This window comes from Ceratotherium simum, chromosome 18, assembly GCF_057802395.1.
Source record: "Ceratotherium simum simum isolate JZ-2026a chromosome 18, ASM5780239v1, whole genome shotgun sequence".
In the NCBI taxonomy this organism is placed as follows: domain Eukaryota; kingdom Metazoa; phylum Chordata; class Mammalia; order Perissodactyla; family Rhinocerotidae; genus Ceratotherium; species Ceratotherium simum.
Window position 1 is genome coordinate 46,889,044 of NC_141917.1, and position 126,974 is coordinate 47,016,017.

General features: G+C 39.6%; 1 protein-coding gene across 1 annotated transcript; it reads right to left on the reverse strand.

Annotated features, from left to right (window-relative positions):
• Positions 1-23,480: 23,480 nt before the first annotated feature.
• On the reverse strand, positions 23,481-99,215 carry DEPDC1B (DEP domain containing 1B). The gene is made up of 11 exons (XM_004422853.3): positions 99,098-99,215; positions 87,109-87,374; positions 64,241-64,376; positions 60,201-60,328; positions 59,162-59,292; positions 57,004-57,051; positions 49,544-49,684; positions 32,148-32,314; positions 30,240-30,416; positions 25,728-25,913; positions 23,481-24,480 (listed from the first exon to the last, which is right to left on the reverse strand). Exons 1-11 carry the CDS (start codon positions 99,143-99,145, stop codon positions 24,319-24,321), a joined length of 1,590 nt encoding a protein of 529 aa, XP_004422910.2. The 5' UTR covers positions 99,146-99,215; the 3' UTR covers positions 23,481-24,318.
• Between the last annotated feature and the right edge of the window lie 27,759 nt (positions 99,216-126,974).

A 126,974-nucleotide genomic window follows, 5' to 3' on the forward strand; every position in this document is an offset into this window, starting at 1 on the left:
ATTTTACTGCATTGTTGGTGATAGGATGAGCCATTTCATCTGGAACCACAGGATTTTAGCAGGACAAGGTGCATCTGAAATGCTAAAATTATCCAATATTTTGGGAAGCATAAAACACATGACTTCCACACACACACTCTTTGTAGTATGGCAACAAGTTTGGATCTTACATGGAAATTCTGATGAATTCTATTTTGCACATTTCTCACCAAAAAAGAAAATAAATATGTGGTGCATTTGTAATTGATATGTGGCATTATTGAATATATTACTGATAGAATTTCCATTTTAACTAGAAATCAATGAAAACAATTCTACAAGTCTGGAAACTGAAATAGCTTTCCCACACTAACCTGTGGTTCTCTACATTTCAAACCTTGCTACTGGACATACATGCTTCCGGTACCAGACTCCACGAAACACAGTCATATCATGATGAAACCCTGGCTCTATCCTTTCCTGTTACTCTGCTGGGTGGATTGACACAGGCAGCAGGAGGATCCTGGAAGCCATTCCAGGACCAGCACAGCTAGCAATAACTGAGCTCTCTATCTGTACCCGTTTTCTCTGGCTGCTCTGACAAATTACCACACACTTGGTGACTTAAAACAACACACATTTGTTCTCTTACAGTTCTGGAGATCAGAAATGTGAAACCAGTTTCACCGGGCCAGGATCAAGGTGGCAGCAGGGCTGCACTGCCTCTGGAGACTCTAGGAGAGAGTCTGTTTCCTTGCCTTTCCCAGCATGCCTTGGCTTGCAGGACCTTTCCTGCATCTTCAAGCCAGCAGTGTAGCATCTTGCTTCAGTGGTCACTTTGCCTTCTTTTTTGTGTCAGATCTCCCTCTGCCTCCTTGTTATAAGGACACTTATGATTGCATTTATCCATCTATACAGACAGGATAATCTGCCCAGCTCAAGATTCTTAACTTAATCATATCTGCAGTCTCCTTTGACATATAAGGTAACATTCATAGGTTCCAGGGATTAGGACCTGGATACCACTGGGGCCATTATACAGCCTATCACACTACCTTAAATTTATGTGTATATATATATATATATATATATATATATATATATATATATATATATATAATGTAGATGTCTCACACATAACCCAAGCTAAATGAATGTCCAATTCAACCTCCCATCAGCTTGATTCCAAAAATGCCTGTAGCCACATTACCACTATAACCCAAAGGGAAATATGACCTAGAAGTCAGAGTAGAAAGAGCAGTCTCAACTAATTGAAGTTAAAATATATTACTTTTGCAAGATTTACAAAATCTAGGACTTTGTTATATCAACCCGATTGATCCTCACGACTCTGTTATGTTTTATAGATGAAGTAGCTTAGTTTCAAAGCCTTTGCAAGGGCCGTGAACAGAAACTTAAAATGGGACCGTGGAAATGAGGGACCCTCTGACTAAAGCTTCAGTAGTTTCCCGTCACTCCTCCTCTAACCCATTATTTACCTCTCCCAGGGTTTTTCGTTTCTGTTTTCTTAGTAGTAAATGAGAAAGACTGCATTTGTGGTCAAAGGCACCTCCGTGCAGATTTTCCAGTATTACCTTGTTTATTTTGGTTTGTCTCATTTTTTTTAATTCAGATAAAATTCACATCACCTAAAATTAGTACAACTCCGTCACTTTTCAAACATATGCGGTGTTATGCAAACCTCTATCTAGTTCCACAACATTTTCATCATCCCAAGAGAAAACTCCATCCTCATTAAGCAGTCACTCCCCATTCTCCCCCTTTCCCAGCCCCTGGCAACCACTAGTCTGTTGCTGTTTATGGATTTACCTATTCCGGATATTTCATATAAATGGAATCATACAATATGTGACCTTTTGTGTTTGGCTTCTTTCACTTAGCATGTTTCCAAGATTTATCCATGTTGTAGTATGTATCAGTACTTCGTTCCTTTTTTTTTTTTTTGGTGAGGAAGATCAGCCCTGAGCTAACATCCATGCCAATCTTCCTCTTTTTGCTGAGGAAGACTGGCCCTGAGCTAACATCCATGCCGATCTTCCTCCACTTTATGCGGGACGCTGCCACAGCATGGCCTGACAAGCGGTGCATTGGTTCATGCCCGAGATCCGAACCCGGGCCGACAGCAGCGGAGCGTGCGCACTTAACCGCTACGCCATGGGGCCAGCCCCTTCATTCCTTTTCATGGCTGAATAATATTCCATTGTGTGGATATACTACATTTTGTTTATCCATTCATCAGATATTGAAGTTGTTTCCACCTTTTAGCTATTGTGAATAATGTCGCTATGAACATTTGTAAGGGTTCTGCACCCAGTTCCAATGTATGGTGTCCCCCTCCCCCCCCACACACACACAAACACACCCCTCACACCACCAAGCAATTCTCCAACACCAGCTGGGTGTGCTACAATTCAGCTCAATTCTGACACTATCTACCTGGGGATAGCATCAGATTCCACAGATTAAGGGCTCGGTGCTACAAGACGCCCCCTCTCCCCCACTTCAGATGCCAATCACAAATTCAGATTTTCGCCTGTGCTTCTGACCAACCGACTGCAGATTGGAGGTTCCAACAAACTCCTCCTTGGGTTCAATTAATTTTCTAGAGCAGCTCACGGAACTCAGAGAAACATTTTACTTATTAGATCACCAGTTTATCATAAAAGACTATAACTCTGGAAGAGCCAGATGGAAGAGACGCATGGAGCAATGTACAGGGAAAGGGCAGGAGCTTCCATGCCCTCTCGGAGCACGCCACTCTCCCCATATCTCCACATAGTCACCGACCAGGAAGCTCTCCAAGCCCTCTCCTTTTGGGTTTTTATGGAGGCTTCATTACACAGGTGTGATTGATTAAATCATTAGCCATTAGCAATTAATTCAACCTCCAGCCCCTCTCTCCTCCCGGGCGGTCTGAGGTTCCAACCTCTAAACACATGGTTCTCCTGGCAACCCACCCTCATCCTTGGGTGCTTTCCAAAAGTCACCTCATTAACATAACAAAAGACACCTTTATCCCTCTCAACACTTAGGAAATTTCAAAGTTTTTAGGAGCTCTGTGCCACAAACAGGATGAAGATCAAATTACATTTTTTATTGTCAGTCACAATATCACATTCGTGTACAAGTTTTTGTTTGAATACCTGTTTTCAATTCATTTGAGTATATAACTGAGAGTAGAATTGCTGGTTCATATGATAATTTTAACTTTTTGAGGAACTCCCAGGGGTGTTTGCAATTTAAGCCTTGTCTCTAAGTGTGGAATAAAAAGCAGTTTCTCTTAACACGGTCATGTGGAGTTATTTTGGGAAGAGGCTGGCCAAGAAAGTCAGAGAAGGGAAAATGAAATTCCCTGGATCAACTTCCCAGTGGCTCTCAACCCTGGCTGCACATTAGAATCACTTGGGTAATTTTTTTTCCAAATGGCAATTAAACACTTTGGGAAAACTTGATTAAAAAGAAAAAAACCCTTGGGAAACAGGTTACTCTACCAAACATCTCCCCCAAACTGTTTGAGTGAAACTGCACCAATAAGACAAAACCCTTGTATCATGGTGGTACTGGGACAGATTCCAGTGTGTAATATCTATCCTGTGTGTCATATCTCCTCTGGCTTTGGGAAGACTGTACAGGAGACCGTCCTGAAGAAAAGTGTTTGAAACTACTCAGAACCATTTGAACTGCCCAGGTGAGCATGCCATAAACATTTGAATTAAAACTATAATTACCAAATGACATCCATATTGCGGATTTTATAATAGCAGGTGGAAGGGGATGGAAGCAGGTAGTAGGAGAACGTTACCAAAAGGAAGGCAGAGAGGAGCCAAAGACAAGCCACTTCACCACATTGTGAGTAGGAGGATATTGTTGAAAACAGGCCTAATAACCATTTGTCCACCTTCTTGGCTCACAGAACCCTATAAAGCAACTTGCCAGCCCCAGGAAATAAACTACAATATATGTTAAGTCAGAATTTTCCAAGCTGGAAATATGACCCACTTGTGAGCCATAAAACCAATTTGGTGGGTCAAAATCAAGAACAACAAAAAACTATATTTCCTCAATTACTAGACACCAACAAATGTTAAGATACATTAATTTATCAAAGTTTTGTGAGTTAAAATAATACTACACCAAGTATACACATAAAATTTAGATGTATGTTAATTTTTGAAAAGTAAAAATGTATATCTTAGACTCTAGGCTATAAAATCACTTAAAGACTAGGATCAGACTTTCCCATGGTCTTTGCTATACAATGAGATCAGCAGGAAAGTGAGTCCTGAAAAAGAATAGCTAAATCCATCAGTCAGAAAATTTTCATAAGATGAATCTGTAAAGTACAAATATCGTGGGTGCTTTATATATGTTGTGGATAGAAATTAGGTTTTTTTCCAACTCAAACTATAGTATAGGCAAGTAAGCTAAGTTTTCTACCTTGGACCTCTGGAGCCTAAAAAAAACAGCAATAGCTACCATTTATTGAAAATCGGCTTTGCCATATATTGTGCTGAGCATTTTGGTTACATTAGCTCATTTGGTCCTCCCAACAGTTCTATTATATTTTAAAGATAAAGAGCCTTAGGCTCAAAGACATTAAATAACCTCCATATGTTTATAAAGTAAGAAACATACTTCTATATAACTCACAGGCCCAGGAAATCACAATAGAAATTAAAATACATTTCAAACTGACATAATAAAAATAATACACATCAAAACTCATTGGAGGCTACTAAAGCTGTGCTTAGAGGAAAATTTATAACTTTATATGCATATTAGAAAAGATGAAATTCTGAAAATCAATGATCTAAGCATTTATGTCACAAAGTTCAAAGAAAAATAGCAAATTAAAGTCAAAGAAACACAGTGAAGGAAATAAAGATAAGAACACAAGGTAAAGAAATAGAAAACAAATATACAATAGAGAGGTCAACAAGCAGAGATGGGTTCTTCACAGAGGATAAATAATTTGCCTAAATGACAGAGCTGAGATACCAGCCCAAATCTCTTTGGCTCCCAAGCCAAGCTCCTAGGCCATCATCTAAAAAGCTACACATAACCTAGCCTGGAGTCCCTTGAAGTGCATATTTCCTTTATTTTTTTTCTTCTTTTGAGGAAGATTGGCCCTGCACTAACATCTGTTGCCAATCTTCCTCTTTTTCTTTTTTCTCCCCAAAGCCCCAGTACATAGTTGTGTATTATAGTTGTAGAGTTGTTCAGCATGAGTTGATGAGCGGTTCGTAGGCCCACTCTGAGAATCTCAATCGGCCAACCCAGGGCCGCCGAGGCAGAACTCGAGAACTCAACTGCTACGCCACCTGGCTGGCCCTGAAGTGCATAATCTTAATAAAAGAAACTGACGATTTATAGAAGATAGGACCAAGAATGTAAGCGAAGTCTGCTTTTACAAATAGATTTCAACAGTGAAATCATTCTTGTTATTGCCATATATTTGCAAAGGGTTTTTTGAAGCCCACCTTTTCTATTTTAAAATAACTATCTCTCAAATTATTTTATAGGGGAAAAAACCTGAAAAAATAGTCAATAGCTGCTTATGTGAAGTAATATTTCATGTTTATACTGAATAAGAAACTATTAGATTACTATTTTATACAAGAGGGAGCATTTTGTTAAATAACATGATCTATGAGATTATTCAAATTACTTGGAAAACAAAAACACAGTCCTATAATTACTATTAAGATCCTAGGTGGCAGGAATTGTATATACTGTCCTGAAATAGTCCCCAAACTCCTCACATAATACACCGAACCCTGCGATATATGACAAGTATTAATGCAATAATTCGCTGCACTGGTTTCTCCATTTCACTTAGGGTGTTTACATACCCATTTCAGCTAAAAATCCTAGTCGATCTTGGAGTGTGGTCTCAGGACCAGCAGCATCAGCATCACCTGGGAACTTGTTAGACATGCAAATTCTCAGGCTGCCTCCCAGACCTAACGAATCAACCTCTCCAGGTGGAGCCCAGCGAGCTGGCTTAACAAGCCCTCCAGGTGATTCTAATGCAGGCTGAAGTTTGAGAACCACTGTTTTAAGGTAAGTCGAGAAAGCCTTCCAGAAGCACCTCAAAATGTCATCTGCAGCAGCAGCTATAGGAAGCTCTCAGGGCTCCACACATCCACAATCGTTGGCAGTTTATACAGAGTTCTTAACAGTTCTGGCTGAGGTAGGAGATTAATCATCAAAGACGGAGCGTCCGTGGCTCTCACAGAAGACAGGTTCCACTTTGCAAAAATGGGACGTCAACAGCACTGCCCCGCATACTGCAAAAAATGACAGGAAATTTAATGAGCTTATAACACCCAGATATACTAGCCTGAACATTTGATCATTCAGCAGGGTAGAGTTGCCCACCCCTAAAAAAGGACATTAACAGGAAAATAGAAGTAAATGAGCAAATGGAAAAAAACAGTATTTCAAGGACAGCCAATGAGAAAATGACTTGATAGAATAACACGAACCAGCACTTTATCACCAATTATCCGAAGGAGACAATGACTGCATTTACTCATTTATATTTTCCCCTGCCTTGTTCCTGCTTCTATTTTGAGAAGAAAATGAAGAAAAACGTTTCCCCTGAGTTTCTGTAAACTCACGCTTTTTCAGCTAACAATGGTCTAACAGGCTCCTCGGGAGTGGAGAACATCAGTCTCTTAACAGTAGAGCAGAACGCCTGCCTTTCCAGCTTTGTTTGTTGTTGTTGTTGTTCCATTTCGTTTTTATTTTTTTTAAATGTACTTTCTCCATTCCAAATCAGAGAAAAGATTAACCTGAAGTTCTGAGTGAAGCTCCATTGATGATTGGAGGGGAATAAAACGGAATGTGTGTACATTTTACTCTCTCTCCTTCTTACCTGGTTTCTCCCACCACCTCACACTGCGTACAAGTTATTGCACCACTAGGTGGAATTTCCTAAAGGTCGAGGGAGCCCGTGGAGCAGTGAGCGGGGGCTGCAGCAGCTCCCATGTCGCCCCCATGTCAGCCCAGGTGCTAACTCTGTGCCTCGAACTTACAAGAAAAACCTCTCTCTCTTTCATAATTATTCTGTAGTCTACTTTTTTAATTTCAAAGGTAATAATGCTCATTTTAAATAATAAAAGAATCCAAAGATGTATCTATAATATCAATCATGTTTAACGTCAACAAATTTCTAATGGATTTTGTGGGGAAATCTTCTGCTGTGTGAATGTGGGTGGGAAACAGTGATCTGCTTCCTAGAGGATCCGCAGGTCCTCACCCACAGGCGTCTCGTGCGGGCACAGAAACGCAGCTGGCACCACACTCCTGCCTGAGACTACGGCATCTAAAGGAAGTGACACGAGACTCCGCGGCCGGTTGGTACCAGTGGGGGTAAAAGTCTGATGGTGGTCATGCTGGTAGGGACATCCTAAACCACAGGGCTTTGTGGTGTGACCTCCATTGCCAAGGTCCCTGCGCCTAGTCCTTTAGTCTTAATCTTCCCAGCAGTTCTGTGAGCCCCGTTCAGCCCATTCTCTGGAACCTTCTCAATAGTGGCAAATTTTTTCCTTTAAGGGTAGATTTGAGTTTTCGAACAGCCAAAAGGCATTTGGAAACAAGTGATGATACTAATTAATATTATATATGAACACACACACTCACACACACACACAAATGAGATGTGATTACAAAGTTTCGACATTTTCCTGCCTGAGAAAGACAAAGAAAATGGTTCCAAAAATCTCTTAAACAATGGAAACATGGTTAAAATGAGTGCAAAAAGAAAAAATTAGGCTTGCAGATCCATAATTTAATTACTTTAAACCTAGAAAATACATCTCTGTTCTGTTCCGCCTACTATTGTATTCTCTACACGTTGACAATAATAACAAAATAGCTTTGTCCCGACAGTACACCTACATAAAATAACACTATTTGGAAGAGCATTTTTATGACCTTCAACGAAAGCAGATGTTTGAATTGTCTTAGGTTGCTGTGCACTTTGGATACTCACACCTACGCATTCGTGAGTTTCCAGCACGTAGAAGGAGCTGAACACACATTTTTCTTTTGAGTTCTATTCCATGAACCGGGCATTACGTTTCTTATTTTCTCCTGTGATTTTTTTTTTTGTACCAGCTTTATGGAGATATATTTCACATACCATACAATTCACCCATTTAAGCGTACAATTCAATGGTTTTTAGTACATTCAGAGAGTTGTTCACCATCACAGCTGTGGTTTGCGTTAAGAGGCTTTAACCAAAGGAAGAAAGGACAGAAGAGGAACTCCCTTCCCGTGTTACATACAAGCCCATATTGTGGTTATTTCATCTGATGCATTATATACAGCTTTGGGGTGGCAAATTCTTTCACTCTACATGGAGATGGCAGGCGGGGGGAGGCAAGGGAAGGCAAAGCAAAGCGATTTATTTATGAAAGCTAATCCAGTCTTCCTAACAAGCCTCCACCCTACTGGGCAATAAGTCAAGATTTGTCAATCAACAAAATTTAAATATATCAGATGCCGTCTTATGTGATGCAATCATGATGATATTTGATTTACAAGTCAGTTAAAGTGAGGAATCATAAAATATATAACAAACACCTACTATAATCATTTTCATTTAAACGATATACATAAATACATACATTTCCTAAAATGAGTTCTTTTAACTTGTCAAGATGATATATGGTTTTTCACAACACAGTTCTTCCACTTTTTCATTACAGCATTTGTCAACACTTGATTCAGTCTAGTACTTAATATATGGTAAAATTTAGGGCTTTATTGGCCACTCTTAGCTCTGGATGTGATTCTATCTCTTTGCTTCTCCTCTTTTCCAAACTGAGATCAATCAGTTTAATTCAGAGTGTATATGATTTCTGCAGTACTCATGTTATGGACTGAATGTTTGTGTCCCCCAACAAAACTCATATGTTGAAATCCTAATCCCAGGGTGATTGTATTAAGAGGTAATTAATTTGGGAGGGCTCCATCCTCACGGATGAGATTAGTGCCCTTATAAGAAGAGGTCAGAAAGCTAGCTAGCTCTCTTTCTGCCATGTGAGGATACAATGAGAAGTTGGCAGTCCTCAAGCCTGGAAGTGGACACCAGACACCAGATCTGCTGGCACCTTGATCTTGGACTTTCCAGCCTCCAGAACTACGAGAAATAAATGTCTGTTGTTTACGCCACCCAGGCTATGGTCATTTGTTATAGCAGCCAAACTAAGACAATTCATAATTTTATTTTCCAATAAATCATCAAATTAAATAATCCATTATTTTACGTTTTCCTATAAGTCATTTGTATTTTTAATTGTCTGAGATCAATTAATAAACCATGTTCATGGTTATAGTCTTAAAATTCAAGATTTCTTATAGCAGGAGTTGGCAAAGTTTTTCTGTAAAAGACCAGGTAGTAAATATTTTAGGCCTTGTGGGCCATATGATCATTGTTGCAACTACTCAATTCAGGCAGTTTCTATGCCAGGATCTGTAATCCTGGACTCTGCACATAAAGGCTGCTCACACTACAGTCTCTTCACTCCGATCAGGCCTATTCTGGTCCACTGGCCCTTACAGCATCTCTGAGGCTATGGAAAACTCCAGGCATGGAAAAACTACACAAACCCCTGCACACCCAGCACCGCCTTGGGGAGCCAGGAGCACACATCAGCCTCAACCTTCCAGCTCTCTCCAGGGTTACTCCATGTCATTGCTCTCACACTACACTGGCTGTGGCCCAGAGTAAAGTCTTAAGTTGACTTAGAACTAGAGTCCCTGGCCTCCATCATGCTTCACCAGGAGCAGACCACTAGCTCAAATGTTCTCAGACTCCTGCATGCCTTTCCTGATGTTTCTAAACTCTCCCCATTTGAGGCACAGTCCTATGAAAGGGGAAAGCAAGGACCTTAAGGAAAAAATAGGGACCACTATTCCATGGGACCAGAAAGGTAGGGCCTCTACTTGTTTGAATCCAAATCGTTCTTCCTAGAGGAGCCAAACCCTCTAGACTCTGAAAGAAATTCTACATCTAGATTTTTCTCCTGTTTTGGAGCCTTAAAGAAATTTAGAATTCTTCCTTCTTTTGACAAAGTCAAGCTTTCCAGGCTGCCAGCACTATTAAAAACATCCTATGGTAATTAAAAGCTGAATGGTGACTTTTTCTTTGTATTCTTGTTATAAACATCCTAATCCCACTCCTAGTCCCATAATTTCCCATTGCCCCACCCTCTGCTACAGAAAGATGCCTTGGCCTGACCAGGAATAAAATCATATACATAGAATTCAGGAGAGTAGAGTACATAGCATATTTCAAAAAATTTAACTTCTGTTAAATACTTAACTTCCACTAATTGAAGAGAATGAATAAATAAATGAACAAGTTGGAAGGTAAACTTGCACGAGGAAGATTAGGACAGAAAAGAAAGAGACTCAGAGAACACTCAGGAACCCTTCCTCAATACATAAACAAACTCACTGAGATCATGAACCATCTCTCATTATCTGTCCAATATATCCAAACGAATTGAAATCAGGATCTCAAAGAGATATCTGCACCCCCATGTTCACTGCGGCATTATTCACAATAGTCAAGCTATGGAAACAACCTAAAGGTCCATCGATAGATAAGTGGATGAAGAAAATGTGGCATATACATACAAAGAAATTGTATTCAGCCTTAAGAAAAGAAAGAAATCCTGCCATTTGTGACAACATGAATAAACCTGGAGGACATGATGCAAAGTCAAATAAGCCAGACACAGAAGGACAAATACCACATGATACCACTTATACGAGAAATCTAAATAGTCAAACTCATAGAAGCAGAGAGTAGAATGGTGGTTACCAGGGGCTGGAGGGAGGAGGCAATGGGAGGTATTAAAGGGTACAAAGTTCGGTTATGCAAGATGAATGAGCCTAGAGATCTACTGTGCAGCATAGCGCCATAGGTAACAAGAATGCGTTGTCTACTTAAATATTTGCTAAGAGGGTAGGTCTTACGTTAAGTGTTCTTATCACATACACAAAATAACAATAAATAAAAAGGGCAGAAGGACACTTTTGGAGGTGACAGATGTTTGTGGCATAGATGCAGTGCTGGTTTCACGGATGTACACTTATCTCCAAACTCATAAAGTTGTATACATTATAAATGTCCAGCTTTTTGTATGTCAATCATACCTCAATAAAGTGGTTAAAAAATAAACTGCCACATTTTATAAAATCTAGGACACCATTAATTTTTGTACCACTAAAAATGTTTAAATGCTGCCAACCATGACACATAATCAATTGAAAGGTGTAATCTAGTTTCAGAGATGCTGAGATATGGAGAAAAAAATGAAAATGTGTGTCTTAGAAGCAATGAAATATGGTAATAGAGATGACTGAATCCTAAAAACAAAAATTAACTGATTATTTAAAATTATATTGGAGATACCAAAAAAAAGCGACAAAAGTAAAAAATTGAAACAAGAACTTCTGGAATAATTAAAAAGAAATATTTTCAACACTTCTAACATACAGAATTTACTATAGAAAAATGTAACAAAGATTAGGGTTTTGAAACAAATATTCAAGTGTTCCCAAAATGTCATAATATTTAAGTGGTGCAGTTAAGAAATGAAAAAGCATATACAACTGGAATAATGGAAATGCCACTAATATCTGAAGAGGTTGCTGAAAAACCAAAATGGCCACTACAGTAGTCCCCACTTATCCATGGGGGGTATTTTCCAAGACCCCCAGTGGATCCCTGAAACCATGGACTGTACCGAACCCTATATGTGCTATGTTTTTTCCTATACATACGTACCTACGACAAAATTTAATTTATAAATTAGGCACAGTAAGAGATTAACAATAATAACTAATAATGAAATAGAACAATTATAACAATATACTGTAATAAAAGTTACGTGAATGTGGTCTCTCTCTCAAAATATTTTATTGTACTCTACTCACCCTTCTTCTCGTGATGATGCAAGATGATACAATGCCTATGTGATGAGATGAAGTGAGGTGAATGACATAGGCATTGTGATGTAGTGTTAGGCTTTGTGTCAGAAGGAGGACCATGGAGCCATGTCAATGGTTGGGGATCCAACAAAGGGATGATTCATGCCCTGTGCGGGATGGAATGGGATCTCATGAGATTTCATCATGCTACTCAGAACGGCTCCAATTTAAAACTTATAAATTGTTTATTTCTGGAATTTTCCATTTAATATTTTCAGACCATGATTGACTCAGGTAACAAACCATGGAAAGCAAAACCGTAGATAAGGAGGGACCACTGTAATAGGAAAGCATAAGACTCTGTCTTACCGCAGAATGACTGGTTCAGGGGGTTCTCAGAAACACAGAGAGCTACTGTGAAAGATGTTTTCTGAGATGCCTACACAAGCTATTAAAAGTTTGATGATCTCTAGACCCAGTTTGTTTTTGCCTAAAGAACAGCAATACGAGTCCTGCCAATTATATCCTTTCCTACCATCTGCAAACCGATGACATGCCTAGTGATAGAAAAAATTACCTTATATTGAAAGAATATAAATGAAGCATAAAAAGAACATAAGAATTTTTAAACTACATCACTTTAGACTGAGCTAGCAGAAAACAATAGCATCTAAGTATGACCAATGTTAACTGCTTATAACTCAATTTCCTACTTATATCTACTAGTGGCTATAAAAGTTGATAAAATTGGGCTTTTGATTAAGAAAATATTCAATATTGGTAGTGGGAATATTTTGCATCTTTCGGTGCATACGAGGGCTATCAAGTCAAGAACATTTTAATGAAATGAATAATTTAGAGATGCTTATTAAATACTCTCATTTTATATTGTGTCAGTTAAGAAAGAAAAAACACACATAACCTCGGTTTGACTTAACGATAAAACTTGAAACCAGGCATCATGACATGAGTCATTTGATCTAATAGGACAATTTGAAGCTCTGTGCCAGCTCTACTAACCAGCTTCCCAAGCTACTGAAAATTACGATGAACATTAATAATGATATAAAAAGGGAGTCTGGTTTATATAAATGTAAGTCAATACAAATAGGGGAAAGGAGCATTTATTGTGATGGATGTGTTCACTGAATGTAAAAAGCAAATTATTAAAGATAGAGTGAACAGGAGAAATCTATAAATATCCAGGCTCCCCACAGGAGAAGAGGATTAACCACATGGAAATTAAAGAAAAGCTAAAGGAAAACTCTGAGTTCACATGCGGAGAAAATATTAAAAGGGTCTCACTGCAGGCAACAAGATTAAGGCAATGCATTTGCAGAGCCACTTCTAACATTCATTGAATGTTATGAAATGGAACAGAATAGACCCAGAGGCATGGGATATCAGGCTGTTGATGGAAAAATAGAAACAGGCAAATAAAAAGATCACTCTTTTAAATAAAGCACAATTGAAGGTTCATCAACACCAACAATTTTTTGCAACCTTGTAAATGCATGCCCTGTGAAAACTTAGAAAGCACCATGATGTAGCAGCAACCTAAAAAGGATCCAAAAATTAATGCTCAAGAGCACTAAGACCTGGATCCACTGGGCTGGAATAAGTAGAAAAGGAAGCCGCTTTGGAGATGTTATTTGAGAGATGCCATAAAACTCCTCGCTTAAAATAATTCCCCAGCCTGCTCTGCCACAGTTCATGAAATCCCCTTATTACTCACTCCTTTAGATAAAGCCATTTAAGACTCTACATTAAAATATTAGTATTATCTGGACAACATGGAATGGCAAATCATTTCTAGCTGCCACTAGAACCTTATTTCATGCTGGTCCTGCTGAGGAAATGCCTTCTGCCCTGACTTCCTCACTGGTGGACATGTTCTTCAGGGGTCAGCTTAAATGTTAGCTCCTCAGTGACACCTTCCAGATCCTTCCAGCCATCCCGGAAACATTGCCTTTCTGTCTTCTGTGCCCCCTGCACTCTACAGGGCTCTGCAGCACTGGTGTCACTGTCTATAGTTACATGTGGACATGTGCGTCTTCCTCACCGCACTGAGGCTCCTTCAGTTAGATCCACCTTTCCTCCTCCATGATTGCCCAGCCTAGGGCCTGGCATATTGAGGCTCTAAAAAAAATAAATGAGTGAAAGAGCTAATTATTAGCTGGATAGCTAGTTGGATAGCTAACTAGTGTTCATGAAGAAACACAGGGCAGCCTGGAAAAGTTATGCTGAGGGCAAAGGTCGGCACTGTAGTGGTGGCCCGGAAGCGAGAGGGCAATACTATACAGCCCTGGGCTGTCTCGCAGGCTCCTACAAGGTCTTTCCTACAAAACCGACGCTCAGTAAACACATGAGCACAGCTGAGGAGGTGGAGGGGTGAAGAGAAAAGGACCCTAATAAGAAAGAAGGGACACAGAGGACACAGAAACCAAAAATAAGCCCCCTCTTGCAGAGATTTGCTTGGATCAAGCCCATATACCTTGCCTGATGTGACAAGATTAGTGTGGTGACATGGAAGGATAGCAGATAATCAGAGAGAAGAGGAGACTCGAAGTTTTGCATTGTCACTGGGTACCTCTCTGAACCTCAGTTTGCTCATCTGCATCTGTCTGCCCACTGAGATTTGAAAGGATTAAGTCAGAAAATATATGTGAATTCACTGTGCTCTACGAATGAAAAGTATCGTTTGTTTTTGTCTAACCAACAAGACAATGTAGGTAAAAAGCCACTTGTTAGCAAAAATAAACATATCATATGCAGGGAGACTGAAGGCTGGCTCTAGCAATTTAGGTTGGCACAACGACTACCAAAAATTCTTGAGTATTTTATCAACAACCTTGATGACAGCTACTAACGTATAACACACAGGCACTGACACTAATGAAGGAAAGCTTTTGTTAGCTATTGTGGATTAAACCAATTGACATAATATAAACAGAGGCAAATGGCAGTTCAAGTTAAGTTAGGCACATTATGACAAGCCTAAGGATGAGGACAAAATTTCTTTCAGAAACAAAACCATTTCATCGTGCATTAGCATTGACTTTAAACTTATCCTTATTGGCTTTCTTCTATTTGATACAGAACTGAGCTGCTGATACAAGTGTTCCACTCAGAAGAAAAGAAGAGAAGAGATATATATAGGACAAGAGGCACAAGGCAATAAGAGGCCAAGTGTGGAAAATGGTTAAGGAAATGTAAAAGGAAATTTAAATTTAAAAGGAAATCACAAGGGCCAGCCCCGGTGGCCTAGTGGTTAAGTTCGGCATGCTCCACTTCAGCTACCTGGGTTGAGTTCCCGGGCATGGACCTACACCACTTGTCTGTCCATGGCCATGCTGTGGTGGCAGCTCACATACAAAATAGAGGAAGATTGGCCACAGATGTCAGCTCAGGGAGAATCTTCCTCAGGAAAAAAAGAAAAAAATCACAAAACACTAGAATTGGAAGCAACCTTACAAATCACCTAATGCAAAGATTGTTATCTCTACACATAGGATTGGTCTGGCCAACATGGGGCATTTGACATTTTTTTTTTAATTCAAATACTTTGTTGTAGGATCTGCACACTCCACTGGCCCCTCTGCTCTCAGCACTTCTCATATCTCCCTGTCTCTAGAAAACATTGGAGTTTGTGACCTCTGAAATCCAATCCCTTCATTCAACTGAGACGGAAACCAAAGCCCAGAGAGGTTGTGACCTGCGCAAGGTCACTTGCCCAACTGTTTACTGGTAGTGCTACAACTTAAAATCCAAATATTCTGATTTCTAACCAACATTGGTGCTACAAATTCTAGCAGGAAGGACCTTTGGGTAATAATTTAGTTAGACAGTAGAAACTAAGAGGTTGCATTTGCCTAGCAAATACCTGGTGTTTACTTAATTGTGATGATTTACGATGTGGAAGAGGAAAGCCTCCGCAGGCCATCCCATGACATCACTGCTGCTGCTAACGCACTGCTCTCTCCACCTCGCTGTTTGCCTCCAGTCGAATCCCTGCTCGTCTCAGCAGCCTCGAGGATGTTTCCTGGGCTGTGCTTGTTTCGCTGCCTATACAGCATGCTGTCAATAACAACTCCAGAGGCATCATTTGTAAACACACGTCTTACCCCTGATTTCCATTTCTGCATTTATTATAAAGGGCTTGGTTTGGAGATCAAAAAGATTAGCTTAGTCTGAGGAATGAAAGTAAAATCAGATTTATTTTAAGGACAGACAGCAGACACGGTTATCCCCATATTGCAGAAGACACCTAAGGTGAGGGGCTAACTTACTCAAAATTATCCTACCTCTGTGGGGTTTTTTTCTCAAAGTTAATTTTGCAATTTCTTTCACTTTAAAATCTAATCTGACATTTATCCCAAATTATCTGCTGCTGCATTTAGATAATTGTTCATTTTTTTACCATTTATAGCCCATTTTTGGAGTAGTTAGTAAGCAATAGAGCCTTCTGGGGCTTTGGGGAAAAATATGGTAATAGAGGAGCCAACATATTACTCACAGTGACTTTTGTTACAATAAAGATGATCGATTTTTAAGTTTCTTCTTCCCACAATTAATGGCTTACTAATTATATCAAATATACTGGACTTTTAAATAAAATCCCTAGTTTTTCCTTTATGGTACAATAATTACCAACACAATACTGACCCCTACTGGGAACATCTGTCCTTGTTAGGTAGATCATGATGTGAAAAGTCAAACAGCCTAAACCAGACACCTCCTAGGGCCTTAATAGATCATCTAATTCAATTCTTTGTGAAAAGCTGAGTGAGGAACTTTATGAAATCAAAACCTGCATCAGCTTTAAGCAGCTATTATGTCTAATTATATTTGGCATTTTGATAAGCAGAAAGTTTTAAGAAATTCACTAATGATGTCAGTATATGTTTTAATGTTAATTATTGCTTCAGATGATTATGAAGAGTTGGAACACTGAAGCAGTATTATCCAATCAGATTTGACCACCCTGTACATTCTATTTACAAAAGTCTTAAAACTTTTTTCTAAGTATCAAAAAGCTTTTAAAAGATTGGAATCTTTAGGACAAATCTGCATATGGACAAAAACCCAAGTTTAATAAAAAATTATGCAGAATCAGTAGACGAAAAGGCTGATTTCATTTGTTGTTTTCCTCTGTGCCTCAAATTATGGTCTGTTTTAAGATCTCATGTGAAGTAGCTTTCAGCCACTTGATTCTAATCTTCAAAATAGCTTTCCCATAGTTTGACTTTGTTTTTTGTGTTTTTTTTTTTAATAACTGAGGCTAAAACACACCTGATTTTAAAATATAGATACACAGATATAGATATGAGTAACTGGAGATCAACTGAAATCATGGGCTCTCAGAGAATCACAGACTGCATTTCATCCTGGCCTAACTATTTTTAGCAGTAGACTGTTCTGCTCTCTTGGTAAATTATCACTGAAATATCTGTCACCAGGACCCTTCAAAAGGTCACAAGTTTTTACTGGAAACTGAGCAAAAGGCCCCTTAATTCCCATGTTGGATTAGCCTATGACTGATTGTAAAATAAATGGACTTCAATTTTAAATATCAATTATGGTTTACTTATTTCTTACGAAAATAAAATAAACTTTAGTCCTCTGTTTTTTTTAAAATAAAGATTTATTTGTTTTACTGGAATACTCAAGAAGACTACCTTGTTATTACTATTAGAGAGATGCTGGAAGCAACATGTAAAATTTGTGGGGGGCTGGAAGAAGAATAATTTTTGTTATATTCTCTACAAAAGGCTCTGGTGAGAGAATAACCCCAAAAGAGGTATTATAAAGTGAGTAGACCTAGCCAAATACATATATTATTTTTTGTTTTGAAACAAGAACAGTTTATGGAAAATATAATTTCTTCTAGATCCTCAAATGAAACAAACAATTCACTTAACAATTCTCCAAGACAGAATCTGCAAAAACTGTAAACAGATTTTTAACAATCTTAGATTCACTAAGGAATTATGAAACTTACATAGCAACACAAATATGTGCTAAACAACTGAAAGCGACATTTTTAATTTTTTGTTGGGCTAGCGCCCTATTATCCCATTATTCTTCCCATTTTATTTCCTCAAATTGAAAGTTTGAACATTAAGGTTAAGTAGACACTAAAACACAAAATAATCCCTCAGAAGTTACTCATTATACTGTTAAATTAGTGAATATATCCTCCACTTATCCCAGGCAGTATATTTGTTCTACAAAATTAAATAATAAATGCATTTCCAAGTAGATACAAACAAGCAAATTCTCTGTTTATTAATGTGGTACCAGATCCCAACTTTCAAATCACTTGGGTACCCAGGAGCAAATAATTTCTTTAAGGCTCGATAATCATAGTTTATGTTTTACAGTAATTTGTTTGCCTAGAAGACCCAACACACAATGATGCCAAGGTATTATGGTTTTTCGCAGGTTATGTTGTCTTAAGCAAGGAAATGCAAGAATGATTCCAAATGCCATAAAATTATAATTTCCAATGTCTCATTCTGAAGTGAATACTTCAAATTTAGGCAAAGACTATGATGATGGATATACATACAGTTAAATTGCCTCTTAATACTGATTTTAGTTGGTAATAACACTCTTACTTTACTCCAGGCCTTTAACGTTTGTAGGTTTTTGTTCTTGAGGGTAAAAGTAGAGATGTAATTTAATATAGCCACACTCATATAGTAAAAAGCCATTTTAACTGATTCCTCTTTTAATCATGATAAAAGATTTTTGTGACATTCCAAACATAGAAATATTTAGTTTCCTCATCTTGTATATAAACAGTTCACAAACACTGGCTCTTTTTATGTTACATTTTCTATAAAAATGTACAGAAACTCTCTTCTAGATGTGGGAATCAGAATCAAGCTCCTGGATACACAAAAGCTAAGTCATGACCCATATGTCTATTACATTTGCTAGACCTCAGATATGACTTCCCTGAAGGCAGATGCAGGAATGCGAAGATGTGTGAGAAATCAGAATGAGGAATGGCTGAATTCCATACTCTGCTCACACACAAGGGATATTCAACCTTAAAAATTTGCTGTAGTGGGGCCGGCCTGGTGGCATAGTGGTTAAGTGCACATGCTCCGCTTCAGTAGCCTGGGGTTCTCGGGTTTGGATCCTGGGCGTGCACCAACACACTGCTTGTCAAGCCATGCTGTGGCAGTGTCCCATATAAAGTAGAGGAAGATGGGCATGGATGTTAACCCAGGGCCAATCTTCCTCACACACACACACAAAAAAATTTGCTGTAGTACTCTCAAATTTTCTGTATGGAACACTCGTGATAAATTTCTTATCATAGTCTCTCAGAGCAATGACAATCCTTATGATATTTTCTACTCATCATTTCTAAAAAATATAAGCAATTATACATAAAAACAAAAACTACCTTAAAAATCATACCTACAAATAAAGCAAATACATGATTGCATCCACAGAGCTTCAAAGAAATACTTTGTTTTCATCACTGTTGCAGTTTGTGGGAATTTGTGGGAAACTCAACGAAAAATCTTCAGCAGATATTTGTAGAAAGTGACCAGGAGAAACTGGAAATGAATTTGGCAAAGCTAGGTTAGAATAATGAAACAGTGCAGATCAAAAAGAAGTTTGAGATCTTAAATTTTAGAAAGTACAGGCTGAAAAATAACATCTGAGCTTATACATAAGTACCTAAAAAGTGCTCACAAAAACCACAAAACAGTGCTCACTGGGAGACAATAAGACATCTTAGTCAGGAGCTCTGGAGTCACAGAGCTGGTTGTGACGGCCTACTAAGTCACTCACAAGCTGGGTAAACCAGTCTTTCTGAGTCCCAGTTTCCTGAGCTGTAAAATGGACGTAAATTCCATAATAGAGGCTATAGGAATTTAACAGACTAGACATACCTGAAGAAAGAAGTGCTGAAATGGAAGAAAGCCTGAAGAAATTATCCAGAATGCAACACAGGAAGACAAAAATAAGGAAGCTACGTGAGAGACTGAGAAACAGAGAGGACAGAGTGAGAAGAGCTAAAATATGTTTAATTAGAGATTCAAAGGCAGAGGAGAGCTTGTAACAAAGGCAACATTTAAAGTGATAAAAGACCTCAGTCCTCTTATCTAAGAAGACCCACAAATCCCAAGCAGAAAAATCGTTTAAAAAGTATATCACGTAAACTAGATACATCATCATAAACTGCAGACTACCAAAGAGAAAAATCTTAAAAAGCAGCCTGCCAAAAAAAGACACATTATCTATAAAGGAGAGACAGAGTGGCAGCTGACTTCTCAACAGTAACAGTAAGAGCCAAGTAACAAAGGAAAGATACTACAATGTACTGAAATAAAATAACTACCCACCTAGAATTCAACATGCAGCCAAAATATCTTTAAAGAATGAGGACATTCTTTATACTGAATTGTACACTTAAAAATGATTAAAATGGCAAATTTTATGTTACATATATTTTACCACAACTTTAAAAAACCAAAAATGTAACACATTGAAAACCACTGACTTATGTACTTTAAATGGGTTAATTGTATGGTATGTCGATTATATCTCAATAAAGCTGTTAAAAAAAGAATAAGGGCAAAATAAAAAAAGTTTTCAAATAAACAAAAACCAGCAAACCCTTAGTAAGATAAATTCTAAAGAATGTACTTTAATAAGAAGGAAAAAAGTGGTAAAATACGTGTGTAAGTCAAATAAACAAGAACTATATATATTAACCATATAGGTTTAAAAATAATAAAATTAAAACACATAACAATAATACCTAATTTGGGAGGATGTTCTTAGTGCTTTAAGATCCCTGAATAGTCTAAGACAAGAGTAAAAGGTTTTGACTCACTTTAAACTTTGATAAATTAGTATGCAAGATGTAATTTCCAGGGACCCAACAAGATTAGAAACAAGTGCTTAAATTTCAAATTAGTAGAAGAAAACATGAAATTATTTTTTAAATCCAAACAAAGGCAAGAAACTGGAGACAAAGAGTTAGTTAGAAAGCATCAATTAAGATTTATACCTAAATATAGAGTAATTATATTAATTTGTATAAATGTTACAGTTAAAAATAAAGATTGTTGGGCCGGCCCTGAGGTGTAGTGGTTAAGTTCAGCGCACTCCGCTTCAGGGACCCAGGTTCAGGGGTTCTGTTCCCTGGGCGTGGACCTACACCACTTGTCAGGCATGCTGAGGTGGCAACCCACACGCATAATAGAGGAAGGTTGGCACAAATATCAGCTCAGGGCAAATCTTCCTGACCAAAAAAATAAGAAAATAAATAAAGATCGTCAAGTTGGGGTCTTAAAAAAATAATCCAAATATACGCGTTTATAAGGGACACAACTAAAATATAAGAATACTGAAAGATTGCAAACATGCATTATTAGAGATAAGACATTTCATAATGATAAAAAAATGAAGGAGGTAAGAAGGGAGGGAGGAAACAAGAATTGGAAAGTGTATTGTAGTTTTCATTTCATAATAAACTACCCCAGAATTAAGTGGCTTATTTATTATCACATAGCTTCTGCGGGTCAGGAATCCAGGCACAGCTTAGCTGAGTCCTCTGGCTCAGGGTCTCTCATAGGCTGCAATCAAGGTGTCAGCTAAGGCTGCCTTCATCTCAAGGCCCGACTAAGGGAGGATCTGCTTCCAAGATCCTTCACATGGCTGTTGGCAGGCCTCAGAAGATCTACTTCCAAGCTCACTCACATGGCTGTTGGCAGGCCTCCTGTCCTAACTGGCTATTGGGCAGAGACATGAGTTCCTCACCTGATGGGCCTCTCCACAAGGCAGCTCACAACAGGGTAGCCAGCTTTCCTCAGAGCAAGCCAGAGAGAGTGAGACAGAGGGCAAGCGAGACGGAAGCCAGAATCTTTTTGTCATCTAATCTCAAAGTGATATCTTGTCGCTTTTGCTGTATTCTATTTGTTAGAAGTGTGTCACTAGGTCCAACCCACACTCAAGGGGAGGAAATTACACAAGGGTATAAATACCAAGAGGCAGGGATCACTGGGGACATTTTATATGCTGTCAACCAAAGAAATAAAAAACAAAAACTCTCATTGTTTGCTTATTATGTGATGAATGTAGAAAATCCAGAAGAACCACACTTGATGTTTAGAATTAATAGGAAAGTCTAGCAAAATTGTTGCATATAAAAATCAGTTTTATACTATATGTAGACAACAAACGGAAAATTTAAATTCTAAAATAACCTCATTTACAATAGGATCAAACACCAAAGTATTTACCAGTTGAATAATAACTGTTGAAAACTAGGGGTGGGCACTATTATCTCTACTTTTACATGTATTTGAAAATTTTGATACTCACATTTTTTTACAGTATCAAATACCTAGGAACAAATCTAACAAAGGTTTGCAAAGAATCTTTGCAGAGAAATTTAAATTTTTTCTCATTTATTCTAAATAAATGGAGGGGTAAACTATGTTTATGGACCGGAAGACTTAATATTGTAAAGCTAGCAATTCTCAATTCCTACAATCCAAATCAAAATCTCAACAGCACGTGTGTGCTAATGTGTGTGTGTGTGTGTGTGTGTGTGTAGTTTGCCGAGCTGATATCAAAATTAGAACATAAGGGAAAAAGTCAAAAAAAACATGGAAAAAATCTTCAGCCATATAAATAATGCAAAGTAAAACCATAATGAGATACCATTACACACCCACCACATTGACAATTCATGCTCTGACAATAGGAAGTTTTGGTAAGGATGTTAAGCAAAGGAACTCTTATACCCTGTTGACGAGAGAGTTAATTGGTACAACCAATTTGAAAGTTGGTATTATCCACTCATCAATTTCACACTTAGGTGGTGGTTATATTTTATGATCTCTCCATAAATATGTTATACATTAAAAAAAAAAAAAGTAATCTTAAGAGAAAGAAAACAGTAACAAATATTTCCAAAGATAAGCAATAGGAAAGGAGACTCTGTTTGGAGGGCAAATACTGCAGAAAGTAGACTTATCTCTAAACTTTGCTCTAAATAGAATTCCAAGGTCTGAGAATAAATCCTGAAACGAAAAATCTCCCATTACTTTACATATTTGAAGGTAAGGTGGTACCTAAACCAACAGGAATACTTTTATCCATTTTTAAGTAAGCAAAATCTGAGTCATTGTGGGAGGCATTCTGCTACCAAGGAACCGGGGCAGATCTCAAGTGCAAGGAAAAACTGAGTCCAGAGAGCAGAGTAAGCTGATTAGTGAGCCTTACTCTTAGCTTTTTGGGTAATTGCTCTCAGAAGCAGCCTTCCAGATGCTCCATAATCTAAGTGTACTACAATCTGCAAAAGGGCAGATGCAAAGCAAAAGAAACAGACAAAGCACCCTCCTAAAGGCTAGGACAAAAGCCCAAATCTTGCTTCTTATTTTATCATGGAAATAAATGACTGATGTGAGAACACTGGCCAAGACAATGATGTTTAGCGTTTGAGGATGCTCTCTAACCTACCTAAATAAATGCCAAAAAAGAAACACCATTTACAGTATAAAAAACAGTATTTATTTACATTCCACTTACTTTCAAAAGGATGAGGAAGCTGTGGAAAATATATTTATAAAGGAAGTAGTCTCATTTTACTTAACCCACTTGTGTTCTCCACGAAACAACAAAGATTTGACCTAGAAATGGTATAAGAGATGCAAAGAATTTATCCAGTTCAATTTTCCACCTCTAGCCAAGACTGAAATCATACCATAGCAGGCAGACGAAAACCTACTCCACTTACAGGTAACACCAATGAATATACATGTTATAAAAGAACCAGCTTTAGTAAAATCTGTCATAGCATCCAACAAATCTGTAATAAAGACACAGCCATCATAATATAGGACATTAAGAATCTTTGTGCAACAATGAAAAACACAGAATTTACACAGGAGAAATCACAATTGGCTATTAAGTCAATAGCATCACAGTAACAGTACCCAGTGTCTTTCTTATTCAAGTATATACACTATTTTTAAGACTTGGTTATAACAAAGACATCAGTAACTAGGATGTATACCCAATTATTTTATAAACATCATGAAAAACAACAAATAAAAAATGAAAATATCCTTAAATTTTGTAACAATTACAAACATGTTAACATTACCACTATATATTTGTCTCATAATTTTTAACTGATTTGTACACTTTAAAAATAGCATTGAGTTTTATAAAAATACTGATAATGGCTCAACATTTTGTGAAGTCAGATAATCCTCATATTTCAGTAGTCTACATTTTCTGTTCTTTCTCCCACCACCACAGTCCTTCTCTTACCACCCATTTACTCAAAACAACAGCAGAGACCTCTAACAACTACAGAAGTACTACATCCGAAAACTTCTCGTTCTTTGAAATGGTTGGAAAGGGTTTTTCAGTGCCCACATTAGCAGCTGTGGTTTCGGTTTAGGTTTTTCAGGAAACAGAAGTGCTTCACTTTCTGGTGTAGGAAATCGTTCTTGGTAGACTTCAGGGTAGGATTTTTGAAACTAAAAAAAAAAGATCCAAGATGAATCAAAAAAACAGATAAGAGCCAATAAAATTGGGCAATCATTTTAAAATAGGAATTTCTGATCCCATTCTTTCCTGTTTTTGTTTTGTTTTAATGTTTATTGCTTTCCATCAGAAAAGGGAACAAATAAGAAAACAGATCGCAATCAGAGTCACTTCAACACAAATCTATTTCTTCTGGTTGAATCATTTGATTCCAATTTCTGTAGATCTAATTCATCTTTAATTTCATCCAATCTTCAAATAAACTTCTCATTTCAGTCACATTTCTTAAAATTTTCCCCACTGCCACTATAAACAGACCTCACTTTAAAAACATTCATGGATAACTCTGACTTGAAAGCAACGTCTGCTCTACGCAGCTGGAGACAGTCCTGGCCCGCCCGCATCCCCGTCTCCTGGCTCATCCACCTCAGCCCGCCCGCTTCTGCCCAGACGGAGAGGACACACCCCCTACGGCTTCAGGAAAAGCTAACCGAGAAGCAATATGTTTTCCCTTTGATCTTCACCACAGACCTTCTCCAAAATTACTGAGCAAAACATGATTGAGCGTCTAGAACCCTGCTGCCCTGTGTAAAATTCTATAAGTGTGGTATGACCAACAAGGAAGCTATGCAGGATTAAGTCTTTAAAAATAAAAACCACTCACTTAATCTTGGGTCCATACTTTAAGAATGGTCAAAGTAAACCCATTTTGAGTTGAAAACTATTCTCTGAAATTAAGCCATCTTGTCTGACAGGAACTAAAAACTTTTAGTGACGCCTGAGGTAAGAACCCAATTTGATATCGGCTATCTAAAACCAACGGTTTTTAAATTCTAGACATTTTATATTTGTGAATTCAGTCTGACTTCGCCTTTCAAAAAACTCAAAAGAAATCTGTCCTCATTTGATAGCTTCTCTAAATTTAAAATAACTGTTCCACTAAACCACATCATGCCACATATCGAAATAAAAGACAAATACTAGAGAACAAGCTCCATAAATGAAGAGTTCAGTAACTGTAAAAGGTTACACTGGAGAATAAAGATGTGGGAAACTGATCACAACTGTGTAAATCAATGAGAATTCTGGAATATCTGAACTGAATAATATACTTTCAAAACTGCTATGTCTCAGAAGATGAGATTCATACGAAACCTATTAAAACAGAGAATAAAAAGAAAAAACAATGTAAGAACAGTAGGGAAAAGAAGAAATGACTTATAAAGATTATCCTTTTTACCTGCTTCAGTTTTTTCTTCTTCTCTTTGTTGGAGAGTTTCGTATCCGTTATGACTTCCTCTAACAAGGCTGCTAGGGGTTCCTGGGAGCCATATGCTCTTTGGTATTCAAATTCCTCTGGACTGATTTGACGGCAAAACGATGGGGCAGATAAAGTGATATCCATATCGGCTCCCGGATATTTTATCTGAGGCAAAAGGATTAGTAGTAAAAGGGAAAAGTGTATTTTCAAATAAATTACTAAAATTAGTTCAGATCAAGTACAACATATCTCTTACTAGGAATGCCGTGTCATTCCTCAATTTAATTGGGGAAAATTCTATATTAAAAAGTAAAAGTGTTTCCATAACTTCAAAAAAAAATCACTTAAAGCCACAGTTTTAAATATAACATTTTTACCTTTTTAAACCCAAGAGCCATTTTAATAAACAAAAAGCCTTGTACCCTCTTTTAATAAGATCTGAAATTGAAATATAAACTAAACACATCGACTAAAATGATTCAAAACAGTTAAAATGTTGAACATTTTAGTCTGATGCTCCCTCCCTTGGGGATGGACAGAGGTGCACATTTAGCTCAGCTGTTATGTAGAGAGACCACTGCAACCATCTCCTAACACGGTAATAGTGAGAATCAAGGGAAAACAACAAGTGTGCAGACACTGCACAGGGCTAAAGGGAGAAGCGAGAAATAAGAAGAAAAAAGATACAAAGACCTTGGAATAAATGAGCATTCATTAAAAATCCTTAATTTCAGATTCCAAGAGGTTCATCTTCTCAAAAATATAGCACCTACTGTTCTGTAGTGGATAAAATTGCTACTATTACATTTACTTCTCTAAGGTTTTTTTTTTTTTCCAGAAGCTACAGTTAAAAATAGATATGTTGCTGAGAGGGGTTATTGCGTTAAGTACATTCCATGCCTCAACATCAGTTTATCAAGTCAATTAGTGACAACCTAAGAGAGGCAGACCAGAACCATAAGGGAAAGGGGCATACACAGGACACTTCCTTTTTTATTTGAAGCAAGGTCAGAAAAAGCAGGAAAGGGCCAGAATAAAGGGTGAGTGAGGCCCAGGTACAGTGTGACAGCCAGAGGCCTAGGACATGGGAAAACACTAGATACTATGATAAAAGAGTGCAAGAGGAAGAAGAGGGTTGCTGCCAAGACCCATAGAAGGTTGGTGTCAAAACAATGCCTACTCACAATTTATCCATGCCAGGGTCAGCCCTGAAACTGCCCAAACCAATTCACCAGAACAGTCCAAGGGACACTGTTCATTTTCAGAGGAGCACTGCCCTAAACGTGATATGACATAGGAGCTGAGCAGCCTGTGAGAGAACAGAAATCTATAGGCTCCGAGGGCTAAAGCAAACAATTATTTGGCAATTTGACTGTAAGAGAGGAAATGTAATTGGACAATTGAGTAGTTACTGATTCTATTCAGTGCCATCCCAGTGCCTCTTTACAAGATCATGTTAATCTGCAGTTAAATTAATCATCATAGCTCAGCCTTCTGATCTGCAACTCACAGCAAAGGGCTCAGAGGTATAAGTTGCTGCAATGTATGCCTGTGCTCTGTGAATACACAACCTAGCAAGTATACAGAGCAACACAGTTATTGCTATCATTTTTCCTTGCAGAAATTCAGAGAAGTATTTCTTTTCTTTTTTACATTTTTTTTTTTTTAAAGTTTGGCTCATAAAAATGTCAGGGGGAGAGGGGGAGATTAAACTAAAACACTAGTGAATATTACACTTTTCACCCATTAAAATGGCAAAGGTATGTATGTATGTGTTAATGATAATACCCAAAGTAGGCTAAAGTGCAAAGAAATGAACACTTTCTTATACCACTGATAGGAAAGTAAATTGGAACAATCATTCTAAAGGGAAATTGAGCAACATGCAATCAATATTTAAAATATGTTCATGGCCTTTGACCATGTGATGCTGCTCCTAGGAATTTATCCTTAAAAATAATCACTGATGATGGGGCCCGCCCCATGGCCTAGTGGTTAAGTTCAGCGTGCTCTGCTTCAGCAGCCAGGGCTCGGTTCCCAGGCACAGACCTACACCACTGGTCAGTGGCCATGCTGTGGCAGCAGCTCACATACAAAATAAAGGAAGACTGGCATAGATGTTAGCTCAGAGCAAATCTTCCTCAAGCAAAATAATAATAATAATAACAACAACAACAACAATAATAATAATCACTGATCAACAAAAAAAAAATCTAGCTATAAAAATATTTATTATTAGGGGCCAGCCCTGTGGCATAGTGGTTAAAGTTCAGCACATTCCACTTCAGTGGCCCGGGTTCATGGGTTCAGACCCCGGGCGTGGACCTACACCACTTGTCAGCGGCCATGCTGTGGTGGCAACCCACATACAAGATAGAGGAAGACTGGCAACAAACATTAGCTCAGGGCAAATCTTCCTTAACAACAACAACAACAACAATATATATATACTTACTGTTATATTGCTAGCAAAATAGGAAAGAAAAAATGGAAACAATCTAAATATCAACCAAAGAAAACCACTTAAATAAATTATGGTATATCCATATTATAGAATACTATGTTACCAACAATAATGATATTGTGGAATAATATAACAATAATGATGATAATAACAACAACAGCAGCTACCAATTGAGGACTTACTATGTGATAAACATTATTCTAAGCACTTTACATGTCTTAAGCCATTCGAGCCCCAAAACAACCCTAGGAGGTAGGTATTAACTATTATTATCCCATTTTACAGATGAGGAAAAAGAGACATCAGCGCAGACGCTGAAGCAGAGACACGTTATACAACATGTCTAAGGTCACACAGCTAAAAAAGGGCACGTCAGGAATTCAAACACCATTTAGGTCCAGAGTCTGTGCTCTTGGGCACACTAGCAACGATCAAGAATATTTTATGACATGGGAAATTTTTTTTGTATTAAGTAAGAGAAAGTAACTTAAAAGAGAGAGGAGAAGGAAGGGAGGGAGGGAGGAAGGGAAGAGAAGAAAGAGAAGGAAAGAAAAGATACAGAAAAACACCTGAAAGACTGTAATTCTGACTGAACATTTGGTGTTACTCGGATAGCTTTTGGTGTGTACTTTCTGTATTTTCCAAATTCCTTCAACATATCAGTTTGATAATTACCAAAAAATAGAAATAATTTTTTTTTTTTTTTTGTAGGGAAGATCAGCCCTGAGCTAACATCCGTGCTAATCCTCCTCTTTTTTTGCTGAGGAGGACCGGCTCTGAGCTAACATCTATTGCCAATCCTCCTCCCTTTTTTTTCCCCCCAAAGCCCCAGTAGATAGTTGTATGTCATAGGTGCACATCTTTCTAGTTGCTGTATGTGGGACGCGGCCTCAGCATGGCCGGAGAAGCGGTGTGTCGGTGCACGCCCAGGATCTGAACCCCGGCTGCCAGTAGCGGAGTGCACGCGCTTAATCACTAAGCCACGGGGCCGGCCCTAGAAACAATTTTTATGTTGATTTTTCAATTGCACACTGGAAACACTGAACAGTTATTGACTTTATAAGACTTTGGGAGGCAGCCGTTCACTGCCCCTATTGTGGAGCCTCAAAAAGTGCTTAAGTGAAAAGCGATCCAATCATTCAGGAGGAGCGAGCGGACCGTCGGCCTGCCTTTACCAAGAGTTTCTGCTCCCACAGGCTGACACACAAACCCCACTTTGGGGCCACATAATAGTCATATATTACATTTCTCTTGTGTTGTTTTAATATAATAACAACAACAACAACAACAATAATAGCTACCTTTCAAAGAGTACCTGCCATATGTCAGACGTTTGTGCTAGGGGTTTTACAGTACAGTATCCTACTCTTGACAACAGCTTTGTTGAGCAGGTATGGCCTATTTAACACCTGTGGAAACTGAAGTCCAGAGAGCTTAAGGGATTTGTCCAGAGCCACACAACCAGGAAAGAGGGTAGCCAGGAGTTTGGCCTAGGTCTTCATGGCTCCAAAGCGGCCTCCTTCTCCCACACCACGTTTTGTAGAGGCAGTATGGTGTGGTACTTACGAGCACTGATTCTGGAGACTGATTATCTCAGTTTGAATCCTGGCTCTGCGACCTTGGACAAGTTACTTAAGTTCTCTGTGCCTCAGCTTTCTCATCCAAAAAATACAAATACTAATAGTACCTCTAGGTCCCAGGGCTACTATGAATTGAGACATGTATTGTCTCATGACATAAATCATTTCCATCAGGAAGTATACGTAGATTCTGAATAAACTCATTAAAGAAATTTGCCATCAAAAGTATACGATAATGATTGACATAACAAAACCAAGTAGGCATTCCATAAATTTTCAATAATAACAGACACATGTTGTGCTTACTGTGTGCCAAGCCCTGTTGTAAGCCTTGTTTGTACACATTAATTCATTTAATCCTCATAACATAAAGTCCCAAGAAGCCTAGCAAACTTACACAGCTTTGCGCCGGCAATTTTATAGGATTGGTAATATCCCTTCCTTTACCTGGACTCTTCGTAGATGAGCCACACGCTCCTCTATGGAGGTCTGCAAGGCCATGGGGACTTTCAGAATCTCTTGGTAATTGTCCATCAGAAACGTCACCAGCCTAGCAGCTAATAACTCATCCAAGTCCACTTCATCCTTGGAACACAAGATGCAACGGGAAAATGTCTGAACCATCTAAAAGAAAAAGTGGGGGGCGGGGGGGGTAAACAAACACAGATGAGTTTTTTTTTTTTCCTACTCGGAACTGAGTGCAGTCTAATTTGCAAAAAGCAAATGTGACTAGTCAGTGAGAAATGGCCCACAGCACAGGGAGCACATCCTACCTGGCACCTGGCCACACCTGGTCATCTCAGATGGGCTGATCTTCTCGTCAAGCAGAATGAAGAGAAGGTGCATCTCCTCTCACAGAGACTTAGCAGAGATACTTGTCTGAGCAGTTTTTAAAGGCACCCCCTTTACAGACAATTTTAAATATATGTTTAAACAAATTTTGAAAATTATTAACACCACCATGACTTGGATCATGTAGCACTTTTAAGTTCAAAGTACTTTATAGCCATTTAGTCTAATAATATCCTAATTCCATTATTGATTTGTTTTTTGAATCTGCTGGCACAATCTATGTGCCTCAACTGTTATATTTTTTCCTAGTTAACTGTCATTTTCTCTAGGATTTTGTATGTACGTTTGATAATCACCTTTGAACAAAACCATGAGACTTTACAAGAAGTACATTAAGTGACAAAGACTCTCTTTATGGTGAGCAGAAATATAAAAAATAGTATAGCAGTTGCTTCCATAGAATACATATTAACTACTCCATTCTTAATACTAGCCTTTGGATGGATTTTCTTTTTCTTTTCCTACTAATTTTATTGCTGACGATATTATTTCAAAACCTATAAGCACGAAATCATGTAATTCCGTTTAATAAGACTTCATTTTACCCACACAGTGCAGACGATACTTTATCTTCACTCACATCCTTGTGGACAGAGACACACACAGAGATTCTTTACCTGGAGACTATGGACCCCAGGGAATCCCTGAATGCCTTGAAATTGTATGCAAAATTTTACACATGCATTCTTTTGGGGAAAACGTGCAAAGTTTTCTTCAGCTTTTCAAAAAGGTCCATTAGCCCCCCTACCCATCCACCAGAGGAGCACTCAGTGCTCCTCTGATCTTCCTCCACACTTCTAAACCCGGGCCAGTGGCCCCCCAGGGGTACACAGAGGTTCACCAGGATATAGAAAGGACGTACATCCCAATGAAGCAACAATTTGGCTCCAAGACTTTTTTTGAGGAAATCTAAGAAATTTTGGTAGTAAGTAATTCTAAACATAAACCCTATTTTAAAACATAGGCTGTTATTACAAAGTAGAATTCAAAATTAGCATATGTTTTTAAGCAGAATTGAGAGTATTTTAAGAAATGCCCTCAACTCATGGACCCTAGATCATACAAGTTCTCTTTCTCCTTCCAAGTAGTCTGGTCCAACTTTATACGTTACTTCTCCCCTCTTTACTCCGTTATATATGCTGCATCCCTCCCACTGGTTATGGTAACAGAGGGTCTGCAACTCTTTTTGTCCTGGAGGAGAGAATGTTGATTTCTTGAGACAACTTATCCTTTCTGTCCATCCTTCCTTCTCCTTGTGTTAACAATAGGCAGGAGGCAGCAGAGATCTCGACACTCAGAGTTCAGCCCGACTCGCTCTACTTTTCAGTAGGTTCTTTAAGACACTAAAACCAAAAGCACAATACCAGTCTGGGTGGACTCCAAGCCACGGCTCTTTAAGGAAGCCTGCCTTGTACCTTCCTCTGGTTCCCAGCTACTAAACTTTACTCGGGTGAAATTTACTCAAAAAACTCAAGTCATGCTAGACATTAGAAATCAACTTACCAGTGTTCGGGTGCCAAAGCCATCACACAGTGGCGGCATCTCCTTATTTAAGCAGATCCTTGCCATCATCCTCATCAACAGCTGTAACTTTCTCCTATTTTCAGGTGGCAGGAGGAGGCAGCAAATCTGAAATGCTTCAATGGCCATTTTCTCTTTCTGTAACAAACCTGATTTAGGAAAAAAGTTTTTAATTTTTTAAAATCTATAGCCTACTTGAATCTACTATGTTCACATATTTACAAAATATATATTACTAAACTTATATAAAACAGGTTCACGTATTCAACTATACTGAGCCAATTGATCATAGATCCACTGTCACTCACAAATCAGCATAGAAAACGCAAACCATCAACTAGGGATGACAAATATATAGAACAAATACATTTCCTCCTTCCACACCCTTCACAGATATAACTAAATTTTCATAGCATCTTTTCCCACTGAATCAAGAGCAGTCAAGTGAAGCCTAACCTAACCCTTAACACTTACACCGACAACAGGTCCAAGATAGCATGAGAAAGAACATGACGGTGCCATCACTGCCCTGAATTCTCTCCCATTGTATTATTTCCTCATGAGGAGCTGGGTCACCATCTTGCATGACTCTCGAAGACTAAATAATAGGACTAATGCTCCTATAGTCAGTCCACTGCCAAATGGCTCCATTTCTTTCTAAATAACACCTGTCAACCAACCCTTCCTCCCACTTAAGCTATTTTTTCTAGCTAAGCGTGCTGATTCAAGGGTGTTACATGCCATCCCTCCTCACCCAGGAAGATTTTGCTAAATACCAGGGTATTCTAATATTGTGGTCTCTTCAATCGTATTTGTCCCTGGACATACCCATATCCAAGCCTGCTAAAGAGATGAAACTGCTTTCACCAATTTATTGGTCTATATCCAACCTTTCCAAGCTCCCACTGGTCTCTGACTTGGAGGCAAAACCATCTTTTACATTCAATAAATATTTTCTGACGATGTATGATATGCCAGGAACTCTGTTAGGTCCTGGAAATACAGATATATACCAGGTCCCTTCCTTTGAAGAGCGTATGTACTGTGAGAAGGAGAGACCTTCTGGAAGGGCCATATTAGAGGAACTCTAAGTCATTCGATATGACTGCAGTATAGGCCATGAGGATGAGGGCTTGGTATAGAAGTGAAGCTAAAAAGGCTGGCAGAGAACAACAAAAGACCCCGAATAGTTAAAGGAATCCTGAGAAAAAAGAACAAAGCTGGAGGTATCACACTCCCTGATTTCAAAATATACTACAAAGCTATAGTAACCAAAACAGCATGGTACTGGCACAAAAACAGACACACAGATCAATGGAATAGAATCGAAAGCCCAGCAATAAACCCACACATCTATGGACAGCTAATCTTTGACAAAGGAGCCAAGAACATACAATGGGGAAAAGAAAGTCTCTTCAACAAATGGTGTTGGGAAAACTGGATAGCCACATGCAAAAAAATGAAAGTAGACCCTTACCTTACACCATACACAAAAATTAACTCCAAATGGATTAAAGACTTGAATGTAAGACCTGAAACTGTGAAACTTCTAGAAGAAAACATAGGCAGTACACTCTTCGACGTCAGTCTTAGCAACATCTTTTCAAACACCATGTCTGACCGGGCAAGAGAAACAATAGAAAAAATAAACAAATGGGACTACATCAAACTAAAAAGCTTCTGCACAGCAAAGGAAACCATTAACAAAACGAAAAGACAACCTAACAATTGGGAGAAGATATTTGCAAACCATACATCTGATAAGGGCTTAATCTCCAAAATATATAAAGAACTCATGCATCTCAACAACAAAAAAACTAACAACCCAATTAAAAAATGGGCAAAAGACCTGAACAGACATTTCTCCAAAGAAGAGATACAGATGGCCAACAGACACATGAAAAGATGTTCAAAATCACTAACTATCAGGGAAATGCAAATCAAAACTACAATGAGATATCACCTCACGCCCGTCAGAATGGCTATAATTAACAGGACAGGAAACAACATGTGTTGGAGAGGATGTGGAGAGAAGGGAACTCTCATACACTGCTGGTGGGAGTGCAAACTGGTGCAGCCACTATGGAAAACTGTATGGAGCTTCCTCAAAAAATCAAGGTTAGAACTACCATATGATCCAGCTATTCCACTGTTGGGTATTTATCCAAAGAACTTGAAAACACCAATATGTAAAGGTACATGCACCCCTGTGTTCATTGCAGCGTTATTCACAATAGCCAAGACTTGGAAGCAACCTAAGTGCCCATCAAGGGACGAATGGATAAAGAAGATGTGGTATATATATACACAATGGAATACTACTCAGCCATAAGAAACGATGAAATCCAGCCATTTGTGACAACATGGATGGACATTGAGGGTATTATGCTGAGTGAAATAAGTCAGAGGGAGAAGGTCAAATACCGTATGATTTCCTTCATTAAGTAGTAGATAATAACAACAACAAACAAACACATAGGGACAGAGATTGGATCGATGGTTGCGGGGGAGGGGGAGGGAGGAGGGTGAAAGGGATAATTCGGTACATGTGTGTGGTGATGAGTTGTAGTTGGTGTTTTGGTGGTGAACATGATGTAGTCTGTGCAGAAGTGGAGGTGTAGTGATGTACACCTGAAATTTTTACAATGTTGTAAACCAATGTTACTGCAATAAACAAAAAATTTAAATAAATAAATAAATAAATAAATAAATAAAATCATTATTCCATTGGGAAAAAAAATAAAATAAAATAAAATACACAAATAAAAAAAAAATTTCTTTGTTAAGATACTGTTAAACTAATACATAAAAATTACATCCATCTTATCTTTACAAAAAAAAAACTCTATTACTAAATTCTAAACTTCCAGTTGCTTGCATGGAAAAAGCTAAACTTGGAGTTGGCCATGATTTCAGGCTTTATAAAAATTATGTGAGATGGCCCAGGTAAATCTGTCTCAGGAATTTGTCTAAACAAACCTACACACTGGGAGATGAAAGGCCACCCTGGACTTACAAATATCACAACTCACTGTCCTCCCTCCCCGAGACTCCCCTTTCCTCCCTTCGGCCACTGATCCCAGCTAAGACTCCTTGCAATTCCTTCCAATTGTCAACCTTCCCACGTCCTGTGAGAACAGAAACCATGTTACTAATCCCCTCCTCCCTTAACTAATCTCCCAAAACAGTGCCCCTGCCTCTGGCAATAGAGGAGCCACCATCAGTAGCTTGAATGGAAAGACGTCCCTGCTGCAAAATATTGAATAATATGGAAGGAGGGGGAGTTGATTACCCCCAAAGCTCAAACAGCAGCATAAAAGGATGAGGTTCCTGAGACTCCCAGCTGGAGCCTGGAAAGCATTTTACCAGAGGGAGAAAAAAGCCCCGTTGTAAGGCCTGGTTAGGTCTGTAATACCATTAGATTTGAACTACAGCTAAGCTACATAATGAATAAGTAGGATTCTCTAAGTTGATCTTGCAATTTAGCCATCCTTTACAGCACTGATTCTTGGGGTGGTGGGGAATTTTCATTGTTGAATTCTGGATTTTGTTGTTTTCTTGAATTTCTGCTGGATCCATTTGTGTCTTATTTTTAAAGCTATTTTTAGGGCAGGACTAGATAAGCTTGTATAGGTATTTTGGGCTCCAGATAGTCTTAACTGCTGGAGGAGAGGAGCAGAACATTGTGTGTTCCAAGCCACCTACTTTTAAAGGTTTAGAACATGACCCATAATTTTGATACAGTTTTCATATAAAATTGAAATATCAATTTGTTTCTGCCCCCCAAAAGTATAAAAATTGGACTCCCAATTCCCCTTACCTACTCTATTTCTTTCCAATTATACATCATCACCTCCTAAATACTACGGAATATACTTATTATGTTACCTACCATTGTCTCCCCTCTGCCCCACTGGAATGTAAGCTCCACAGGGGCAGGGATTCTCATCAGTTTTGTTTATTGATATACCGCCAACAGCTAGAAGGGTAGCTGTTACATCATAGGTGCTCAGTAAATACTTTCTTTGGTAAACGTATAAATGAAAGAATACATGAATGAAGGAATGAGAACAACTCATCCCTTGTTGGGATTGGAGCCAGGATATCTGGGTTAAGTCCCAGCTCCCACTAATTTTTTCTCCTTGAACAAGTCACTTAACCTCTACGAATCCCAATTAACTCAGCAGTAAAATGCTGTGAACAGTCATAAAATCAAGTCAATGTACTGCATTGGGGCTCCTTGGGCTATAATGGGGAGCCCAAGTGAATTGAAAGTTTCAATAGCACTGATCACAGCTACTACAACTACTACATTAAAGTACTAAAACCAACGTCAGGGAGAAAATATGATTTGAATCAGATGCAACTTTGGCTAAGATTTAAGATTTTCTTAAAAACCTGCTTAAGGAAAGTACTGTGCACTGGTACACAGATGCGAGTTTGGCTCTGCGCCTCTGTGATGATAAAGCAGGTAAAATTCCACAATATCCCAACATAGCGATATTATTGAGTAATAAATCATTTAGGAATGCCTTCCTAAACCTTAACTGCCTAAACAATTGCATAACCATATTACATAATGTAAACCATATCACACTACATGTGCATAATTCCGAAAGCCTCTCACAATTATTATTCTGTGGGTCAATGGAAGATTTTCATGCCTGCATTACTATTACATGCAAAGATATTATTATATCTGGCTCCCTGATATTAGAAGGTCCTATAACAACTCTTAAACTTTTCTTGACTTCTGAGCTGAAAGAATGTCGATGTCTATGTCAGCATCAACAAGAGAACTATCACACCATGGCAGCCATATGATAGTTTACCCCTTGCTAACCTAAAGTTTATAAGTCTTTGTTGGAATTGCCTATTAATATATCATGTTGAATGCCAGTCTTAAAACCTAAGTGAAAGTTGGTATTGGTGTTTTGTTTTGTTTTGTTTTCAATCATGTTTCCCATTAAGAAACCGCTGTTGTTAAAATTTTGCCAAGTTCAGTCACTATTTAGATTTTGGAACATCTGCTCTGGTTTAGAATACACAGAGGGCCTACTGGGCAGGTTAGCATAGCAGTTAAGACTATCTGGAGCCCAAAATACCTATACAAGCTTATCTAGGCCTGCCCTAAAAAATAGCTTTAACAATAAGACACAAATGGATCCAGCAGAAATTCAAGAAAATTAACAGCCTAACAGAACAAAGCCCATTCTGTTCAAAGGAAAACAACAAAATCCAGAATTCAACAATGAAAAATTCAGTGTTCAATCAAAATTACTAGACATGCCAAGAAGCAAAAAAGCGTGACCAATATCCAGAAGAAAAAAATCAATAGAAACAGCCCCAAAAATGATGGATAAAGGAATTAGCAGAAAAGTACATTATGAAAGGTATTCTAAATTCTATGTTCACATATTTCAAAGAGTTATGAACACAGTGAGAAGAGAAATGGAAGATATAAAAAAGAACCAAATGGAACTTCTAGAGATGAAAAATCCTGTCTCAGATGAAACATTCACTAAATAAGAACCATAACAGATTAAATACTGCCCCCCCAAAAAATCAAGAAACTTAAATACACAGTAATAAAAACTAGCCTAAATAGAACCAAAGAGAGAAAAAAGTGGGAGAAAAGGAAGAGAGAGGCAGTAACCTATGGGAAAATATCAAGTGACCTAACATATGTGTAATTAGAAAAGGGGAAGGAGGCACAGAAAAATATTTGAAGAAATTATGGCCAAAAAGTTTTCAAATTTGATGAAATCTATAAATCAACAGATCAAAGAAATTCAATGAATCAAAGCACAATAAACACAAAGAACACTCCTTTATATGGCTGAATAATATTCCATTGGATGGATATACTACATTTTATTCATTTATCATTTAATGGGCATTTCAGTTGTTTCCTCTTTGGGGCTATTCTGAGTAATGCTACTATGAACAGTCACGTACAAGTTGTTGTGTGGACATATGTTTTCAATTATCTTGGGTATATACCTAAGAATAGAATTGCTGAAGCACATGGTAACTCCATGTTTAACTTTTTAAGGAACCGCCAAACTGTTTTACAAAATGGCTGTGCCATTTTGAATTCCCACCATCAATGTATGAGGGTTCCAATTTCTCTACATCCTCACTAACACTTGTTATCTACCCTTTTTATTATAGTCATCCTAACAGTGGTATATCATTGCGGTTTTGATTTGCCCAGCTTTGAGGAATAGCACCCTAGAGATGTACAGCTTAGTATTTCTTGATCAACAGATTCAAGAGGATCCCCATGCAGATTTTTGGAGCTCTTTCTCTGTATAACTGCTTTGTATTAGTTTGCCAGGGCTGACAACAAAATATCACAGCCTGGGGCTGGCCTGGTGGCATAGTGGTTATGTTTGTGCACCCCACTTTGGCAGCCCAGGGTTCACGGGTTTGGATCCCAGATGCGGACCTACATGTCGCTCATCAAGCCACACTGTGGCAGCGTCCCACATACAAAATAGAGGAAGACTGGCACAGATGTTAGCTCAGGGACCATCTTCCTCAAGCAAAAAGAGGACTGGCAACAGATGTTAGCTCAGGGCCAATCTTCCTCACTGAAAAAAAATCACAGACTGGGTGGCTTAAACAACATAAATTTATTCTGTCACAGTTCTGGAGGCTAGAAGTCTAAGATCAAGGTATCAGCAGGGTTTGTTTCTCCTGAGACCTTTCTTCCTGGCTTGCAGATGGCCGCCTTCTTGCTCTGACACATGGTTGTCCCTCAGTCTGTGTGTTATCTGTGTCCTAATCTCCTCTTCTTAAAAGGTCTAGTCATATTGGATTAGGGCTACTCATATGATCTCATGTTACCTCAATTACCTCTTTAAAGATCCTAATACAAATACAGTCTCATTCTAGTGTACTGGGGATTAGGACTTCAACATATGAATTTTAGAAGGGACACAACTCAGCCCATAACATTCTCTGGTATTCTGAACCCAGGTCACAGCCTCTTCATCCAATTTCTGTCTCTTCAACTCAGCAAGATTGATATGCTGTGCTTGGGCTCTACTTCCCTGCATCACAGTCTGAAAAGTCCCTCCAGGCAGAAAGCCAGGGCTATCGTAGGGCTCACCTCATTTGTTTCACTTCTGTCACAGATAACAGTCCTACACTGTGGTCCCACGTCTGCAAGCAGCTGCCTCATATTCTGTCCAGTTTTCTATTTGTTTTTTGATAAAAGGGTAAACCCAGTCCCAGTTTCTCCATCATGCTCAAAAGCAGAAGTTCCTCAGTTACTTTTTTAAAAATAAAAACTTGTTCAGGGCTGGCCCAGTGGCATAGCAGTTAAGTTCACGCGCTCCGCTTTGGCAGCCCAGGGTTCGCAGGTTCGGATCCCTGGCACAGACTGACACACCACTTGTCAAGCCATGCTGTGGCGGCGTCCCATATCAAGTAGAGAAAGATGGGCACAGATGTTAGCCCAGGGCCAGTCTTCCTCAGCAAAAAGAGGAGGATTGGCATTGGATGTTAGCTCAGGGCTAATCTTCCTCACCAAAAAAAAAAAAAAAACTTATTCAGCCTTGGGTTTTCACTTGGCAGGTCAAGGATCTTCAAAAAATAATAGCTAACACAAATACATATATTTGTTTGTTTAATCTTCATGACAATGCCAAATCACACAGCTTGTGAGTAGAAAGGCTGGAGTTTGAACCATTTTTACAGTCTGCATTCTTAACACCCATTATATTGCTACTGATAGGAAAAAAATATTCCTCATTCTCATTCCACAATGATATCAGCTCTATTTACTGTATTACAAATTAGATTTAAAATATCATAGCAACTCTTATATAAATAATTTCCTATAATACCTCTAATTTGTAAAATTTCTCCAGTTTCCAAAGAGAAATTGTAAAAAAAACATCATGTCATATACTCGACATTAGAAAAGTAGAGATACTAAGAGCATAGTAAGACAATATAGAACCAAATGACTTTGGAAAAATACTCAACCTCTTTTTCAAATCTACTGAAATTTTCTGAATCTGCAAATGGAAATATAATACTAGTATCAATCTCACAGGGGTATTCTGAAGATTATGAAAAATAATAGTTATATAACAAAATGAGCCCAGTTTTGAGCAATACCCTTTACATTCATAATGTGCAAGAGAATATCTGTATGTTTAATAAAATTAAACACAGAATTAATACAGGAAGATTTTACACATTTCAAACCTTAATTCTGCCAAGCATATATGTTTTTATTTCCTGTTCTGGTACCTATAAGACTACAGGTGAGAAATTAATGTCTTTTGAGTGACTGAAAAGACTTATGAGATCAGTAATATCACCATTTTGTTTGCTTATGAATCCAATGAGATTTTGAAAACCCTGCTCCTTCAACTTGGAAGAGTGAATAACTACTGAATGCCTTCTAGGCCCCAGTTACTATATATTAAGCAATTTTATCTGTTCACATTGAATCATTTTGACTATCCTGTAAAGAAGGAAATATTGCCCCATTTGACAAAGAAACCAAAGCTCAAAGTAGTTAAGATTTGACCCAGAAATTCAGCTGGGATTCAAATCTATGTGCGATTCCTTCTTACGCACAGCTGCATTCTTTACTTGGATTATCCCGTCAATAGGAGGATAGCTTTCTGAAACAACAATAGTTATCAACCTCCTCTCAATAAACTCTACTTGGTTTTTATTTGGTGCTAAAAATGAATGGTCAGCAATTATTAATTATCAATTAAAAGACTAAACTCTTTACTTAATACCATACTCTATATGCATACTAACACTCATAGGCATACTTTTCTTGGCTACTATCCTAGATACTAGGATATTAGGCTACTGTCCTAGATAAAAATCATTTTAGTTTTGAATTATGTTTTAAAAGGTCATCTACCAGCCACCTATCATCATTATATTATGTCTGAAGTAATCTTTTGGCAAAATCTCCAGGAACCTTAAAGCTCTAGAAGCCAATAAGTAAATCTATATTTTAAAAGACATTGAGGGCCGGCCCTGTGGCTTAGCAGTTAAGTGCGCGCGCTCCGCTGCTGGAGGCCCGGGTCGGATCCCGGGCGCACACCAATGCACTGTTTCTCCGGCCATGCTGAGGCCACGTACCACATACAGGAACTAGAAGGATGTGCAACTATGACATACAACTATCTACTGGGGCTTTGGGGGAAGAAATAAATAAATAAAATTAAAAAAAAAAATAAATCACAAAATAAAATAAAAGACATTGAACCTAGGGTGTAAAGCAGACATAAACTAATAGTATTTCTCAACCACGTGAAGGCTATAATTTGAAATTACAAAAATATTAATTGGTAGAAAATTTAGAAAACTGGCAGGGGAATACTTGATAATTTTTTTTTTTAATGTTTTTGAATGTTTACAGAGGCAATAGTATAAAAAGTCACAATACTCGAATTCTCTTAGTATTAGAAACACAGATGCTACAGAGAAGAGGGGAAATTGGGTCATAGGGAAATTTAGCTGTGCCCTAGTTTATCGCATCATTATATATACCAGATACAAATTTTTAAAAACAGATTAAAAATAAAATAGAAGCTATGTTTGCAGAAAGTAACGATTTGCAGCACATCCATGCTACTAATCTTGATGGGAGCAAACTGCTCTACTGCATGTAAAAGCATGTGAATTTCACAAACTATTTCAGAACTTGAGTAGAAGATCTTCCACTACAGCAAAAAAGAATGTTAAAAGTTTGATGGTGGTTTTGGAGCTTATTTTTTCTTCTTTAAAAATTAGAACTAATAATAGAAGCTAACATTTATAATGATGAAACTAATTTATAATGATGAAAACAGCTAGCATTTACTAAGCATTTTATTATGTACCTAACAGTGTGCTAAACACTTAACATTATCTCAATTAATCTTTACAACACTCTCTATAATGTAGATACTACTATTATTCCCATTTACCGATAAAGTTAAGAGATTAGGTCATTTGCCCAAACCACACAGCTAGTTAGTGGTAGAGCGGGATTGGAGCCCACACAGTCCAGGGCATGGACTCCTAAATATCATGCTGTATGACTTATTTTTCCATGTGGCCAATTAGTTCCTAAGGATAAATTCCTAGAAGTAGAAATGTTGGTTCAAAGAGTACACACAAACATTTAATAAGCAGATAGTCACATAAAATACCATTTTACATTCTTCAACTTGGGGCAAGGATTAGACACACAGTAAAAAGAACATAATTTCTCAACATAGCTAACCCTGAACTAGCTCTTTTATGCTAAGGGCACACAAAATCATATTCTTGAGAGTTCAAAATGAAAGCCAGGTGACGACTACTGCTAGTTTCCCTCTCATAAAGGAAAAATAGAATGCAGTCTATCCCCGAAAAAACTCTCAAACCACTTTAAAATGCTAATTCCACCACACGTAGGAATGAAAAACTGAATATAATTCTACAAGATATGAGTCATAGGTAAAAGATATTTTTCTCTAAGTGTAAAGGACAAACCATGTGGATGTAATATAAGCATCTTTCACAATTAACTGTTATTGCTAGTAATAGTTGAGCAATATTATACTTTCTGAGAAGCCTTCACATTCATTAAATCCTCACAATCATCTTACTATGTCAGTAGGTAGAGATGAAATTTAGGACAGGTTTTTTTTTTTTATTATTTTACTACAACTAAGAAATACATTTTACATCACAACAATACATATGCATATACACAATAGGTATTGAACTAAAACAAAAACGTTCATAAAAATACCTACTCTTACATATACAACGCACTCTGATATTTTGTACACTATTCTATGCCTTTTTTCTTTTCTTTTAATGCTGTTCTACTACATAGAAGTCACATCTAACACACAGTTTCTGAAACAATGGATTAGGGACCAATGAGTTTGAACTGAGGCTCTTGCATATCAAACAGCCAGGAATACACAGCCAGAAGTCAGACAGATATTCTGGTCTTGAGTTCAGGAGACAGATCTGGAATGAAGAGAAGAACTGAAAATCCTCAGCACATGGGTGATCCATGAAGTGGTATGGATGTGATCAAAGAGAAGATGTATGGGGAAAGGGCTGAGGTTTGATGTATCTATAATACTTAAGTCCTTCTTGGCACCCAGTCCCAAGGATGTTATTTTCAATCTGTTCAAATGTCACAGCAGGACTCACTTTTCGCTCCGCCTTTAAATCTTGGAGTGCTCCTGCTTTCCTCAGTTCAAACACATGTAGGAATACTTAGATTCTCAAAAATAGTTTAATCTGGGTTCTCTATTTCTGTTTCCTAACTTCCTTCTCATTGCTGACCATTACCTAATCTTCTTTTTTCCTTCTATAAAAGCTTACTGACAAAAGCACACTACAGGATTCAGGAAAAAATGATTTCACGAGAACTTAGCTTTATAATACACATGACGGTCTACAGTTGATCTCAAGAGACATCTTCAACAAACACTTTCAGAGTCTTCAAGATCATAAAGTATTACTGATTTTAAAGAGCTTTTGGGTTTTTTAAAGGTTCTGTTTTAAGAACTTCTAAAGGACATTAGCATTCTGTTCTCATTTTATAACCGACAGGTTTCAATGTTGTAGCTATTTTATTCTTTGGATTCATTTCATTTTGCTAAACAAAAACTAAAAGTGTAACTTTTTCATCCTTTATCATTTCTACAATCTCAACATCATTATAAAAATACTGAATCTTCCCTCTCTTAAGAAAATGACAAGCACCTTCAGAAATCCCAGTGGTAACTTGTTTCTTGCATTTCAGAATGACATAATATTGCTCATCCTAATAGACTGTAAAGATCTATCACAAGTAGTTTTACATAAAAAATCTTCCTATCATTTGAGAGAAGAAATGGCTAGATAGCAACATATGATTATCCTCTTAATTTATGCATCATTCCAAGTTTTTGTATTTTTCAAAATAAAACAAAAAAAAGATACTTAGTAGGAAAATAAGTGTTACCTGTTGCCGTACGTTTCAGTTTTTCCTATCTTTAAGTATGACAGGTATAACTGCCATTTATCAATGAGAAGGGCCCAGAAAGGCAGAGCGATTTATCAAAGTGGGTACAACTAAGTCAACAAACCAAGTTACCTGAGCTTAGCAATGTTTCCATTAGTGAAATAAAAATAAAATAATGAAAAGATAATAAACAACCTGCCAAATAACTTAAGCAATTCATCAGCGAGACTTTTTTCAATCAGGGAAACATTTTGTTATTCAGCTGGATTGAGGAAGGACAAGTGAGTAAGTAATTTAATACTCAAAGAAACCCAACTGTTCCTCATGATAGGAATAAATAAAATCATAATCAGTGGAAATTTATAATAGTCTATATTATTAGAGGTCAGGTGACACTTCAGCCCTGATGACCGTGTGACAGGTTCAGGATTGTTCAGTGCTTTGTGTGACACCTACCTTTGTCATCCTCCCTCCCATTCCCCAGAAGGTTACATCAGATTTCTATTTTCAAACCATTAATAACACAAATTTTCATTTTTGAAAAGTAGACCTGGGCCGGCCCCATGGCTTAGCGGTTAAGTGCGTGCGCTCCGCTGCTGGCGGCCCGGGGTTCGGATCTCGGGTGTGCACCGATGCACTGCTTCTCTGGCCATGCTGAGGCCGCGTCCCACATACAGCAACTAGAAGGATGTGCAGCTATGACATACAACTATCTACTGGGGCTTTTGGGGAGAAAAATAAATAAATAAAATTATAAAAAAAAAAAAAGAAAAGAAAAGTAGACCTGATTATTCCACTAACTTCCGCAATCTTAACAATAAGCTATTCCTTACGGGAGCTTCAAAAAAGAAGAGAAATACGAAGACTTTTGAGAGGGTCTGGAGTTCCCAAAAAGGCCAGAGGGACCATGTCTGTTCAGCCAGAGAATAAGAGACTCAAGAAGGGTTCATTGTAGTTTTCGAACAACCAAAGGAATAAAAAAATATGTCACAGTTTCATTTTCACTGAGAAGAGGTATAAAAAGGAGGTTTATACTAAGCTGAAGGAATTCAGACTACACATCAATTGGCAAGAACTCCCTGCCTAAAGAAAGACACAGCAAGAGGGACTATTTCTCCAGAGGCTTGTAAGGAAAGGAAAACAAGTCGCCTTTGTGAATTGCTTAAAAGTAGTTATAGATTCACCCACGCACAAGATGATGCCCTTTCCCACATGAAGAGTTCCAAACTGCTATAGCATTTTTATGACTTATTTTGCTTTTATGCTTAGAAAGTCCTTCACCCACTTCAACAACAGATAAATATCAAGTGTATTTTAGGTTTGCATTTTTTACATTTAATTCTCTCACCCAGCTAGAATCTATCTGCTGAACGGTATGAGAAAGGTCTTAAAGTTTTTTCTCAAAAGCTTTGTCAATTATCCTAGTGATTACTGGTATACTTATAAATAGCTTTTGTATTTAGTTACAGCCAGAGACTACCTAGGCATTTCACTAAATTTCCATCTTCAAGGAGTACCTAAGTCCACTTTATTCCAACAAGCTTGACACAACAGTACTCATTAAATTTGGAGGTGATTCAGCATCCTTACCTTGGCCCATCTGCATGTTCAAAAGCTCCAGCCATAAGCCCTGGGCCCTGAGAGCAGAGAGCACCACCAGCAAGAACTGTGGACTAACATGGGAAAGAGCCCTCTGACTGGTCAAGCGCATCAACTAGGCATTCTCTGAAAAAAAGGATGGTTTTCCCTTAAGAATTACCATGGGATAGGAACCCCAAGAGAACGTGAAGAACATAAGTGCAGAGAGGTAACAAGGCAAAGATGGTGCACAGCTCCAGAGGATGTCCTAGAAGTCACTAGACAAAAGAACCAGAGAATGGAAAATCTAACCTCATGGATATTTCTAGGTTAAAAAACATAGGAGAGCAGCCGGCCCAGTGGATAGCAATTAAGTTCACGCCTTCCTCTTTGGTGGCCCAGGGTTGCCAGTTCGGATCCTGGGTGAGGACCTACTCATCACTCATCAAGCCATGCTGAGGCAGCATCCCATATAGAAGAGCTACAACTCTCCAACTATGATACACAACTATGTACTGGGGCTTTGGGGAGACAAAAGAAAAAAGAGGAAGATTGGCAACAGACGCTAGCACGGGGCCAATCTTCCTCAAAAAAAAAAAAAAACAGATCTCAACCTATTGAGTTAGATGATCCAGTGTACGATCAGTCTAGTGAATGTCAATGTCATTTTCTAAACTTAACATTTAGGAGGAAGGGAACAGCAAAGAGCTACACTCTCAGTCTTACCACCTACTAGCAAATAAACCAAGAGTCGCAAGCTCAACTGCCTACAGGAGACAAATGGAATAAATGAGCAAAGGGGTCAAGTGAACCTGGCTTCAGAGTCTGAAAAGTGATGGGGAGCACTGGAGACCTGGTGGGTTGGAGTTCACATCCCCGAGACGCTTGCTTCTTCTCATGGAGGCCTCACTATCCAGCTGCAGCAGTTTGTGCCCCTGAAGATCCAAGCCTAGAGCCACTAGATCTTCCAATTTTTCTAAAGAAGCCCAAAATATGAATTCTTGCATGAATTTCCTGTTTCTTAAAGTTTGGCAATTAATTAAATTTTCTTTTTAAAACACACAGGTCAAACCAGATGCATTTATGAGCCAGATTTGGCCCACAGATCACCAGTGTGGGGTCTCAGATTATAACATTATACAACCCGCAAGTCACCCAATTTTCCAAAACACTCTTCCCTTGCCTTTTTGTGCTTCCTATCTGCCTCCCATTTTCCTAAATATGCCAAATTATTGCAAGCTACACAGCTCAATGGATTCTAGGATGCGTGTGGAGTGTGAGTAAAGGATGCTATACTATCTCATTCACCCCATTCAAGAGTCAGCTGGACTCTGATCTTAATACAAGGAATTGCTATTTTGGATAGTTATGTTGTTAAGTCAGACTGCTGAGCCAAATTAAATCATTTTTTAAATTGTAAGTAAAGAAAATGTCTTGCATCTCCAAAAATGTCTTTTTTTTCATTTTTCTTTAAGAACTCTTAGATGTCCTGTTTCATGTATCAGTAATGACTAACTGCTCTCAGGGTCACAGTTTTGGCATCAAGCTAGCATTATTTCGTGCTAGAAGCAAAAGAATAAACCTCAAAAGAAATTGATTAACTAAACTGAAAATCATTTCCATTGAAAATTATATAGAATTTTCAGCTTCTACACAAAGAAGACTGATTACCTACTTTAAAATATTTTATCAGGGTCGGCCCCGTGGCATAGTGGTTAAGTTTGTGTGCTCTGCTTTGGCGCCCCAGGGTGTTCACAGTTTCGGATCCCAGGGGTGGACCTACACGCCACTCATCAAGCCATGCTGTGGAGGCATCCCATATACAAAATAGGGGAAGATGGGCACGGATGTTAGCCCAGGGCCAGTCTTCCTCAACAAAAAGAGGAAGATTGGCAATGGATGTTAGCTCAGGGCCAATCTTCCTCACCAAAAAAAATATATATTTTTTTTCTAATGGCATCCTATGCCAATCAAAGTCAGTCAAATGGTTTAAGGAATGAGTCAACCCCTACTAGCATTCAACCTACGTGTCTAGTTTGTATATACCTAGATATGATACCTTTTCCCACGATTCTAACCAGATTGCTCTATTAGATAATCTTTGTTAATCATATAAACAAATTATGGTCTTCCATAATCTAGAAGACTTTCATCTTTCACTATATAAAGGATCTAAAAAATACAGTTTTTAATACAAGGTGCCTCAAATATACTCACTTGAGAAGGACTAGACCAGGGAAGGTTAATATATTGTGACCATCCACATGTATTAATCTATTGTTGCTGATACCTAAGTGCAATAAATTCTCCATTCTATCCATCCTTCTCCACTCCAAATCCTCTACAGATGATATTTTAGAGGGTGGCTGACTCTGACATCAATTTGGAAATAACTAGTTTTAATTCCTAGCTAAGATGGAAATAAACAATTGTGGTAGAATAGACCCGTGACATCATAAACATAACTGATTCAAATTGAAATTCATTTTTTAAAAAAAGTTCCAAGTTCTTTTGTTTCCAAATCAGATAATTTTACCATAGAACATTACGAAAATGGAAAATGAGACGAAAATCTAAGAAGTGATTTTTAATCCAGTCTTGAGAGTTCTTCTTTTACCAGTGGCATAATGGTAGTAAGTGGCTATAAGGAGAATCTATTCAATTAGCCCATATGCACATTAAACAACAGCAAGTATTCATCATTAGGCACAATGTTCTCAAGTACGCTAGCCCCCAATCCTCCTTGGTTGAAAACAAAATACCAAGAAGACCCAGAGGTCTCAAAACCCAGTAATAGGCCCAATCCCTTCATCGGTTCCCAATATTAGACTCTCTGAAAACAAACTCACTCTTAAGTACATAATTTTAAATTGTTGTATTTTGTTTCTTATTATCAGAAAACCTACAAAATCTTAAAATTTAAAGTATTGTGCTATGAGATCAGGTAAATTATTTACATATTGCTGACACTTTATTAGGATACTATGGCAGCATCCATACTCTCCAAGAAGAAAATAAGATAGAAAGAAGGAGAAAGGGAAGAGAAGGGAAGGGGAAGATTGCCAAACCCCACAATACTCAAAATCAAGAGTATGCTAATTCCTGCAGATTTACATAACAGAGTATGATACCCACACAATGGTTTGATCATTAAAGCAAACCTGTTGACAAGAAAACAATAATACTTATTGAACAATCACAACAGCAACAGGAAAATCTGATTTGCAAGAAGAAAGGAACGACATCAGAAAGACCTATAGCAATAATGCTGATGTTTTTCCTTTTTACTATGTTTCTTTGACAGCGTAAATTCTGAAGTATAAATCTATGTGAGAAACAGCAACAAATTTTAGAGAATGATAAATTTACTATATTACATGTCACAAATAACAAATAGTCCTACAAAAACCTGTTCCTTCTATAAAAAGAAATTAGATTTCTAAATGAAAATACATCTCCCATACTTGACTGTTCATGAAGTCATATCCAGAGTAGCAGATTTACTCATGAACAGTAAATGTCAAATTTACATTCTTCTCTACCAATAAAGTTATACTTTTTTGTACAAAAGTGACACATAACGCATTATTCTTTCTTAAGAAATAAAAACTATTGATCCTAGCTTTCAGTTTCATAATAGAGCTTAACCATTTTCTTTTCATCCTTCATAGAGCAGGACTCCAACTAGGCAAGCACCCCATCAGCTTTTATTTCAAAAACACTATGGAGGTTTGGCTTATGCAAGTCTCAAGATAGTGAAAAATGAAATGATTCAATATCAATAAAGCAGACATATGCTCACTATATTCCAACTTACCTAATACACTGACAAAGGCATCAAAAAGATGAAATGTAAGCAAAGGCTCTTTCAAGTGACCATAGTAATCTGCTATAGTTTTAAAGACATCTTTTTCAAATCCTAAGTACATAGGCTGCTTCAAATCTGAACAATTAGGCCCTGTTAAAAAAGAGAAAGAAAGAGAAACATTAATAGGCAATCCCCTCTAAGTATTAGTCTCTGGGCATATGTGTGGTGTGTATAGACATGCAAGTTCAAAAACATTTTTATAGGGAAAATTGACATTATATAAATTGATATTATACATTTTGCTTACACAAATATGCTTTATGTCTTAAGTTGAAACCTATTATAAAACAATGAGAAAAATCACTGGCTTACTTCCATTTGAAAAGAAACCCACTCTTTCTTTTATGTCCTTCTCAAAGGCATTTTTATTAGATGCAAACAATGATAATTTTCTTTGAAATATTCAGTATTTTCCTAGTCTTGATACAGTTGACCAGGATTACAATTAGCTCACATATGTAAAAGACAAGTTATAAAGCAATTTTTAAAGCTTTTCACTATTTCATCACTGATATATTATAAAACCCTAGAGTCAGAGTTGAGTGATATAATCAATTTCTGCCTCTAACTAAACTATTCCAGATTAATAAGAATTTTTACTCTTTTTCTCAAAGATATTCTGAAAAGGAGATTGTGTCTTATAATTCATTCTGATTATAAAACTCTCTATTTGATCCCCATCAACCATCAAAAGATAGTTTATCAAGCAGAGTAATATTACAAACTTGGAGTAACTATGAGAAGCCTGGAACAACCTGGTCCCAGCCATATCCTAAGCCAGCAGCAAGGCAAAGATCAACTTGTGTCTGGGACCAAAGACAAACAAGCAACACTTGGCTCTCTGTGCAGCTGGCACAAATCCCCCCAACAACTCATAACCAGACCACAGATTTACACTGAGATGAACTGGAGCTGCCTGTGCCTTGAGGGAAATGGCAAGTGGTCCCATGAGGAAGAGGTTAGCCAGCCTTCTCTATTTCCATTACAGCATGGAAGAAAGGCATGCAACTGCACTGGCCAGTGTTGGGCCAGCAAAACACAAGACTAAGCCACTGAACCCAAACAGACCTCCATTCTCAGGAGGACAAAAGATGAAGCCAGTAAAAACTGACAGGAAACTCTTCCTACAGAATCTCTGTAACTAAAGAGATAGGATCAAACCAAAAAGGACAATAAAGCATTCTAGGCCTTCACAGTTCAAGGCCTCTGGGGACATTGCGAAAATGGCTTTTTGTTGCTCTCCTTAAAAACTCTCTTAACTTTTAACTATAAGAGAATACTACAAAAAACTATATGCCAACAAAGTGGATAACCTAGAAGAAATGGATAAATTCTTACACTGGTACAACTGCCCTAAACTGAACCAAGATGAAATAGAGAATCTGAATAGACCAATCACAAGTAAAGAGATTGAAACAGTAATCAAAAACCTCCCCGGGCGGGCCCGGTGGCACAGTGGTTAAGTGTGCAGACTCCACTTCCATGGCCCGGGATTCACAGGCTCAGATCCCGGGTGCGCACCGACGCACCGCTTGTCAAGCCATGCTGTGGTGGCATCCCATATAAAGTAGAGGAGGATGGGCATGGATGTTAGCCCAGGGCCAGTCTTCCTCAGCAAAAAGAGGAGGATGGGCAACAGATGTTAGCTCAGGGCTAATCTTCCTCACACACAAAAAAAATAATAATAATAAAACTCCCAAAAAACAAAAGTCCAGGACCAGATGGCTTCTCTGGAGAATTCTACCAAACAGTCAAAGAAGAGTTAATACCCATCCTTCTCAAACTATTCCAAAAAACTAAAGAAGACAGAACACTTCCTAACACATTTTACGAGGCCAACATCACCCTGATGCCAAAACAAGACAAGGACAACACAAACAAGGAAAATTACAGGCCACCATCGCTGATGAACATAGATGCAAAAATTCTCAACAAAATATTGGCAAATTGAATACAGCAATACATTAAAAGGATCATACACCACGATCAAGTGGGATTTATACCAGGGACGCAGGGATGGTTCAACATCCGCAAAATCAATGAGATACTCCACGTTAACAAAATGAGGAATAAAAACCACATGATCATCTCAATAGATGCAGAGAAAGCATTTGATAAGATCCCACATCCATTTATGATAAAAACTCTCACTAAAATGGGTATAGCAGGAAAGTACCGAAACATAATAAAGGCCATATATGACAAACCCACAGCCAACATCATACTCAGTAGTGAATAACTGAAAGCCATCCCTCTGAGAACAGGAACAAGACAAGGGTGCCTACTCTTGCCACTCTTATTCAACATAGTACTGGAGGTTTTGGCCAGAGCAATTAGGCAAGAAAAAGAAATAAAAGGTATCCAAATTGGAAAGCAAGACGTGAAACTCTCCCTGTTTGTGGACAAACAGGATTCTAGAAAACCCTAAAGAATCCACCAGAAATCTATTAGAAATAATCAACAACCACAGCAAAGTTTCAGTGTACAAAATCAACTGACAAAAATCAGTTGCATTTCTATACACTAATAACGAACTAGCAGAAAGAGAACTCAACACAATCCCATTTACAATAGCAACAAAAAGTATAAAATATTTAGGAACAAATTTAACCAAGGAGGTGAAAGACCCATACACTGAAAACTATAAGACATTATTGAAAGAAATCGAAGAAGACATAAACAAATGGAAAGATATTCCAAGCACATCGATTAGAAGAATGAACATAGTTAAAATGTCCATATTACCTAAAGCAATCTACAGATTCAATGTAATCCCTATCAGAATCCCAAAGACATTCTTTTTTTTTTTTTTAAAGATTTTATTTGTTTATTTTTTCCCTCCAAAGCCCCAGTAGACAGGTGTATGTCATAGCTGCACATCCTTCTAGTTGCTGTATGTGGGACGCGGCCTCAGCATGGCCGAAGAAGCGGTGCGTCAGTGCGCGCCCGGGATCCGAACCCGGGCCGCCAGCAGCGGAGCGTGCGCACTTAACCGCTAAGCCACGGGGCTGGCCCCCCAAAGGCATTCTTCATGGAAATAGAACAAAGAATCCTAAAATTTATATGGAAGAACAAAGGACCCCAAATAGCTAAAGCAATCCTGAGAAAAAAGAACAAAGCTAGAGGCATCACAATCCCTGACTTCAAAATATACTACAAAGCTATAGTAACAAAAACAGCATGGTACTGGCACAAAAGCAGACACACAGATCAATAGAAAAGAATTGAAAGCCCAGACATAAAACCACACATCTATGCTAATCTTCAACAAAGGAGCAAAGAACATACAATGGAGAAAGGAAAGTCTCTTCAATAAATGATTTTGGGGAAACTGCACAGCCACATGCAAAAGAATGATAGACCATTATTTTATACCATACACAAAAAATAATTCAAAATGGATTAAAGACTGGAGGGTAAGACATGAAACCATAAAACTCCTAGAAAAAAATATAGGCAGTACACTCTTTCACAACAGTCTTGGCAGTATCTTTTCAAATACAATGTCTACTCAGCATAGGAAACAAAATAAAAAATAAACAAATGGGACTATATCAGACGAGCTTCTGCAAGGCAAAGGAAACCATGAACAAAACGAAAAGACAACCTACCAACAGGGAGGAAATAGTTGCAAATCATATATCTGACAAGGGGTTAATTTCCAAAATATACAAAGAACTCATACAACTCAAAAACAAAAAAACAAACAACCTGATCAAAAAATACACAGAGGATATGAACAGACATTTTTCCAAAGAAGGTATATAGATGTCCATCAGGCACATCAAAAGATGTTCAACGTCACTAAGTATTAGGGAAATGCAAATCAAAACTACAAGGAGATATCACTTACACACGTCAGAATGGCTATAAATACCAAGACAAAAAGCAACAAATGTTGGGGAGGATGTGGAGAAAAGGGAACCCTCATACACTGCTGGTGGGAATGCAAACTGGTGCAGCCACTATGGAAAACAGTATGGAAATTTCTCAAAAAATTAAAAACAGAAATACCACATGATCCAGCTATCCCACTACTGGAAAATATCCAGTATTTCCAAACCCAAAGAATTTGAAATCAACAATCCAATGATATTTATGTACTCCTATGTATGTTCATTGCAGCATTATTCACAATAGCCAAGATGTGGAAGCAACCCAAGTGCCCTTCTATGGACGAATGGATAAGAAAATACGGTATATAAAGATGAAATTGTCCCATTTGCAAAAACATGGATGGACCTGGAGGGTATGATGTAAAGCGAAATAAGCCAGACAGAGAAAGACAAACACCGCATGATTTCACCCACATGTGGAAGATAAACACACACGTAAAGAGAACAGATTAGCGGTAACCAGAGAGGATGGGGTTAGGGGGTGAGTGAAAGGGGTAAAGGGGCACATATATATGGTGACGGATAAAAATTAGACTACTGGTGGTGAGCACGATGCAGTCTATACAGAAACTGATAAATAATAATGTACACCTGAAATTACACAAAGTTATAAACCACTATGACCTCAATAAAATAACTCAAAAAAAACCTCTCTTACCTTTTAATATCCTGTACACTCCTTATAAAATAACTTAATTTGATTGACTAAAATAATGAAAATTATGAAAGATCTATATGTGTGGTGCCATGTTAACCTATCAGCAAACATAGTCACCATTTTTGCTTGCTTCCTCCTCTGAAAGCTTAATTAGATGAAATAATCAGTTTAATATGTCAGAGAAAGCAATACATATTGCCTTGAAATACTCCCTCCCAGAGTAAGTATGGAGCTCATTCTAAGCAGTTGTAACCCTTTGTGGACATTTCATCATTCTTGATATAAATATGCAAAAACAAACAAAAACAGGGTTCCCTAAAAATGCCAGTGTGAGCCCTATGAGAGCAGGCCATATTTCTAAGATCTTTTGTTTCTTAATCATCTTGAACTTCAGGATATTTCTTTTAAATCTAGTTTTTTATAAACGTTATTCCTGACAGATTTTTGGAAAAAAATTGTTTATATCCATTTTTGATTGAATTCTTGCAATCTACATGCACGAAGAAGAAAAACACAGTTAACCTGGTTTTGTATTTATTTAGCATCAGTCCCTCATTCTGTGGCCAACCATGAGGCTGGGCAGCAACGAAAGTACCCGGGCCTATGTGCACATAGTCCACAATGAATGCTGATGGACCTAAAGAAAAGATGGGGCAGTAAACCCACAGAAAGGAGGCCAGAGGCCTTCAAAATACCATATAATCAGCCTCTCCTTTCTGTCTTCTATTAGATGACAGTAATGGGAATCTAGACTCATTAAGGATAAGGAAGACAAGGAATAGGTCAAGACTCAAAAGTAAATTTGGGGGGTCCAATGAGAATTTGGAAAAATTAATGATTCTATAAAACTATTCAAAAGGCTGACCTTGCCCTTTGGCCATTTGTTCTTCTGTGACACACAAACAAGCGTCTTTGTGGATATGCCCACCAGCCATAAAGCACTGCACTTGACACATGTGAGACATGTCCCTGTGCCCAGGAATTTCCACCTAATAGAACACCACCCACACACATGCAGGACATTACTAAGTCGTTCCTCACATTTTCCCTCTCCATCAATAATTCCAGTTACTCTAACCTTTCTGCAGAAGTTTTGTGGCTTTATGTATACATCTTGCTTGAGGGACAATTACACTCTTCACTACATTTTGATCATCACTGAAAACTCAACATCGTAACCACACCTAAATATACACTTTACAAAATATAGCCAAATTTGTTATACTCGCTTTGTCTGTTCATTCTCAGCTGATCAACTTCCAAAGCCTTAGTTTGCCAGGAATTCGGAAATGGGTAATTTAACTTTCCATTTATACCTTCTATCTTCTCATTGCCAACTCTGGCGAAAGTTATAATTTAAATTTAATTCACTTCAAATGATTGACCAAGATGAATAAAAAGCACTCCCCAAGCTAAAACCACAGTACTCTACATTTCAAAGCTTCCAAAATATTAAATAAGAAACAATGAAAATTTTAATAATTAAACACAGAGAACTTTGGGCTTCACACAAACTAATGTTGCTATTCATATTCAGAATAACAGTATATAATCATTTTCTATATATTACCACTGGGATCAGCCACAGTAAGCTGAAGTTATTTTAGTTTCATTCTATAATCAAACAAAACTAACTTCAGTTAAATAAATAATTCAGAGTCCACTAATTCAAGAATTTATACACCTATCTGTGTACATGCTAGTCTTGCCCAAAAGGAAAGAAACTACCTCTGAGGTGATCTGTGAGGCTCAAAAAGCCACATAGACCAAATATCACCATTATCAGTCAGCAAAAATAACTAGAATTCTTCCCATTAAAATCACTTGTTTGGATTAAGCCATTAACAATGGTTAATCAAGAATCCCTTCTTTGGCCGGCCCCGTGGCTTAGCGGTTAAGTGCGCGCGCTCTGATGCTGGCGGCCTGGGTTCGGATCCCGGGAGCGCCCTGAGGCACCACTTCTCCGTCCAACGCGAGGCCGAGTCCCACGTACAGCAACTAGAAGGATGTGAACCTATGACGTACAACTATCTACTGGGGCTTTGGGGGGAAAAACTGAATAAATAAAATCTTTAAAAAAAAAAAAAAAAAAAAAAAAAAGAATCCCTTCTTTGGGTTAAGCCTTCTGAAAATCCACAGAAAAATGGTAGTGCTAGTAAGATACTGTAATAACTCATTCCTTCACAGTACCCGTGATAGCCAATGAGCAGATATCATATGCCTGTGAAATGGATTTCAAACGCCTATGAAAAGCCTCAGAGGGACCACCCTGTCCAGGCCCCCTCATCTCAAAACCAAATTACTGAAACAGCCCTTCCTGTTTGCATGCAGGTTCTTCTCCTTCCCAACCATCTTGCATACCAGTTAGACTAGTCTTCTAAAACATTTCTCTCCTACTTAAACTATTGCCCTATAAAAAGCCAATAGTAGACAGGATCTACGGAGCAAAGTGATGCTGTAAATATAGAGCATATTTAGGAATATACCTTTTAGGAATAAAAATATATGTTTTAGGAATAAAAACATATAAAGTGTTAATAGGAAGCTATCTGTCACAGTATTACATTCAATATTACTAATTTTTCTTTCTTGTGATGAAGCAGTCAGAAGAAGCAGTGTGGACTTTATTATATCCACTAGATAATAGAAGCACGAAATTCCTTTAAAAATGTTCTATAACTCAGCCCTTTCACTAAGTCACAAATTTATCACTAAAAGCACAGTAGCCTCAAAACAATTAACTGCCAGTCTCACAGGTGTCAAATCAATGTTCAGGCCATTGGGCAAAAATATTTTCTAATTCAGGGCACTAATTTCTGTTAACCTCATAAGACTGGCAGATAATTAGTACTTACAATTTGCCAAACACGTCATAGCTGACATTACCCAATGAGGAAGCTCTTCTGCAGGAAAATGAAAATAAAAAGAAGATATGTTATTCAATTGCATGTAACTCAAGGAATTACATACATACTTGGTATCATAAGAATATATTACTTGTCCAAGTGATATGAAACATCTGCTAATCAGAAATCACCTATTTATGTAGCAGAACTTTTGAAAGACAGAAATTTTGGGGCCGGCGACATGGCTTAGCGGTTAAGTGCGCGTGCTCCACTGCTGGCGGCCCGGGTTCGGATCCCGGGCGCGCACCGACGCACCGCTTCTCCGGCCATGCTGAGGCTGCGTCCCACGTACAGCAACTAGAAGGATGTGCATCTATGACATACAACTCTCCACTGGGGCTTTGGGGAAAATAAATAAATAAATAAATAAAATTATTTAAAAAAATAAATAAATAAAAGACAGAAATTTTTCCTTAGCAGCAGTGTTACAACATGTGCTTGTATAAATCGTGCCTGCAAATTTCTGCAAGGAAAAGATGCACTTTTTAAAGCTTTAGTGAAAAGAAGAAATATGATAGTTTGTTTCAAAGAAACAAAGGAACAAACAAATCAATTACTCTAAGAATTAGAGAAGGAAGAGAAAAAACAGAAAAAGCAAAAATATAAGTCATCAAACTCATTTGTGAAACCAGTTCACCAAACACCTAAGAAAAAAAGTAAATTCTGTATATCCAACGTCCAATGTAAGTATCATCTTACATGTTTCAATTTTCAAAATGTTTTAGGGCCAGAAAGTTCCACTAACATATTAATACAGGCCCTTAGTATTAGGACAGCCTTAAAATAATAATGGTTAACATTGCCACAAAAAATCCCAGCTGAGCCATTTGGCACAGAGCCTCTTCCCTCCTGGCCCTGCCCCAGACACCTGCTGAGACGGGTCAGCACTTGCTTCCACTTCATCTTCCCCACTGTCTGCAAAACTGCGAAGACGCTAGCTGAACTGTGTTAGATCTAATGAACCTGAGCCTTGTGAGGTGCTCTCTTCTTTCTGAAAAACTTACTTAATAAAACGAAAGATGACTGGTCATCTAACTGGTAGCTAAAAGTATTAATCTTTATTGTATTCAGAGAACATAGAAGAATTTTAGATGTATTTCAAAGGCAACACTCCCCTCATTCTATGTAACTTAATTTTACATGTTGATATTATAACCTGACAACTAATGAGTGTTTCCTGATGTCCTCCATTCCTGATACAGGGGCTAAAAACAGGGAAGCGTTTCAAGTTCCAAAGACACATTCTGCTCCTGTCAGGAAACGGCCTGGAAAAACCTCTTCCCTTCTCACAACCGCTCAGGCTCCTTCTGGAACAGCTCCGTCGGCTGCCCAGGAGCCTCCAGCCCTAAATTTAACAATAATTTATAAAAACCTTAAAGTATATACCATCTTCCCATATCCAAGGTCATTCTAGTTCTAGCCAATTCCCAGGATCAAGGGTCTGAAGTAGAGGAAGAACCAAAGAGCCCTTCCAGTTCTGGTCCATCCCTTATCCAGGGGAAGAAGTCTTAAAATCAGGTTGGGGATTCCGCCCACTACAGGTACCATGACCTTATTTTTCCAAATCAAAAACCAGGATAGGTAACTACTAACTGTATTTTTTTCCAGAATTGTAAACTGGCTTGGAGGAAAAGATATAAAAAATTAAAGCGTCATCAACGTTTAAAGAGCTACCTTCATTAAAAAGAAAAAAATGACATAAACCAAGGCTATCCCAGAAAATCTGACACAGAGATACCATCACGAAAAGTCAACGAGAACCCTAAAATCAATCAGACCCCAGGACCCACTTGAAAACTGACTCAGCTCTCAGTTAGGTCTTAAACTTACTCACTTTTCAGGGATCTTCCAGGGGTGATATGGAACCACTTAACACTCAGCGTGGCTGACACTGAACGAGCCTCTGAATGGATTTTACCGAGGCTTTCACTCCTGGATATTCATCTTTCTATGACATTTCCTTAATCCAAACAATTAGTTTAAAGGTATTAGGAAGTGAGAGAGGGCTACATGTAAAAGGGGGTGAATTTATTTATGGGTTAGGGAAGGGTCAAATAGTAGCTGATGGACCTATCCAGCCAATGCAAAATGGTTTTTATGCACTTACTTGACTTGTCATCAAGGATAACGAAGCCCTGCTTGCTCACACTGTATACATTGTGGATGATGAACTTGGAGTTGACTAACTTAATGTCTAAAATTTCTTCTAGGGAATCCAAGCCAAGGATTTTCTGTAAACTAAAAAGATAAATAAAAATTAAGTTAATTAATTACTTTTAAAAAATCATTGGGCCAGCCCAGTGGCACAGCGGTTAAGTGCGCACACTCCACTTCAGCAGCCCGGTGTTCACAGGTTCGGATTCCAGGCGCACACCCACGCACCACTTGTCAAGCCATGCTGTGGTGGCTCCCATATAAAGTAGAGGAATATAGGCACAGATGTTAGCCTGGGGCCAATCTTCCTCAGCAAAAAAGAGGAGGATTGGCATCAGATGTTAGCTTAGGGCTGATCTTCCTCACCAAAAACAAAAATCATTATTTATCCAAAAACCTGGCACTGTAAAAAAATCAATCTTTAAAATGTGTTGTTTTCATACATTTCACCCAATCTTTGTGGAGCAAAAAGGCTAAAAATTCAGTATGATAAAACAAATTTAAAAGACATCCTTTTGCCATTAACATATTGCTTCACTAATTTAAAACATAACACTTGAATGCCAAGAAAATGATTTTATAAGTAAAGATATTATAAAAACAAAAGCTCACTTATCCAATGATGAGGAACTGCTACTAGTACATCTTCGTGAGAAAAAAAAAAACTGGCTATAACATCATTAAATTTAATTATCTATAGTGCATCAAATATCTAGGAGACCAAATTTTCCATTACGTGTTTCATTAAGCTTAAGATTTCAGTATTACTAGAAAGTTTAAGAGCTTTTAAACTTTTACGCTTAACTATTATATAAATGACAATAGGAAAATTCCCAGAATTCAGCTAAATTATGTTTGCTAAGCAGCATAGCTGCAAATGACACAAAGTTCAGATTTTTATACATTTCAGAAAATTAAATATGCAGAGTAGTGAAAAAGCAAAACAGAAAAAAAAAACACTAAAAGTTCTCATTAACATCAAATGCACATACTACGCTAATGTCATGGACTTCCATATCTCTTCGACGTGGGCCTCTGTCAGCTGTCTGCGGTAGACGAGACGGCACGCGGGAACCTCCCCAATAGCAATGCTGTGACGCTTGTACCACATCTCAGAATTCTAATCGGGGGAGGGAAGAGAGAATAAATACTTCAATAGACAGTGGTATGATTTTATGAGAAATTCTTTTGATTTGGTTATTTTTAATTAGATTTAAAATAACTAAAAATGTAAACTAACTTCCTTTGCATGGGCTGTACAGAAGTAAAGTCTAACTCTTAAAGATTAGGTCATAGTATAAATGAATATTCATGAATTACAAAAGAGCTATGGCAATAAGCATGACATTAACCAGCTATTTTTTCCTGTGGGAATTCCAACTTATCAGTGAATTTGCAGTGAAATAAAATTTTACTAATTCAAAATTAAGTTGAGGAATACCTATCCATTCACACACTGTCCAAATTGAGTGATTGTTTAAAATAAAGTTGAAGTCTATTACTTTCAGGAACTCTCTATTTTTTATAAGCAAAGATACACACAATGTTGGGTAGCAGCTGACAGATCTCAGGCATCTGCAGAAGGCGGGAGAAATAAGAGCTCCACAGACAGCTGCAGACGGCACGCAGAAAAACTGAAGCTCGGAGAGGTTACATAATCTGTTCCAAGTCACGCAACTTTACCACTTCAGCATTCTTAGTATCTCCTTTCTAAAATTTAGGCTACTAGACGTTAAGTCTTTTTTTTTTTTTTTTAAAGATTTTATTTATTTATTTTTTTCCCTCCCAAAGCCCCAGTAGATAGTTGTATGTCATAGCTGCACATCCTTCTAGTTGCTGTATGTGGGATGCGGCCTCAGCATGGCCGGAGAAGCAGCGCGCCGGTGCGCGCCCGGGATCCGAACCCGGGCAGCCAGCAGCGGAGCGCGCGCACCCAACCGCCAAGCCACGGGGCCGGCCCCGTTAAGTCTTAAAACTTCCTTTTGGTAATCACAGAGAGGAACTTTGATCTTTTAAAGGCAAGCAATATAAGAAATCATTTACAAAGAGTTTCCATAATAGTGTTTTGCAAAAGTATCATTATAGAAAAATCTAATTAATTTGGAAAACAGATGCTGGAAAGTTATTGTTTGATTTGGTTTTTGGTTTTATTTTTGGAGAATTACTGAATTACAAAAGAAATTCAAAGGCCACATGGATTTGTGAACTTTTTTTAAGTATATAAATCAGGTATTCATTTTTGAAGGGCAGGTATAGATGTTGTTCATTTTGCTTAGCAAATCCACTTCCAAAAGTTATCTTAAATACTCATGGATATATTCAACTATTTATCTGTAAAGATATTGCTTACTGCATTGTTCATATACTGAAAAATTGGAAACACGTACACATCTAACAGTAAAGGACTGGAAAAATAAAATATATTACTTTTGTATTAGATATGATCCAGATATTAAAAATGATATTGAATGTTTAATAACATGAAAAAATGGGCATAACACACTGTTCTAAGTGAAGAACATAGGCCATAAAACAGCTCAGCATGATCTCATTTTGATATTAAAAACATGCAGGGAAAAAAGGATACACAACAAAAATGTTAATATTAATTCCTCTGTATGATATTACAGGTAATTTTGTTTCTTTTGTCTCTGCCTATGAACAAGTCTACTAAATACAATAATAACAGCAAGAGCAGTTAACAGTTAACTGAGTACCTGTGTGCCAGGCACCATTCTAAACACTTTACAGGTATGAACTCACTGGATTCTCACAACAACCCTACACCAGAGGGGTATTATCATCCCAGCTCCACCGAAAAGAAAACTGAGACACAAACACAGTGAATGAAGCAGAGAAACAAGCTCAAATAGCACGTAAATGGAGAAGCCAAGGTCAAACCCAGCAGCCTGGCTCCGGCGCCCACCCTCCTACTGCCCACATCATACTGCCCCTCAGCAAACACAACAAATTTTTATTTCATTTCATATATTATATTATATTATATTATATTATATTATATTATATTTATTATATTTATTATATTATAAATATAATGGCTAGGCAAGAGAGAAGACAGGACAAAACAAAAGCAACAAGCGAAGTGGAGGCAGAGATAGAAAGAGGGAAAGTAAGAGAGAAGAAATGAATGATGAGCTCAAGTTCTTTAAGAAGGATGAATTGTTTCTTTATTGTCTATTAACCTCATCATTCTAAAACCTGCATCAAGGCCCCACCGGGGACACAGATCCTGCTCTGCCATCCTTCCTTTGGACAATCCTCAAAAGCAGCAGCCCAAGCTTCAGTGGAATTATAACAAGCAGTGAGCTCAAACCTGTACTACTTCATTTAAGGGGGACAGGTGAGAACAAGCAAGACAAACGGTATCAAAAGAAATAAAGATACAGATGACCAGAAAAATGATACACTCTAGGGGGAATGGTTGATGAATCAGGACATTGGTATACCACTTCAAGGCTCCTGAAAAATGTGAAACTGAAAAGAGAAGATAGAAGTCATTGTCATTGGCCCATTCAAGCATGCTAATGAGCAGCTGGTCTTCCCAGAGGTGACACTAGGAAAATCACAACATCACAGAACTAAGTAGAACAGAAAAAGGAAGTTATTATATTGACAATAGAAATACACATTCATTTAATATGGGATTTTATCTCTTTTTTTTGTATGAACAACATTGGATAACCTTAAAATGAAAAAAATGCCTGCTGAATAACTACTCTATTGATAAAGTCATATGAGGTGTTTAAATATGAATGTTCAAAAAAAAGTCCCTGATCTCATAAACTTCTATTTTAATTTTCTCTAGGACAGGAACTATCGACTAGACATTAATTAAGTACTTCTCATTTGTAATGAATTAAATAGTCTTCAAATACCCTTTGTGCTCACTCTTTCACAGCAGTTCCACCTTGTCTTCTAATAATCTATTTTTGTATTATATGCTTCACTAGACGATGAGCCCTTTTATAGCAAAAACTGTATCACTTATTACTGCATCTGTGGAGCCCGGCACAATGCGTAACAGACGGCAGACACTCAACAAATTAATGACTTCCAAATATGACCTCTCCTCTAAGTCCCAGGGCCATTATCTCCATGCGCCTGTTAGACATTTCCATTTCATACAACCCACCTTTACCATCAAACATATTTAAAACCAAATTCATCACTGTCCCTGACAAATCTGCAAGCCCTTACAGAGTCCTCATGTCTGTCACTGGTGTCACTCTTTCTTGAATTATCTTTAATAAAGCCTAAGCTGCTTAACTAGTCTCTCCAAACTGAGATATAATACAACCTATTTTTTTAATTGTTTTTTCTTTTAATTACATTGCCTAAAAATGTTTACATCATATCTTTGCAAACAAAAGTATAAAGTGGACATCTAGTCCTATAAGACTAGATTAACTTAAAACATTGGTGTCAGTACAAATCTTAAAAACTGTCTAAAAGTTTTTCTCTGTATTTTATTTCCTAGCATTATCTCAATCTTGGTAATCTTCTACTGGGGATATTTTAAGGAAAGAGTACGCCCAGAAAAAGGTAGTTTATTCTACAAAGAGCTTAGGTTTTCCAAGACTAGCAGAATCTACCTTTGTTCCTACATTGTCAGGGGTCATGCCACAAGACTCCATGCCCCAATCTTCTCACTCTCAACTGGTAAAAACTATAACAAAGTTCAGGAGGAAGAGACAAAGAGGGAAAAGAGTAAATTATCAAACTGAAAGGAAAAGGAGATTATAAGGGAGTTTTAACAGAAACTTGCTCAGTCGGAACATGTGAAAACAGCTACCATATATTCAGTCAAAACATCAACAAGCAAGTATGAAAAAATGCAAAAGCCAATCTTTCTTTGTTTCTGGTCTCTCAGCTCTTGACAGGTAAGACTAGTATTTTCAGACCACTGTTCATAAGGAACCGACAGAAAGAAGTAGACTAAGCCTGGTGCTTCACAGACTACTTCTGATTTCTCCCTGCCGCCAGCCCTCCGTCTTTCAGTAACGGCACTTACCATCACAACCGGCCTCACTGGGATGTTCTCTTGTGAAGTGCCTGGTGGCAGGTCATTCCATTCTGGAAATTTAATAACATCCTTTTGGTACAGGGGCTTCTTTGGATATGGTTTCAGGGGTGAGGAAGGAGGAAACCTAGAAACCAAGAAGAAAATCTCTGTTATTGCAGTCAGTGGGAGACACAAATATTTTAACAATAGTCTCCACCTCTGGAGGGGACTATTACTCAGTTAATAAATGAGTTCATACTTAATCAAATCATTACACATGACTAATTGTACACAACAATATATGATCTTTTAAAAATATTCATTTATTATGCTCATCAAATAATATTTATGAAGAAAAACAAGAATCAGGGGCCAGCCCCGTGGCGTAGTGGTTAAGTGTGCATGCTCTGCTGCTGGAAGCCTGGGTTCAGATCCCAGGCGCACACCAAAGCACTGCTTGTCAGGCCACACTGTGGCAGTATCCCACGTAAAGTGAAGGAAGATGGGCACGGATGTTAGCCCAGGGCCAGTCTTCCTCAGCAAAAAAAAAAGAGGAGGATTGGCACGGATGTTAGCTCAAAGCTGATGTTCCTCACAAAAAAAAAGAAAAACAAGAATCAAAACACGTGACATATTTTTAAATAAATAAATAAAACTTGTTCTCTTTTTTGGTGTGTGTGAGGAAGATCAGCGCTGAGCTAACATTCATGCCAATCCTCCCCTTTTTTTACTGAGGAAGATTGGCCCTGGGCTAACATCCATGCTCATCTTCCTCCACTTTATATGGGATGCCGCCACAGAACGGCCTGACAAGCAGTGCATCGGCGCGTGCCCAGGATCCGCACCCGGGCCGCCAGCAGCAGAGCGCGTGCACTTAACTGCTATGCCAGGGGACCAGCCCCAAAACTTGTTCTCTTATCATCTGATTTTCATGATTAAAGACGTTCTTAATGGAATGCTAGGGTAAGCCATTTCCACCACCCAGCTCAAAATCATTACTGCCTCATAACTCCAGCTGAAATTTATAGATGGTAAGTATGCAAATAGAAATTATTGACAGATAAATCCTCAGTAATACTTGCTAAGAAAGAGTATATTAGCACAAAAATCATTTGGCCTAATATTCATTTTTATAACTATTTCTAATAAAGATTAATCCTCCTTTCCTAGAATATCCAACACTTCGCACTGAGATTGAAGCCTCGGTCTAGAAATCCATCTCAGAGGAGGAAGAAAGCTGTCCAATGTCCTTATTCTGCATTTTGATACTCCTCCTCTGCTCCTATCCCTCCTAGGTACCAAGAGCATCATTCCTTGGACTAACACATAGAAGCCTAAATACAATCTAACCCTTGTTAAACTGGTCTAGACCATACCTGATAAAGAACAACAGAAAAGTAATTAAATATATATTTTTCTCAGATGATCATTTCCTGTTAGCTTGTTAGAAAAGAATACATTGCATTGCATTAAAAAAGCAATGCAAGAACTCTAGTTCTTAATGTTGACAAAGAAGTCAGTAGTTGACTTTTTATTTTGATTTTTTATTTATTTAAGCCAAAAAAAGGCTTAAAATCTTGTCCATGATATCCATAGAAAAAATAATCCAAATAAACTATAAAGATCTTATTCCTAAGGCAAATGCAGAAATAAAGAATTTTAAAATGTCTACAGTCTACAGGAAAAGTTTGTACCTAGGTGAATCAGGAGAATCACAAATAATAAGCACACTATGGAGAAACGTTTCAAAATCAGTCACAATAGACTTGAAAAAGGATGACTAACAGAGAGAAGTTGAGTTTCATCTTCTCTGAAAACAACATCCAATAACTGCACTTTATTTGAAAAGTCAGTTTTGAGTCAGAAAGAAAAAAATGAGGTCTGGAAATCATTAAATCAAGTTAAAGATAAATAAACTGAAAGATTGCTTTAATTTTTGGTAATCAAGTTACCAAGGCAGGTTATTTCCAAATGATTCCAAAATATAAATTAAATGAATTACTAAAGCCAGTGAAAGTTATCCTAGTTTGTAGGTAAAGGCTGGCTTACAGTAGTCCAATCCTATTTGTTGGAAGCCAACAATCACAACAAAAGTCCTATTTCCAGTCAAAGTATAGCATGTATGAACACACACACATACACTCACATACACACACACTCTCACATTTACATACACATGCAATATTGCATATAACTCCAGGAAATTCACAGACCACCCACCTCTCGGTCCTTTAAAAAATAAACACAATCCCTATCCCCACCCCACTGTAATACCCACGGCTTACGCCCTCTTCCTCCCCATTCCCTCAACTACGTGTGAACCTAAGTTCCAGCCTTGAGTCTCTCACAAAGTGTCTGTGTGTCCTCTGGAAAGTAACAGTGTTTTTAAATCATAGTTTATTCATTTGTCAAATGAAGGAATTAAAGTGGATGATCTATAAATTTCCTCCTAGGTTCAAAACATATTTCTTGTATTCCCACACCCAGAAACAAGCAATATCTTCCAAAGACCGAAGCAGAATTTCTTATGTAGAGAACTGTGATTGAAGAGACACCAGAGAGTTGGTTTTTCCCTCCACCCTGAGAAGATGAGGTCTTTTCCCTAACTTCCACTATTGGGAGCTGGTATCTTCACAGCAGTCTGGCAACCTGGCCTGAGATGAAATGGAGAAGAGCTCCCTCTAGTGGACTTTTATTTTGTGCATTGAAAGTTTTCAATTTAATTCTAACATTTTAATCATGTCAACCCGGCTTGAAATCCTGTTAAAGATGATCTAATCCAAATGTCACATTTTTCACTTAGGGAAATTAAGGCCCAAAAGAGGAAAGCAAAGTATTAAAAGCCTCACTAACTGACCAAGAGAGCAAATCTCGCACAAAAGATTTGCAAGGCCTTTAATAAGAAAATTATAAAATATTATTGAAAGACATTAAAGAACTAAATTGATAGATATATCATGTTGGTGAATAAGAAGATTCAATATCATAAAGTGTCAATTTTCCTCATAGAGCTATATAGTTACAATGAAATTCCAATCAAAATATAAAGAGTTCTTCATGAAACATGATAAACTGATTCTAAAATTTATATGGAAATGCAAGGGGCCAAAAATAAGACATTCTCAAAGAAGAAAAACAAAGTGAGGTGACTTGCCCTACCAGCTATCAAGGCTAATTAAGATAGTACAGTAGGGCAATACTGATGGCATAAACCATGGTTTCTCAACCTCAGCATTATTGACTTTTGGGCTGGATAATTCTGTTGTGGGGGCTGTCTTGCGCATTGTTGGATATTTACCAGCATCCCTGGCTTCTATCCACCAGATGCTAGTAGTACCCCTTCCCAAGTGTGACAACCAAAAATGTCTCCAAATATTGTCCCCTACAAAATGGTCCCCAGTTGAAACCATGGGCCTAGACAGACAATTCAAAACAAACACACACACATATTTAGAAATCTGATTTATGACAGAACAGACATTACAGATCTGTATGGACTGCTCAATAAAGAGTTCTGGTCCAACTGGTTATCCATTTGGGAAAAATGAAATTGCATCCCTGTGGCGGACTATACTTGCAAAGATGTTATACAACAGTACCTCCCACCCACATGCTCTTCTGCAATGTGAGCTTGCCACTACCCTGTCAAGAGAGAGAGTGTATTTCTCTACTCTTCTGAGTTCTGGGTGAGCCCCCTCTAATTGCTTTAATAAATAGAAGACAGCAGAAACGAAAGTGTGCCGGTTCTGGTAACTAGCCCTTAACTGGTCTGGAACTCTCTTCCTGCTTCTTAGAACTCTCACTGTTGTATCATTCATTCCTGCAAAGCTCCCTCTTGGAACCCAGCCATCATGTAAGAAGTGAGACTACCCTGAGACCAGCATGCTGTGAGACACATAAGTGACAGGAAGATGCCGGAGAAGATGAGACACCGCATGGAAAGAAACTGAGGTCAAGGAGCACTAAAGCTCCAGACTTGTGAATGAAGAAGTCATCTGGAGGTGGATCCTCCAGCCTCAGCAGCCCCAGCTGATGTCCAGCTAAGCTCTTCCAAATTCCCGCTCCACAAAATTATGTAAAAATTACAATGACTGTTTTAAGTCACTAAGTTTGGGCATAGTTTTGTTGCACAAGAACAGATAACCTGAACAGAAATTTGTGCATTTGCATCAGGACCAGGCATTGAGTGGAGGCCTGAAGGGCCTCAGGAAGACTTGTTAGTGGAGGCTGCAGAAACAGTGAGTTGTTATTGGAAGTTGGAGAAAAGACCCATGTTACATAGTGGCATAAAGTTCAGTTAAAACCATCCCCTGCAGTAACATGAAAAATACAAAAAGTGGATCTGGTGAAGGAGTTTTCCAGGATGAGTGTTGAAGGTGCCACCTGGTTTATCGTAGCCTCAATAACAAGGTATGGATAGAGAGAGAAACACTCAAGAAGGAAGTGTTCAGTTTTTAAGCAGAATTTAGGGAAAATATAAAGGAGCCATGACTTGATGACACAAAAACAAAACTATTTCTCATTCCCAACCTCTCCCACTAAAAGGTTCTCAAAGTAAAAATGGCCTTATAGCAAATATCAAATTCAAGAGTTTTCTAGTAAAACACGGTCTCAGGGCAGTCACAAGCGTGTGGTTATGAGACCTTGCTATAACCTCAGAAAGATTTAAGGCAGTACCTTATAGACCATCTCATATAAACTAATAGTTTAAGAATCTTAAAGGTGTTATACCATAGCAGACTTATAAACAGCCCAACATAGAGAAGAGCCTGTCTCAAAGAGATTCGTGAGTGTGACTTTTGTCTAATGGAGTAAACCACAATATGATTCACAGAAAAGCCACAGCATTTTTAAGACAATAGTACTACAAGAATCACCATCCACTTGGACTAAAAAAGGAAACAGTTCAAAATGAAGAGTCAAGAATCTCAAGCTTCTATAAGCAGGAAGTATCTGAGAAAGCTATTCCATTGCAAACATGTGCCATTTCTTATGGAAAAGGAAGAACGACTCAGAATGCAGAGCCGAGTCCAAGGAGTAAAGCCAGGAACCACACAGAATCACTCCCAGGAAGCAGAACTGGATCTAATCAAAAATGGCAGACATACGTTCAATTGCATTTTAGAAGTGCTATGGGCAAGTAATTGCCATATGTGATGCCATAATGGGATAAATTTAGGGAGTCATGATGAAGGGGATGAATGTAGTTTGCAAACGAATGTTGCTGTGGCCAGACTGTATCTTCCAGGGATGACCATAACAATATCTCCCATCCTGTATGCTCTTCCACAATGTGACGCTGACATTCCCCATCAACAGGAGGAGATTATTTCTCTACCTCTTTGAATGTGAATGGGCCCTGTGATTGCCTTGACAAATAGAATACGACAGAAGTGACACTTGGCCAATTCTAGGCATAGACTTTAGCTGCCTGGCAGTTTCCTCTTCTTGACTATTGGAAATACTCACTTTCAGGATGCACACTCTTGAGACATAACCTCTTGGAAGCCAGCCACTATGTAAGGATAGTGACCACCCTAAGACCATCATGCCACAAGAAGCACAACCCATGTGGAGACGCTCTGGAGGATGACAGCATGTAGAAAGAGAGAGGAAAGAAGCACAAAGGCACCAGTTTGTGAGCAGAGAAAGAAGCCATCCTGGAAGTGAATTTTCTAGCCCAACTGATGCTTTGTGGGTAAGGGGCAAATTGCCAGATGAGCTCTTTCTAAAATCCTGACACAAAAACCATGAGCAAAATAGAATAGTTGCTTTAAGCCACTAAAGTTTGGCTGTTTCTTAGCAATAGAAAACCAGAACAATCCCAAATTCACAGCATGAATAAAACCATGAATAAAAACCATGGGCAAAACTATAAAACTTAGGGCACAATATAAGAAAATATCTCTCCGACCTTGGGTAATGAAGGGACTCTTTCAAACATGATGTAAAAACCACACAGCATAAAGAAAAAGATTGATACATTCACTTGCATTAAAATTAAAAACCTTTCTGTTCATCAAGACACCATAAAGTGAAAAAAATGGAAGATTTTTGCAATCCATACAATTGACAAAGGATTAACATCCATAATTTTTTTTTTTGAGGGGGTGGTTAGGAGGATTCACTCTGAGCTAACATCTGTTGCCAAGCTTTCTCTTTTTTTTTTTCTTTTGGCTTTAGGAAGACCAGCCGTGAACTAACATCTGTGCCAATCTTCCTCTATTTTGTATGTGGGTTGCTACCACAGCACGGCTTGATGAGTGGTGGAGGTCTGTGCCCGAGATCCAAACCCGCAAACCCAAGCCACCCAAGCGGAGCGCACTGGACTTAACCACTAGGCCACAGGGATAACCCCCATAGTATATTTTTTTAAACTCCTAAGAATTTATTAGGGAAAAAAACCCATGGAAAAGGTCAAAGACATGAACCAGGCATTTCCAGATGCAGAATCAGGAATGATGAATAAACATATAAAAAGATACTTAATCTCATCAGTAATCAAGGAAATTCAAAATCACATCACAATGAGATAGCATTTCACATGTACCAGATCGGCAAAAATTTAAGTCAGTCAATATCAAATATTTTCTGCTGCTGGAATAAAAATTAGCATATCCACTATGGAAAACAGCTTGGCATTACCTAGTACAGTGAAACATGCACATATCCTCTAAACTAATTTCACTCCTAGGTAACTCTGAGATCCTAAAGAAACTCTTCCACATGTGCAAAAGGAGACATGTCCACAAATATTCATGGCAGCATTGTTTATAATAGCAAAAAACTGGAAGCAACTGAAATCTCCACTGACAGAAGAATAGTAAATAGATTACGGTATATTGATATAATAGAATACAATATGGTTGAGAAAATTCCATGAACTATAATTAACCACATCAACATGGATGAATCTCAAAAATCATGAGAAATAAAAGGACAAGTCAGAGAAGAATACATACTCATTCTTGAGACACAATCTCAAGTTAAAGAAAAATATTGCAGAAACAAATCAAATATAGTTTAAGGATACAAGCGTTTAAGTGTTAAAACAATAAAGAGAAGCAAAGGAATGATTAACATAGAAGTCAGGATAGTGACGACCTCTCAGAATAAGATGATGTAAATTGTGGGTAAACAGGTGTTCACTTCATTATTCTTACATAAATTGTTCGGATACAGGCTATACACTCTTGTATGAAAGATGTTTTTCAATAAAATTGAGATTTAAAAAGAGCAGAGCTCCCTCTAGTGGGCTACATTTGTTTTTCTTTAAAAATTATAAATTTAATCCTAACATTATGATCATGGATTTCAGAATTATAAAGTCCCTGAGAAATGATCTAGTACAAACTCCACATTTGTGCACTGAAGAAGCTGAGGCCAGAAAAGGAACTGGCCACAGCTAATCCTCCTCAGAACAACCCAGGCTCCTACTGCCACCTCTATTGCCACACACTGGTTGGCAAAAAACAATCAGAAAATAATCCATACCAGAACTACTATCCTTCCATGAATTTACTTGAAAAAAATTAGAATTTATTACCTACCCAATCAATAAAAATATGCTAGGGCATGTAAACCACAAGGAAAACATAGTTTATTAATCTTAATAAATTTGACTCATAAATGACAGAGGACACAGTGACTTAAAGTCCTTTCCAGAATATATGCTAAATTGTTCCTTTAGCATCAGCAGAAATTTGCAGCATCTACAGCTTTTGCCAGCCTGCCTCTTTGCCTTAGTAACCTAAAGCCTTCGTACAAAAAAGCCAGCTCAGTAGTGATTATTGTAGGAGCTAAGACTGCTGTTCCCCAGAAACCCATGGGTTAGGCAAACCCACAGCAATTTGCAGGATTTCATTGTGCTCTGTACCCATTCAACATACTTTTCGAGCCCAGTAGTGCTATATAGTACTGTATTACTTGAATGCTGAAGAACTGCTAATGATTACATGTCACAATACTGCTTAAAGGTGTATCAGGAACACAAAGTGTTTGAGGGAAGGAGAATGAGAGATGAAGCTGGAAAAATAAGGACATCTTTGAACTCCAAGCACATCATTCTTTATTCCATATGAATGAAGATTCCATTATGAATAAAGGATTAAATGAGTATTTTTAAGAAGGGGAGAGATGTGATCTGATCTGAAAGACACTCCTACTTTAGATTAGCAATAACTATTTAGAAAATAAATTCCAGGCCGGCCCCGTGGCTTAGCAGTTAAGTGCGCGCGCTCCGCTACCGGCGGCCCAGGTTCGGATCCCGGGTGCGCACTGACACACTGCTTCTCTGGCCATGCTGAGGCCGCGTCCCACATACAGCAACTAGAAGGATGTGCAACTATGACATACAAGTATCTACTGGGGCTTTGGGGGAAAAAAAAAAAGGAGTAAGATTAGCAATAGATGTTAGCTCAGAGCCGTTCTTCCTCAGCAAAAAGAGGAGGATTAGCATGGATGTTAGCTCAGGGCTGATCTTCCTCACAAAAAATAAATAAATAAATAAATATCTTTTTGAAAAAAAAAAAGAAAAGAAATTCCATCTGCAACAGAAGAAAATATATAAAATACCTATGACTTTAAAATATGTGCAAGATTTACAGGGAAAACTACCACCATTTACAACAGCACCAAAAAACATGAACTACTTAGATCTAAATCTAACAAAACTTGTGCAGAGTCTATATACTTTGACCAGAGATTTTCACATATTGAGGTATATGGGGTAACTATTTGGGTTCAAAATTGATTCGGCTTGAACTAAAAAGCCTGACAGGGCCTATCAAACATGTATTGTACATCTGCTTTAACCACTAAAGAATGCACTCTCTTAAGATAAAAATGCATACTTCCCCTGGCCCTATTGGTTAACACCCAGATCAGTCCCTTATCTGACATCAGGGTCATGTTGACCTGCTAATTTGCAACTGAATACCTCTTTGAAACTTTGATGTAAATGTATCCTGGGTATGTTTAATGTATGTTCTTTGTTCTAAAGAGATATCAAGACTGTACTGAAAACCATGGTTCTCTGGACTGCTTTCTAAGGCCTTCCCAGGTTATAATCCTCACTCTGGCTCAAGTAAACTCACCTTATTTCTCGTATCTATAGAACGGTTATTGGTTATTTTGCATCGACAACTTAAAGCTACAAAACACTGCTGAGAGATTAAAGACCTAAATAAACTGAGAGACAGACCATGTTCGTGATTTGTTAATTTGTCAAATCCCCCCTAACTGATCTGTAGATTCCACACCATTTAATTTAAAATATCAATAGAAATTTTTAAAGAAATAAACAAGTTGATTCTAAAATTTATATAGAAAGGCAAAAGAACTAGAATAGCCAAAACAATTTTGAAAAAGAACACAGTTGGAGGACTCACACTACCTGATTTCAAGATTTATTATGAACCTACAATAACGGAGACAGTGTTGTACCGGAGACAAGCTGGACATACAAGAGAATGGAGTACTATATGAATTAAGTCCCAGGACTCTATATGGTGGTGTGTCCCATATACGTATGAACATGTGGCCCAGGAACCAAGGGATGGAAGCAGGAGTAGCCCTACTTCCCAGCCCTCCCAGTTAGAGGGCTCTGCAGTTAAAGGTCCTATCCCCAAAAGAGAAGGAAGTACTCTTGCCAGGAAACACAGCAAGTGCACATGGGACTCCCTGTGGCAGGGCGCAGCAGGCAGGAAGAGCAATCACTGTCACAGCAGGGGTAACTGATCCTGACAGCGGGAGGGTGGGCTGCTCTGACACCATGGGGGCAGGGAAGAACACCTGTGGCACCTCTTGGTGCTTCCTTGTCCCATTGGAACTGTGAAAGGGCATGTGCAGAAACATCAGCCTGAGAAACACATGGTTATCAAGGGTCCAGACTCTTAGGAATGAACTTTTGGGTCACACTACCAGGTAAGCCACCCAAAGCCTGCCAAGGTGATGACTGAGAGTGAGGGAATTTACAATGGAGAGTGGAGAAGGGAGAGGATGAGGACCAGCAGCAGCCATGAGACCAGCAGCAGCAGCAGGGGTTGTATTCTTCCCAATAACCTCCAGCTCCAAGATGTGGCCTCAGGAAGAAAGCCCCATGAACGTGTGTGGAGAAGCAGATGCGTGCAGCACAAGAAATGGACTGTACTGGCCAAGGAGGTGCACAGCTCACATCCCCCTTCAAGAGACCAACAGCCTCCAGGACAGCTTCCAGCCTTTAGCTGCTGTACCTTTCATGCTTCCCCCAGGATGCTTCCAGCACATCAATGAGCACAGCAGGGGACCAGAGACAGGCCAATCCTGCTAGAAGACACAGGACTCCTCTGGCAGGCAACCTTTGTCCAAGGACTCCCTATCGGCTGGCCAAAACGTTCTCAGAACTGCACCCTGTGGTCTCAGGCTCTCCCTACCCAATTCTTCTTTCCCTCTCTGCTTTCACAGAGGTCAGACCTGCATCACAGTCTGAAGGCTCACCCCAGCTCCTGTTCCCTTCCCCCTTGGGGCTCCCCCAAACCCCGGCATTGAATCGCTTGCACATCTAGTCCCATCTTGGCATCTCTTTTTCTTCTCAGAGGACCTGAACTAACAAAATCTCCCATTAATTTGTATCTATCTACGTGTGATGACTTCAGACCACTTCAAACAATTTAAGTGCCTGCTACATATCAGACCTACTAGGCAACAGAGTTACAAGAATTAATGACAGTTCTTGCCCTCAAGAATCTTAGTCTAGCGTAGGAGTAAGCAACTACGGTCTGCAGGCCAAATCCCACCACCACTTGCTTTAATAAGTAAAGTTTTCCTGGAACACAGCCACACCCGCTCCACACACATGGTCTATGGTCACTTTCATCCCACAACAGCAGTCAGGCAGCTGCAAGCAAGGCTCTATGCCCCGCAAACATTTACTACCTGGCCCTTAACAGACAAGTCTGCTGACCCCTGGTCTAGTGGGACCAGAAAGATAGGAATATTTACCTGCCTGTTGAAAAGGCTCCACTGGGGCAAAGACCTTGTCTGTCTTGTTCCCACTGTATCTCCAACAACTGGCACATCCAATTTTCATACTAACTGTTGCAGGAAACCTGGTAAACACCTAAGTCCAGGCTAAGTGACCAGTATATCCTCAAGACAGAAATGTTAGTATCCTTACTTTGCAGATGAGGACACGGCGGTTCAGAGAAGGTAAGCAATTTCTCTAAGATCACATGGGTAGCAGGAACTGAGAGACGGGATTCAAACTCATTATATGGACTCATATAGTCCTTCTATTGCTGAGCTCACGTTACCCTTAACCACAGCTCATTTGATGTGGGAAAGGACTGAGCCACTTTAACTTAGGAATAGAGGTAGGGTGACTATTGCTTAACTCCTTCCCAGTAAAAAGAGAACACCTCACTCACTAACCTTTGAACTTCTTTCTCAATGAATACGAGGCATTGTGCTGGGTATGGGGGTCACAGATAAAAGCAAATTCTTTCACAGCCTTATCTTCAACCACTCCCCGTGTAATGACACCCAACATGTTCTTACATCCTCCAAGCTCACTTATGACGACTGCTTTTATACACGATTCCCTCCACCTTGATCGACCCCTCCCCTTCCTTGCCTGGCAAACAGCTACTGACGCATCAAGACTCAACCCAAGTGTCACCTCTGGAGCAAAACATTCCCTGACTTACTCCAGGAGAGGTGATTCCTCAGTCCTCCCAGAGCACTGAGTTCACATCCTGAGAATGTGAACTGATTTATCTGTCTTCCTAACTAAACCGTTAACTCTCTGAAGATAGGGTCATGTAACCAGTGTTTAGCGCTGTGCCTGGTAAATAGTAGGCACTCCTTAATGCTGGAGAAAGGAAAAGGAGGCGGGAAGAGAGGAGGACAGGGAGAAGCGGCATATGTGAGGATCTAATTAACACCGACCCCAAAACACACTACACAGCGCTAAGAAGAGGCCAGAATGGCAGTATTAATCAGGCAACCAGGGAAATGCTGACTGGACAACAGTTGCACAAAAATGCTTAAATAGACTATGCTCTCTGATACTCACGTAAAACATCTGTGTGGCCTTTCCCACTTGCATTTTGCAAGCTTATCAGCTCCTCAAATTCAGAGAGTGCTATGCACCACCTGTCAACGACTTTTATGTATTTAGTCTTATAACCTGTATCTCAAGGCAAGTTCCCACCCTTCTCAAAAAGTTATGGTTTAGGATTAACTGAGAAAACCTAGTTGATGACTACATGATCTTTATTATTTTGTTTCAGGGTCAACAGTATTTGAGAACTACTCCTGTTAAATCCACCTTCTCTAGCCAAAAGAGCTTTCTCTTCTGTCTAAAATGGGAGCATTCACTGAGCCATGCTCCTTTGATTTTTCTGGATTCCATTGCTCCATTCCCTATTAACGAAGCTCCATTCTCTATTAATGATAATCATTAGGCATCACGAATTCATAGGAAAGAAGCCTGAGTAAGGATTAAAGAAAAAAAGAATTTTAAGTGCAAGTTGGTGAAGACCACGTGGATAAAAAATATATATATACAAAGGGAAGAGACAAAGAAACATGACAGAGAACGTTAAACACAGGAACTATAACCACAAATGAAGGGCCAAGATAGAAGGATAAATCCTGGGTTTGAAATTTTCACAAGTTAATCATCAAAAAGTCTAAAACAGGATGTTGCAAAACAAAAGATTATCAGTAACCAGGAGTTGCCTTTTGTGAGTCAGGACAGCCTATTTCAACACTCTATTTAACACACCCACATGTACTTCTACATGTATTGGCATCCTTTACATCCAAAGATGACAGTAATAATGTAACCTCAGAATCAGTTGACTTACCAGCCCAATAAAGAACTTCCAGCCCCGGGGCAGGTGTAACCAGCCTACTAATTATTAGTGGATTCTGCCCCTGTGCGTCAGGGACTGCCAGGACCCTGAGCGCGGATCCATCCCTGTATCTCAGATGGCTGCGGGCCGGGGCCCGTCTGATCTGTTGCTGTGCTTTCAGGCAGTCCATATACACACAATAATCGTGCAACCATGTCCTAGGCCCAAAATGTCGTCCCAGTTTTGCTCCCTCTACAGGCATTGCTTGTTATATCAGTCTGAGTTCTTGGAAACAGAAACCAATTCCGGTTAATTTAACCAGAAAAGAATTTGCAGATATCCAAGTAGGTGACAAAATCAATAGGAGAGCTGGAGAAGCAGGATCAGCAAGAAAAAAAAAAAGCTGGGACAATTGGGAAAAGGAGGCCACACAGCACACAGAGCAGGAGCCACAAGTGACAGTCGGTGTGAAAGCCACTGCTGGCACCATGGCCTCTGGGTGCCTCTGCCTCGACGCACTTCTGTCCTTGCTCCCGCAGGCCACCATGCTATCACAAAAAATTCTAACTTGCCCTTCCCCAGTGCATCCCTCACTGAAGATTCACAGTGGTAGAGAGGAACATACCAACTGCCCAAAGCAGGACATGCACCTGCACCCTAACTGCTAGAGGAGTGAAGAGGGAGTGTCTCCCCGACCTAGGCTTTCATGGGGGGTGGGGGGGACGGGCCCTGCCTCCCACCAGCTCACACCATCAGGGAATCCCACAAAATACAAAAGGAGTTTAGAATGCTTGGCAGCAAAAAAAGTCAGATGTCCACCATGTATTTTTTTCATCATTACCCCACAACTCTGACACTGCAACCTGGACATCCATCCTTGAACCTTGTGGGAGGGATGGGTACACAGACTCTGAGACACTCACCCAGCTCCAGAGGCTCCAAACTCCTAGAGACATTAAATAGGAACAAAGCCATCCCAAAGACTCAGAAGCCCACTAAGGGCAGATGTGTCTGAAGAACTACAAGGTATTACGGACTGACAGTTGCCTGGAAAAAGACTGGAGTTACATTCCAGGCCTCAGTAACAGAAAATGCTAAACATTAATAAAGATTCTAAATGAAAATAGCAATTTTGGATTAATGAATAATACTTTTTTAAAAAATCACACTTCAGACAAATCTTAAAGCCTACAGGGGAGTTACAGGGTCTAGCCTGGAATTTGGCTATAAAATGTGGGCCCTTGCTTCCTTTTCAGCCCCACAGCTAGCGTTCTCATCCAGGCAACATCACCCCCACAATTACCCTAAAAATCTCACCAGTTTCTCTGCCTTACAGTCTATTCTGTTACTACTATTCATTCAATTCTATTCTAGAAGCCACTTCATTCCTCCTCAAAACACTGACCTTGGCTGCTTTCTCCTTTTAAAATAAAAGTTTACTCGACCGCCAGGTATTTAAGAAACTCCACCAGGGCCGGCCCCATGGCTTGGCGGTCAAGTGCGTGCACTCCGCTGCCGGCGGCCCGGGTTCGGATCCCGGGCGCGCACCGACGCACCGCTCCTCCGGCCATGCTGAGGCCGCGACCCACATACAGCAACTAGAAGGACGTGCAGCTATGACAGACAACTATCTACTGGGGCTTTGGGGGAAAAATAAATAAATAAAATCTTTAAAAAAAAAAAAAAAAGAAACTCCACCAAATTTATCCCTATGACTTTCTTTTTTTTTTTAAATTTTATTTATTTATTTTTCCCCCAAAGCCCCAGTAGATAGTTGTATGTCATAGTTGCACATCCTTCTAGTTGCTGTATGTGGGACGTGGCCTCAGCATGGCCGGAGGAGCGGTGCGTCGGTGCGCGCCCGGGATCCGAACCCGGGCCGCCAGCAGTGGAGCGCACGCACTTAACCGCTAAGCCACGGGGCCGGCCCTCCCTATGACTTTCTGACCTGAAACTTCTTCTGCCGCCTGGTCAGTCTCCTCCCTCTTCTCCCTGTAGCGCTGACTTATGCATTTCTGACTGTGAGCCTTGGTCTTGTGATCCTTGTCAGCTGAAACCTCCTCCTTCTTCCCATCCCTTCTTATCATCTGTATTCTACCCCATTCTCAAGACCCAGGTTGAAGTTTTCCACCCCCTCCTCCAGGAGGTCTCAAAACCCTCCGGTCCACACCCACTGGGTCACAGACACAATTCCTGCACTGGCCAGGCAGACAGCAGAATCACGATACAGTGTGGGATCACGTAGGGAAATGGTGGGGAGTGGGGCAACTGCAGTGGGCTTGCCCCATCTCAAGACTCTCAGGTGCCATGTGCCTTATACAGTGAAATGTGTCAATTATTGCTCAATAAACTGGAAAAAAAAGACTTTCAGGTTCATAATTTTTTAAGACACTGTGTTAGAAGCTAATAACATTAGGCCCCTCTGATGGAGGGACCTGGGTGGAGAGTTTGTTTTTTCTATATTCTATTCAGTTCCATATTTATTTACTCCAATTCTATTTTTACACTATTTGAATTATAGCTTTATGATATTTTAGTTTCTGAGAAAGCAAAATGTCCTGGTGTCCAAGATTTTTTGGCTACTTTTGTGCCTTCTCTCTTCCAGGTGAATTTTGACTCTCCAGAAAGCAGGAAGGATAGTGGTATAGAGGTAGAGGTGACAAAAAAGAACTCATCCTGTCATTGTAAACTTTCAAACAATACGATTTAGTCACCTTTTACTGGAATGATTAAAAAATCTGAAAATGAGAACAATATATACTCGTATAAAATTAAGAGGAGAGAAAATAACTTATGCTGTTTTTTTAACCCTCTACCCAGAAATAATGACTGTTAACATTGTGATTTTTCTATATTTTTTGCTTAAGATTTTACATGGGAAAAATAAGAATAAAGCATTGTCTATTCTGTTCTTCCTCCCTCTGCTCCTCACTCTCTTCTATTGTGCATGTGAAAGTTACTTGGCTTTTTCTCACGCAGGACAAACTGGCATTTAAGATACAAAAAAGCAACATAACTTTAGAATAAAGGTAATAAAAATAAGAAAGATCCAATCCAAGTTCCAGCCCTAAACTCTCCTGGGGGAGCGAGGTAGAAGGGAGCTTTTCATTGTATATACTCTTTTGTACTTTGTAAATTTTGAACCAGGTGAAAGTATTACCTTCACAAAATACACGAAATTGAAAAATAAAAATGAGAGAAGAAAATTTTAATGACTAAAAATACTATGCCAGCCCGACAAAATAGATGTGTCAACCCAAGGACTGTCAGTGTAGAACCTCTAATTTATTATTTGTTACAGGTTCATTTTGGTTAATTAAATACTGCCTTGGTTCTGCTACTTTTTCATGTATGTATACTCTCTCTCAATAGAGATAGCAAAGTTGGGAAGGAAAAGAATCATGTTATATTTCTTTTCTATCTCCTTCATTGCCTTGGATTGGGAAACACAGGTGATAAGTACTCAATATTTTGAATCATAAAAGTTTAGAATTAAAAAAGACCTTAGGGGCCAGCCCGGTGGCGTAGTGGTTAACCGCGTGCTCCCCCTTGGCGGCCCGGGGTTCGCAGGTTCGGATCCCAGGCGCGCACCCATGCACCGCTTGTCAGGCCATGCTGTGGCGGCGTCCCATATAAAGTGGAGGAAGATGGGCACGGATGTTAGCCCAGGGCTAATCTTCCTCACATACACACACAAAGAAAGACCTTAAAGATCTAGTCCATTCCTACAATTTTAGATGAAAAAACTGATGCCTACAAAGGCCAAGATATTTATCCAACTATTACACACAAGAACCCAGGATTTGATGAAATGAATAAAAACGAAAATCACACTCAATTTTGAGCTTCAGTATGAAAACAAAAGACATCCACTAGAGGGAGCCAATAGTCCCTTAACTTGAAGAAGTTCCTAAAAACCGTTCCCTTCAAAAGACCTAGAGGGTACTAACGAAGAATTTTTCCCAGAATCACAGAAAATAACTAAAGAGCCATCTACTTCAAACCAATGTAAATTCAGATTCCCCTTGCTAGAGGTACAAATAGAGACTTTTCAAATCTCCAGTATTAAAAAAAGTCATCAGCATATAGTAAAATTGATTTTTTTTTTTTCTCGGTATACGTTATGCATTCACCCATTGAAGAAGTTTGGGATGTTTTCAGCTATTGGCAATTATTAACAGAGCTGCTATAAATATTCATGTACAAGTTGTTGTGTGAATGTAAGTTTTCATTTCTCTGTGGTAAATGCTTAGGAGCAGGACTACTGAGTCATATGGTAGGTATGTTTAACTTCAAAAGAATTCCCAAAAATAAAACCTGCCAAACTGTTTTCTAAAGTGACTACCTAGCAGTCTAGGCTCCCCACTAGCAACGGATGAGATTTCCAATCGCTCTACATCCTCACCAGCTCTGGATGTTGTATTTTTATTTTAGCCCTTCTAATAGATATGTAGTAGTATCTCATCATGGTTTTAATTTGCATTTCCCTAATGCTAATGATGTTAAACATCTTTTCAAGTGCTTATTTGCTATCTGTATCTTTGGTGAAGTGTCTATTCAAGCCTTCTGTTCATTTTTTAATTGGATTGTTTGTTTTCTTACTGCTTAGTTTTGTAAGCTCTTTATATATTCTTAATATATAAATATAAATATATACAATATTAGTATATAATATATAAATATAAATATTAAATATACCAGTCCACTGGCATATATATGGCTTGCAAATATTTTCTCCCCATCTGTAGCTTGTCTTCTCATCCTCTTAATCGTGTCATTCACAGGGCAAAAGTTTTTAATTTTGATAAAGTCCAATTTACCATGTTTTTCCTTTTATGAATCATGCTTTTCCTTTTATGAATCATGCTTTTGGTGTCATATCTAAGAACTTTTTGCCTAGCCCCACAGCATGAAGATTTTTTCCTGTTTTTCCAAAATTTTTATAGTTTTACATTTAAATCTATAATTTACTTTGAATTAATTTTTGTATAAAGTATGAGGTTTAGACTGAGGTTCATTTTTTGCATACAGATGGACAGATGTCCAATTAATTGTTCCAACACCATTTGCCAAAAAGACTAATCTTTTTCCTTTAAATTGCTTTTACACCTGTCAAAAATCAATTGGCCATTTTTGTGCATTTCTGGACTCTATTCTGTTCCACTGATGTAAGTGACCAGCCTTTCACCAACACCACAGTCTTCATTACTGTGGCTTTACACAGCAAGTCTTAAAACCAGGTAGCATGATTCCTCTGTTTTTTAAACTAAGAACTGTGAAAGTAACATTATTCAATAAAGCTGGCAATATCTACAGAACAAATTTTAGGTTCAAATTAAAATCAGTATTTTGGAAATAAGCCAGAAAAAAAGCAAATATAAGGGGGAAAAGACAGAAAGAAAAAGAGAGAGAAATGAAGTAGGAGGAAAAGAAAAGGAAAAAGAAGTAGGAACATGACAGTGACACGCATAAAGAGGTAGAAACAAAGAAGACAGAAAAAAAGCAACAGGGAGAGACAGGAGAATAAAGGGAAATGGTTCCCTACACATTGCATGGCAACCACCACACCTGAGCCAGTGAAGTCCTCTCTGTACACTGGAACACCACCTCTGGTACAACCACCCACCAGAGACAGCATCAGTAACAAGAGAGGGCAAGGGCCAGGTGTAGGCTCCAGACTGAGGAACCCCATCCTGCTGAAGCTCTAGGACGGGCCCAACACTTCCCTCATTAAATAGCCCAAAACAAGCAATTATCAAAATACACTTCTATTTTTATATAGCCAATTACATTAGGTTTAAATAATCCTACATAATCCTACATATGTTCACATACATATATAGGCAGATTCAATGATCACTACAGAATTTCTTTAACTAGAACATGCCTGGTGTTTTGTCTAGATGCTTCAAAGAGAAAAATGTCTGGTTCTCTGAGGATGAAATACCCACCCTGTCCACTTTACAGGGTTGTCATGAAGATCCAATGAGATCATGGAAGGGAAGCTGCTTCACAAACTGAAATTTCGTGTAAAAATACAAGGTGGTGTAACTGATTCTCCTCATCAGAAGTCTAGGGCCACGAAGCTTGGTAGACACAAACGACAGCATCTGGCTCAACTACGAGGGCCTTTCCGTGAAATCTAAAACTGTCTTCACCAGCAGCACATCCAGAACTCTTTCTAGTCATCGGGATTAGTAGCAGGAAAGAAGTGGTTCCGTAAATAGCTCTGGGCACTTCTCTGCAATGTCTCCTCTGATTATTACGGACATTCAAACATTGATCTTGCTTTCCTTTCCTATGCAGTAAAATTCACTATCTCCTTCTATTTTCTATACTTAACTCTTTGATTCTTGAGGAAAAAATTCATGGTTAACAAATGTAAATGCAGTCACAGAACAAATACGACATACATTTTTCTAAACTAGAAATAAGATTTGACACATTCCAAAAAAAAAGCTTGACTCATCATTTCTGTTATAAAATTCTCTAATGTGTGTGTGTGTGTATATATATATAATTTCTATCTTTAAAAAATACTGTAAGAGCCTTTATATTTCATGTAGCTTTCTCTAATTATGCCTTTCTCTAACTCCACACCCAGGAAACCACCTATTCCCTGCTGTATTTATAAATACAGGCTGATTATGTTTACCTTACCTCCTTTAGTTGAGAACTTCTTGAAGAAGACAGCTGATCATTTAATATGTATTACATAGTAATACGTTACTGGAATTCTGTGTTGACTACACCAAATGTTTCTTGTTTATTATTCTGTGTTTACTCATTCACTCACTAATTTATTTAATAAGTTAAGTCAACTTCCTGCTGTGGAAATGGAGGCAGTATGGCATACCACAGAGCACAGGCTTCAGAGAGAGACCTCAATTCAAATCCCGACTTCCACTACTAGCTGAGTGACTTTGGCGAAGTTAGTAACTTTGGCCTTATTAATTTCCTAATCTTTAAAATTAGGATAATACCACTACATCAACAGGTGTTGAGTTAAATGACAATTATGTGACGAGTCTGGCACATCACAGGTGCTGTAGACTGTTAGTTCCTTTCTTCCCAGCAAGAGCTCTCAATACCTGTTGATACTACTTATAAAGGCTCCTCTTCCATAAACCTTGATATTTAAAAGCATGTTCTGAAATTTCTGCACCTTATTGACTCTCCATCTATTTTCACATCTAACCTGCCTCCAGCTCCTGATCTCCCTCGTCTGCTTTCATTGTAATCTGGCAGTAGTACTATTCAGCTACGAAAAGCAATCAGCCCCCATTCTTCCCTGGAGCACTGGTCTGCAGCTGTGAGGACCCTGCACACCGGTCCCAGAAGCTGCATGTGTGCAACAGCTGCTCCACACTCATCAGCTCACTCTCCATTCAAGGCACATGCCCCTTCACAAATGATTTACACGTCTACATAGATTTCATCCCAAATTAATCTGAGAAGTTGGCAAACATCAATGGTTAACTTACAGAACTTCCACTCAGGAAAACGGAAAGCTATGAGTTTTCAGGTGGTAAATAATGCAAGAAAATACTGTTCTCATTATGACTCACAAGTATTTCATAAGAGAAACTGGGCAAAAAATCATTATTTAATGGATGAATTTAGTCTGTCTGTGCACTCTGTTTTCAAGGGGGATATATGATTACGTGGCCAGCCCCGGTGGTCTAGTGCTTAAGATTCAGCACTCTCATTGCTGCCGCCTGGGTTCAGTTCCCCATCGGGGAACCACAACACCCGTCTGTTGGGTGTCATACTGTGGCAGCTGCGTGTTGCTGTGACGCTGAAAGCTATGCCACCAGTATTTCAAATACCACCAGGGTCACCCATAGTGGACAAGTGTCAGCGGAGCCTCCAGACTAGACAGACTACAAAGAAGGACCTGGCCTCCCACTTCCGAAAAAATTGGCCATAAAAACCCTATGAACAGCAGTGGAGCACTGTCTGATATAGCACCGGAAGGCTCTGCTGTACACAGGGTCACTAGGAGTCAGAATCGATTTGATGGCACTAATAACAAACTTGAGTAAGTCTTCATATTGAAGGGAAACACACTCTAACAGTCAGTGCTGGGTGGTCGGCTCCCAGAGCAGGCTCCTATTTTACTCTCTGGAGGACTCTTAAAGCCTCACGGCGGCTAGCCCCGTGGCTTATTGGTTAAGTGCGCACACTCTGCTACTGGCGGCCCGGGTTCGGATCCCAGGCGCACACCGACGCACCACTTCTCCAGCCATGCTGAGGCGGTGTCCCACATACAGCAACTAGAAGGATGTGCAACTATCACATACAACTGTCTACTGGGGCTTTGGGGAAAAAAAGGAGGAGGATTGGCAATAGATGTTAGCTCAGAGCCGGTCTTCCTCAGCAAAAAGAGGAGGATTAACATGGATGTTAGCTCAGGGCTGATGCTCCTCACAAAAAAAAAACCCTCATGGGACTCGATGGATAGTATCCAATTTAAGGTCACAGTAGAACAGATTGGAAGTTACTCACCCAGAGAATCTTTTAGAAGTGTTCTAGCTAAATCTTGACGGTACGGTACAAGCAATTAGAATTTCCCAAGAGAAATAATCACTTAAGAATCCCCAATGAGAAGGCATATGGAACCAGGGCTAGAGTTTCCACTGCCTGATGCTAACAAGCACTATGGGCCAGAATAAGCTAAAATCACCCAAGATCCTCATTAAAAGTTGGATCAGCAAGCCGGAAATAACTGCCAAATAGAGAGACAACTAATTGCCCAGATGACAATCTTGTTTTCTAGAAGCTGGAGACTGCTGATGAAACTCTGAGAAATTAGATTCTAAATGTACAGCACTGTCTGTTCTTAGCCTTGCTGACCACTCTCACGCTGCTCTGTAGCCTCTCACAGCAGTTAGTCCATGAAGAAACCAAAGAAATGGTTCAGGTAGGAAACAGCCAGGTTTTCTCTGCTCACAGCCATGGGTCCCAGTGGCACCAAAACACCCTCATTAAATGTGTTATAAGAGTATTCCTGGGGCCAGCCCTGTGGCCTAGTGGTTAAATTCAGTATGCTCCGCTTCAGTGGCCCAGGTTCAGTTCCCGACCTAGGTTTGGTTCCCAGGCACAGACCTACACCACTCATTGGTGGCCATGCTGTGGCAGCCTCCCACATAACAAAATAGAGGAAGATTGGCACAGATGTTAGCTCAGGGCGAATCTTCCTCAGCAATAAATAAAAGAGCATTTCTTATTTTTCTGTTGGAGTAAGAGAAAGCAAATATTAAAGGTCCATGTTCTCCATCTCTTCTTTGAATCTCTCTCAGGTTCTTAGCGCTTTGGTACGCCTCTCTGTAGATAACTCAACAGTTTCTCTTTTCTGGACTTGTGTGACTTCATTCCTCTTTAGTCTTCTTCCATTCCCTGAATCTTAGGTAGGTCCCCTCCACCCCCATAAATAAAAAAACCTAGTGTGCAATGAGAAGGAAAGTGCAAGCAGAGAGACATCCATTTTCCCTTGGATTATCTGGTGGTAAGTGTCCAATCATAAAATAGATGGAAACATGAACAAAAATGTTTGGGGAAAGCAGACATGCATTGCCAGGATTAATCTGAGACCTCAGGGAATTGGAGAACAATTCTTTGTATAGGCCCTGAGCTCTGCTTAAAGATCAGACCCACTGCGCCCCTAACCCCCTGAACACACACCTTCTCATGGCTCAGAAAGGCCCAACTCAGAGCTACTGTTTCACCCTTTCAGATTCTCCAGGAGTATTAAGCTATTGTAGCCTTCCTCCCTGGTATGCAAAAGGCATGAAAAGATTTCCTGACTGAAAAGTCACTGCAACAAGAGACTGCTGTGGGGTGCTCGATGGAGCCAGGAAACATTACAATTGGTCTTACTGTAAGGACACATTCAGTTCTCCACTCAACAAATCACAAGTAAGAGCATCACTCCAAGGAACATGGTAAATTCTTTCACCCGAGGAAGCTTCAACAGACTCTGACCAGATCCATCATCCTCCCCATCATCCTTCCTCCCCTGCAGGGTTTACTTGTCATTACCTATACAAGTGACGGTTGTCATCAAAATCCTCCTGACCCCATTTTCCCTTGATGTCTTCAATAACATGATTCTTCAGGAATTTTTTTAGCAGCTGGACCGTTTGTTTGCGAGTCACTTCAGGGCCAAAGTTCTGACTGCACCTCAGCAGCTCATGTAGCCAGTCCACAGCTTCGGCCGCCGTGAAGCAACGTTCATAACTTTTGAAACGACAGCGATGTTTCCGCAATGGCATCCTAGCGCGAAAAAGCTCAACTGTTTCATTCCACTAGGGGAAAAAAGAAAGAAAGGCATTTAGTAATCAAAGAATTTTTTTTAAAGGTTATTACATCCCAGATATTTAACACAATGAATGCAATTTTTCCATTTATAAGACTGCCTTAATAACAGATGGAGCCTTAAAAGTTTTTAATTTATAACCTTCACACTCTAAAGAAAAAGTAACTTTAAAAAATGCATTTATTCATTCAATAAATATTTACTGGAGATATTACCATCAAGTTGTGCTATTGTGTGAACTTAAAGGATTTTTACATTAATGAGAAACATATCAAAAATAGTGGTAAAACTGAGCCTAACATGCATAATTCACTTCTTGGAGCTCTATGTTTAATATGACTTCACCTCATTCAGCAAATATTTACTGTTTATTACATGAAAGGTATTGTATGGGGAGAGGAAAAGAGAGATGCACAAGATATAGTGCCTGATGTCAAAGCATCCTTAAAAACTCTGCAGAATATTTTCCTATTTAAAAAAAAAAAAAACCTAGACACCCAGGCCTTCATCAGCCATCCCTAAAATAAACGAAATGTTCACATATGGTGTTCTTCCTACATAATTACTCTAACATCTTTTTAGGACCCTAGGCTTCCCATCAGTCCTCCTAAAAGTCCTGAAATCTCATAGTCTTACTCTCATAACCATTCTCTCTTCTCTTTCAAGTATATCACTTTACAAACCCTGAGTCTTTTATTATTCACCTCCCTTCTTATAGAAATCAGATTTTCTGATTTCACCTTTTTCTTTCAACCAGAGTTCTAATCTGAGCATATTCTTTTTATTTCGCCCAGCATTAGGTCTTTGTTTTCCCTTCTGATCAGAACTTTTCTTCCAGGCTTTTCTTCATACTTTCTACTGCCCAACCACCTCTGTAACGATTGTCCCATTTCTCTTCTATGTTTGATGGCTAACTTTCTCAGTCACAGTAATAATTTCTGAGTATACAACACCAGGTGCTTAAAGGGCGGAAGTAGGATCAGTTGCAAGCATGCGCCCTGGACATGTAGTACAGTGCACCACACGCAGTTGGTATTCAATAATAAATGATTAATTGGTCTTTCACTTTTCTACTTTTTTTTAATCACCTTCTAACTTCAGACAATTTAATTCCACTCTGATTCTCAATTTTTTAATCACCTTCTAACTTCAGACAATTTAATTCCACTCTGATTCTCAATCATGTCTTCCTCCTGGCCAAATTCTAACATCTTTTTGCCTTATGCATATTAATCTTTTTCTTCATTTGACACTGTTATAAGCCACGCTTCAAGTTAAGTTGGTCCAGATTTTAAAGGTTTTTTTAACTTCTTAAAAACACACACAGAGGCCGGCCCCGTGGCTTGGAGGTTGGGTGCGCGCTCCACTACTGGCGGCCCAGGTTCGGATCCCAGGCATGCACCGACGCACCACTTGTCCGGCCATGCTGAGGCCGCGTCCCACATACAGCAACTGGAAGGATGTGCAACTATGACATACAACTATCTAATGGGGCTTTGGGGGGGGTGGAAGGGAGGAGGATTGGCAATAAATGTTAGCTCAGAGCCGGTCTTCCTCAGCAAAAAAAAAAAAAAAAAAAAAAAAAGAGGAACATTAGCACGGATGTTAGCTCAGGGCTGATCTTCCTCACAAAAAAAAAATAATAAAATAAAAAAAAATAAAAATACACACAGAAACAAGGCAAGCCACGCAGTAAGATAACATATAACCAGAAATTCAAAAACAAAACAAAACAAAAAATTCAAATCAAGAAAAAAAAGACAGACACTCCAATAGAAAAATTGAAAAAGTCATACACAGGCACTTCACATAAAAGGATCTCCAAATTTACCATAACATAGGCAAAGATGTTTAACCTGATTAATTATCAGTGAAATGCAGGGGCCAGCCAGGTGGCGTAGTGTTTAAGTTCGTATTCTGCTTCAGCGGCCCGCAGTTTGCAGGTTCGAATCCTGGGCACTGACATACACACTGCTCATCAAGCCACGCTGTGGTGGCATCCCACATACAAAATAGAGGAAGATGGGCAGAGATGTTAGCTGAGGGCTAATCTTTCTCAGCAAAAAGAAAAAATTTTTCATTCTAATTATCAGTGAAATGCAAAAGAAATCCATAACGCGATACCACTACACACCTACAGAACAGCTAAAATGAAAAAGATAGGCAATACTAAGTGCTGGTGAGAATGTGGAGCAACTGGAAATCTCATACATTACTGGAGGGAATATAAATCGGTAAAACCACTTTGAAAAACAGGTTGGCAGTATCTACAAAAGCTAAATATATGCACACCTTATAACCCAGAAATTCCATTCCTAAGTATATATCCAACAGAAATGCATATATATGTTCACCAAAAAACACACTGTTCACAGCAGCATTGTTCTTAATAGGCAAAAACAATCCAAATGTCCATCAATATAAGAACAGATAAATTGTGTTTTATTCATGCAATGGAATGCTGTACAGCAATGAAAATGAATGAACTATTACTACATGCAATAACGAAGATGATTAACAGATAAAACACAATACTGACATAAGAAAGCCAGATATGAAAAGTAAATATTATATGATTCCATTTACATAAAGTTAAAAAGCAGGCAAAATTAATCCATGATATTAGAAATCATAACAGTGGTTAATTTTTATGGAGGTAGAGACTGAGTGGGGCAGGGGGCCCTTTGGAGTGCTGGTTATGTTATATTTCTTGATCTGGGTGTTGGTTACATGGGGTGCCTCACTTTGTGAAAATTCATTGAGCTGTATATTTATAATTTGTGTACCTTTCTGTCATGTTATATTTAATAAAAAGCTAAAAACAAAACACAGACACATACATATACACACACACATGCTTATATATTAAAATCCTCCTTAAGAGCAATCACTATTTTAGATTACCAATCTGAAAGTTGATAAATATGAATTGGCTGGTTGTGGTGGTAAATTGAATGTGGAAGAGAGAGGGGAGGGAAGTGAGTGGATGAAAGAAGGAATGTATGTAAACAGAGGAAAAGCAGAGCAAATGGCTAGAACTAAATAATGAATAATAGAAACAGAGCCCATGAAGAGTTCATGAATGGTGACTTGACTTCACTTCTGCCCACCGCCCTCACCAGGTTATTGTGAGGTCAAATGCAATCCTGGCTACGTAAGGCCTTTGTAAAAGATAAGGCATTCCTTAAAGATAAGGATAACATATAAAATTTCCAAGATAATCTCTTAACACGAATTATGGGGTTCAATCTATTCTAGAGCTGGAAAGAACTTTGGGGCAAAATGAAGTTTGAAGGACATACAAATTGGCACACGTCACTCAGGTACTTAGTCTCAGAATAACATCTGAAATCCTGTTCTATGGTCTCCTCCTCAAGAGATCATTTCATTATGCCAAGTACCTATGAATATTAACATAGGTTTAAACAATTTCCAGGTATTTTTAATAATTTGGTTTTTTGGGGGGATTTTTTGTGAGGAAGATTGGCCCTGAGCTAACATCCGACGCCAATCCCCGTTTTTACTGAGGAAGACTGGCCCTGGGCTAACATCATGCCCATCTTCCTCTACTTTATACGTGATGCCGCCACAGCATGGCTTGACAACCCATGCATCGGTCCACACCCAGGATCCAAACCTGCGAACCCCAGGCCGCCGACACGGAGCGCGCGCATTTAACTGCTATGCCACCAGGCCAGCCCCTAATAATTTGTTTTTAAATCTCTACTAACACCCAGCTTTCATTTTAGTCCTGATCAAGTATGTTGGGAGGTGGGAAAAAAGAAAGGTTAATAAAAAAGACTTTCACTTATTTTATATTGATTGAATTATCATAATCACCTGAACTTAGTGCATAGTACTTTATGAATTACATAAACAAAATAAAGACAAGGCTCTCTAGGACACAATATTTTGAAATATAAATAAATATGTCTATTAATTGACTCGGCTGCTTAGCAGTTCCTCTACTCATTATTTTAATTACAGAAGTAATAATGCACATTGTAACAAATTAAGTGTATAAGTATATACAAGAGTCTGCCCTGTGTCTCTCCAATCCCACATAACTATCAAACATATACACACATATACAGAACTTTTCCCTTTGTATGTAAATGTGTTATTTATTTTTGTTTGCTTCCTTTTTTAAGAAACGAGATCAATCATATTGTACAACTTGCTGTTGCATTTATCATACCATGGATATCTTTCTGTGCCAATATCCATAGATCTAGCCCATTCTTATGAATGAACGAGTTCCATAACTGACTTGGCCATTTTCTTTTCTTTTTTTTTTCTTTTGAGGAAGATTAGTCCTGAGCTAACATCCGTTGCCAATCCTCCTCTTTTTGCTGAGGAAGATTGGCTCTGGGCTAACATCCGTGACCATCTCCCTCTCTTTACATGTGGGACACCTGCCACAGCATGGCTTGATAAGCAGTGCACAGGTCCGTGGCCAGGATCTGAACCTGTGGACCCCGGGCCACGGAAGCAGAGCACACAAACTTAACCACTACACCACCGGGCCAGCCCCTTTGCCATTTTCTAACTGAGGAGCATGCAGCCATTTCCAGTTTGTGGTTTTATAAGTATATCCTTGAATAACCTAAAGTACCAATGCTTTTATTTCTTTATTTTTGATAGAACAGATTTCTAAAGAGTATCAGCATATTTAAACCAGTTGTAGCAATTCACACTCCTACCAACAATGTGCGAGCCTACTGCCTTATCTTTGGCCATAACCAGATGTTATTATTCTTCTCACTTCTGCCAGTCTATGTGCAAGAAATGATATCTCTATGTTTTATTTGCATTTTCCTATCTTCATCTTTTGTCATTTGTATTTCTTAGTCCGAGACTTGCCATTTTTCTATTGGGTTATCTCTTTCTTTCTTTTTTAATGAATTTTAAGAACTGTTTAAATCTAGAATTTAAATCTAAGTGCACAGAAGTCAGGAAAGTTAGTCTATTTTGCTCAGTTCAGTATCCTCACACCCAAAGACAATGTCTGGCATATAGTACTTGTGTTTAATAAATATGTATTGAATGAATAAATATGGAATATTAATCCTTTCTCAAATGTTTTAGAAATGTTTTCTCCTGGCTTATCAATTTATTTATGTGGTCTCTAGCCATATATATGAAGGTTTTGTCGTTGATGCTGTTGTTTTAAGGAAACAAATATATCTTTTTTCTTTATGGCTTTATGGTTTACTCTCTTAATAAAGTTTCCCTACCCTGAGGTATTAGAAATATTTATCAAAATTTTTTTTTAATATTTTTTTTGTGTGTGTGTAAGATCAGCCCTGTGCTAACATCTGCCAATCCTCCTCTTTTTTTTGCTGAGGAAGACTGGCCCTGGGCTAACATCCATGCCCATCTTCCTCCACTTTATATGGGATGCCGCGGCAGTATGGCTTGACAAGCAGTGCGTTGGTGCGCGCCCGGGATCCAAACCGGGGAACCCAGGCCGCCGAAGCGGAGCGCACGCACTTAACTGCTTGCGCCACCGGGCGGCCTCTCTTTTAATATTTTAGAGGGATTTTTTTTTAATATTTGATCCTCAACTGGAATTTTTTATGGTGGGAGGGAGGAGATCTCTAACTCTATTTTCTTCCAAATGGAGAGGCAATTATGCCATCCTTTTCTCATTGAATTGAAATATTAAGTTGAGATAGGTAGCGAGGTAGACATGAGCGAGGGATCATAGTTGGAGACCTTGCTGCATCAGCACAGCATCTTACTGGCATCCCACAAGATGCAGATAAAGGGGAACTGAGACCCGCCTGGCACCACCACCGGAGTCTGAGGCCATCAACCTCATCGATAAAATAACGGGTGCACAAACAGCACATACAAAGCCGTCTGCTCTACACCTCTAGAGGACACTGACCTTTCTTTAATTTACATACAAATTCCATATGCATTAGCCCCCCTTCCACGGGGGATGACTGCCATGACGGTTCCGGAGATTCCCCTAGAAGATCAAGAACTCCTCCTCCTAACGTGTGGGTGGAGGAAAAATCACTACTGGCAGATAACCAGATAATGCTAATTCCCTTCTAAACAGCCCAAATAAAAATAAAACTAACTCAAGACACAGGGCAGATGTGTTGTCTGGCACTGCCTGCTCCTCACCTGGAGTGTATCTGACCTTTCCTCTAATAAATCTTTGCTTGCTTGCTGTTGCCGTTGTGTCAGTGTCTGAATTCCTCTCTTACACTGACCAAGAACTGGAGCGATGGGACTCTTCGGGCCTGTTACAAAGTTACCTTGCATATTACCTTTCCTGACTCTGTTTCTGAACTCTCTTCCCTATCCCACTGAGCTGTTTCTCTATTCCCGAGCAATACTATACCATTGTGATTACAGTCAGTCAATACTAACGTTAAATCTCTGATAGACCACCTATAAGTTTTCTTTTTAAAAAATTTTTTGAATTATCACACTTTTACTCTTCTATATGAGCTTTCAACTGAACACATCTCCTACATAGGAAAAAAATCTATTAGGATTCCGACTGGATTTTCAGCTGTTCTGTTGACAGCTAGTTTTCATTTCACACTAGAAATTTTCTAATAGAATCCTTACCAAAGGTCCATATCTCTTTTTTAAAAAAAGGGAATTTAGGGGCCGGCCCCGTGGCGTAGCCGTTAAGTCCCCAAGCTCCGTTGCAGGGGCCCAGGGTTTGCAGGTTCAGATCCCGGATGCAGACCGACCTGCCGCTTGTCAAGCCATGCTGTGGCAGGAGTCCCATATAAAGTAGAGGTAGAGGGGCACAGATGTTAGCCCAGGGCCAGTCATCCTCAGCAAAAAGAGGAGGATTGGCCAAGATGAACAGACAACCCACCAGCTGGGAGAGAATATTTGCAAAACATACATCTGACAAGGGGTTGATCTCCATAATATATAAAGAACTCACACAACTGAACAACAAAAAAACAAACAACCCGATCAAAAAATGGGCAGAGGAAATGAACAGACACTTCTCCAAAGAAGATATACAGATGGCCCATAGGCACATGAAAATGTTCAACATCACCAATCATCAGGGAAATGCAAATCAAAACAACACTAAGATATCACCTCACGCCCGTTAGAATGGCTATAATCACCAAGACAAAAAACAAGTTTTGGAGAGGATGTGGAGAAACAGGAACCCTCATATACAGCTGGTGGGAATGCAAACTGGTGCAGCCTCTATGGAAAACGGTACGGAGATTCCTCAAAGAATTAAAAATAGAGATGCCCTATGACCCAGCCATCCCACTACTGGGAATCTACCCAAAGAACCTGAAATCAACAATCCAAAGAGGCTTATGCACCCCTATGTTCATTGCAGCATTATTCACCATAGCCAAGAAGTGGAAGCAACCCAAGTGTCCCCCGAATGACGATTGGATTAAGAAAATGTGGTATATATACACAATGGAATACTACTCAGCCATAAAAAAAGACAAAATCGTCCCATTTGCAACAACATGGAGGAGCCTGGAGCGTATTATGTTAAGTGAAATACGCCAGAGAAAGACAAACACTGTATGATCTCACTTATACATGGAATATAAACCCACGCATGGACAGAGAAAACTGTATTGTGGTTACCAGGGGCAAGGGGGGTGGGGGGTGGGCACAAGGGGTGAAGGGAGTCATATATACGGTGATGGACAAACAAAAATGTACAACCCAAAATTTCACAATGTTAAAACTAGTAAAACATCAATAAAAAAAAAAAAGAGGAGGACTGGCAACAGATGTTAGCTCAGGGCTAATCTTCCTCACCAAAAAAAAAAAAATTTTTTAAGAGAATTTATAAAAAGAATTTCGAATTTATTTATTTTGATTTTTAATGGCATTTGTCATTATGAATTATAGTTACTCAGTCCATGAAATACTTTAGACTTTCAAAACTTAGTGAGGACCGTGGTGTCTGCTCCCACTTATTTCCAAATACAATTAGGGGGTTATTTAACTACTCTGCCAAGAACTAAAAAGAATTAAGTTATCTTTAAAACAACTCACCATTTTCAGTCACATTTAGAAAAAAAAAATCCTCCGTCAACAAAGAACAAGATAGAGTTTGAGAAAGTGATGTTTTTACATGACATATTACATTAAAAGAGATAATCTTTATTGCAAAGGGGACAAAACAGATTTGTCTTATTATTAAGACATCTTTTGTTGTACTTATTTATTTCAGACCCCTATTTTAAAGAATAAAGAATCATACAACACAACTGTTTTTGCTTAACATCATGAGCCAAACTACAAAACACAACACTGAGTGTTGAAATGTGCTCCCTGTTCTCCCCAGAATATTCATTCCATTTCCTTTCTTCTCAGTATCAAAAGTACCACGATAGTGGTGCTATAATAATATAGCACCTGGGTCCGGCCCCGTGGCTTAGCGGTTAAGTGCTTGAGCTCTGCTACCAGGTTCGGATCCCGGTCGCACATCGACACACCAGTTGTCCGGCCATGCTGAGGCGGCATCCCACACACAGTAACTAGAAAGGATGTGCAACTATGACATACAACTATCTACGGGGGCCTTGGGGAGAAAAAGGGAAAAAAAAAATACACCTACGTAAAAAAATAATAATAATAATAATATAGCACCTGGCCAGGGAGTTTGGAGACAACCAAATTCTAGATCTAGTTTGCCTTGCCACATACTAGCAGTGTAAACCTGACCAAGTCAGTTCACCCCTTTAGGCTTCAATAAAATGAGGGAATTGGACTAGACAATCTTTAGAGTCCATTCTAGCTCTCAGATTTAATGACGGCTAGAAGTTTTTTAAAGTTGACCAGTTGCATCAGGTGATATAGATAACACAGAATTAAGTTCAAAGAAAGGATTAATAGATTTAAGCAATTTTCAGAAAAAGCAATTTTCTTTCTCTTGATCGTTTCTTTTAAAATAATAAATTAGGGGCCAGCCCCATCGCTTGGCGGTTAAGTGTGCGCGCTCCACTACTGGCCGCCCGGGGTTCGGATCCTGGGCGCGCACCAATGCACCGCTTCTCTGGCCATGCTGAGGCTGCGTCCCACATACAGCAACTAGGATGTGCAACTATGACGTACGACTATCTATTGGGGCTTTGGAGAGAGAGGGGGGAAAAAAGGAGAAGGATTGGCAATAGATGTTAGCTCAGGGCCAGTCTTCCTCAGCAAAAAGAGGAGGATTGGCATGGATGTTAGCTCAGGGCTGATCTTCCTCACAAAAAATAAAATAAAATAAAACAATAAATTATTTGTGGGTTACAAAAATGAAAGCTATTTCAGTGAAGATGAGCAAGTTGCTAATTAGCTTCCATATTCATCATGAATTGACTTATAGAGTCTGTCATTTGACTTTTGGCATAAAAATTTACCTAGTCCATAAAATGTTATTTTCAGATGAGACTTTGGTGCTTTAGAAAATGAAGCTGTACATGGTTTGAGAAAATATAATAAGCCATGAAAGGAGGAAGTAAAGTCCTGCTCTTTGTACACCAAGAGATTTTCCCAAGCTTTTCCTGAAGATTAGGATGAGGGTGATGTTGGGAGAAGGGGAAATGGTCAGCAGAGGGGGGACATAGGGAGCAAAGGTGAGCTGGGGCAGATAAGTAAAAAGACTAGTCACAAACTTCACGATTTACCTGCTAAAAGCTTTAAGGCACAACTGAATGATTATGCTTGGGGAAATATTTATGGATTTTACAATGGGGGAAAAGCACCTGTAATAAGAACCAAGATCACTAATAAATCAGGAATTCTCACTTTTAAAAAAAAATGGCTATTGTTTTCCGTGTTTTCAAAATCTTAGCTGAAGATCAAGTTTCTCAAGTAGAATAGAGTTGAGAATTGAATCGACTACCTGGGAAATTCTGGTGAAATTGAGGTATTTTCATTATTATTCATGTAATTTAATTTTCTGCTTAACTTGATCAGTCTTGCTTAACTTGATTTGAATTATCACTTCCTGGGGACTGAAGACTTCTAGAGAACAGAGAGCGCTTTCCTTTATAAATTCCTTTGGTAATATTTTAGTGTGACTCAGAATCAAGCAGTGTCTTATACACGGGCACTCTGCATCTATGAAAAGTGGTATTTCATACAATTCTGTGAATATGAGATGAAAAACAGTTCCACTATGATGTAATTTCTTAAGTCGAAAGCAGGAGGAATGAGAACTAGTTACTCCAATATCCAGAGCCTCCCTCTGTTTCCTTTGGTTAAGTGCTGAGAATAAACGGGGCGGGGGTGGGGAGGGTCTCCACAAAGGAGAGTAAAGTTTTTGAAAATCCCTAATAAAGCACAATCTCTGTCTCATCCCTAAAGTTGGACCTACCAATAGCCCTAATCCCAGATGGCTTCAAATGGTAGAGGCAACTGTGAAGTGGAAACAGATATGAAAACACTATTTTTTAAAAACCCCATTTGTTCCCTGCCACCGCCATCCATACCTCTTAGAGGCTAGCCCAAAGGAAAACCTAAATTTATATTTGTGGAATTTTTTTTTTAATGAATGAATCATCTGAGTGTCTGTAGTAGATTGTTTGCAGAGATGAGTGCAATAAGTCCTCCCACCCTGCTTCTATCTTTTCTTGGATATCCATTAGAGGGCAAAGAACAATGACACTAATTCCCAAGTTAGATGTGGCCAGACGTGGTGACAGACCAAGGAGAGAGGTCCCTTCCACCCAAATTACCATTAAGCTTCTATAAAAAGCCATGTAAGAGGCTGGCCTGGTGGGGTAGCAGTTAAGTTCGCCACAGGTTCGGATCCCGGGTGGGGACCGACGCACCGCTTATCAAGCCATGCTGTGGCAGCGTCCCATATAAAGCAGAGGAAGACGGGCACGGATCTTAGCCCAGGGCCAATCTTCCTGGGCAAAAAGAGGAGGATTGGCAACAGATGTTAGCTCAGGGCTAAGCTTCCTCACCAAAAAAAAAAAAAGCCGTTTACAAACCTGCCATGGACATTACCAAATTGTCATCATTGGTTCTATTACGGTAATCCTTTGAAACAGAAATCACTAAAATTACTTGCTCCAGGTCACAAAGAAATCAAGTACGCCTCAGAACTCTGAGCTCTTCTCCCAGGAGAAAAGCCTGCACCCTGGACCGTCAGGGTCTGCAAAGGCTCTTTCAGACCATCCCTCCGGGCCAACCCCTCATTCAGGTCGGTGCTGACAGAAACACAAACGCCAGGAGCCGGAAACGTGGCCAGGGAGATCCGCCTTTGCTCCAGGCACCGTTAGAAAGAATCTCAAGGGTCACCACATGCGACACTCAGGAGGGAGACACGCCCCGCCCGCACTGCCGTGAAGGGAGAGCGTGGGGGGGTGGCCTGCGGTCACGGACGGGGTCTTTCCTCTCCGGGTGCAGGCGCTGGATTCCCCAGGACGAAGCGCGCGGGGGTGGGGAGTGTCACCCTGGTCTTCCGGGCGCTTTAAATCGGGAGGCGCCGTTGATACCCGAGAACCCAGTCAACGTCTCGGGATCGAAGCTGCGCCCACCCCCAGCAGGCTGGGCTCCAAGCCCCGTTAGCCTTTCTTGGAGCATCTTCCAGAAAACGGCCACCCCAGCCGAAACACGTCCCGCCTCCAGCCCCAGGCCCGGCCTGCCCTGGAGAAGCGAGGACTGACAACCGCTAGGCGGTCGGCGCCCCGGCCGGGGAATCCCGGGGGCCGGCGGCTTCGCCCAGGCCCCCGCACGCTCACTCACCAGCTTGGTGGCCCGGTACGGCCCGGGCCCCACGATGCGGTGCTCCATGGCCCGCTCGCCGGGGCGGCTGCGGCCGCGCCGGCGCCGATCGCCGAGAGCCGGCGGCGCCGCAGTTTGAATCGCGAGCCTGCGCGCTGCGGGCGCTGATTGGCCGGTGCGGCGTCACGTGACGGGAACTGCGGGGCGGGGCCGCCGGGCCCGCCCGCGGGGCGGGCGGTGGGCTGAGGGGCCCGCCTCCCGTCCACGACCTCCTGCCGCGGAGAGCTCTGTGGGCTCACGCCCGGCCCGGCGCAGAGTCGGCCGCCCTCCGTGGCCCGCCGCGCGCGCACACCAGGGGCGGGTGCGGCCTGGCCGTGCGGCGTGCCTCCGCTGGGGCCCCGCTCAGGCTTCCCCGCCCCCCGCCCGCCCCGCGCACACACGCTTTCTCTGCAAAAGGGTCCATGAAGTTGTGTAATTCAGAGACCGGAACCTGGCTGGACTAGATAGACAAGTCCCTGTCGGCCCTTCCAAGTGCACCGTGAATCTGGAGGTGCTGCTAAGATTGGGAGAAGTGGGTCGTGACGTGAAGCGAGTGGACAGCCTCTACAAGTGGAGAGACATTTAAAAACCAGATAAGTGCTCTTGGCCACAGAGAGTGTCGACAGCGTGGAAGAACAATAAAGAGCTGGGAGCGAGCCCAGATTCAGCTTCCTGTACTGTTCTTTTGGTTGAGTAGTCTTTCCCTTGAATTTGAGTTCTCTGTTTTGTGTCAGACTGAAAATTTGAGTCCTTTGCCATAGGGCCAAGTTCTTTTGCTGCTCAGAATTTTCCCCCTGGAAATTGGTGGTCTGCTTTGCAATTGTTCAAAGGGACAAATGAGGTCATCACTCTATACCTATGACTCGAATTCAAAGTTCAAAGCTAGTCACCTCAGTGAGTACCCAAGATAAGACGTCGTAAGACAGAGCTGAGTAAAGGATCCGATTCCCGCCTTATCCCACGTACATAACCCTCTTCTTCCTTTACTGGTTTAGGTATGTATTTAGTTGCAGTTTTAGAAAGCCCAAAAATTCCTGGTATGATACATATGTGTTACTTCTGTAATCAGAAAGAGCAATAAAGATCATTTTTACTTCCAATGAGTGAATCCTTCTCAGAACTTTTTTTTTTTTTTTGTACCTCCGAACTCCATGGAAGAGATCTGCTTGTCCTTAGCAAGTGATACCAATTGGGCACAAGAGACAGAAGGAAGAAAGGAATTTCGGAGCCTTGGGGATCTGAGACCTGCCACCACCTGCTGTGGTGGTGGCACTGGCATCTGATACAAAACATCATGCCCTGCTGCCTGAGCATTTTCCCAAGAATCCATCATGAGCCATAGACAAGATAATTCCTTTTACTGGAAAGGCATATCTCCAAATGATCTACATATCAGAGGCCACAAAGACAGCCTTGGTGATTGTAGTTTAAATTGGGCTGAGGATCATCAGTCTTTCAGCATCACATAAAAACAACTGAGAAATTTCTCACCCTCTCTGTGCCCTGAAAAAGTGTTTTCTGCTTTTCTGGCCTAGCTCCAGCCATGGTGGTCTTCTTTCTGTTCCTTCAACATACTAAGTTTGTTCCCACCTCACAGCCTTTGTTCTGTGCCCCTGCTAGGAATGTTCTTGCCCCAACTCTTTGCAAGCCCTTCTCCATTTCATCATTAGGTCTCAGTTCAAATGCTGCCACCCTAGAAAAGTCTTCCCTAACCTTCCTATGTAGACAAGTCTCACCCCCCCAACACTACTCTTGCACTGTTTCTCTCTCTTGCACTGAGAGCACTTATCTGTATCTGGAATTGTTTTTCATCTTCTACTTCTACAGTAATGGTTATCAAATAAAGGGATTCCACCTTCTGGGAGCATTTTACACATTTGTGGGATTGTTTTCCGGTTTTCAAAAAGATAGGAGGGCACTGCTGGTATTTTGTGGGCAGGAGCCAGGGGAGTTAGATGTCCTGTGATGCTTAAGTCGGGCTGCACAACCAACAATTGCCACGTGTTCTGGATGACTTTCTAGTGTCTGTCCCACTGGACATTCAGGTAAGTGAAAACCTAGAACCTAACTCTATTTTACATGCAAATAAAAAATGTTTTCAGCCAGTTTTAATAGACACTGAAGTCTTTAGGAATATTATACTATTTTGTTTAGGAGTGTACCAGAAGTTGCTCGCCATCTCAGAAAATCATGTCTATAATGGCAACGCAGTTTGTGGTGTTGGCGACACATATCCGTGTCCTTCTGCATCTGGAACTGTTGAATTCATGGGAATTATACCTACTGATGTTATATACTTATTTAGTCCTTATTTCAAAATGTCAGATATTAAAAAAAATGATGACAATATTCAGTTGACTTCGTCTTTACTTCTCTTCAATCCAAATCTATTTTTGTAAGTACATGCAAGTACTTGCCTATTTCATTATATCTTCCTGATGTAATCATCTTAGGTATTTATTTAAATTTTGAAATGAATATTGCTTTATTATAAATTACTTCCTTTTTATTTCACCTGTATAAAAGAATATTATGTTAATTTTTCGTTATGTGTAGGTTGATTACCTGTGAATTTCATTTCAGCAGAGTAAAAAGAGTATTGGCTTTGATCCAGTTGCAAACCATTGCTCTGGTCTAGAATATAAATTTCATGAGATCGAGGACCTTTTGTCTCCCACTGTATCCCAGTTTCTAGGACAGTATCTGATACATTGTAGATACTCAAATAAAAAAATTTTTACGTAAATGATATGTCTTTGTTTTAATGTAAAAATATTTTAACTTACTCAAGTAAAACTGAAGCAGAGAGAGATCGCACAGTTTATCCTGTGACTTTCCATGCCTCAGTATATCACAATCTTCTCTCCCTCTCCATAGGTACCCCAGTTAAACACCAAAAATGCTAGTTTATTTTTTTTTTTCTGATAGACTAATAGCTATTGTAACTAATATTTATCTCTGACTTATCTACTAGGAACTTAGAGCCAAATTTGTGACCAATTCCTAACAACTATAAAGAATGTAATGGTGACTTCTTTTATTTTTCTGTCTTTATTTTCTATTTATTCTATGATATTATATAAATATATTGTAAGCTGCCTCAGTTCCTTTTTGGAAGGAGGTACCCACTTCTTATAAGAAATAAATTACAATCCTTACATTTGATCCTCAGAACTATTTGGATATATATAAATGCGAATAAGCCCTTTTTACTGATGAGGAAGCTAAGCCTCAGAGAGGTTAGGTGACTTGCTTAACCAGAGAGGTTAAGTGTCCCGCAGCCAGTAATTAACAGAACTTGGAGTTGAACCTAGACCTTCTGCCGCCAAGGCCTGTGGAGTTTGGTTTGCTTTGGTTTGGTTGCTTGGTTGGTTGGTTTTTACTCATATCTTCAGGAATCAAAAAGGATAATTTTCAAATATAAAGGAGAATTTTGCATTTATATTTATGCAAAGAGACATTTCAGGAGTGGGGGAAGAAAAAGAGAGAAACCTTTCATAAACCTATCCAAATGACCCTTCCCGGGAATCAGTTTCATAAAAATCACACACTTGAATTCTTTTTCAACCCTCTGATTATGGTTTGGCTTGTTATTATTTTTGTGGCATTTATTAATTGGGATTTATTGCATATGAAGTATATATTTAATCAGACTACTACCCCCCAAGAAAGTTGAACTCTCAGTTATGTCCCATTTAATTCATTAAAATTCATTTCCACATTCCAAGTGTCGCAATTTTAATAAATTGCTATGCTCTTCTCTGGCATATTTAAGTGTGAAGCCATCAAGATCTCATAGAAACTTTGACCCAGTCTCAGAACATCTTTATAAGGTGAGTAGTAGCACATTGAGGACTGCCGGTTTTACCATCAACACCTGACTTATCACTGGCATTAGGAAATTCCAAGCTGTGGAGCAAAAAGTAATATAGGCATCAAGTATATTGCAGGGTTGGAAGCTGTGTTTCTCAATCACACTGAGTAGGGAGTGGTTGGGAGCCCTGCCTTCAGGCCCCAGAGGGATTGCCCCGTTCAGTCCTTCTGCTGCATGAAAGGTCTCCCAGCCGGTTGGATGGGTCATTTTGAAAGAACTCCTCTGCTGAAACCCAAGTCTCTCACTGCTTACATTAGTCTTGAGCCTTTCGTATTGTAGTGCAACTACATTCAGTCGTTTGATGGCATTTAAGTCATCAAGATGGTCCATTTGCTGAGGTTCTTGAAAGTTGTAAAATCCGTGACTTGATTTCCAAGGCCAAGGTCTGTACTTTCATCACTCTACTGGGAAATGTTCCCCCCAGAACTTGTGTTAATACTATTCGTTAATAGGGGCATCATATTCTTTAAGGTGTGGGTGAAGAAGAAAGGATAAAAATATGTGGAAAATATAAAACCATAGTATTTCATTGAAATCGTTGAATAATATTTTTATTTCAGCATTTAAAAAACAAATGCCATGGGGCCAGCCTGGTGGCATAGTGGTTAAGTTTGTGTGCTCTGCTTCTGGTAGCCCGGGGTCCGCAGGTTGGGATCCCAGACACGGACCTATGCACCGCTTATCAAGCCAAGCTGTGGCAGGCGTCCCACATAGTCCAGGGCCTCAGAAAAAAAAAAAAAAAGAGGAGGATTGGCAACAGGTGTTAGCTCAGGGCTAATCTTCCTCACATGAAAAATAAATAAATAAAAATAAATACACAAACAAATGCCACAAAGATGGGGCCGGCCCGGTGGTACAGTGGTTACGTTCGCATGCTCCGCTTCGGCGGCCCGGGGTTCACAGGTTCAGATCCCAAGCACGGACCTATACACCGCTCATCAAGCCATGGTGTGGAAGTGTCCCATATGCAAAATAGAGGAAGATGGCACAGATGTTAGCTCAGGGCCACTCTTCCTCAAGCGAAAAAAAGAAAAAAAGAAAGAAGATTGGCAACAGGTGTTAGCTCAGGGCCAATCTTCCTCACCACAATAAATAAATAAGTAAATAAAAATAAATGCCACAAAGAAATAGAGAATTTACATCTATTCATTCATTTATTCAACATGTGTGAGTTCCTACTCTGTCAGGCACTGCTCCAGTCACTGGAATACTGCAGTAGAAAAAACAAAGTCCCTATTTCCAGAAGCTGACATCCTAGCAGAGGAGGGGACAGCAAGCCAACTATAATACATAAAAATATATACTATATCAGGTGGTCACTGAGTGCTGGAAGAAAAGTAGAAGAAAGAGGAGAGGGTGTGGAGGGGCAGATGTAATTTTGGCTCAGGTGGCCAGGGAAGGTCTCTCTTATGAAGTGACATTGGAATAGGCAATCTGAGTGAGATAAAGGAGTAACTGTCTGGGGGAGGACCTTCTAAGCTAATGGAATGAACAGCCCATGTGAAAGCCCAAGGTAGACACACGCTTGCCACATCCAGGGAACGTGGGAAGGCGGCCAGTGTTCGCTGGAGTGGAGTGAGTGAAAGGAAGGCTGGAGGAGCTGGGGTTAATGTGTGGACAGTGGACTGGGGTGGGAATAGGAGTGGAGGAAAGAGTGGAAGCAGGAAAACCAGCTAGGAAGCTTTGCAGTACTCCAGTAGGAAACAACAAATAACTTTTGTTGGTACAGTGCTTGGCACATAGTGACATTCAACAAATAGTTGTCAAGTGAATAAATGAGTAAACAAGTGTAACTAAGCTTCAAGAGTTATTCATCTATCTGCCTACCACAGTGCTCATTACTGAAGAATGAATTCTCTAATATATTCTTGTTTCTTCTTAAAAAAAAAGTTATCTCCTAAAGATCAATTCGATTCATTCTGTCTATATTTATTCTATGTATGTACTCTGTAGTAACTAACTTTTATATTTTCAATTTAACCCATAAAATTTGCTTCTGTACCTACTACTCTGCTATGTCTTATTGTTAAAGGAGTATCCATACTTGTTTCTTCCTTTTGAGTCTGGGAAGATACAATCCACACCCCATGCCTTGTGTTATAATCGCGGACACACACGCACACACACCTCCTGCCGCCCCATACTCATACCATTACAGTTCTTTTTTTTTTTTTATAATTTTATTTATTTATTTATTTTTTCCCCCAAAGCCCAGTAGATAGTTGTATGTCATAGCTGCACATCCTTCTAGTTGCTGCATATGGGATACGGCCTCAGCATGGCCGGAGAAGCGTTACGTCGGTGCGCGCTCGGGATCCAAACCCGGGCTGCCAGCAGTGGAGCGCGCGCACTTAACCGCTAAGCCACTGGGCCGGCCCTACAGCTCTAAGTTAGTGTAATAAAACCTTTACCAAGGATATAGCTGAATGGATTCTCATATTTGCACATAAGTTCAGTTTCTGGCACATCACAGCCATGCCTCTTTGTTGCTATAGCTAAGTACAATTCTCTATATCTAGCAAAGTGACCTGATGGAAAAAAAATTGTTTTAACTAACATTGGTCTGGCTAAGGAATATAAGATGAATTAGAGGAGGAAGATTAGACAGGAAAGCCATTTAGACGATAGCTGAACTAATACACACATGAAATTCCAAGAGCAATGGGGTGTTGTAAAAATAGCTGTGTAACCTTGGGCAAGACCCTTAACTTTTCTCATGTCTCAGTTTCCTAATCAATAAAATGGAAATAATAATGATATCTGCTTCCTAGGGTTATTGAGAAACTTAATTGAGGAAATACATGCAAATTTCTTAGAATTCTGCTTCTCTTAGATGGGAGGCAGAATTCTAAGTTGGTCTCCAAGATTCCCAGCCTTGATGTACATACACCTTCTCCCACTTATTCAATCAAACATGAATCTAGGTACCGCTGTAAAGGGATTTTGTACATGTAATTAAGGTCCCAAATCAGTTGACCTTAGAATAGGGAGATTATTTAGGTGGGTCTGACTTAATCACACGGGACCTTTATGCCAGCCCCATGGCTTAGCGGTTAAGTGTGCGTGCTCCGCTACTGGCGGCCCGGGTTCGGATCCCGGGCGCACACCGACGCACCGCTTCTCCGGCCATGCTAAGGCCGCGTCCCACATACAGCAACTAGAAGGATGTGCAACTATGACATACAACTATCTACTGGGGCTTTGGAGGAAAAATAAATAAATAAAAAATTATTTTAAAAAAAAAAAGAGGAAAAAAACTTTTCTCCAGCTGGTTACAGAAGTCAGAGGTTCAAAGAGAAACTGAATTCCACCCTGAATGAGCTTGGAAGCAGATTTTCTCCTAGAGCCTCCACAGGGAAACTCGGCCTGGCGTATGCCTTAATTTCAGCCTTATGATACCTGATACACTGAGCAGAGAGCATGGCTACACCATGCCAGACTTCTGACCTACTGAACTGTGAGCTAATAAATGGGTGTCATTTTTAATCACTAAATTTACAGTAATTTCTTATGTAACAATGGAAAACTGATAAGCCTTGTATATACAACCTCTGAATACATGTTTGTTCTAGCTATTACATGGCAGTAGAGGGAATAAAAGAAATGTCAATATTTAGTGAATGGCGAGTTATAAGGGATGAGGGAGAAGAAAAAGCCAAAGATGGCTCCAAACGTCTGGGAGACTGGCAGAAAGACTGCACCATTAACCACAATGAAACAGGAGTTGTCTGGGTACACAAGAAGGAGCACGGAGAAGGGACTTCATTACGCATAAGCAAGACAGCTTGTTTAAAATTCAATTTTGTGGATTCCACCCACAGGAGTACCTACTAGATTCCACAGGGGACTTAATGGTTTTGACTCTTTACCCATGATTCCAAAGACGCATGACGTGTACATATTTCTAATTTTGATGAGCAACACCTAGAAACTCCCACCTTGGAGGCTGGTATACAGGAGAATGTCATCCAGCTTGTAAGTGAGCCTAGCCAACCACCTAGGATCCCCCACTCAATATGACTTTGATATTCGCTTCTCTTCATGTTTATGCATGGTATGGGGAAAACATTACACTATACTCCTATTTGAGAATTCACCTAAGTCATTAGCTCTGTTCCTCATAATTCCCAAAGGCCCAAAGAAGTTGGGATTTGGATATGCAGCATTTGATTGACAGTGAAACATGCAAATAGAGATGACCCATGGTTGGAAATATTAGTTAACTCAGGAGGGTAGGTAGAGTTGGGGAAGTTGAAGCCCTACAGATAAATGAGGACTTTGAGGAAGGAAGAATAGGAAGAGACAAGCAGAGGACTTCCTCCCCTGAGTGACCTATTTCTCTGGCCCTCAATCCTGCTGCTTCACCTCTGAGTCGAGGCTTGTCCGCCCAGTCCTGGCACCTCACCCACTGCAGTTCCTCAGCCTGCCCTGTGCTGGTGATACCTAGATTATTGGCTTGTTCCACTCTCTTGTTTCCCTCCCTTGAGGCTTAAACTCTCGACATCCATCAAAGACCTTCTCTTCTATTTCACTGTCAAAGGCATGAGTTTCAAGTTTTCACTTCAGTAGAATTACAAATCATTACACGCGGGCCAGCCCATGGCTTAGCGGTTAAGTGCATGCGCTCCGCTACTGGCAGCCCGGGTTCGGATCCCGGGCGCGCGCAGACGCACCGCTTCTCCGGCCATGCTGAGGCCACGTCCCACATACAGCAACTAGAAGGATGTGCAGCTATGACATACAACTACCTACTGGGGCTTTGGGGGAAAAAAAGGAGGAGGACTGGCAATAGATGTTAGCTCAGAGCCGGTCTTCCTCAGCAAAAAGAGGAGGATTAGCATGGATGTTAGCTCTGGGGTGATCTTCCTCACAAAATAATAATAATAATAATAATAACAAATCATTACATGTTATTGAACTTTCTAGTGGATGACAAGTAGTCAAATGATAAACGCCAGTATTAGTAGATCAGTTGTTGAACCCATAGCACCTAAGCTCAGGTTTAAGAGAAATCTAAAAAGTAGGATCTTTTGCAAATCAAAAACTATAATTATACATCACCTCACACTTGTCAGAATGGCTGTAATTAACATGACAAGAAATAACATGTGTTGGAGAGGATGTGGAGAAAAGGGAACCCTCATACACTGCTGGTGGGAATGCAAACTGGTGCAGCCTCTATGGAAAACAGTATGGAGATTTCTCAAAAAATTAAAAATAGAAATACCATATGACCCATCTATCCCACTGCTGGGTATTTATCCAAAGAACATGAAATAAATAATTGAAAGAGATTTATGCACCCCTATGTTCATTGCAGCGTTATTCACAATAGCCAAGAGGTGGAAGCAACCCAAGTGCCCATCAATGGATGAGTGGACAAAGAAGTAATGGAATACTACTCAGCCATTAAAAAAGACAAAATTGTGCCATTTGCAACAACGTGGATGGACCCTGAGCGTATTATGCTAAGCAAAATAAGTCAGACGGAGAAAAACACACAAAAAAACATAGATTAAAAAAAAAAATCTATAAAAAAAAAAGATAAACAAACACATAGATAAGGGGAACAGATTAGTGGTTACCAGAGTAGGAGGGGGTAGGGGAAGGGAGAAAGGGAGAAAGGGGCATATATGTATGGTGCCAGATAAAAAATAGTCTATTGGTGGTGAACACTATGCAGTCTATACAGAAACTGATATATAGTAATGTACACGTGAAATTTATACCATGTTATAAGCCAATATGACCTCAATAAAAAAATTAAAGTATCTGCACTTTTAAAAGATTCATCACAAATGGTCCCTGAAATAGCAAATGTACTTAACATAGCCAAAGAGAATTCAATTTACAAAAAAAAAAAAAAATGTGGAGGAGGGAGAGAATGTGCAGAACTTTTGGGAAACAATTCTTGCCAGGTCTCAGAGCCAGACACTTGTAAGTAGTAAGGCGCCCAGGGGTTGCTTCCTGCAGGCAAGATATTTAACAGAATTTCCTACCCTTGGCAGCAGCAGCAGAGGATCCTGGGAGCCAAGGCCCATGGACCACAAACACACACCAAGTCGGCAGCACCAAGCCAGGGCAGGATGAAAATGAGATTTTGAGACAAAAGCAGTTGGGAACAAGGAAGGTCTGTGAGCTGGGGTTGGGGCAGGGTGTCTGTACGCTTTGGGCTATCTTGAAGGGCTAACAAAGGCAACAATGGTTATTGTGTTCGCCTATAACACTGCCACTCTTATTTTCTTTCAGAGCCAAGTAGCTGAAACTGGCTTGGATATAAAAAACAAAATCATTTTAAGCATTTGCCCTTACTAATGATGATTACTTTATATTTTTATTTTGTTTATTTCTGACACATATCTTTTCCCTTCCTTCCTTCCTTCCTTCCTTCCTTCCTTCCTTCCTTCCTTCCTTCCTTCCTTCCTTCCTTTTTATTGGATTATAACATGTATAGAGAAAAGCACACAGATTATCTGCATCGAGTTTGGGATGTTCACAAACTGAACACATCCTTGTAACCAGCACCCAGATCAAGAAACAAACATGACCAGCACCTGAGCAGACCCTCCCATGCCACTTCCAGTCTCCACTTCTCAAGAATAACTGGTGCAGATCTTTTACCCCAGACCAAAGAGGGAACAGGAGCCAACTCACAAATTACCAGGAAGTTAGTCCATCTGCATTGTAACCCAAAAAAATATGAAAAGTGGAAGGTGAGGGGATGAAAGGATTTTATTTAGCGGACAAAACACTTAAATAGCATTTAGTTTCAAGCTTGACTGGATATACCATTTGTGGATTTTCCCCTTTCATTTAAAATGAAAGAGAGACTTTCTAGACATTCAAACCTGTTTGACTGCATTTTCTTCTCTAGCTTTCTCTGAAGAGTCTTTGATTGGGTTGCCCCTGGAATTAACCACAAGGCAGTGCTTTGATTCCAGCTCCAACGAGGGATTAGGAGGGAGAGTGGCTCTGCAGAGTTCACCATGCTGTGGCCCCTAGCCTGTCTACATACCAGAACCCTGGAGACTTATGAAAACACAGATGCCAGGCCTGACTCCAGGTCTCCTCAAAGTAGCTCCTCTGGAGAGAGAGGATACAGAGGAGAGACCTCAGAAATGCCATTATTATCTGATCCCCTCCTACAGGCAAGCTGAGGGCTGGAGGTGGGGTCCTGCAGGCCCTGCCAGGAAGTGTCCTGAGGACCTGGGCAGCACCCCAGGAGAGGTGCCCATTATTCTGCGCTGGAATCTCAAGTAATCAGCAGTAGCATCATAAAGGAACGTTAGATAAGGGCCATGAGGAGAGTCAAGTCAGGTCTCCAAACTGGGCCAGGAAAAGTACAGAACCCAAGGAGATGGGAACAGAGGAGGCAAAATGAGATAGGAGGCTTGAGGCAGAGCCTGGAGTAACCACAGAGCCACAGTGCAAATAGCTAGAGCCAAGTTTTGGCCAAGAGATGTTAAAGAGACAAGGACCACAACTCCATCTACTAAGAATTCTTGCCAAAAAAATTCAACCTAAACCTGATCACACCTAAACCTGTTATGATCCAACTACCAATTTACAGGAAATGCAGAGGATAGAATATGAGGGGTTGAAACCAACAAAATCTGGAATGTGGGAAGAGTCTTGAACAAAGAGGTGTGTGCGATTGCAAGGAAGGGGGAGGGTAGAGGATGGAGGAGGACCCACAAGAGATTTGAGACAAGTCAACTAACCACAGTGTGTGGACATTATTTGAATCATAATTCATTATTTGAATCATAATTCAACCAACTGTAAAAATAATAAAAACTAAAAATTTAAAAAAGTAGTTATGATACAATTAGAAGTTAGAATACTAAATAGATATTTGAAGATCATCAAGAAATAGAGTTTAGGGCCGGCCCCGTGGTGTAACAGTTAAGTGCACACGCTCCGCTGCTGGCAGCCTGGGTTCGGATCCTGGGTGTGCACCGACGCACAGCTTGTCAGGCCATGCTGCGGCAGGGTCCCACATAAAGTAGGGGAAGATGGGCACAGATGTTAGCTCAGGGCTAGTCTTCCTCAGCGAAAAGAGGAGGAATGGCATGGATGTTAGCTCAGGGCTGATCTTCCTCACAAAAAAAAAAAAAAAAGAAATAGAGTTTAAAATTTTAGGTGTGATAATTGTTTGGTAGTTATCTTTTAAAAGACTCCTTAATCTTTTAGGGTGGTGGTTTTAGAACTTAGTCATGCATCAGAATCAACAGGAGGACTTGCTAAAACAGAGATGACTGGGCCCTGCAGGACTTTGCTGGGGCCTGAGAATTTCTGTTTCTTACAAGCTGGATGATGGGTACATGAGGGTTTGTTATTACTATTCTGTCTATTTTTATTATGTCTGAAATTTCTATTTAAAAAAAATTTTTTTTATGAGGAAGATTAGCCCAGAGCTAACATCTGTTGCCAATATTTCTCTTTTTGCTGAAGAAGATCAGCCCTGGGCTAACATCCATACCCATCTTCCTCTACTTTATATGTGGGACGCCTGCCACAGCATGGCTTGATGGGTGGTGCATAGGTCCACACCTGGGATCCGAACCCATGAACCCTGGGCTGCTGAAGCAGAGCCCACGAACTTAACCACTACACCACCAGGCCAGCCCCCCTAAAAAGTTTTTTAAGGTAAAGGGAAAGAAAAAATAGAAAAAGCATTGACAATATCCAGCATCCATTCCTGACTAAAAATAAAAAAATGCTCTCAACAAATTAGGGAATAGAAGGGAGCTTCCTCAACCTAATAATAAGAATCTACAAAAATCTTACAGCTAACATTATACTTAACGGCAAAAGACCGAATACATTCTCCCTAAGATCAGCAACAAGACAAGGATGACCACTCTCACCATTTCTATTCAACACTGTAGTGCAAGTTCTAGCTAGTGCGGTGAGGCAAGAAAAAGAAACAAAAAGCATCCAGATTGAAAAGAATATGTAAAACTGTCTTTATTTGCAGACAACTACCATCCATGTAGAAAATCCTATGAGGTCTACAAAATAGCTACTAGAACTAATAAGAAAGTTTTGCAGTACTGTGGCCAAGGGTAGAGGCTGCAGCAGGGTAAGGGCTGGGTGGTTGCAGGGGCAAGGTCTCACTATCTTTATTCTCTCAAGCCCCTAGGAGCTTTTTTTCCTGCTTAGCCTGCATCCTATCACAGCCTGGGGGCCCCAGGTGGGTTGCTTGTCTTCCAGGACTGATGTTGGGAGTGAATACTTATTCCTCACTGAATCGTATTTCCACATAGAGAGACTTCCTTAGAGCAGCAATTCTCAAACTTGTTTGCACACTGGAACCCCCTGGGGAGCTTCAAAAACTACTGAGGCCTGGGTTCCACCTCCACAGACTGTGATTTAGTTATTCTGGGTTATGGCCTGGGCATAGGAGCCCCAAGTGATTCTAATGTGCAATCTAGTTTGAAAACTACTGCCCTAGATAAATATTTCTGGCCTTGGAACTTCTCTGAAGAGTGAGTTTAGGAGGTAAAACTGGGCAAGCATGGCCCAGGCCCTACTGGGTTTTCTGTGAGATGTGCCTGCCTGCAAAGTTTACTGATTCTGTTCTGCTACTCTGAGCCATGGCTTTTATAATAGGCGCTGTGGCAAGGGGCAGAGGGAACAGGAGGTGGGAGAAGCCTATGGTTGTCCAGAAGTGACTATGACAAGGTAAGTCCATCTAATTCAGGTAGAAGGAAAGATCAGGAAGGCCACTTGGTCAATAGGCCTAAAGCCATCTTCTCCTAACCACTTGCCTCCCCAACTTTTATTTGGAAAAATTTTAAACCTACAGAAAAGTTCAAAGAATAGTTCAACAACACCTATGTACTCTCCACAGACATTCATCCACTGTTAACACTGGGCTCCGTTTGCCATCTCTCTCTCTCTTTTTTGGTTGAACTCTTATAGTTCAATAGTTAACTCCTAAGAAAAAGGGCATCTTTCCACTTAACCACGATACCATTTTTACCCTCAGGAAGTTTAACATTGATGCATTAATATTATCTAACATACAATTCATATTTAAATTTCTCCAATTTATCTCAAAATTTCCTTTATACCTATTTTAAGGACTGCACACTGCAATTAGTTGTTTTATCTCTTTACTCTCCATAACCTAGAATAATCTTCCTCCTTTTTACAAGACACTGACAAGTTTGAAAAGGCCAGACTATCTGTGTCATAGAATACACCAGAATGATGCTTCCTTATGATTAGATTCATGTTAAATATTTAACAAGAATACTATGTTGACAATGTTGTGTGCTTCCAATTGCTTCACATCAGGAAGAACATAAAGTCAGTTTGTCCCCTTATCTCTGATGCTGAGTTTAATCAGTTGGTTAAGGTGGTACCTACCAGTTCTCCTCATTTTAAAGGTATCTTTTTCCTTTATACTTAATACATAATCTGTAGGGTGATACTATGAAACAATATGAACATCCTGTTCCCCAACAAACTTACACCCAATGGTTTTAGCATCCATTGATAATCAGTTATTACAATGGTGGTTGCAAACAGTGATTTTGTAATTCTATCATAACTTCTACATTTTTTAACTGGCATTCTACTGTAAAGAAGAGCTTTCCTCTCCTCCATTTCACTTTCTGCTTTTTTGAGTATCATTATGGCCTCATGAATTCTTTGCTTATTTAATGAATTATGATCCCTCACTGTTATTTGTCTTTTTGAAACCAGCTCTTGTGTCCTTTCAATATATCCCCATTGATCTTTAAGTAGTGACTTTATTTCTATTACAAGATGTTTTAAGCTCATCTTGTATATTTCCTTCTCCAGACCTAAAATCAACCATTTCTCCAAGGAGCCGTCCCTCCTTTTAATTCAAAATAGTATTTCTCACACCATTTCTCTTCAGTACTAAGAGTGACGTTTTTATCTTTACCTGCCTGGCTCCTGCATCTATCTTGAAGTTTGTTCCAAACTTGGGCAGGGGAAAAATAAGGTGCTATGAATTTTATACACCTCAATTTATACACCCTTACACCTCAACACTTGACCCAGTGTGATACAGAATAGACTCACATCTTATCTTTACATTTCTATATTGATTCAACAAATATTTTTTTTTATAATTTTATTTATTTATTTTTCCCCCCAAAGCCCCAGCACATAGTTGTATGTCATAGTTGCACATCCTTCTAGTTGCTGTATGTGGGACGTGGCCTCAGCATGGCCGGAGAAGCGGTGCGTCGGTGCGCGCCCGGGATCCGAACCAGGGCTGCCAGCAGCAGAGCGCGCACTTAACCACTAAGCCACAGCCCGGCCCACAACAAATATTTGTGAATGCTTACTCTGCATTATGCTAATGCAGGGTTATGCTAAGCACTGGGGATAAAATTTGAAGCAAAACAAACGCAGTTATGGCCTTCATGGAACTTACAGTCTATTGGAGAAAGCAAATATGAATTAGACGATCATACAAATATTTAACTAAAAATACTGTAAGTGCTCTAAAAATAGGCACACTGAGTTCTAGGCACACACCAGGGAATGTGATCTACTCTGGGTATTCCCTTAACACATGAACTGAGATGTAAGATCTGAAAAATGGATAGGAGTTAGTTCAAGAGTAGCGGTTTGTGGGCCCGCCCGGTGCCTTAGCGGTTAAGTGCACGCGCTCCGCTGCTGGCGGCCGGTCCGGGTTCGGAACCCCGGGCGCACACCGCCGCACCGATTCTCCTCGCGCTCCGCTGCTGGCGGCCCTGGTTCGGATCCAGGGCGCGCACCGATGCACCACTTCTCCGGCCATGCTGAGGCCGCGTCCCACATACAGCAACTAGAAGGATGTGCAGCTAGGACATACAACTATCTACTGGGGCTTTGGGGGGGAAAAAATAAATAAATAAAATCTTTAAAAAAAAAAAAAGAGTAGCGGTTTGTGTGTCTGTTGGGGGCAGGGGTGGTGGTGGCAGAGGGTGAGAGAGGTAGTCAGTGGAGCAGGTTCCAGACAGAGGTAAAGAGGGGAACTTGGAACATTTGAGAAACCAAAAGAACGGTGGTCTTGACTTAGCCAAGAACTGGGAAAGGGTCTATCGGTGTGGCTGGAAGGCTGGGCAGATGCTGACTCCATATGGCCTTGAGGCAAGTTAAGAGTTTCAGTCTTTATCTTCCAAGTAATGGGAAGCCATTAAAGTGCTTAAGCAGGAGAAAGGCATGATTAGATCTATATTTTTAAATGAATATTGGCTAATGCAGAAAAGATTGGCTGGGGCAAGGATGCATATTGCATTTCAGCTGGAAGGCTCTTTGCACTAGTGCGTAGAGAGCCGGCAAGTAACGTGTTCTGGGGTGGTGGCTGTGAAATATCACTGTCACTTCCTGTCACTGCAGCACACACACACACCCATTTTGTGGTTCTCTCAAGATTTCTGTAGACAATGGGAAATCTAGTTACTGGGCCCCTCCCTAAGCGCTTTCTCCCAGCCCCCACTCTCTCTTTTCCCCTTTTTCCTTTTATACCCGGTAAGGAAACACAAAGTGAGATTGGATTTGATAATGGTGGGAGTTTAGGAACACAAAGGTACACAAAGCCAATAAACAAACATGCTTCAAAAGCCTTCAAAAGGGGGTGGATGTCTCTGGAGGAAGGGAAGGAGATGGGATAGGAAGGAGCTGGAAATTTGCTTGGATGTTTTCGGGCGGAGGAGGAAAGTATGGGTGAGAGGTTAAGGGAGGGAACTGTCTGAGCCCAGGGCTTTCCTCCACCCTTCTGTTACTCTACAGGATCTGCCCCTTTGCCTCCATAAGATGTGGCACCACTAAAAACCTGGTGTGTCCCAGCCCTGGAAATGGTTTGAAATAGAGAGCAGTGGTAATGGTGAATGCTGAGCTGGAAGGACTGAGGTCCACAGTAAGGTGGGGGCAGGTAATGTGTGAGAGATGGAGAATTTTAGCAGTGATAGCTGTGAGGGAGGGAGTCCAGAGAACAACCTGAAACATTCCTTGAAACTATATACAATTCACTATGTGAAAGTGTTCTAAAAGATTTTTTTAAAGCATTCCAACTCCTTTTACAACTCCAGCATAACTCTGACACCAAATCCAATAAACATAATAAATACAAAGGAAGAAGAGTACCATAAAAGTTCCATCTTAACCATTTTCAAGTGTGCGGTTCAGCAGTGTGAAGTACATGCACACTGCTGTGCAACCAATTTCCAGAACTCTTTTCATCTTGCAAAACTGGAACTCTGTACCCATTAAACAATAATTCCCTCCTACTGCCTTCCCCCAGTCCCTGGCAACCACCTTCTTTTTGTCTCTGAATTTGACTGCTCTAGGTACCTCACATAAGTGGGTTCATACAGCATTTGTCTTTTTGTTACTGGCTTATTTTACTTACCATCATGTTTTCAAGGTTCATCCATATTGTACCACCTGTTAGAATTTCCTTCCCTTTTAAGGCTGAATAATATTCCATTCTGTATACCTACCACATTTTGTTTACCATTTATCCATCGATGGACACTTGGCTCGCTGCCACCTTTCGGTTAATGTGAAAAATGCTGCTATGAAGGTGGGTGTACCAATATCTCTTGGAGTCCCTGCTTTCAATTCCTTTGTATATATACCCAAAGGTGGAATTGCTGGATCATATGGTAATTCCAGTTTTAACTTTTTAAGGAACTACCAAACTTTTTTCCATAGCAGCTGCACAAGGAATCCAATTTCTCTATATCTTTGCCAACCCTTGTTATTTTGTTTTTTTTTTTTTAAATAGTAACCATCCTAATGGGTGTGTGTTTATTTTTTTAACTATAAAAATACATGTGTTTATTGTGGAAATTAGAGATATAGAAAAAATTAAAATAAAGGAAAGTAAAAACAAAAATGTTTTTAAACATTTTTCAAATGTTCTCTTTTTTTTTTTCTGTGAGGAAGTTTAGCCCTGAGCTAACATCTGATGCCAATCCTCCTCCTTTTGCTGAGGAAGATTGGCCCTGGGTTAACATCCGTACGCATCTTCCTCCACTTTATATGGGACGCTGCCACAGCATGGCTTGAAAAGCGGTGCGTTGCTGCGCACCCGTGATCCGGGGTGCGAACCCCGGGCAGGGGCAGCAGAGCATGAGGGCTTAACCACTGCACCACTGGTCCGGCCCCTCAAATGTTCCATTTTGAAATGAAACGGCACAGAGTAATGAAAAAGCATAGGGTTGTTATATAAATATAAAAAGAGCCTTTGTTAAAAAAAATGCAAAGACATTAATTAATAGAAAAATGAGCAGAAGACAGACACAGGAAGGCTGCCAGGGATGAAACAGAAGAGCCAATAAGTATGTGAAAGTGCTGGTATTGCGTGCTGGGGAGACAAGGGTGGGAGCCTGTCTAGTGCTCTGTCTACTTGCAACTGGTAAGGACGCAGGGTGAAGGGGCTTCCTGCGGCTGCTACAGCTGGAGGGATGTTAACAACACTTCTGTTCTGCTCTGCAAAGACAATAACCCCAATTGGTTTATCTGTTTAATACAAGAAAACGGAGGCCGCGCAGCCAAAGGAAACCTTTCCTTCCCTAATGCCAAAACCGAAACCAGTGATATATTTGGAATGCGCCACAGAAGATATGCAAGAGAATAAAAAGCTCTAAAAACACCAATCAGATGGTTAAACTACCCATTTTGTTTCAGAGAAAGAAAGCTGGGGCCATTTTGGAAAGAAGCAAGAATATTAAGGCACTCTGTCCAGCCTGCAGCGCCAGACTGTACGTTATGCCGGGCGCGTGGCGATGATCATGCTGACAGCCAAGTACCTTACCTGGGGGTTCTGACGGCGCAGCGGCTCCCACTGAAATCTGAAGCTATGTGGTGGTTTTAAAACATGCCCCCAAACACTTTGAACACCTCCTGTTAAAAAGTGAGCTCTAAATCTCCTCCTGTGAATCCAGTGGGCTTGTGGCTCTTTCAGCCAATAGAGTATGGCAGAAATGGTGCCGTCTGATTTCTGGAATTAGGTCCTAAAAGGCCGTGCAGCTTCCCCCCAGTTCTCTTGGACTAGTCACGTAACTTCCTCCACTGGGTACTCTTCCTTGGAACCCAGCCACCGCATGGTGAAAAGCCAAGCTGGGGAGCAGCCAAGGCTTGGTGCGTTGTTGACAATCCCGGCTGAGTCCAGCCTTAGAGTCATCTCAGCCCAGGTGCCAGACATGTGGATAAAGACGCCACTAGATGACTTCAGCCCTCAGCCTCTCAAGACATTCCAGCCTTCTGAGTCTTCCCAGCTGAGGCCCCAGACATGTGGGATGTCGCCTCAGCGTGGCTTGATCCTCGGCCGCCGAAGCAGAAAGCGCACACTTAACCACTGCGCCACTGGGCTGGCCCCAAATTGTTTATTTTCTGCAATGCATGCAAGGTTACAATCAATCAAGCTTTGGGAGTTCCACATTGTAAACGTTGTAAAAAAAGTCTGACATCTTAACAACAACATTACTGTGGGCCTGTCTTGGTGCTCTTCTCCTGGAAGGCCGCCCTCAGAATGCAGACGCACAGACCCTTATTTCCTCCACTGCCTCTAAGCACATAAACCACACATTTCTGCCTTATTCTAACACCTTTTTCCTTTTCTTTTTTTTTTTTTTTTTTTTTTTTTTTGTGAGGAGATCAGCCCTGAGCTAACATCCACCAATCCTCCTCTTTTTTTTTTGCTGAGGAAGACGGCCCTGGGCTAACATCTGTGCCCATCTTCCTCCACTTTATATGGGACGCCGCCACAGCATGGCTTGCCAAGCAGTGCGTCGGTGCGCGCCCGGGATCCGAACCTGCGAACCCTGGGCCGCCGCAGCGGAGCGCGCGCACTTAACTGCTTGCGCCACCAGGCCGGCCCCTCCTTTTCTTATTATAAAAATAAAGGAGAAACTGTGAGGGATCAATGTGTTATTCAATCACCAACTAATTAGGAGGAAAGAATTGAAATGTAGCTCTCACAATATCGAAGAATGCCACCATCTGTCTATAAGCCATGGTAATGCTCTGCCCATTTTCTCACTTCATGTATCAGAGTAAAAAGTTACTTATCTAGACAGTCCATGTCTTTTTCTGTATTAGCCCAGATAGTCTTTGATTATAAAAGATTGTCTTATGTATGTTTGCCAACTGGATATATACAGCCATGAAAACGTATCCTCTATAAGGACACATCTGAAAAAATTAATGTATCAAAGAGCATTCTGTAATCTGTTACTAAAATGTTTTAGACTATCAGCTTTTATTCTTCAATTTTACAATCCCTGTGTGTTAAGGGTGTTTCTTAAATTTCAGAGCAAAGTAACTAGAAGTACTTAAATGTATCTATATTGTTTATTTGATAACATAATATCTAAGTTTCCTTTTCTTTTTGGGTGGGAGAAAAACGGATGTTGTTTATTGTTTATTTGACCCTGTCAAAGGGAAAAAAACACATTAGGTAGACTATTACTATGTGATATTAAACAAAAGGAAGCAGCTTCCTTTCAAAAATTAGTTTTTAAAAAATTAGAACTTGGTAATATAAATTGGATGAAATACACTGTGGTTTAAAGAACAAAATGCTTTACAGTAAAAATTATTTCTAGCAATTTGACAATATTTGCTTTTTGAGGTATAAATTCTTAAAAGGGGAAAATACTGTATTTACTAATAAAAATTGTCTCTTTTCTTTTACTTTTCATTCTAAAATGAGAAAATAAAAATTATGCAAGCTAAAACCACAATGAGATATCACCTCACACTTGTTAGAATGACTATTATCAAAAAGACAGCTGACAATTGTTGGCAAGGATGCAGAGAAAAGGGAACCATTGTACACTCTTGGTGGAAATGTAAATTGGTATTGCCATTATGGAAAACAGTATGGAGGTTCCTCAAAAAATTAAAAATAGAACTACCATATGATCTAGCAATCCCACTTCTGGGTATATATCCAAAGGAAATGAAATCAACATCTCAAAGAGATATCTGCACTCCCATATTCATTACAGCATTATTACAATAGCCAAGATATGGAAACAACGTAAGTGTCCATTGATGGATGAATGAATAAAGAAAACATGGTGTGTACATATGCAATGGAATATTATTCAGTCTTAAAAAAAGAAGAAAATCCTGTCATTAGTGACAACATGAATGAACTTGGAGGACATTATGCTGAGTAAAATAAGTCAGACACAGGAAGACAGGTACTGCATGATCTCACTTATATGTGGAATCTAAAATAGTCGAACACATAGAAGTAGAGAGCAGAATGGTGATTGCTAGGGGGTGGAGGGTGGGGTAAATGGGGAGATGTTGGTCAAAGGGTACAAAGTTTCAGCTATGCCAGATGAGTAAGTTCTGGAGATCCAGTGTATAGCTTGGTGACTATAGTTAACAATACTGCATTGTACACTTGATATTCGCTAAGAAGATCTTAAGTGCTCTTACCACAAAAAAAAAAAAAGGAAGAAAATGATAACTATGTGAGCTGATGGATATGTTAATTAGCTTGATTGTGGTAATCATTTCACAATGTATACAAAACAAGTTGCACACCATAAATACATAGAATTCTTATTTGTCAATTAGACCTCAATAAAGCTGAAAAGAAAAGAAAAAAATTATGCAAGCATACAGCAAAGAGTTAGGCAAAGATAAAGTTAATGGTAGTACAGATCTCACAACCTTGAAGTGTTAGAGCCTATTAAGAAATGACAATAAGGACTACAGTACAAAAATGACAATGTGATTATGAATCACAGATAACAAAAGATTCAAAAAAGTAGTAGTTATATTCAGTTTGGAGATTATGTGTCCTGTCCTAGAAGGGAATACCAAGAAGAATCAGCATAATCAGTCCATGGTAGTTAGTAGCAGCCCAGAAAGAAGCAATTGGCACAGTTATTGAAGTGGGGAAGGAGGCCATTAGATATGAAAAACAATCACACCACCACCACCATCACCACCACCACCACCACCACAATCCAACTGCAACAGATGCTCTCTTCCCTCCTGTAGCCAGGAATAGGAAATTAGATGTTACTCCTTTAAAGTAAGTCTGATTTGACTAGGACAAAATATACTGCTGTTTTATGCAAAAGTGCTCTCAAGTGAAAGAAGTAAATGATGGCAAAGGGAATGTGTTGTAAATGAGGAATTGCCATGCTAGGCTTCTTTGCCTGTAGCTAGGAAATGGATTCATAGTCTTAAAATCAGTTTTAAAGCTTCTCTCTTGGCAACTGTGATTCCTCTTAGGATGGGTAGGGGAACTGTGAAATGCATTTATCTTGATTCACTTTGCAAAATGGTACAAGGAAGAAAGCTGGAGAGATATACAGTACATAGGTGGCAAAACTATATGGATAAGTACCATAATGGAAGCAATCAGTCCACATGATACCACAGGGCCATCAACTAACAGAAACCGGAAGAAATTGCACTGAGCTCGGAATCAGTAGTCATAGGCTTGAATGCTGATTCAGAAACTTCCAAGATGTGAGACCCTGGGCAATTTATCTCAATCAAATGGAAAGAATAAGATCAACCTCTCTGTGAGAACTAGATATAATTTTACCTCCATATGTCAGGTCTGATTCTTAGTCCACAAACTCATGACTCTAAGAAATAGAACTACTTCTATTTTTCATAGTCCAACTGAATTTCTAACCCTGACCTTTATTCTTACTGGTTTTATCCTATTTATTTTAACAGATAAAAATATACCCTCAGTTCTGAGCCAGCCCTGATGGCCAACTGGTTGAGTTTGGCATGCTCCACTTCGGTGGCCTGGGTTCAGTTCCTGGGCACAGAACCACACCACCCATCTGTCAGTTGCCATCCTGTGGCTGCGGCTCACATAGAAGAACTAGAAAGACTTACAACTAGAAGAAAACAACTATGTACTGGGGCTTTGGGGAGAAAAAAAAAAGAGAGAGAGAGAGAGAGGAAGATTGGTAACAGATGTTAGCTCAGGGCAAATCTTTCCCAGCAAAAAGAAAAAAAAAAAAAAATATATATATATAGATATATATACATCCTCAGTTCTTTCCACAGTTTTCTCAGGGTATGGGATGGTGGGGAGGGAGTACACCTTTTGTCATCTGATTTAAAGATGGCCCTTGCGATGTCCATTGACCGTCCTTCCCTCATGGATTCAATAGGTCCTTTCTACATTAGGACCAGCTTCGAGGCCCAGAAATCTTTACCAGGCTCTTTTGGGCCCTGTCTGACCAGATGCTCCATGCAGCCGTTTCTCTTGGGGGTAGTGCCACCTCTCCAAAGATACTTTCAGAAGGATGGTGGGGCCGCCCTGTGGCTTAGCGGTTCAGTGCGCGCACTCCGCTGCTGGCAGCCTGGGTTCCATCCGGGCGCACTCCGACACACCGCTTGTCTCGCCATGCTGAGGCCGCGTCCCACATACAGCAACTAGAAGGATGTGCAGCTATGACATACATATGAGATAGTTGTTATCTAATGGGGCTTTGGGGAAAAAAAAGGAGGAGGATTGGCAGTGGATGTTAGCTCAGAGCCGGTCTTCCTCAGCAAAAAGAGGAGAATTAGCATGGATGTTAGCTCAGGGCTGATCTTCCTCACATACACAAAAAAATAGAAGGACGGTGAAGGTTTCCTCTACTCTCAGGAGCCAAAGGTATCTCTCAGCCCCCTCAGATCCATTCTCTGTCTGTCCTTAGGAAATTAAAATACTTGCACTCCCCTGAGGATTACTAAATGTAATCTAGGATGTTTCTGAGGGGAATATGTTGTACATATACTATACATTATTTAACATCACAGCAGGGGTTCGGGCAGCACCCCATGATCAAATGCATTCATCTTTCTGAAGTGAAATATATGAAGTCACTCTATGTGGATGAATAAAAAGGTAAAGAGTCTTTCAGTGCCCGAGTCAGATTTAGCCAGCAAATAAGTGTGCTACAAACTTACAAACTTTAGGTTTCAGGGCCGTCTGAATTTCATAATCATAGGAAAAGATTGTGTATATTTAGTCGAACTCGAGTAAGTTAGATATGGGTATGAGGTAACTCCATTACAGTGCAATAGAAATTCAAAAGAGGAAGGTGTTGCTAAGGGCTCCTGAGATCTGTAAAGATTTCATGGAGGGGAAAGCATTTGAACAAAGATGGGAGAATGTATGGAAATTTGCAAAGATCAGAAAATAAAAGGCACCCCGTGGGAGGAATAAAAAGAGACTCAATTATACCAAACATCATTTGTCCTGAAGAAAGCGCAAACTAAAACAATGAGATAACACTATATACCTATCAGAATGTCTAAAATCAGAAAATATCAAATTTTGGTGAGACTATGAAGCAAGAGGTACTCCCACGCACTGCTGGTGGAAATGCAAAATGGTACAGCCACTTTGGAAGATATTTTGGCAGTTTTTTACAAAGCTAAACATAGTCTTACTATACAATCCAGCAATTGTGCTTCTGCTTTTACCCACCTGATCTGAAAACCTATGTCCACACAAAAACCAGTATGTGAATGTTTATAGCAGCTTTATTCATAATGCCCCCAAGCTAGAAGCAGCCAATATGTCCTTTAATAGGTGAATGGATGAAAAACTGAGATACATCCAGACAATGGAATATTATTGAGCAATAAAAAGGAATGAGCTAGCAAGCCACACAAAGACATGGAGGAATCTTAAATGCATATTTCTAAGTGAAACTGTCTAATCTAAAAAGGCTACATACTGTATGATTCCATTTATACGACATTCTGGAAAAGGTAAAACTATAGAGATGGTAAACAGATCAGTGGAAGCCAGGGGGTTCAGGGTGGGGGAGGGCTGAACTGGTGAAGCACAGAGGATTTTTTAGGGCAATGAAACTATTTTGTATGATACTGGATGGCATATGTATGTATCATATGGATCTGTATCAGACTGGATATGTATGATGGTGGATATATGACACCACGCATCAGTCAAAACTCAAAGAGCTTTATAGCACAGAGTCAACCTTAAAGGATACAAAAATTTTAAAAATCATTTTGAAGGTGAGAGGTTCCCAGGATGGAAGGTAGAAAGACAAAAGAATCTCCTATATTACAAATATATGAAACCACCTCATTGAAGAGGGCGAGGGGGAATGGTGCTGACCTAAGTAATTTTGGAAATGAGTGGAGTCTATAAATGAAAGGCAAAAGGAACTCTAGTTGATAAAGTGGGGTGTGGGTTAACAATTCTAAAACCATTATACATGTATACAAGCATACTAGAATTGAATTGTTAAGTAAATAGATGGCAAATGTTGGGAGCCAGTTTTCTCACTGTTAGAGTTACAGACAAGCAAAGGCCAAAGGCTAGACTGATCCATGTGGTAATGGATTAGAATTGGAGATATCAAAATGAACTCATGTTATCTCAATATAGATACAGATGGTTACATATAAAATATTTATAGATATGTGTATATACACTGGTTGGTATACACGCATTTACTTCATAGCTTTGTTGGCTGAGAGCACTTAGAAGCAATGACATCCCAGTAGCAATGAGCACACCTAGTGCAGCTCTTGATTTCTAATACCATTCTCCAATCAAAGGAACCAGGGCCCCTTGGAGAACTGGCTGATTCTAGGACTGGGGCAGAAAATATGCAAGATGAGCCTGGAGCATTTTGTAGTGCCAGAAAGTAAGGAAGTGGGGATATGTCAAAGTGACACAAGAGCCACCTGGAAGAGCTCTCAATGGCCAAAGCTGAAAGAATTTGAGCCACAAAATAAAGTAGTATTGGATTATAATCCAAAGTATAAAATAGTCATTAATGAGTCCATAGTAATATAAATAAGTGAGCGAATAAACAAATGGGAGAGAATAGGCAATTTACCCATGCAAAAGAATTCCAAATAATTTATGTAGACACTTTGCCCTCCAGGGGGTATCCTTAAGTGTCACTCTGCATAGAGACTCCTTTCCAAAGAATAAAGTATAAAAGGAGAAAAAAAGAGTAACATTACCTCAACCAGGTGATCAAGGTTAATATCAACAGTAAAAAGTCATATTGATAGTATGTACCCTTGCTATGATGTGATAAGAATGATACTTTACCTCTACTGTCTTCCTCCTTTAAAAACTAACAACCCCAGTCTAATCATAAGAAAAACTTCACACAAATTCCCACTGAGGGGCATTCGACAAAATACCTGACCAGTAATCTTCAAAATTCTCAAGCCTATCAAAAACAAGGAAAGTCTGAGAAACTGTTACAGCCAAGAGGAACTGAGGAGACATGACAACTAAATGCAGTATGGTATCCTGGAACAGAAAAAGGATATTAGGTAAAAACTAAGGAAACAAGTATGGACTTTAGTTAACAATAATGTATCAATATTGGCTCAAGATTAACTGTAACCAATGTATCATACTTACATAAAATGTTAATAATAGGGAAAACTGGGGACCAGCCGGTGGCGCAAGCACTCCGCAAGTGCAAGTGGGTGCACTCCGTGTGGCGGCCCGGGGTTTGCCAGTTCAGATCCCAGGTGCGCACCAATACACCGCTTGGCAAGCCATGCTGTGGCGGCGTCCCATATAAAGTAAAGGAAGATGGGCATGGATGTTAACCCAGGGCCAGTCTTCCTCAGCAAAAAGAGGAGGATTGGCAGATGTTCGCTCAGGGCCAATCTTCCTCACACACACAAAAATAATAATAATAGGGGAAACTGGGTATGCATATATGGGAATCATCTGTACTAACTTTGTAATTTTTCTGTAAATCTAAAACTATTCTAAAATAAAGTTTATTTAAAAAAAGAATCTGATTCATGCGCAATCCCAGGTTTTGAGGCTTGTGTTATTTTGCTTTTCTCACTATTGTCACCCACTGTCTTCTTGGACACATACCCCTATTCAGAGCACTTTGTCATCTGGCTAGTCTTCATTCCAAGACTCTTCATCATCTTGAGGCTCTTCAGCATTCACTTGGACAGCCCATCCAACACCATGCCTAACATTTCCTCAATCTGTTCAACTCCGATACCCATCATACGCTTTCTACATTAGCCACTCACTCCCAGGCCATACAGCACTACCTCCACATTTGAATTTCTGACCACAGCCTACCATCCCCCATTATCCCAATTCACCTCCTTCTTCCATTGTCATAGAATCCCTGATTTTAGCTTGATACAGAGTCACCTAGGATAAAGACTACGCTTCCCAGATTTCCTTCTGCTACATATGACCCATCTGACTAAATTCTGGCCAACGATATATTACTTTTGTTGTGTGTCCTTAAATGGAGAGATCAGGTTCTTCTCTTATCCTCTTCCTCCTTCATTCTGGTTGAAATGTGTATGTAATGGCTGCAGTTCCAATATTCCTTTCGGATCATGAGGCAACTATGGGAATGTAAGCCACATACGGCAGAGCCACAAGATAGAAAGTTCCTGGATCTCTGATACTATAGTGCAACCAACCCAGCTTTGACTGCATGTCTCTGGAACTTTATATGAGAAACAACTTCTATCTTGTTTAAGTAACTGTTATTTTGGGTTTTCATCATTCCTAGTTGAACTTACAAATCAGTTCATTCCCTTATCCCATCAACCCTACCTGGAGGAGTAAGATCTCTGAAATCAAACGGATTTGGTTTGACACTCAGCTCTACCACTTAATAACTGCATGATCTTGGGCAATTTACCTAAATGCTATAAGCATCAATTTTCTTATGTGTGTCTCCCTCATTGTACCTATCTCATAGGGATATTGTGAAGATTTCACTGCATCAGACATACAAGGAGCTTAGCAAGCACCACTGTCCTTGGAGAGTCTTACTCTCAGCTCCCATGCTGCATCACTTCATCCACTGTTGCTGGCATTCTCAACATCCTCCCTTCCTTGTCCTGCTGCATCTTCCTTGCAAATCCCCGCCTTGGTCAATGCAAGTCTTCTCCATGCCCACACGGTTATGGGCTAACACAAATACGCAAATTGGGACCACTACAAATGTATGGTCTCCAGTCTCGGCAGGG

Coding starts and splice junctions, on each gene's coding strand:
- DEPDC1B (XM_004422853.3), bottom strand. CDS start 99,145: ATGGAGCACCGCATCGTGGGGCCCGGGCCGTACCGGGCCACCAAGCTG. Junction 64,377..87,108: donor GACAACCGTCACTTGTATAG/GTAATGACAAGT, acceptor CTTGGTTTCTAG/GTTTCCTCCTTCCTCACCCC. Junction 25,914..30,239: donor CTCATCTACGAAGAGTCCAG/GTAAAGGAAGGG, acceptor CTTTTGCCTCAG/ATAAAATATCCGGGAGCCGA.